General features: G+C 42.3%; 6 protein-coding genes and 1 non-coding gene across 9 annotated transcripts; 3 read left to right on the forward strand and 4 right to left on the reverse strand.

Moving 5' to 3' along the window:
• Positions 1–16,788: 16,788 nt before the first annotated feature.
• plac8l1 (PLAC8 like 1) lies at positions 16,789–19,513 on the reverse strand. Its single transcript, XM_075486733.1, has 4 exons — positions 19,395–19,513; positions 18,763–18,995; positions 17,741–17,877; positions 16,789–17,351 (listed from the first exon to the last, which is right to left on the reverse strand). The coding sequence occupies exons 1-4, from the start codon at positions 19,418–19,420 to the stop codon at positions 17,220–17,222; spliced, it is 528 nt and encodes a 175-aa protein (XP_075342848.1). The 5' UTR covers positions 19,421–19,513; the 3' UTR covers positions 16,789–17,219.
• Positions 19,514–23,389: 3,876 nt separating this feature from the next.
• Positions 23,390–23,508, forward strand: LOC142402347 (5S ribosomal RNA). Its single transcript, XR_012773349.1, has one exon. It is a non-coding gene; the product is annotated as a 5S ribosomal RNA (ribosomal RNA).
• A 4,269-nt stretch (positions 23,509–27,777) lies between these two features.
• lars1b (leucyl-tRNA synthetase 1b) lies at positions 27,778–50,025 on the reverse strand. The gene is made up of 32 exons (XM_075486734.1): positions 49,854–50,025; positions 49,448–49,569; positions 49,014–49,101; positions 48,381–48,461; positions 48,000–48,134; positions 47,433–47,594; positions 47,172–47,284; positions 46,833–46,896; positions 46,415–46,503; positions 45,997–46,222; positions 45,658–45,745; positions 44,994–45,070; positions 44,519–44,572; positions 44,297–44,437; positions 41,345–41,422; positions 41,096–41,181; positions 40,774–40,839; positions 40,297–40,379; positions 39,007–39,145; positions 38,323–38,535; positions 37,551–37,608; positions 37,145–37,208; positions 36,292–36,475; positions 35,713–35,803; positions 34,750–34,890; positions 33,928–34,068; positions 32,530–32,640; positions 32,247–32,357; positions 31,327–31,431; positions 29,697–29,792; positions 29,350–29,482; positions 27,778–28,859 (listed from the first exon to the last, which is right to left on the reverse strand). Exons 1-32 carry the CDS (start codon positions 49,857–49,859, stop codon positions 28,654–28,656), a joined length of 3,552 nt encoding a protein of 1,183 aa, XP_075342849.1. The 5' UTR covers positions 49,860–50,025; the 3' UTR covers positions 27,778–28,653.
• Positions 50,026–50,228: 203 nt separating this feature from the next.
• Positions 50,229–71,233, forward strand: rbm27 (RNA binding motif protein 27). Of its 3 annotated transcripts, none has more exons than XM_075486735.1 (21): positions 50,229–50,413; positions 52,204–52,322; positions 53,451–53,578; positions 53,748–53,827; positions 54,363–54,628; positions 55,077–55,385; positions 56,022–56,246; positions 57,864–58,061; positions 58,782–58,928; positions 59,025–59,178; positions 59,642–59,795; positions 59,960–60,193; positions 60,334–60,465; positions 60,918–61,043; positions 61,207–61,281; positions 61,398–61,574; positions 61,755–61,859; positions 64,435–64,662; positions 64,766–64,850; positions 64,942–65,057; positions 68,641–71,233. In XM_075486735.1, exons 1-21 carry the CDS (start codon positions 50,355–50,357, stop codon positions 68,746–68,748), a joined length of 3,225 nt encoding a protein of 1,074 aa, XP_075342850.1. In that variant the 5' UTR covers positions 50,229–50,354; the 3' UTR covers positions 68,749–71,233. The 3 variants fall into 3 exon arrangements, with proteins under 3 accessions (XP_075342850.1, XP_075342851.1, XP_075342852.1); XM_075486736.1 differs by having other exon boundaries at positions 54,366–54,628; XM_075486737.1 differs by having other exon boundaries at positions 54,417–54,628.
• Positions 71,234–77,754: 6,521 nt separating this feature from the next.
• On the forward strand, positions 77,755–79,185 carry pou4f3 (POU class 4 homeobox 3). The gene is made up of 2 exons (XM_075486738.1): positions 77,755–77,874; positions 78,253–79,185. Exons 1-2 carry the CDS (start codon positions 77,755–77,757, stop codon positions 79,183–79,185), a joined length of 1,053 nt encoding a protein of 350 aa, XP_075342853.1.
• Positions 79,186–88,223: 9,038 nt separating this feature from the next.
• Positions 88,224–89,676, reverse strand: il13 (interleukin 13). The gene is made up of 4 exons (XM_075486741.1): positions 89,340–89,676; positions 89,193–89,240; positions 88,993–89,109; positions 88,224–88,861 (listed from the first exon to the last, which is right to left on the reverse strand). The coding sequence occupies exons 1-4, from the start codon at positions 89,463–89,465 to the stop codon at positions 88,715–88,717; spliced, it is 438 nt and encodes a 145-aa protein (XP_075342856.1). The 5' UTR covers positions 89,466–89,676; the 3' UTR covers positions 88,224–88,714.
• Positions 89,677–89,762: 86 nt separating this feature from the next.
• On the reverse strand, positions 89,763–117,842 carry rad50 (RAD50 homolog, double strand break repair protein). Its single transcript, XM_075486740.1, has 28 exons — positions 117,764–117,842; positions 116,041–116,178; positions 115,826–115,909; positions 113,671–113,822; positions 113,372–113,557; positions 113,000–113,204; positions 112,739–112,867; positions 111,992–112,157; positions 111,504–111,562; positions 111,160–111,294; positions 107,408–107,614; positions 106,770–106,952; positions 106,396–106,553; positions 106,119–106,294; positions 105,668–105,905; positions 100,579–100,768; positions 100,166–100,292; positions 99,072–99,265; positions 98,708–98,818; positions 98,222–98,314; positions 97,906–98,019; positions 96,856–96,983; positions 95,864–95,965; positions 95,215–95,337; positions 91,102–91,187; positions 90,869–91,011; positions 90,640–90,773; positions 89,763–90,464 (listed from the first exon to the last, which is right to left on the reverse strand). Exons 2-28 carry the CDS (start codon positions 116,167–116,169, stop codon positions 90,278–90,280), a joined length of 3,939 nt encoding a protein of 1,312 aa, XP_075342855.1. The 5' UTR covers positions 116,170–116,178; positions 117,764–117,842; the 3' UTR covers positions 89,763–90,277.
• Positions 117,843–143,425: the final 25,583 nt, after the last annotated feature.

The raw sequence follows: 143,425 nt of genomic DNA on the forward strand, positions 1-143,425 counted from the left end.
ATGACTTTCTACAAGATACCAACCTGTTTTTATCTTTCCTCCTGAGGGCATCGCGTGCTCGTTATATAATAAAACTGCATTTTAAGGAGGATAGGTAGAGAAGATGGTACTTGGAGCTGTGTCAGTGTAACCTTGGCTGTGGCTAGAAAGGAAAGGTGGATAAGAACGCTCAACTATATCCAAGGAGTGATGATGCAACAATTTGCATTATAACTGAATCATTTTTGCCCCAGTGGTCAGAGCAGCTCTGTACTTTGTACTGTGTTGTTCTCTCTTGCAAGATATTATTAAAAGCATCTTATTTCCTCAGAAAATAACTGACTTTGTGCCTTACTAAAATTTCCACCACACATTTCAAAGGTTGAGCAGATAAATACCTGTGCAGGCAGACCGTCTATGGTACTTCTGATGAAGAGCAACTTTAAATGCTGAGCAACTAAAATATTTTTGTCATTAAAACAGTCTTTGAAAAGTGTCTTAATGAGCTCCACTGAGCAAGTAGTTGTTTTGATCTTTGATTCTGTTATTCTATTGGAATCTAGTGCATTTGGCAGCAGCATGCACCATGTCCCCTTTTATGCTTTGTGTATGTGTAAACATCAACATGCATTGGCACTCTATTTGTTGTTAATTATTTTTATTATTTTATATTTAGACGAGAAGATTGACTCACGTGAATTAGGCACAGTTCAAATTGTATTACAGTCTCAGAGGAATTTCTAATCAACAAACAAGGACCACAGAAAGAGCAAGATGCAGCTTCTGATAAAAACACTGATAAAAAAAAAAACCTGGAGTTGGAGTTGTCACTTTGTCTGAATGCCCGATGGATCAGAAAATACCAGAAAATTTGAGGAGTGGCTAAATAGTGGCTGATTGAAAGCTAAGTGTCAACACTGGAGACCAGCAGAACAGAAGAGAGCATATTAAGTACTTGAATTAGTTAATAATGAATGGGTACTTTTGGCTTTGATCAGTTATCACTTCATTAAAATTGTCACTGCATTTTGTGAAATATGTTCTGAAAGATCTTCATTTTGCTGTCCTCTGAATTGCTTCAACATTAATTAACACTCACAAGGCTGGAAATGAACATCCTGTTCTACTAGATGGGCTACATGGTGGTCTTGTCTATCTTTGTTTATGTGCCGTTTCACTGTACTGAAGCCATACAGAATACTTACATCTTGCATTTGTTTGTATGTTTTTAATAGAGACTTAGATGAGGTAGGTAATAGCACTCTCACATTTCTTCATTTCATATGAAAAGACAGCTACCGTGATGCTAGTTTAGCTAAAAAAAAAAAAAAATATATATATATATATATATATATATATATATATATATATCATTCTATGCATGATGGCTATCCAACATATCTTCTGGGCCCCACTCGTGTATTGAGTCATGCATCATCTTTTCTGAGATGATTCCTGACTGGAGCTTTATGTTGTATAGACGCAGGTATTTGGTCAGTAGCTGGGTAGAATTGTCCCCTTTTGGGATCTTTCATGATCAGGACTGCCAGACCTTGGGTTAACCAGTCTGGTTGGGTTCAATTCATTATCAGCATTTGTGCTGCAAGACATTCGCAGAGTGTAGTTAGCTTCTGTAACCATGAGAAATGTATCATGTCAGGACCTGGTGCAGTCCAACTCTTCACACTAAAGCTTCTTTCTTGGATATCTGGCACGAATTGGCTCATTGTTTTTTGTTCTCAGTTCCATTAGCTATTAGCTATTTCTTTCTGCCATATGCTCTTCAGGTTTTGTTCTGTCTCAGCCCATGGTGAGCCTATTCTCATTTTATTACCCTACCACTGAGAGTACGCTTTGGTAAAACATATCCTATTAATTGTCGCGACTTCTGTTTCTCTGGTGTACGTTCTCAGTTAGCTGGAGCTGTGAGTTTCTGTTTTGCAGTTTTCAGTGCCTAGCTATGGAAAGTTTATTTTATTTTCTCAAGAAAGTCTTTCTTCATTGCACCTTTCTGCTGCTCTGATAGCTTGTCAACCTCTCTCTGTGTTTGGCCTCCATCCTACCCCTATGGAGATATTGATATTCTTGCAGCCAAGCATCTCTGGGATCACTGCTGCTGTGGTGTACATCAACTTATTGAACTCTGTGATGGTCCCAGTATGTGTAGTATGTAGTGCTTGACATTTTCAAGCAGACGTTTAGAAGATACTTTGTCTCTTTACCATCTCAGGTCAGCTGCCATTGTGTTAAGATGTCAGGGGGTTTGGTACCCATTTGCGGATAGAATGATGATGTATCCCATCTATCTCTACTTGTGATAGCAGATCTAGTTTCTGCACATAAGAAAATTGGGCTAAAAGTTTTCCAGTTAGTCTAGATGTTGGGTTTTCAATTAAATTCTATTCAGTTTATTTATATAACGCCAAATTACAACAAATGTCATCTCAAGGCACTTAAATAATATAGTCCAATTCAAGCCAATTGGTGTTCAATTCATTGTAATCATAATTAATTTAAAAATAATCCAATTCATTCATCCATCCATTTTCTACACCCGCTGAATCCGTCGGTCGGGTTCCAAATCATTCATATAGAGACAATTCAAAAACAATGTTCTAGCTAAGGAAACCAACAGATTGCACTGAAACTTCTCTTCGGTCCAATCTCCCGTCCTGAGCGTGCCTGAGGCGACTGTGGAGAGAAACGACTCCCTTTTAACAGGAAGAAACCTCTGGCAGAACCAGAACCAGGAAGGGTGACAGAAAAGAGGGGACAACAAACACTGTAACACCATTCAAAGGATACCTGTTAATGACTACAATAATGTGACATGTACATAATATCATTTGAGAAATTAAACGGGGGAAAAAGAGAGTAAAGTGAGGAAAGGTGTGAGAGATGAGGCCCCCCAGCAGGCTGGGCCTATAGCAGCTTAACTATGGGATGTTTCAGGATCACCTGAACGATCCCTAACTATAAGCTTTATCTTATAGTGTTGCAGGCTGTTACAGTGTGGGCTCGTTATAGATTTCATAGAATGTCAGAAGTCAGATACTATATGAATCGGAGGCTTTTCAAACAGCGTTATGCCACTGTTTGTAGTTATGATAATAACTATATCTTAACACCCAGATGGGTCGAATGGTGGAGGGGAAGACGAAAGGAAATAAAAGTGATGAGAAGAATGGCGAGGATAAAACCCAAAGAGCTTAGTTCATTCACACACTTTTGTTTTCTCTCCAAGATTGCAACTGCCTTCACAGTCCACGCCTACACAGTTTCTGCACTGAAGCCTTCTGACATGTTGTAATCACACATGCACACACACGCACACAATTGAGGTGGCAGAAGAAAGAACACCTACATTAATGGCAGAACCATGAAAGCATGTGTACTGTAGCAATAAAACTTTTAAAAACGTGCAAGCTTGTAACATTGCTCCATAATTCTCCATGTCAGTTATGACACATACATACAGGTCACAAGATAATAGATCCATATGCAGAGCAACATAGAAGGCATACAGAAAAAGCCCTGGAGGAATTTTTGCTGCACAAAAGATGCTGATGAGAGTATAACAGGGGCTTGTTTGAGATTATGATGTGACTATGAGGATTAGTCTTTATCAGGTAAAAAAGAGGTTTTATAACTCTCTGTTTTTTTTATGTTAACTGCACAGCCCATAAGACAAAGAGTTCCTATTAAATAATTTGTGTCATGTAAAAACTTTGGACATCCATTCACATCAGCACCATCTGATTTATTTGCAGTAAGTACAGTAAGATGACACTTTCCTAGCAAACAGTAAAAACTTTCTCAAAGCCTTCATCTCAGCCAGTGCAGAAGGCGTGACCTTTTATTGCTGGCAGCAAGAAAGAGACAGACCTGAGCAACGAGTAGTGAACAATATCAGTAAAGTTTTGACTTCCACAACCTCCCCAGGTTTGGAGCTACATGACAGGGATGCTGCCTGTCAAACTGAGGATTTTGTCTGTACTTCTTTTTAAACTATCTATGAGCTGAAGTGGTCATGAGTCAACCACAACAATTCATTTTGGGAGTGACCGTTTGGGACACTGTATTGTACTGTCCACAGTTAGAGCCACTCCATCTCTTTATACAATTCCAATGACACAGCCTCAAATTGCCTTGTGTCCTGAAGTCAACTGACTTTGAAAATCAAAAAATCTGAATTTTATATTTTTAATAGTATATTATACTGAACTCATATACTTGATTTATTATCGTCCTTATCATTTATTTGTTTTATTTTGTTATGTCCACAATTTGATTTTTTTTTTCAATGAATACCAGTTTAATAACAAATTCCTCCTTCACTCAAAATATGTGTAGAGAGATGTAGTTGTTACTTGGAACCTAATGGAAAATCAAAAGAAAACAAAGCAACTGAGTAAAATAGTCTCAGTCATATGCTCAATCATCAACACACAGAGCATGCTTCCACAACACTGAAACGAAAAGCTTGATTGTGTTAGTCACACCAACACTGGAATTTTAACAAGGAATAGACACAAGTTAGTCTGATCAAAATGTATGAAACTGAGACTTTCAAAGCCGGACTAACACACCCAGGTGATGTGATTGAGGATTGAATCACTCCTGTGTGTATACACTCAACTAGATTCAAAGGGGCCTAGGTGCTACGGACGTTCTTAACTTCCATTTTTGCATCTTACTGAAAGAAAAAAAGTACAAGTACAAGTTTAAGTGTATATTAATACAGCCTAAATTCCAATAAAACTGCGTAATTCGTGCATTTCTCTGCCACTGAAAATCAGCCCGTTTAAACTACGTGTCTTCTCGCAGTCACTTAAAGCATTTCCAGACAGTTGCTCTGCTCTAATAAAATCTAGATTTTATAAACATCATCTGACAGAAATCACCAGTCAAGTAACTTAAAAACAACTTCTGTGTAGTGCATGATGAAGCTTCACAGAGATAATTCAGTGCTGCAAATTGTCTTGACTTTTTTTTCTCACGCAGTCCACAGCTTTGCAGCACAGACATACTTTGGCTGAAAATTTGATTCCACTCGCATGTATAGTGGAACAAAGAAAGTGGTCCAAATAAGCGGCCAGGACTATAAACGTGGTTTGACTCAATTATACATGTAACTCTTCTGGCTGTGAAGACTGAAATGACTTCCCGTGCCGAGCACGTTTAGGATCCACCAAAATCTAAATGAATCAACAATGAAACAACATTGACCAATACTAAAGCTAAGTTGATGTTGAGTAAACATTGATTTTCCAACCACAAGTGACACTCAATATTCAAGCAACTATCAATGTCATCTAAAACGTCACTCTAAGCTACATTTTGGCTGATTAATTATTGAAACAATGTTTTTCTGAACAAATATTACCCTATTATCATCCTAAAGGCATTTCATATCTGTGTTTTCCTGAAGGCAAAATTCAAACACAGTGACAGTAAATTCTTCTCAACATTTAAGCCTTTGTTATACAAGATTCTTTCTAAAGAGCTTACCTTAATAGAAATCATGACAGAAAAAATCTCATTCATACTCAGATTTAATTTTAGAAATGCTAAACAACAATGTTTTCCATTTCATGAAACTGATATGAATCTTTTAATGTTGATGTTGCACTCTTGACCCTTTTTTACTCTCTCTCTAAAGTCCAGGCGGGACAGATCCCGTTCAAACTGCTGGGCTGCAGCTGAAAGTGACAAGATATAACAGACAAAACAATAACAATGAGTAAAGGAAAAACTGAGAGGACAACAGTCATTTGTTGAACAACCAACGCTGCTTGCTTTGCTGTGTGGTGGTAAATGGCAAGTTTTTGTTACCCTTTTTATTCTTTTAATGATTTAAGTTAAAAAAAATATATATTACCACAAAGTTGTCACACGTGTAATTATAGAAGATAAAAACAACTTCACAAGTTTAGTATCATTGTGATAGTTTTGTTTACCTCTTGATTTCAGGTTCAGAAAATGGCAGAGATAGTTGGTTAGACTATAAGCATGTCTCAAAGACATGAAGACCGAGAGGATTCTGTTCAGGTGCTAAATTCAGACAAGTTGTTGTTTTTGGACCTGCGCACCTCAGGAAGAAACCGTCTACCTATTTACTCACTCTAGATGACATTTCCTTGGCTTCTAGTACTACAGTGAGGAATCTTGGTCATTTTTGACCAGAATTAATCCTTTGACTCACATATTAAACAGGTTTCTAGGACTGCCTTCTTTCACCTTCAGGAAATTGCTAAAATAAGGAACATTCTGTTTCAGAGTGATACTGAAAAACCAGTGCATACATCTGTTACTTTAATATTAGAATACTGTACTCCTTTATCATTGGGCTACCATAAGAATTCTCTGAGAAGCCTCCACTTCTGGGGGACCTCCCATGATTCTGCTGCCTATACTCTCCACGTAAAAATGAAACTATTGTTGTCATTAACTTGTTTCTCTTTCTCAGCTGGTTACCCCGGCCTAGCGTTATGGTGTTTGTTGTCCCCTCTTTTGATTTCATTCATTTAATTTGACCGTTGACCATAAATCAACATTAAATTAACTTTTGTTAGCTGCTCTCTTTGGTTCTTTTAAACTGTGTCCTCTCTGCAATTCTAAATGGCTTCATATCCTTTTCTGTCAAACAGGCCATTGATTTAGTAATGGCCTCATCCTGATGTGCACCAATCTTCTTCTCTGATTCATTTGTGTCAAACAGCATTAAGTGACTCTAATCTCTGGCCCTCATATTGTTGCTGTGATGCTGCCTAAAATATATATTGCTATAGCAAGACAAGTAGGACTGTTTTGTAACATTCCTTGTTTGAACTGACTCATTTATTCTCCATAGAGACACCTGCAGGATAATGACTGCAAAGGTGGATGACGAGGTTATTGGTAGGCCTATTGCCCCCCAGTTAGCTATTTACTGCTCTTCTCCTCTTGTTCCCTCACATTGTATGCCAGATGGCAAATATTTATATTTATATATTTATATATGTCAGTGCTGCTTCCCATCTAGGCTCCAGGGTCACATAAACCAACAGTAAATAGAGTAAAACTTTTTTTCTACCACTAAACAACAACAGTAAAAAAAAAAAATTTCTTTATTCAAGCATTTCAAATATATATCTTTTTTTTAATCTTTGTCATTACCATCAACTTCTGAAGTGACTGAGCAGCTATGTCTTAAACCCTGCCAATCTTTTAATCACCATAAAGTGTCGTGGAATTGAGATGATAAACTTACAATCCCTGACAGCTGGAGCTAGCAAGCCATTAGCTTAGCATAAAGCAAGTTTAAAAAGAAGACGGACGGAACTTCCTTTGTTCACCAAGATGTTGTTACCGTGCCTAAACCATTATAAGAAGAAATAAGTATATTTAACAAAATGTGGAGGGAAATTGTGCTAATATCTGTGAGGCTACTCATATTAGCTAATAGCTAATATTAGCTTATCATTATCTACAGAGCAATCAGATGTCTGACAGCTATACACTGTTCTGTTTTTTTTTTTGTTTTTTGTTTGTTTTTATTTGAATTTGTCAGCAGCCCTGTTTTCATTGCTCATGAATTCAGTACACACTAATTCGATGCTGCGGCAGATCAGCACACCTACCTACGCACCTCATTTAAAATGAACAGGCAGGTATGTCCAGACTTTTCACCGGTATTGTACATTTATGAACAAACCCAGCAAGCACAGATGTCTTGGAGGTGAAGGGGCCCCTGTAAGAGGGAGCCTCCATGGGAAGTGACTGTTTGAATTCTCATTGCACTCTGAAATGGCAAGAAGTCCTTCCGGCAATCTGAAGGAACGACCTAAACATTCACTTTGAAGTTGTCACAAGAAAGAAGCCATCGTGCCACCTTCAAAGGGAGTGTTTATCCCCTCAGGTTTTCTGCTGGATGTTAAAGACTTGTGCTCTGTACAGGCATCACACAGTGTGGGTCCTCCGAGTCTGCAGGGAGAAATCCCAAAAAGGTGACCACACAGTTGCAGCAAAAGGAAGGAGGCCTTTGAGGCATTTATTGCCAAGGACCTATCATCACATAACCTGCACTCACTTCAAAATATGCATGTTTTGCATGCAAGTGGAGGAAAAAATACAACTTTCAAGGGTGGTTTAAAGAAAGTGGTATTTTTCAAATCTGACATAGCTATTCTTATTAAGAAAAATGAAAATGAGTCCTTGAAGTAATGATAAATTGTCTTATTGGTTCTCTGTTCTGTTGATTTTGTGAAATAACTGGGTTTCTGTGTGCTGATTGTATATCCTGTCTTAACCCGTTTCCCCCTGACTTTTTAACAATCATTAAAGCTCAGTCTACAGTTCTCTCACCATGCGTTCCCGCGTACAATGTCATCACATCAGAACTAATCTGAGGTTGACTCTTTCTATTAAACTTATTCATAAATCATGTCAATGATATATTATTTCATCAATATATTTCTTGTTGCTTAAAACAACATGAACAAGTGACAAAAGAAAGTAAGAAATTAATTTAGATGGGAGGGATATGAGGTTTTTTTCAGGATTTTTTAATATTCCCAAACAATGTTATGTTCAAAAGTATTCATGTGTCACAAACAGTTGTGTGTAGCAATTGGGGAGAGAACTCAAATCCAGACTCAATCCTGGAGGCAGACAGGGGAGGAAACGAATGAACAGTTGTTTTAATACAAAACTTAAAGCACTGCAGAGGCAGGGTGTCCAAAACACTGTGACAAGTGGGACAGGAAAAATATGCATGGAGCCACAACAAAGAACAAAGACAAAGGAAGAAATGGCAGACCATCTGGTGAATATATCTTGAGGGGAATTTATCACTAAAGCAAGGCAGGTGAGGCAATCAGTAAACTGGGTCCTGGTGTGAAACCTGATGTGAGGCTAAACCAAAGGGTAACACAAGGGGGCAATTTCTCTCAAATAAAATTGGAAGTAAGGTTACCTTAGCTTAAGCTGTTGCCCCCGCGACCCGACCTCCGGAGAAGCAGAAGATAATGGATGGATGGATGGTTACCTTTGATGCAGAATGTAACCACTGACAAAAGGTTAAAGGATAAGATCGGTTTTTTGACATTGGGCCCTTGATTTCACATTATAGCATGATGTTCTACTCACCCCTGCTTGTTGTTTGTCATTTGGAGCTGTTCCGAAGATATTCGCGAGGCGTCTGGCTGCTCTCTTGAGATATTCGGCCATGAAACGGTTTCCTATGGGCAAGCTCATACAGGCACAAACTATGCTGTTTATAATTTATTAATTACTCTACACCAGCACTGATAACGTGGAGGTGCGTCGCTTACTTAAAAAAATCCGGGTTATTGTAATTTTGATTTTTTTGTCGTAAAGTGGGTGTTACTGACGTCATCGTCGTGCTACTGCCACAGGCAGCCCACAGACCTGCTGCCTATTTATTCATTCGGCTAAAATTCAAAATTAGTAACCCGGATTTTTTTAAGTAAGCGACGCACCTCCACGTTATCAGTGCTGGTGTAGAGTAATTAATAAATTATAAACAGCATAGTTTGTGCCTGTATGAGCTTGCCCATAGGAAACCGTTTCATGGCCGAATATCTCAAGAGAGCAGCCAGACGCCTCGCGAATATCTTCGGAACAGCTCCAAATGTTCAACAACAAGCAGGGGTGAGTAGAACAACATGTTATAATGTGAAATCAAGGGCCCAATGTCAAAAAACCGGTCTTATCCTTTAACTCGAACACAGAAGTCTAAAATACACAGTAAGAAAAAATAAAACCTACAAACCATTCAACAGAAATCCACCGACCAAGATCATTATGCCTCTTTAAGTTGTGTCGAATCTTTGAGAAAATATAAGCCTCTAAACAATTAAAATAATAAATAAATAAATCTACATGCTAATCAACAATAAATTGTTACTATTTAGTTGCAAGTCATGATTAAAAGCTAAGAGCCTATTGAAGGCCTCCACAGGCACATTCTGGCTGCCCACAAACTAAAGAAACGCTTTTCAAGTCTCAGAAGCTACAGTGAAAAGCAAGATCAAAGAAAAAGGGGTCCAAGCTCATCACCAGGAGAAGGAAAAGGAAAGAAAAAAAATCCCTCAAGGTATGGTAGGAACCCAAACATGGCTCCTTCCCCAAGAAAGATCAACAAGAAGGATCACCAAAAGGCCTTTCGGGTACATACCAACCAAGAAGCATTGCACTTCCCTGGCAGATAAAAGATCAAATCAAATTTATTTGTATAGCACATTTCATGTACAAAACAATTCAAAGTGCTTTACATAAACTAAAAGAACGAGAAGATGAGACGGTGCACTCTGAATATTGAGCAGTCTGGTCTAAAATTTGCTTTTGCAACTGAAAGTTATGGTTCTATAAGTGGATCCATAAGTAACATTCGCTACAAAACAAAAATGTCAAAGAAGCTCATGTTTGATTTCAACATTCTGTTGTAACATTACCACGCATGTGTTGTCAGTTCCCCCGGTCTCCTGAGTGTGAGTTTCCATACAAGTGCACACTTTTCTGTGGGGAAAAGTATTGCTCTATTCTGCCCCATTGTGTCTTGTTAACAATGGTTATAAAATCCTGAGAGGTCTTGGGAAATCGTTGCAAGAGCGCAGTGGTCCAAAATCCCAGTGCAGACACTGAAAAAGCTCATTACTCTGGAGCGGACACAACCGTTTGACTGGTTAATGAGAGTGTATGAATGAATTAATTAAACAGAGTTAGAAATTTTTGCATTTATAGTCATAGCACTGAGGTCATTGTACCTTTCATGGCAGGTTTATGTCATTTCGTGCAACAACAAAAAAAAGGACATTCCTCGAAATTCATTATGAATCAAATTTTTAATGAAAACTTAAATGTACATGTACAGTTAAATGTTTATTTTTCTGATTACTTATAGGTTACATAAAGTGATTTAGGAAAAATCTTTGTCATCCTCAGGCGACATATGTCCCCAGTACTGATTTGAAAATATAGATATTCTATAATTAATTCACTGTCATCACTGAATTTATTGTTGACAGGTTGAACGCTTGCAGAAATATATATTGTTCACACACATAATTCATTATGATCCATGACAAAATGGTAAAACGTGACCCGTATTTGTTTATCTTGATTAATGCTGGAGGAAGTTCTGGCAACAACCACAGTTTAATGACCTCAAAGAATGTACAGCTTATTTCATTCTTTAAAAAAAATTAAAAAAATAAAACCCTCCTTCTTTTCTTTTCATGCAAGAAACTTGAGGACGCATTGTTCAGCAAAAAAAAAAAAAAAAGGCTTTTCAGGTTAGATAATCAACCATCAGAATAAAAACAAAGAAATACAACTGCTTAATTTGAATGTCCATCAACCCGTACAAAGACACCCACAACCTGAAACAACACCGCTCCACTAACAGTATCAGAACACACAAACTTTCAAGGTGTCCAGCAGCCAGACTTAAACAACAAACACCCAAACCATCCACAGTGGTGGGAGAAATGCACACTAAAAAGCAGAGGTATACAGAGTTAAAGACATGGATGAAACAAAAGGGTATCAGAGAGACAGAGAAGAGAGAGGGTGAGGTTGTGTGTGTGTGTGTGTGTGTGTGTGTGTGTATGGGGGTTTGTGTGCTATGCAAACCCCAGGTGGTGCTTGTTGTCCTGGAAAGAAGCATCACCAGGGGGAACGACTGCTCCAGCTTAGCAGGTCTCAACACACCTTTCTCTCATTTTCTGCCTAAAACGCACCATAAGGAGGCAGCAACAGAGGAAGAGGAAGAAGAGGGGGAAGTAACAGAAGGAGAGGTTATAGATTTGACAGGGGAGGGCAGGAAAGAATCATTTATCACACATGCAAGAGGGGCAGATAAATCTGCTGATTTAGGAGATAAAGAAGATCAAAATGAGAGAAATCGAATCCACTGATCTGGATCCACATAGTTCCTAAAAGCTCGAAGGCTCCAGCATTGGCTCCTCGTATATTTAGAAAATCATTTGTTGGTCTTGGCTGCCTCTATTTGCGAGTAACACTTTGTGGTGATGAGCACCGTGAGGGGAAGGGCACTTCTTGGTACATCTGCATGCATCACCCACACACACCCACACAACACACCTCCCTGAGGGGCTTTGATCGATAGCAACTCATGCTCTACACCTGATGCCTCTGTGGGGGAAAGTCGCCTGTGTGCTGAAACGGCAAGAAAGACGATCTGATGTGTTATGATGCCTGTGTGACTGCTGACTTTGGAAGGGCTTTACTGTTCAAGATGCTGACCTCTACAGCTGCTGTGGAAATCCCAGCTCTGACCCCACATCAGCACTTAAAACTGATGTCACTCTGCTGAGCAGTTTCAGTTTTCGACAAGAGTCACCCAGATCTGGGCCAACACTGCCCCCTAATGGTTTACACATGGGAGTGTATCTGGCAGAGATGACGTAAGGCCAGGCTCTGTCACAGTGAGTGTGTGTTGGATAATTGATTTGGTGTAAATAAAAATTAAAAATTCAATTAAAAAATTTAAAAAAAAGATGCTAATAAAACAAGGTTTGTATTTTTTTATTTCTTCCTTAAAACATTGGTTAATAATTATAAAAGACTTAAGAGCACATGCTCAGTTGCCAGTTTATTAGTTACAATGAGCTGAAATGTCCAAGATAACAGTCATGCATAAAACTCTCTTCATGTAGAGACTTGTTGACTATAGTGTGTGGTGAAGAGTCTGTTATTTAGCCTGTCCGAACTAATATGAATGGTTTTTCTGTGAAAAACGTGTTACTGATTGATGAGTTTTAAACACTCCACCTGGCATCAGTAGATACCATCTCAGGTAAAGTTCTGAAATGTGTTTTTGCATAGAACTATAGAATCTATAACATATAGAACAACAATAAACATCAACATATGGCTTGATGCTGAGGTGAGGAAACGATATCTTGGGGATCTGTCCACACCGGGAGCCAGCCCACCAATGACCACAGAGGCCGTCACCACGGGGAACCGACCGGATCAGGGCTGAAGGGCAGGATCCCCCAGCCACCCCGACCAGGGTGATCTCCACGGCAACAACCCCACAGACCAAGTAGGCATAGTCCCCGGTGTGGAAGATCCCCATGAGGAAAAACACTGGATCAATGCTGAACTTTTTTTTTTGCTTGTTTTTCTGTATCAAACCACAAACCACTATCTGTTCAAAGATCGAATGATCTGATAGGACACTCGGAGAGCTTTTGATTTGCTTCCTATTTACCGACTAGTTTGAGAGCTACTTATGCTTAATCACTTAGATTAGCATCATGGCCATTGCTCTGCGAGGAAAAGATGCTTCCACAGCAGTTGAATGTAATCCTGCTTGAGGCAGATCCTGCTTGCTAACAACCCCCAGATGGCTCAGAGCAGAAGCTGCCCACATATATCTCCTCATCCGGGGCTGCCTGCCTGAGAAGCAAACGAGCCTTTGCAGACACTTTGTGGATGACATTATTACTTTGGTGACAATACTGTCACAACTGTTATGGAAGTTATAATACAGAAGTACAAAACTCAAAAGACAGCAGCTGAGATTCGGTATATATTTCCCTTTACTGTAGTTGCCCCACAGTATGAGGCAGCTACTGTTTTTTTTTTTTTTTTTTTTTAGCACTTTGATTTAACAGTGAGGGCACTTAGATAGAATGAGCATGCACACCACATGTGATACAAGGGCCACACTCCGAAGTCATTTGTCCACATTTACAAATGTGGAACACTTTACACACTGTACATGATGTGTGATTGGACTCATCTGGTTTCATTAGCTGTCAGATGGCATCCATCTCTGCGTCCCCTCTGCTCCAAAACACTTTTTCTTCAGCATTGCTGGAAAACAAGAGGTTGAAGGAGAGGTGGTAGGAGAAATGTAAGTGGTAAATGTAGGTCTGCAGTAGTGAGACTAAAGCTGTTCAAAAGATATTCCACAAAATGTCCTTTAGATGCTTTGCCTATTGTGAATTTATTGCTTTCTTTCAACGAGGCTGTGTCATATATCATAATTGTATGTCAAGATATAACATGGAGTATTTCTTTATCATCAATGCTTGTAATTCAAAAAAGGAAAGAACAAGCCACAAAATGAAACAATGTTCTGGTGACCTGATGCTCAGAAACCTCATCCTGTCCTCATCATTATCTGCATGAGTCCAAGCTTTTACAGTATTAAAAAAAAACGAGGGTGTCTTTGTAAATTTCTGCTGCTTATTGTTTGAATTTAGATGAAGTGACGATAGAAGCATGGAAGCTCCCTCCCTTAGCGCTTAGATAATTTGACCTGCTCTTATCGTGGCTGCGATCTACAATACTTTTGGATCATTTCACTTAGTGAGGAACCTTCTTATGCAAAAAAAAGAAGAAAACGATGGAACATGGATGTTACAACCAGGTATATTATCAGAGTTCGACCATAGTGAGCCCTGACACCTTCATTGTGCCCTCCCTGCCATCCATTATGGTGCTTCGATGCACAATTTATACATTCTGCAGTTAGTATTTGTTGCTTACTGCCCTCTGCTCTCTTTGTCATCCATCCCTTTACTGCAGTCCCGCCTGGTGAAACTGTGCTCCCTGATCTCCACTCCCACTTTGGAGCTAAGCTCAACTCTGCTCCTTACACTGGCCCTGCTCAGCAAAACCAGCAGACACCAACCTGATCTATTCCCCTCGCCATGTCACCACCTTCTCCTTTTACAATAAAGTGCAATGTACCTTCAGTCAGTGAGCTGTATTCATTTGTTCTGTGATTCTTTGATATACTAAAATCCATCATCAAATCAATCAGATAGGTCAATTATACATATGACAATTGCAGTGATTTTAAAACCTTTACATTCACCAGATCAGCTCAGTGAACAGGGAAGTGCACTCTGTGTGATGCCGTCAGATTTTGTTATTCACATCTTTCTCAGATTTAGACTCCAAACCAGTTTATTTCCTTATTTGATTTGAGGCAGCTTCCAGGTTGGGGACCAAATCTGTAAGAATTAAATAATTACATATTTGCCCTTTCAAGATCCATCTGCTTTTGTGAAGCAATAATATTTTCATATCCGGTCAGTCTGGTTGGCATTTCAGGTTCAGGGAAGCACAACAAGATTGGATTAATAATATGATTGAATGCCTCAGGTTGAAATTCGTGGTTAAAAAGAATAACTGAAAGATGGAAATAGGCTTCATTATCCCCAAAGTCCAGTTGAAATGGAAGCTTCACTGTGGCCTGTATGATGGCTAATCAGGAAAGGGATTCTGCAATTACGCTTTCTGAGGAACCCAAATAACATATTCAGTCAGGCCCAAGTGGCATGGAGCTTTTCTGCGCATTTCTCTACATTGACTCCTTCAACTTTTCAATGTGACAATCAAGTGGAAGATGGGCTTCATGCAAACCGCTGAGCACTGGCAGCATTTTATTTGAAAATGAATATTGCCTCGGACCTTTTTTGAATCGTCATTGTTTTAAGAAGCACCATGTACCCCGATCAAACTGGAGTTGTCACAGAAGATGACTGAGGCTGACATTTATGTACAAATTATACAAATAAGTTAGAAAAAGCAGACCATAATCTGATGGTTTGGTAATGCAATATTTTGTTAATTAGCTTTGCTGAAGAATGACTGCGTACATGACAGTCTCAGTAAATGGTGCATCTCTTTGTCTGGATTAAGGAAAAATGAACTGCATGCTAAATATATTTAATATTCTTTATAAGAAACAAACTCAAGCAGGTTTTTAAAGTCCTGTGAATAGGAGGGTTCACTCTCTTTCAGTTCTATAGTTTTACGAGCTAGCACATAATTAGAAAAAAATAATAATCCGAAAAATAATAAGTCCTGATTAGGCTTTGAAATTAGGTAAATACCACCTCAGATCAAAAACATTACATGACATATTACACTGTGCCATTATTTATTTAACAAAAACAAAGACAGAATGCAGAGGTACTGTGTGAAAAACTAAAAATATCATCATGGCTTCCATAATATTGAAGAGAATAAATAGCAGCCTGGTGCTGCTAATCAAATGCACTTGATTGAATGATCATCCGCAAGTGCGAGAACTAATAAAGTCGTCCATCTAAGTGCGAGAACCTCGATAAAATTAGACGCTTTGGCAGTTTGCTCGTCTGGAGCATTGAGATGTGTGATAACACAATGCAAAGGAGGAAAGACATCAGAAATAACCTTAGAGACACAGCTGTTGCTGCCCATCAATCTGGGAGGGGTAATCAGGCCATCTCCAAACTATTTGGAATCCATTATTCTACAGAGAGACAGATTATCCCAGTAATTCACCCCACGGTCAGGCCATGCAATCTTCAGAAAATGACAAAAGACACAAGATCTATATCTCAGGCTCTGTAGACCTCAGTAAGCATGTTGAATGTTAAAGATAATTACAGTGCAATTAGAAAAACACTGAACAAGCATGGCTTGTTTGGAAGGGTTGTCAGGGAAAAAAAGCCTCTCTCTCTAAAAAGAACATGGCAACACAGCTAATAACTGAATAAACCACCAGAGTTCTGGAACAAAGTCCTTTGGAAAGATGAGATCAAACTGGAGATGTTTGCTTGTAATGCACAGCAGCATTACTGCTGAAAACCAGAAAACAATTCCTCCTCAGTGATGTGGGAGACTATCAAGCTCATCCTGAAAATGGTGACTTCAACCTACTGCAGCTAAGGGTAGTTGTACAAGCTATTGAATCAGATGGAGTGATTTGTTTTTTACACTCCACTTTTGCATTTTGGCTTGGTTTTGGTTGAAAAAATAATGACACAGTGTAAATGTTGTATAAACCAAATTTTAAGACCTGATAAGGACCAAAATACTTTTTGTATTTCATCATGTCCTGATGTGTAAAACCTGATAAGTTAATGTCTCAGCAAGAAAACAGAATATAATGGAGGTTCATTACAATATTCCCTCATCCAACAGCAATTTATAGGTTGTTTGACATGAGAACCTAACAATATCCAAGGGAGTTTTCAGACCTATGTGCTGGTTCAGTTCTTACAGTTGGGATTTTTCTTGTTGTTCAAGCTATGAATGAAAGTTCATCCTTTCAGGTCATTTCTGAATGTAAAACAAGGATTCTCAGGGGCATTTAAGAGCCAATTGAAACCTAACAGTATTGATTTCTCTTGCTGGTCTGTTGGTCCCCACCAATCTCTGTTGCAATGTAAAAGAAAAGGCCCTGGTTACTGTCCACAGGCTCTTCAAGAGCAATCGAGTGCAGTAGACACATGATACGTCTGAGTCTTCATCCGCCGCTTCATCTCTCTTATCATCTGACACACAGCCAGAGGGTAACAGCAATACACTGTCGTCCAGTCCTCACATACACTTCCCTGTGGATGAGCATGCAGGACAGCAAGGTGCACACATACATGCAAACACAGAGACAAAGCACGCATGCACGCACAGCAAGGCAGCAGGAGTACAACAAGAACATTATCTACATGAAAACAGAAAAACATGTGCATCTTCAAGTGAATCTATTACAATTTTTTGGAAACAAAAAGACAATGCTTTGAAAGTGATTGTGAAGTCTACTTTTCTGTCTGAAAACCTTCCGATAAATCCCTCTGCTGCACTCTGATTGCTTGGATTTACGATTTCAAAACTGTATCCTAATGGATAAAAAAAGTCCCATTTTTGGTGTGTTCAAGGACAAGAAGCACAAATTGCCAATTTTTTGCTCAGAAAAATCGATTTGCATGCAAATATACACACTCACCCGTATCTTGTAGCGCTCCCTGATCCCGACCCGGATGGCAAAAGTGGATCCTGGTAGAAGAGGCATGCACAGACACTCTCCATATTGGTGAGCTAAACTCAGGTCTAAACAGCATGGCACCAGACCCCCAAGAATACCTTCAAGCACAGGCGCAAAGGAGCACAGCACGTATGTGAGTAACAATGATTGTTTACTTGAAACGGGCAAAAATCTAATTAAAATGTTCGTCAGATTAAAAAAGGAACCAGAATGGATCAGTGATGATTTATTGGCTTTTACACTGAATTCCTTTCAGAGAAACATCACATTAAAAACATCTCTATGTTCCAAATTATTACACGAATTAATTCCCTCGCAGATTTCTTCCAAACTGACTTTTAATATTTGGCTCCTTGGTGAAACTTTACTTGTTTTAGTTCTTCTTCATCTCCAGACAACTGTCAAAGTCTCAGACATAGTTGTTATTTAGCCAGTTTGTGAAATCAAAGGGAAGCCTCACAGTTCACATGGAATAAAGTGACTAAAAAGATTTTTCTGAAACCAAAGTTCATCACAGTGTTTTGAAGTAGGCACATCAGCCATCGAACTCAAGTGAAATTGAAACTCGACTGTTGAATTATTTGATAAATTGTTCAGAATGGATGCAAGAAGGTAGAAGTTTCAATAAGACATTTTCACTGAATCCAAAGTACAGATTTAAGAAAAGTTATCGTGGTGTGGTGAACAGGTTCTGAGACTCCATCTGTCTCTGATGTCTCTCTGGAGCCCGGCCGGTCACGATGAACCATTTTGCAGCGGGTTCAGAAATGCACAAACACACATTTTCACACTGTTTAATTCACCGATTGATGCCATGTTGCGGTGAATTTTTTGTGGTCACAATCCTCCCCTCACTTAGTAAATGTTTTCCGTATGATAGTTTGAAATGCATCTGGTGTAGAAGTCGCACAGTGTGTGCAGCTTTTACGTGTAAAACATCTGCACTGAATTAGGACTCGTGTGTGTCGGAGCGTTCATATTACATGTCGTCTTGTCTCCACAGACATCAAACAGGCCGGTGCTCCAGTCTCCTCCGGTCTGTGTGATGGTGGTTATGGTCGTCGTGGTGACGCCGAGGCCGGGCTGTGTGAGCACCGGGTCCGTCGTCGCAGGGACTTCATTTGACCTCCAGTTATCTTCACATCCTGTGGTGGAGCCCCCCTCTTCCTCGCCTTCACACGCCGACTCTGAAGCCTTTATGGCCGACGGTTCTGGTCTGAGATAACAGTTTCAACAAAGCTATCTTTAGACGAGTGGTAAATTAACTTGAAACTTAACTCGACAACAGTGGAGGCAACCTTAAATCAACCGTGAATTAATTATCTGTCCTACTTTCCCATTAATAGAGGTTTAAATGAATTCTTCTTTCACATTTTTCACAGAAAACTACAGTGAAGACAAAATCACAACTTTGACATTTTATCCCAAGAAGAGCAAGCAGATTAAGTGCTCCTGTTATTTTTTCCTATTATCATACATCATAGAGACCTACAAGGATTAACACGGTGAGATGAAAAAGCTGGGTAAGATAAAATACATGTTGGCTGTACTTGTGTTGTGTTCTGTGCTGACAACAATGAAAAGGTAAGAACAAAAAGAAAAAAAAAACACTTACTGGTGTGTGACTGTTGTCTCCTCCATGACAAGGGTCTACTGGCATCCAGACACGGGTGAGACAAGGAGGCGAGAGGAGAGTGAGCGAGGAGTCAGCAGGAATGAGGAGGAGGAGGAGTGACACCTTCCCAGTGCGAGGGTGTGTGTCACAGCAGATAAACCAGCAGTCAGATGGCTCAGCCAGAAGCTGCGTGACTGAGATAAGTCTTGTGGTTGTCTTCTGCCTGAGACTTTGCTGAGCACACAGCTAACGCAGCAAATACAGAAGGAGCAGACACACACCAGGGTGCCTGACAATTGAGATCTGCCATAAAATCATGCAAATGTATATTCAAGCGGGTCCGAAGACATCTGATGATGTATAAGAAATGAAATGAAGCAAAAAGAAAAAGTTTTCATTTGTAATAATGTTAATGTAAAGCAGAAGCTCCAACATGGAAGTCAAGTCAACCGGCTTGTCCAACCCTTGACTTTCAAATTGACACATGGTTTCCTTCATTCATTTTTCATATCCTCTTCTTATTCAGGGTTTGGGGTCCCTCTTGTACAGGTCACCCATCCATTACAGCGCTAACACAGAGACAAACAACTATACACTCACTTCGAGAGCCAATTTGCAATCCCCTATCAATCCCCAACCAATGGAACATGCATATTTTTGGACTCTGGAGGGAGGCCAGGGTACATGGCAACTCATGCCTAAGGAAATATTACAAAATTCCCCAAAGAAAGGCCCCAGCCAAGATTTGAACTGGGAACCTTCTTGCTTTAAGGCTTCAAGGCAAACCAGCACCCCACCGTGCAGCCCATATGTTGTTTGTGTTAAACAAATGTATTTGAAATTTAAAACGATTATGTGCTAGACTTCCCTGTAATGTAGAAACAGACCCCCGTGTGTGAAGAGCTGGGAAAGAAGCAGTGAAACATCTGTGGTTTCTGTTTAGAGGGGACTCGTTTCCTGTGTTCTGACATTGACCTTTAGATAGATGCGCTATGTGTGGCTGAGTGGATTACAGAAAAAAACAAAGGCAGGGGAGCTTTATACGTGGTGGAGGGACACGTTGTGAAACTATCTGAGGTTTGGAGGCACAGTTCAAACACGTACACTGACCTCAAAACTATGAATAATGTACAGAAGCAGCTGACTCCGTTTCACTTTGTTAAGCACATCTAAAAAAAAAAGCGGTGCTCATTTTATGTTTATGTTTATTTTTATTTCAAAGGGACAAAGTATATTGATGAACATTTAAAAAAAAAAAAAATGTAAATATACAGGATTATAGCCAAAGGCTAATTTCCATCCTTAGTCCCTGACAGGTAGATGGTCCCTAAACATTATTATTATTATTATTATTATTATTATTTTAAATAATAATAATAAAACAAAACAGAGTAAAACATTATAATAGACATAATAGTACATAGTAAATACAACAAAACAAAACAAAGTAAAAACATTATAATAGACATAATAGATAATAACAGACAACAGATCAGCAGCAGTGGACAAATTAAAAAATTATCCCAGCTAGTGACAACAGGTTTGATTTTCCAGAAGCCATTTTTTAAGATGTTTGGAAAAAGAGGTGAGAGTAGATAGGTCACGTATTGCACTTGGTATAGAGTTCCAGGTATTGGTTGCTCTGTAGGAAAAAATTGCTTGGCCAAAAGCACTTCTCCTAAAGGGAACAGTGCAATTACCTCTGGAGCCTGCTCTAGTTGTGCTGTTTATGTTCCTTTTAATATATTCCTGTAAAGGTGGTGGAGCTAGACCATGAAGGATTTTAAAAGCTAAAATAGAGTCAATGTATTTCACAGTGTTTTCCACATCCAGCAAATCAAGTTTTTTTTTAATCTGACAGTGATGATACATTTTAGGTTTTCTATCTAAAACTTTTATAGCTTGTTTATATGTTGACTCAAGGGACTTTAGACTTATCTTACAAGCTGAGGCCCAACTAGTTACACAATAGGTCATGTGAGACATGATCATTGCATCAAAGTATAGCCTAGCTGCTTCAAAAGTAAGATTGTTTCTTATATATCTAAAGTTGGAAAAGTTAAATTTCATTTTGTTGACAGTTTTTTTTGTGTGTTGCTTAAAACTCAGTTGTGAGTCCAAAGTCACACCTAGGTATTTAAACTCTTGAACTACTTCAAGCTTTTTCTCTCTCACAAAAATATTAGGGTCTGTGTCAGATATATTTAGCCTTTTGGAGAAATACATTGAAACAGTCTTGGACACATTTAAGTACAGGTGAGAGCTCTCTAACCAATTGCACACATTACTCATAACAGCTGTAAGTTGTTTTGCAGCTTGCGCCTTGTCTTTAGTGTGTACATAAAGCACAGCATCATCCGCATACAGTTGGCAGGTCACTGTTGACGGGCAGTAACTTGCCAAGTCATTTATAAATAGACTAAATAAAAGAGGTCCTAGTATTGAACCTTGGGGTACTCCTAGGTTATTCTCACGAGGCATAGATTTCGTGTTTTGAACTCTGACACATTGAAGTCTTGAATGAAAGATATGATTCCATCCATTTTAGGGATTTCTCAGAGAAATTAAAATGAGTCAACTTGGTTATTAGTAACTTGTGGTTGACTGTGTCAAACGCTTTACTCAGGTCAAGGAACACAGCTCCAACAACCCCACCTGTATCAAACCTGGATTTTATGGTTTCCAAGAAGTAGCAGACAGCTGTCTCTGTAGAGTGGTGTTTTCTAAAGCCAAATTGGAGGTCGTTTAACATATATGGACTTGTGTTTAAATTATATATGATTTGTTCTGCAACCAGTTTCTCCGCCATCTTGGATATTGAGGGGAGTATACTGATCGGTCTATAGTTTCCAGTCAGTGTAGGGTCTCCAGACTTAAGGATTGGTGTAATAATAGAATCCTTCCAGGAGTCTGGAAAAAAACCTACGTTTATGGAATCATTGATAATGTTTGTTAGCGGAGCTATGAAAGACTCTTTGTGAGTTTTAAGAAATAATGAATCCATGTCAAAGGTATCTTTGGCTCTGGTACTTTTAAGGCCGTAGATAACCTTATCAACTTGTGATTGAGTTACAGCATGGATATCAAATATTGGGGCATCAGTGTTAAGGGGCATTGGAGTTAGTTTTGCTCCATATTTTTCACAGAGTCAACAAAATAAACATTAAGAGCTGTCGCAATGTCCTTACGCTCATTGATTGCCCTGTCAGGCAGCTTCAACTCTTTAATTTCCCTACATATGGTACTATTTGATGTCAGCTTCTTAATGTTTGTCCAGATTTCTTTTGTGTTCCCTCTAGCACTATTTATTATCCATCCATCCATCCATCATCTTCCGCTGGTCCGGGGATCGGGTCGCGGGGGGAGCAGCTTGAGCAAAGAGACCCAGACGTCCCTGTCCCCGGCCACTTCCTCCAGCTCTTCTGGGGGGACCCCGAGGCGTTCCCAGGCCAGCCGAGAGACATAGTCTCTCCAACGTGTCCTGGGTCTTCCCCGGGGCCTCCTCCCAGTGGGACGGGCCCGGAACACCTCACCGGGGAGGCGTCCAGGAGGCATTCTCACTAGATGCCCGAGCCACCTCATCTGACTCCTCTCGATGCGGAGGAGCAGCGGTTCTACTCCGAGCCTCTCCCGGATGACCGAGCTTCTCACCCTATCTCTAAGGGAGAGCCCAGACACCCTGCGGAGGAAACTCATTTCGGCCGCTTGTATTCGCGATCTCGTTCTTTCGGTCACTACCCACAGCTCGTGACCATAGGTGAGGGTAGGAACATAGATTGACCGGTAAATCGAGAGCTTCGCCTTCTGGCTCAGCTCCTTCTTCACCACGACGGGCCGGTGCAGAGCCCGCATCACTGCAGACGCCGCACCGATCCGTCTGTCAATCTCCTGCTCCATTCGTCCCTCACTCGTGAACAAGACCCTGAGATACTTGAACTCCTCCACTTGGGGAAGGATCTCATTCCCGACCCGGAGAGGGCATTCCACCCTTTTCCGCTTACAGCCACACCGCCCTGAGCACGCCTGATCTCGTCCGATCTCAGAAGCCAAGCAGAGTCGGGCCTGGTTAGTACCTGGATGGGAGACCGCCTGGGAATACCAGGTGCTGTAAGCCTTCCTCCCCGTGAGCTGTCACCTTATCGTGGTGGGGGGGTTTGCGTGCCCCAATGAGTCTGGGAGCTATGTTGTCTGGGGCTTTAAGCCCCTGGTAGGGTCACCCATGGCAAACAGATCCTAGATGAGGGACCAGACAAAGAACAGCTCACAAGACCTCTATGATGGATGAAACTATTGGACACCGTGTTCCTTTGCCCAGGCGTGGGTTACCGGGGCCCCCCCCTGGAGCCAGGCCCAGGGGTGGGGCCCGCTGGCGAGCGCCTGGTGGCCGGGTCTGTGCCCGTGGGGCTCGGTCGGGCACAGCCCGAAGAAACGGCACGGGTCCCCCTTCCCACGGGCTCACCACCCGTGGGAGGGGCCATGGGGGTCGGGTGCAGTGTGAGCTGGGCGGCAGCCGAAGGCGGGGACCTTGGCGGTCTGATCCTCGGCTACTGAAGCTGGCTCTTGGGACTATTTATTATACTAATAAAAAAGTTTGCTTTTGCAGTCCAAAATGCTTTAGTGACTTTATTACGCAAAGAGGTAAATATCTGTCTGTCTATCCCAGTGTTAGTTTTTAAAGAGGTCTTGAGAGCATGATCTCGTGGTTTCATTAATGACCATATGGTGTCATTGAACCAGGGTAAGTCATTATTTTTGGTTGGTTTAGTTTTAATTTTCTTCATAAACTGTCCCATAGTTTCTTGAATAACATCCATAAGTACCCTGCAGTTTTCATTTACATCCTCTTTTATAAGATGGGTATTCCAGTTTATGTTGTTTAGAGCAAGTTTAAAATTTTCAGTCTCACCCTTTGGTATTCTCAGTTTCTCTGGTATTTGTCTAGATGGAGAAGTGTGTCTATGTTTTGATAGTTTTCTAGAGAAAAGAATAAGGTTGTGGTCAGATAGACCTGTAAGCATATTATATGTTTTCTGAATTCTATCACTCTTATTACTAAAAATCAGATCTATGCATGTCTGTGATGTATTAGTTATTCTTGTAGGGCCTTTAATTAACTGGGATAAATCAAACTTACTAGTTAAAGCTTTCAGGTGTTTGCAAGTTGTTCTATCAAGCCAGTTTATGTTAAAATCCCAAATTAAACTGATGTCTGACTTCTTGCTACATTATTTAAGCACATCCTGTAGCTTCTCATAAAAAACATTAGACGCTGATGGTGGCCTATAAATCCCTACCAGTGTCACTGACATTTGTTCTGACAGAATGACATTTAGCCCTATGCATTCCATATCGTTCACACAGGCCCATTATATTTGATTACACTTAAGGTGTTCTTTTACATAAAACATCTCCCCCCTCCCCCAGATCTGTCTAATCCAGGGCTCTCAAGTCTCACGCATTGAGCGTGAGACACACACATTTCAACAAGTTAACGCGCTCACACGCCACACATGCCATTTCTCACGCTGAGAAATGATCAACTTCGTCACACAGAAATTCTAATGGCCGATACTATAAACGAGTCAATGGCAGGTTACTGTGCGCTCGTACAGCTCAGAACTATAGCTCTGGTTCAGCTGTCTTGATTTAGCAACCCATCGGAAAATCACAAAATAGAAATTCTCAGCCAATCAGAAAACAGAATTTCTTGTTGCCGGGTGTGAAATAGCTTTCAGCTGCAAGCACGCGTTCCATGAATGGACAGCGGACATAGCCTATTATGCTCTGAATGCCTGCAGAAGTTGTAGACGAGCTGGAGGTGGAAGAGAACCGTCAGGATCATCAGCAGGTCATATCTTCATTTATTTGAATATTTTATTAATTACTATAGTTTTCCTACTCCTTGTAAAAGACCAATACCTGCCGGTTAAAGTGTTCGTTGGAGTAGTAGACCTAAATATTCAGTACACACCCTTTGACATGAGCAACTTAATGAAAAATGAAAAATATGTAGGAGTGTAATTAGACTTCCGTGGTTAATTCTTTTCAAAGGTGACTGGTATGAGCAGATTCCCAATAAGGCTATCTACAATTGCCAAACTGGTATTAGTTCTGCCACACTGAAATGCTGATGCAGAGAGGGTTTTTTCCATGGTGGGGCTCAATAAAACCAAGACCAGGAACACTTTGTTTCTGAATGGAACTCTGTCATCCATCATGACTGTGAAAATGGCTGACATTGAGCCACAGTGCTTTAAATGGGAGCCCCCAAAATCAGTCATCAAGCATCAACATCTGCTACAAACACTTACAACAACACTCATAAACAAACACACACAGAGAGGGACTGCTCAAGGGGCCCATTTGGGGTTATTTTTGTTTTTCTTAATTTAATTTGTCTGTTTTTTTGTTTGTTAAGACTTTGCATACCTAAAACAATTTATTTTAAAATATAGCAGAATTTAGTGTAAAAGTGAAGATTTGTGATTTTGGTATAAATAAAACAATTTCTTTGTTCTTTAAGTAGCTAGTTTATGGCGATGGGATACTGCAAGGGACCCCCCCCCCAAAAAAAAAAAAACCCGAAAGAAACCCCCCCACGCACACGGCCCGGCCCCTGCCCCGCCCGAATCTCACTCCAAGCAAACTTGAAAACTTGAGAGCCCTGGGTCCCAGCGCAGCACCTGCGCGGTCAGGGGCCGTAGATGTTCTCAGCAGAGTCCTCGTGAGGGTCTGTCCGACCGTGTGACTCTCCCGTTTGGCTACAGTTTGGTGTTTCCACGCGGCGTAATGCAGGTGCGGCGCGCTCCTCTACGTGTCGCTCCTGTGACTCCTGGCTCTGCGCCAACAGTTGATCCGCCCAGTGCGCTCTGGCGCGCGGCACCGGTGTAGGCAGGGGCGGTATCTGCGCTGCTCCGCCGGTGACAGACCTCACCTGCTCCACCGTGCTAGCTTCGTGCACAGGCGAGAACGGCCCAGGATTAAGATGTATATCCCCGGCCAAAAGCAGGAGCACCCTGAGTGCTTGGGATGCACGCACTTGGCTCTGCTTTGGAGATGGTCCGTTGGTAATGCCATATTTGATGTTCTGACACCAGGATGCTGACCAGATGGAGTACAAAGTGCAGTGTGCCCATGTCCAAACATGTAAAGTTTTGAATGTTCACCATTTGGATGATTGACCAATGTACCCCTCTGTGGTGAAAAATTGTGAATCCAAGCATTCAATAATAAAATACATTGTAAAATACAGAGGGCACGAGTGGAGCCCAACAAACCACTATTACCATGCTTTATAAAAGGATACATCAAAATATAGTTTAATGGTTACCAATTTTCATTTGATTATTGGCTGTTGCTGGACAAATAATCATTCTCCTGTAAAGCCTTTCAACAAGTGGAAACAGAGAGCTGTTAGCAGGACTGGTAGAAGTCATTAGGCATAAATCTTTATGCAATTCTCCCGGTTGAGTAGGCCTATCAATATTTAGACAGTTGTTTTTTGTCCGAGTTGTTTTTAGATGGAAAAGATGTTTGGTGTTAAGCAGCACAGAATTTGCCGTGTTAAAAAATGAATGCAACATTTTATTGATCTAGTTACAATAGCTTATTGTATACAATAGTTGCTATGAATACAATAGTTATTCATAGCTTTTACAGAAAATTTGGAAAATGTATGTGCTACTGCAGGAACTTCAACCTTCACTCATTGATCCTTTTATCTAATAAAACGTGTACTTCTTTGCCTCCCGATCCTGCGCAGGAACAAGCAGGCAAAGGGAATGCACAGATGTACTTATTTGCATAAAGTACTGTAGCTAACATGTCAAATGTTTCAAATATCTGTGTATACACATATATTTATCACCAATACAATTCTGTTTACATCAATACAACTCTGTCTGTCTATATTCTACTACACCAGTGCGATTTCTATAAATACCAGTGTCACTTCTGTACATCTTTACTTTAACTGTCTTTGTACTTATTTTTATACTTTGTTTGTTTTAACTCTAAATGAGTCATGCACCATTTAATTTTGTTGTAACTTTGTAAAGTGACAATGACAATAAAGTCTCATCTTATCTTATCTAAATAATTACACCTAAATGTGTCTTTTGAAGATTCCCTCTTCCAATGGTCTAAAAGATGCTACAAAGGTAAAAGCGTACACGAACAAACTAATCCAGATTCCCATTACTAAAGTATTTTATTAGCTTGTACGTGTTTTACATAGCAGCCTCAGAGAAGCGTCGTCACTGGGACCGCACCATCTAGAGGTCAAATCTAAAACACATCAGACGTGTGCGATATTCTTATGGGGGAAATTCAACTATTTAGCAATGCTTGGAGGAAACAGAGGCAGAGGCAGAAACCACAAAGCTGAACGTTTCGTCCGTTTAATTTCTCTGGAAAAGTCAGACAAGTATGACCGACAGACAACAGAAAGGAAAGATGTCCGACAGGCTGACACGACACCAAAGAACAATATGCCTCCCCTGTTGTTCAAAGCGACACAAAAGACAACATTACCATCTATATGAAGAATCTGTCATCCAAGAGGGCGCGGCAGCAGGCTCACAATGTAAAAAGATAAGATAGGGGGGGCCTCACTTACAAATATGAGATGCTTATAAGTATTTGTTCAATGCCTCTGAGAAAAGATCTGCTTTAAAGTGTCATTACTCACAGAATTACTTACTTATTACGCATCATGTCAGAGGAAAAAGAGTGGGCCACACAGTAAAACTGAAAGGTTGAACATTACAGAGAGAGACTTTCACACTGGCTACTGGGGTTCATGTCCCGACTCAGATTAGATTCTGGAGTTATTCTCTTAATCAACTGTGCTAAAACACAGAGTCAAAACTTTTGCAATATTGTATTTGCTATATTGAGCCCTTAAGTGCAGAACTGTATCAGTGGCAACAAAAAAAACCAAAACAAAAAAAAAACAAAAAAAAAAAAAAAAAAAAAAAAAAAATCAACCCCAAATGAGAACTTTACGACTCGTTTCATAAAAGTCCAGAGCTTATTTTCAGGTCCCTCTACGTTCAGTATTCTTTGAAGTCACTTTCAGGAGTCAAAGAACATGGTCCAACAGTGACAGGATCCTTGAACGGGCTGTAGGCTTATGTATGGAAATATCAGAAATGGTAAATGTACCTAGAAGTCGGTGTTCAGCTGTTTTAGTCAAAGTCACCTGATTAAATTGTAACATAATGTGCTTCTGTGTGTCTGTGTGACAGCGAATGCTTCTCTAATCGATCAGATAAACCAGAGTGTCCCCGATGTCTACTGTGAGGCCATTGTCAGCCAGTGTGACCCTCTTCTCCTCCAGATTTATGTTGAACACAGATTTGCTGGAGATTGGCAGTTTGCCTTTTTCCTCTTGTCCCAAGACGGGCACACGGCGAGGTCCTAGTATGGGGTCCTCATACCTCATCAGCTTCACTCTGGACAGATCTAGTGGGGAGGAGGTAGAGTCAATGGTGAGGCAAGAGGAACACACACAAAAAAAAGTCAGAGAGAGAAAAGAACAGAGGAGGAAAGTGTGGAGGTGAACACGCAGAGGGACACGAAGGAGCTGAAAAGAATGGAGGGGAACCAAAGTGAAGGACTGATGAAGGAGAGAGTTAGTGTAGAGGAGAAGAACGAGGAAAACAGGAAAAAGATACAGCAGTGAAGGTGGAAGGAAAACTATAGATAAAACCTCATAGGCAGAAGGTAAAGGAGTGAAAGGATGACCGGCTACAAAGAAAATTGGATAGTATGTTAGATGGCTTTAATATGGGCTTTTATGTTTCAATATTACTCTGTGTCTCTTTTAAAATTGGTAAGACTGTTAAAGAATAAAATCAAACATCAAAGACATCAGAGGGCAGCTGAAATAACCCATCAAAGAAGGCAGAGCACCTGTTTTTAACAATGTGCTTTCTTTCTGCATCTTACTGACCTTTGATGAGTCTGTTGACTTTGGCCAGCCGACGGATGAGGCCGTCTCTGCTGTCCCCCTGCCGGATGTCGATCTTTGTGGAAAACAGGCCGTTGGACGGTTGAGGGTTGACCAGGGAGACACTCACTCCGGGCTAGGGACACAGAGGCATCACACAAAACCACAACACAATTTAACAGATTGAGTATGTAACAATGATTTGGTCCATCCCTGACATAATTACAGCTGTAGAAGGAAGGCACACGCACAAATCTGCAACCCACGAGACAGAAACAGAATAAGAAAGAAAAAGAACCAATACATGCAGAGTCTAACTCTGAGCAACCAACAGAGCCAAAATCATTTACCTCTGATCTGAAAATACTGAATGGTTTCCCAGGGCAACAGTCCTCCTTCACCTTGTCATCAGCCTCAGATGCAAATAAGACATCAATCTGCTCCAACTGTCGTGAAGAAATGATGACAAAACATCAGAGAGGTATTAGTGTGCATGCAGGCGTGCTGTGTGTTTGCTATGCACATGCTGGTGGTGTTAACCAAGCGCAGGCAGCAATCTGAGACGCAACATCTGGCGTTTCAACAGTCTGTCACATATCCTACTGGACAGCATCACAGCAAGTACAAACTAAACAACAGGCCTGTAAGCTAGTCGCAAACAAGAATACTGCTCAAGCGTATCTCATCGGTTTGCTTGGGGGAAGAGTCATTCGTCAGTCAGTATGCATCATACAAACAGGAATTTGGAATTCACGAACACATAACTGAAGTAACTTCCCAAGTTGCAAACACACGGGTTCCCATGTTGTTTTAGTTCAAGAGAAATCAGCTTTCACAGCAGGAAAGTGCAAGCATAAACCTCTGAAACCAGCTAAGCCTCATCTCTGTTGACCTGTCTTTTATTGGTAAAGTATCACTGGCTGAACCTCCGTCTAAAATTTGCTTTGAGAGGGAAGTAAAATATCATCTCTTCAGTCCCTGGATAAGCAACATATTTCTGTGTCATGAAACTTGTATTGGGCTATGATTTATCCCAACCATGGGACATTAGATTGAGGGTGTTCCTTAAGGCCGGCGCACACCTTTACGATGTCATCGTTGCATCGTTTGTCGGGTGATCGGCATAACAATTCGGACCGTATTTGACACGCTCGCACGTCCACCGCACACACTTGCGAACCTACGAGTTTTTTGACCGAATGTTATCGCATGACCGAAATAGGAAGCCACAAATCACGTGACTTTCAAACTGGAGGCAGCCATGTTTGTGTCGTAGTCGTCCAATGTGACTAAGTGCGCTATTCCCATTGGCTGTTTAAATAATCCTGCGTGATGACATCGGAGCAGAGACCGCACACACATACGATTGTATTCGGCACAAGGAAAATCCGTACGGAAATATCAAACATGTTTGATTTGATCCGATGAAACGACAAACGACAAAATCGTTTGTCGGCTACCGCACACCTTTACGATTCCCATGCGAAGTCATCGGGCCGACAAAATCGTACACGAATCGTAAAGGTGTGCGCCGGCCTTTAGATGTGATGTCGAGATGCCGTTTCCCTCTGTTTAAATCTGTGTTGGTATCTCCAGAGTTTCTTCTGCACTTTGGGTTTTATTTCTTGACAAGGCCAAGCTTTTGTGCAGACAAAAGAAGGGATTTTCTGACTGAGCTCAGGATATTCTCAACTTACTGCCGCAGAGGTGGAGAAACTCGGCTTTAAAGAGGATTTATTTCTGAGCAAACTACTGTTACAGTTGAACATTTGTGTAAGGACAAGGAAAACCTGATCAAGTCAAGTTGTTCATTTTCAATTGTGAGGCATTAGATGTGTCGCTTTTTGTTTAAAACAAATAATTGAGTGTAATCTTTCCAGCTTTGTTCAACACTAGCCTCACAAACCCTTCAGCTTTGGTTGGCTGGAACAGACGCTTTTGGTGTGAGCTAAAGCTGAGGAGCACTGGATCACAACAGACCTCCAGAGAATTAGTCAAGTACACCAGGTTCTCCATGAGAACTGCCCGCTCATCGAACTCCAGCTCCAGATCCAACACCCTGGGTCCGTTTTTCTCCAGGTTTTCCTAAGAGACAGAAAACCAATTCAGCAAGTGACTCCAGCTACTTAAAAATGCCAACTCATCTGATTTACATTGATGCACTTCAAAAAGCTGCTGGAAAAAGTAGCATAATATGTACTGCAATAGTTATCAGAATCAAAAGCTCAGCATTACACGAAGAGGTCACTGTTATGTAAAAGAAAAAAAACTTAGTGAGCAAAAGATGCTCAAGAAACAGTCACAGAAAGCTGCAATTCCAGTTTGAAAGTGGATGAATACAAAGCCCATGGTGGCTGTTTATTAGGTTCATTCTGTTTGATCAAAGAAGTGAAACTGTAACACTTAAACAAAGCCCACAACACGTGAAGGAGGAGACTTCTGAGCATTTAATAAGCAATGTGTCTCTGATCATTTATCAGCTACTTTACTTTGACCGGACATACTGGTTCATTTAACAGAAACAGGATGAAATGTTATATGGTTGTTCATAGGAAACTGGAGAAACAGGTCAGGGAGGTGAGGGATTGAAAAAGAAAAGAAAAAACATAGAAATGTTACAGACCAACAGGTGGAGCTAAAGCAACCTGTCAAAGGTGTTTCACACTCTTTCAAACACTGAACACATAGGAAACAGATCTAAAAAGAGCAGCAAAGCATGGCAAACTTTGGAACAATCAGAAGATATGAGCAAACACAAAAGATAAGCCACCTTATGTATACACTGAGCATACTGCTTCTTATGGAATGAACAAACTTAAAAAAAGAAATGTTTAAAGTCACTGAAACTAGATAAAATAAGAAAAATATGGTGCAAATAGTCTCCTTCCAGCAGGATTTACCTTGATCATGGCTACGAAAGGCATGACTCTCTTCATGTATTTCTTCAACTCAGGAAGGGACCCCAACTCACTCGCTATCACTTTGTTGTCTGGAAGGACTTTGTTGTTACTCTGGTCCCAGCACGAAAAACAAACAGAGAAAAGTGTCAGATTACTGAAGCCCTCAGCAGTATGGAGAGAAAGACGAGTGTACTTCAGTGCGTGACAACGCCGCAAACTTTGAAAATAGAAAGAAACGAACAGAATGCTGTGTGTAACGTCAGATCACGCATTCATTCCTCACCTTGTAGTGTTTGCCGAGGAAGGACAAGGCGCTGTGCTGCCAGGGAGGGTAGCTCTTGGCCACGTAGATGGCGCAGTGGGAGGGCTTGGCAGGGGGCTTTGAGTCACCTTTCTGTGGAGGAGAAACAGGGTTTTAAGAAAGAAAGCATTTCAGAAGCCTTATTTATTCATATTGTCAGGCACGCAAGAGAAAGTTGTCTCATTGGAAAGTTAACTCTGTTTGGATTATTCAAGATGCCAGCTGTTTTTGATCTTCCGCAAACATGGAACTTATTTCACATGACAGCTGTCAACTCTACTCTGAGCCTGTATGTATGCCCCCATGAATACATGCTGCAGGGAGAGAACATTGCCTCTGTAAAGGGAATCAGGTTTTTTTTTTTTTATTTAAGGCTAATTTAAATGTTTAATAAAGCATGTGCTACACCTTTTGATAAAAACTACTTATGGTTTGATATATTAAAATCACACCATGTGGCTTATTACACACCAACAATAAAAAAAAGAAAAGGCCTGCTTACGCTCACATATGAAAACAGTAACACAAAGAAAGCCTCTTCAGCCTTTCCTTTTTCGTCTGTTGTTCACCATTCTTGCAGTCCCGTTTCCATGGCAACAAAACATTTGTGGCAAATCAATAATACCAGCCTGAAAGCCTCAGATAGGGTCCGTCTCAGATCTGGTCAATACTTGTTTTGCCTTTCTATCAACTGCCTACAGCCACATATTGAACTGCCAAACTGTCAACAAACAATGGACCAACTTTCCTGCTGTGAACAAAACGCAGACTTAAGTCTTCAAGTGTACCTGAAAAGATACGGGCTGCTGTGGCAGAGTCACAAAGGCACAACATCAATAATCCACAACATGTCAGATTAAAGCCACAAAAAAAAAAAAAAAAAAAATTAAAATAATTAAAAGAAAAATTATTTTAATATAAAATTAATAATTTCTTACTTATATGTTCATCTTTTAACAGACATGGTAAACTACAGGTTTGTTCATCTCTAAGTAAAATACACATTATTGCTGCCACTGCAAAATGACAGATTATACAAAAAAGCACATTTATCTTCACGGCCAAATGTGTTTCACAAAGCTCAGATTCACTGAAAAGAGGATTCAAGTGATAAATTGCTGCTAATCCCCAACTCTACTCTTTTTCTGCTGAGGCCTAATCCAGTCAGGCCTCGTATTCTGCGGTTTTTAATACTTTTCTTGCATAGTTGTGCCTCACGTCCATCCAAAGTATCCATCTATCTTCTGCCTTCAGTGTTTCACTACGCTTAATGGACATGTTTAGAGACAAGTGCTGGATTCTATTTAAACTCGTAAAAATGGCATTCATTCTGAAATCAAGTTTCATTTTCACAGTCAAACAGCAAAAGTCATTTCTTACCTTGTTTTTGGGGGGCAGCATGTATGCTTTGAGTCTCAAACGGAGGTCGTGTGCAGTTTCCATCAGGTACTGAGAGGAACGAATCAGAATCTCATCAACTGGTCCTGCCACAGGCCACGATGCCTTCATCAGAGAACCCGTCTATCAGACGGTAACGAGAAAGTAGGGATGGAGAGTTAGTTCAATTCAAACTACCTTCGTTAGAAGTTAAACTCCTAACAAACGAGCAAACACCAGATGATTCGTGTACATCTGTGTATACTTAATTATTTAGCTTGTGGTGCTTAGCAAAGATTGGGGAGGAAAAAAAAAAAAAGTAGTTGTAGGGCCTTTTGTTGTTGCTAGGCGACAACTGAAAAACCTATCTCCAGCACAGCAGTGCTCCTTTATATTCATAAATTTGAGTGTTAAAAATATTCCTGGCTCTCAGTGCAACTGGAAGCGTACAACACCATGTGTGTGTGTTAATTTCATGCTGCCGAGAGAAAGAAGCTCAGTGTGAAGACCGGCCCCGGTGGACTCGTGTATCAGCAGTGCAAATGTGTTGTAGCCATTTCACACAGGTAAATGAGTGGTGGGACCGGCGCTACTGCAAGCCCACAGGAGCCTTTAGGTCTAAACTGCTTGGTTCCAGGTGTACTCGTGAATGTAAATGAATGTTTCTTTTGGCTGCGTTTCTGTTTTACAGAAAAGCACACAGCGGAGATAAGAATGAAAAACAGAGGGGAGGAGATCAAACTTAGATTTAAACCCCATCAGAGCAGAAAGGCAACACAGAGCGCAAAAGAACACAGTGCGAGGTTAAATCGAGACGCCTCTTACCTTGCCAAGCAGACCCCATGTGTATTCACCAAGGTGTGGGCAGATTGGGGCCAGCAGCAGCATTTGTCTCTCTATGAACTGGAAGACAAGGTCTCTATGCATGCCTTCAATGGCGAGCTCACGATACTTATCTTTGGCAGCCTGGAAAGAAATCAATGCAGTTGTACGGTTTATTGGCATCGCTCATGATATGTGCATTGTTTAAGCTGCAGTTTCATTTCATGACACAGGTCACTGTCTTGCTGCATAACCCATTTCCTCTTGAGAATAAAGCCTTGTTCACACTATGGGATTTTAAGCCAGATGTTCCTGGGCCCAGACACAGCAAAGTAGATGGTAGTAATATCATGGTTTGCATGATTTTACCACCTTTATCTTTGATGAATGGAATAAGATTCCCATGCTGGAATTCAGCGTTTCCGTTATCAAAACATGAAAACACAAGGCTACTAATTTTAGTCTCATCTGTCCACAAGACACGGTTTCAAGCTCAATTTGAGCAATCGGGCCGTGGCTTTCTCTCCATTTCACTTGAATAAAGTCATGAGTGACCTGGTAGTCGTCTGTTTTTAAGAAGGTTTTGTAACCTCATCGACATGTTTTCTCAGCTTCTTACTGCAATTCTAAACTTCCACAGACAGGATTGATAGATTAGATCTGGGCTCACTCCCACTGGATTGCTATCCACTCGCATGATTATGACTATTTGCCCTTCGGGTTCACATACTTTTTCTGAACACAAGCTCAGACATATCAAATTTAATCATTTCCTTCTATAAATAAATTAACCACGTGTAATCAATTTGTCTCATGAAATTGGTTGTCCTCGTCTACTTGTAGGACAATATTTCGGGCCACATTTACGCGCCGCTGTCATCTCATAAAATGCTTCAGGAACATGCTCTTCTTCAAGCCACAAAGACCATCTGTAAACATTTTTTCATAGAAGGATGTTGCATCTACCTGAAACTCGAAAAAGCCACTCTTCAGGGCCTCCTTGTACATCATCCTCTCATAGTGCTGCTCCGTCTTTAAGATGCCCGAATTCATCTCACTTGATAAAACACAAAGTCAGTTTTGAGCTGTTATTCTTTTAGGAAAAACATTGTTGGTTCAATCCCAAACTTCCCCACCACACATACTGAAGAGTTCTCTGGGAACATACAGGACTCCACATAATCTTCCAAAATGTTTCTAACTTAGGATACATGTTACAATTAGGATAAAAGCATCTTCTAAATGAATGGTATGCTGCATGGAAGGTAAAATAATGTAGTTTCTGGAAACAACCAACTGCTAAGTGGTAATAAAAGCAACACAAGTTCAGTTTAATAATAAAACCATGCTTCTCACACATTGCACCCACAGGCATGGCCAAGATTCTGTTGTGTGAGGATGTTTTCATTCAGTCATCAATATTCAGTTCTGGGCAACCTGAAAATGTTTCTACATGCCATGTTTAATGGAACTATTTAACGTGCAACAAATAACAGAACCTGCACATGCCCAGCACCCCGCCTCTTAATGAATTCCTTCATTTACCTGGCGAACACTCGATCATTGAAGGTGTCTGCGGGTCCCGTCCTCAGGTTGTTCTGATTGGCAATCATCTCCTTCACCCACTCCACCCACGTGTAGAGGCGTAGGATACCAGCGTCAGCCATGGTCTCTACAAAGTTGGCGTCCTCCACCGTGTCCCCAGCATCAGCCAGAGCCAGACGCATACCTTAGATAGGAAGCTGGGTGTGTTACAACAGCAGCATGTGCATAATTCCCCTTATAATGCGTCTATAATTATGTGTGAAAAAGAAACCTTGCATGGAGCCCGCAGCCTGATTTGCTATTCTGTCGTACATCACGGCTTATTCTTGGTCTCAGGGTGTCACCGTGAAAATTTCATATCAGCTCTTCTTTCACGTTTTTTTTAGAAATAGTTTGGAGTCAATACTTTCCTCCATGAAGAGTTCTGATAAACACGTCACATTTTGCAACAGCAAAGCTATTGGAAACTCATTCGTTTCTTCTGGTAGAGAGAACATATTAACGATACTCTGGCTTTCTCATAACAGTTGGTCTGAAACATGCAAAAACAAATTGCACAGAAACCTTTAACTTACCATCCTCTAATAATGAACTGACATCAGTCGTTTGTACCATTCAAAAATCAAAGCTACCTCATTAAAATAATCCTTTTTTAAGTATCAGCTTCAAGGTGTTAACAGCATGATCAAGTATAATGACCTGCGCACCTGTAATGGGTTTATAGTCTAGAACCGATGCCTTTTAGCTCCATGTTTCAGTACAACAGAACACAATGATTGAGAAAAGAGAAGACAAAACAAAAAGGAGATGAGTAAAAGGTGAACGGAAGGAAGTGGATGCATCGGAAACAAACCGTCAGCTGAAAACTTGTCAATGGCTTGGCTGAGGGTGAGGAAGTTTCCTGTTGATTTGGACATCTGGCGAGTTGAAAAAAAATAAACGAATGAACAAAAACAGGCGTCAGCAGCTGGAATCTTTCAAATTTTCCCACCAACGCTAGCATATTACAAAGCAAAGTACAATGAAACTGTAGAGTTGAGCCCACAAACTCAACGGAACAACTTAATAAAATTATTAACTCAATTACTCACATCAGGGTTAAAAGGCTTCAAAACACATATCTAAAGTCAACAGAATGCCACAATTTGCAATTATACTTAATTAAATATTAAAAGATGAGTGCATTCTGTTTTTATCATATTTTTCTTTTTGAGTCTTAAATTTCATGGAGACACATTGTAAAGTAATACTTAACGTACCTTTTCTGAGTTGAGGAGCAGATGTCCATTGGCTCGCACTGCTTTTGGCCACTTCCCACTGTAGACAAAAGAACATGGTGCCATCACTGTTATGGCCATCATGTTAAAAATAGTCATACATTATCAACTCATAATCACGTGAAGGACATTTTTTCTGTTTCTGATGTACTACAGACAAGAGACAAAAAAAAGAGATAAAGTCAGGTCATTATTCAGTCAGCTTTTCCCTGACAGACCAGACACCAATTCAACATGTTGAAGCAGCCGAAAGAGGAGTCTGACCAAAAAGACGAAAGGCGACAGAGACAGACGTTCACAGATACCCTGGACGTGTCAGACAGCTGATTATCGGCACGGTGTCTAAGGGCTCTAAGACAGAACGAGTCCGAGTCAAGAGCGAGTGTAAATATACAACATTTTTTTTAAAGGAACCAGAAGAAACTCCCAAAGGTTGCTGATCCAAACCAGAAACAGGGCCCTTAAATCAACCCTAAAACAATGGATTCTTGTTTTTCCAGACTAGAATTTGGATTTTACATGTATACACAATACATGTGTTAATGAGGCCTTCGAGGATTTTAGGATCAAAATGTCAATCTATTCATCAATGGGAGAAAACGGCTGAGTGAATGACAAATAATTCAGTGCATCACAATCTTACCGGAAAATATTCATTCCTAGAAACAACAGCCCCTTACTTTAGACTTGCAAAATTAAAGCTTCATAATTCTCATGCTCTCTGTAGTAGCCAGCCAAGCTGGGGGAAACTCACTTGTCTTTGGGCCACATAGCCACATGGTTGTACAGGTAGTAGGATAAGTGGTTGGGCACCAAATCTTTGCCAGACACACGGACATCCACCGGGTACCAATACTCAAATTCCCTCCTCAATTTTTGTAGGTGCTCCTTAGGAATGCCTGTCTTGGGAAAAGGAGACGTCTTAAAGAAGATAAAGTCCCACACCTCTCTGGTCATCTGCTCTGGCCTGTGGAAGAGGGGGAACAAAATGGAGGAATGGTCAAGGTCAGACAGAATGATGTACTGGGTTCAAGTGAGGTGAGAAGAAGCAATTTAACACAAAGTGTGACCGTGAGTTTTACTGTTCACGAGCCAGTATCTGACCGACATCCAAGCACTATAAAATAAGATCTGAGGATCCTGAAAAGAACTAGGAGCTGCGGATCCCAACACACATGGAAACAAAGACACCAGCAGTATAATGGGTATGGCCTTAAAGATTTCCTTTTAACATAAAATTATTCAGTTGTGTTTCCATTATTAATTAAACTTGTTGTGGCAGAGTCGATTCTCTCTTTCAGTGGAAGCTCATCTCTAGCAGTGTGGACAGAAAAGACAACAGATGGAGAAACATGAAAAAAAGATGCATCAGCTTGTCATTTGTTTATTCTTATATGCAGACGTGTGTGTGTGTGTGTGTGTGTGTGTGTATCCATACTTTATGCCCAGTGGTGAGGCTCCCTGTCCGGTGAGCACACCTCCCTGGAGGAGGTGAGCTACAGTGTAGTACGCCATGTAGATTGTGGAGTCCGATAGCGACTCAATCAGCCACTGCTCGTCCCATGGCAGCCGTGTTCCTATGGTAACCAGGGGAAGGGCACACACACACACACACACACACACACACACACACACAAAACAGACACCAAACACACATGCAACCATGAAAGTGAAAGAAAAAAAAAATACATCAAGACAGACAATTATGTCCTCTGTATTGTCACAATGTTTTTTTTTTTTTTTAATCTTGTCAGATAAGTTACATTCTGGAGCCAAGAAAACCCCTGAGGTAGAGCATTAAGACCGCGGCTTCAGTGTCAATTCTGTGTAAATACAGACAAACAAAAACCTACGCGTTTATCCACTGATGTTTGCCACCCTTTCACAGATTTATATTCTTAACAACTTCCAGCAACAATAAATCATGAAAGCAAAACGACTCAGTTGGCCTCACATGTTCGTCTCTTCCCAGAAAGTCTATTTTTCCCCCCAAACTTGAAATGGGAAAAAAAAAAATGCTGCAAGCTTGAACAGTAATGACCATTCACTAGCAGTGAATACATTAACTAGACATTGAAAGTCATTGTATATTAAATTTTGATCAGATTAAATGAAAACTAAACAACCCTTCTCTTGCACATCCTGTTATATTTCTGCATAAAAATGACTTCAGAAGATTATTTTAAGCATCACAGAGAAGATCACAACGGAGTGACTTGATTTTTTTTTTGGGGGGAGGAGGTTGTTTGTACCTCAACATCCAGAATATGGAGAATGTTTGTTGAGGAAATCATTGGAAATGTACAATTTCATTATTGGAATTGTATCAGCATAAAAAGGGCCTCCACTGTTTTTACAGCTATTCTGTTTATTCTGGACAGATTTCTACAGTATGAATCTACCAGTTGGGACTTTACAGCACCGGGCTATCATGTATGCCAACTGAGCTCCGTTCTGAATCTATTCTTGTATGAACAGAGGCGGCCTGTTGCTAGGTCCTTCATCATCAGTCCTCTGTCTCCATCTATAGACAGAAAAATCCCCCAAATCCTAGTTCAAGAATTCTATGGTCCCAAACTCCTTCAAACGGTGGTAAAACTCATCATCCTACAAGAAATGATATTCACTTTTAATTAGGGGATGATGAAACAGAATTAAAACTCACGTTTTATAGGTTAGTTAGCAGTATTATCCGTAAACTACAGTCATTGTGAAGGAAAACACTTACCAAGACCGTAGGTACGAGAGCAGGCGTGTTCCTGTAGCCAGGCCAGCGTTGCCTCAAAGTTTCTCCTCGTCTCGTCACAAAATCTGGTATGCAACAGAACAAGTAAAAGAAGATAAAGAAAATGCAGTTTTTCAATGTGCAATGCAATAAAGAAACTATTTATTTCATTCAGACTTTAATAGACTTACTGAGATATCAAAAGTATATGTGTATGTATGTGTTGGCTGAGAGTTTCCCAGCATGCTGCATGTGACATGCACTCATGGTCATCTCTGGAGATTTTTAACACTCCAGTTTGTCAAATGATTTTGTATTTTCAGCAGTTTATGTATTTAGTTATTTTTCCCTCAATAATTCATACTGAAAGAACATCATTTTTTCTTCTGCGATGAATAAAGCCACTACCAGTGGCTGCAAAAAGCGAAACTCTAAACAAAAGGGGATGAAGGCGATTCCATGCAGAGGTTATGGTCTTACGTCTCCAAAGACTTAAGGACTTCATTGGCCTGCTGCTTCCACTCAGCATCTCCATAGTCTAAATACCTGTCAGATACACAAGTGATATTTCCATAAGACATAAGAAAAATACAGATACACATCATCGTTTCCTTAAACATTTTGCAATCAAGAAAAATGGAACCTAATTTAAAAAAATGCCAACACATCAGTGCTATTCCTTTTTATCAATATATATAACAAATGTAATAGCTTTAGATCCACACAGGTGAAACCTCTTGTGTAATTTTACAAATGACCAAAGTTCAGATTTTTACAGTATAAAGATCCCCGATTCACTCACCACTGGTCACAGAGAGCAACTACACACTCATCAGCTGAGCGGGACATGACCTGTTTTTCTGGCTCCATGTACATCATGGCCTCCCCCTGTTACAGATTAACATGAAAGGAGAAAAGAAACAGAATTAAATAGAAATAAACACCTACGAGCCTCGGTTATTCTTAGCACGTTAACTCTCTCTGACAAAGACTAAACTTGATAAAGGATATGACGTTTTTACATTACTTGTACTAAAGATGATCATCTTACCCGCTCAACCATCATCTTCTGGATGGGCTTCTTCACATCCTGGACCTTCTGTCCCTTGTAGCCATCAACCAGCATGATCTGAGACAGAAATTCATTTATTTTTGAGTTATTTCGCTCTAACTTCTGTCAACAATAAGTGGGCCATGTTTCTGCAGCATTTCCGTCAATCACAGATGGAACAAACAACCAGAAGAAAGACGCGTAGTTGGTGTAAACCAGGGCTATTCAAATGGCGGCCCGCGGGCCACATGCGGCCCAGAAGCAATACCCCAGTGGCCCAACTTGTGCATATAATTGAATAGCCCTGGTGTAAACTATAATCTGCTGACAGTATGGACAGTTGCTTCAGTGGATTTCTCAGTAGCTTATATCATGATGGTGTGAAAGGACCAGTGTTGTTTTTGGCACCCCGTTTTAATTTAAGTTTTAGTCAAGTCTTTGTGTCAAACTGTCATTTTAGTTTTTATTAGTTTAAGTCACGTTAAAACTCTTCAAGTTTTAGTCGACCAAAACTCTGAGCATTTTAGTCTTATTTTAGTCAGAATAACCCATGACTATTTTAGTCTAGTTTTAATCAATTATTTTAATCTCTTTTTAGAAATGTAATTCTGTTTAACCCAGTTAATATAGTATAATTACCTAGTATAGCATAGATGAAACCAAATTTTTCACAAACCCATTTCACAAATCAAACATGGTTATCTTATTAGTATACTATTGTTACCTTATAGACTCAAGAAAACCTCCATTAGAGCTCTGAGCTGCCAGAGCTGTAGACTCCATAGATTACAGCTCTGAGCAGTGCGACGCGCAGCCGAGGACACAGAAAACAATAATAACGCGACTAAACATTATCGTTATTTCGTCTCGTTTTAGTCGACGAAAATGAAGAAACATTTTAAGAGAGTTTTTATTTTGTGAACCACATTTAGTATTGTTTTTATTTGTCAACAATATTGCATTAAATTTAATTACAGTTATCGTCACAAGACCACCATTTACATTTCGTCTCGTCTAGTTTTCGTTCGTTGGTTGACGAAGGTTCGTTGACGACGATATTTCGTCATAATTTTCGTTGACAAAAGCAACACCAGAAAGGACACAACAGGGGCCTGATCTTTGTACAGTGAGCATTTTACAAATTCAGGATGCCTTCATGTTTTGGTTTGTTTTTTCTAGCAAAAGACAGAATAAAACCACCTGACAGAAACACATAGCCATTTCCCAGTTAAAGCAACACGAGAGAGGATCATTTTTCTGGGCTTGAATGACGTCTTTGTGTGACAAAAAAAAAAAAAAATCATATGTATGGCTATGGGGAAAATTTTGTGTCAAAAAAAATTAATATAAATATGAACGAATTTATAAATGTATATATAATTAATATAAATATAAAAATGTGACACAAATAAATGTATATATGTATATAAATATACATACATTTGTAAATATATTTTCGAGATTTTCAAATAAATATGCATGACTTTGTGTGTGCAGTCTGCATTTGTGGATCCATTTTTTGCTCTCGTGTACATGGAGTAATTTTGACACACTCCCACTGTCCTGCACGATGCACAAACAAATGCATGCCGATTTGAATGTGAACAGCGGCACAGCCCTCTATTCACGGAGCATCCACCAGATGGCAGTGTGCAAGGCACAGGGCAATGGCAGTACCTGGCAGTCCAAGACAGAGGCTTTGGACGCTCAATATGGAGTCGACAAGTGGAACAACTGGATGGGTATGACTAGTAGTTTAATCATTTATAACTTTTCCTAAATCCCTTTGGCTAGGCAGAATGAAAGGTAAAATGTATTAAACTTATTAGTCCAGGGTATTCTTCATTAAGACTGGTCTGGAGCTAGCATTGACGTAGATATAATCAGAGTAGATAGAACCTAGAGAATCTTTGATAGATTCCGATTCAGGTTGTAGGTCAGTGGGAGAAAGCATTCTGACAACAGAATAGCTATTGATGCTAGCGAAGCTGCTATGACTAGCGTCATTGATCATATGTTCTGAACATTTAGATATTTTTATTTATTATTTAGATAAAATATAACACAATGAACTAAGCTGCAGGTTTCAAAGCATGAGAAAAAAAATCGCGGGTTATAGTATACATTACATTTTACCTTTCATTCTGCCTAGCCAAAGGGATTTAGGAAAAGTTATAAATGATTAAACTACTAGTCATACCCATCCAGTTGTTCCACTTGTCGACTCCATATTGATTGTCCAAAGCCTCTGTCTTGGACTGCCAGGTACTGCCATTGCCCTGTGCCTTGCACACTGCCATCTGGTGGATGCTCCGTGAATAGAGGGCTGTGCCGCTGTTCACATTCAAATTGGCATGCATTTGTTTGTGCATCGTGCAGGACAGTGGGAGTGTGTCAAAATTACTCCATGTACACGAGAGCAAAAAATGGATCCACAAATGCAGACTGCCAGACTGCACACACAAAGTCAAGCATATTTATTTTAAAATCTCGAAAATATATTTACAAATGTATGTATATTTATATACATACATACATTTATTTGTGTGTCACATTTTTATATTTATATTAATTATATATACATTTATAAATTCGTTCATATTTATGTTAATTTTTACTCACATATATCTCGATCACATTTTTATTTATACATTTATAAATTCGTTCATATTTATATGAATTTTTTTGACACAAAATTTCCCCCATATATGGCTGGTTTTTTTCAGGACTCACACGCATATATGGTGTTACATTCCACAACGGTAGGGGGCGCCAAAGAGCAAAGAAAAAAATCTAAATTCGCTCCTGTTACTTCAATAAATTATCTATTTTCCCCTCAAGCTGTGAATTATTTGATTTAGAGGCTTCATAACACGGGGGGTTTACAGAGACAATTGACTATTGCTGACATCTTGTAGATATTTGCACTCACCAGGCAACAAAGACACTCACCCCTTCATAAAATCCCTTCAGGTAAACCTTTTCTTTGGCCTCAGCCAGTTTCTCTTTGTCATTCTGACTCTGGATCTTCAGCTCATCACACACCAGAGGGGCAGACAAGTTTCCGTAGCCTGGGATCTCTATGATAGGGACCTGACACATGCACACATACGTCAGACACACAATGATGATGCACTGATCAACTGCGACTGAACTCATGTCTTTGGTGCTTACCGGCTCAAAAGGCAACACCATCTTGTCCTCAATTCCATACTTTTCTCGTAGAGCCTTTTGGAAATAAAATAATTAATGCCGTTATTCATTAAAAATGCAAAATTGACAGAGAATTTAAAGGGAAAAGAAGGGCCAGAAATCAGGGATCGTGTCCTACTTGAACAAGTGGCACAACAGACAAATTCAAAATGAATTTTCAAACTGCAACTGAAATTTTATGTGGAGTCTGTTGTCTCCACCTCTACACAGCTGATGCATTAGGACACAGAGGCTCACTGAACAGCATAGACATTCACTTCAATTCAATTCAGTTTATTTAGCGCCAAATTACAACAAATGTCATCTCAAGGCACTTAAATAATACAGTCCAATTCAAGCCAATTGGAGTTCAATTCATTGTAATCATAATCCAATGAAATCCAATTAATTCATTTCAAAATAATCCAATTTTGAAATTGCAGGTCTTCAACGTTACCTGTTTTTTCTTGATGTCCCTGAGAGCAGCGATATCATCCGGAGCGTCAGACGGCACGCTGGTAACCACACCCGTACCTGGGGCAAGCACAGATATATATGCAGTTATTCGATGCTGTGCACCTGTACTGGAGCAACAAACTTACTGTAAAAAAAAAAAAAGGAACACACAAGAGAACATGATCCGATTTACTGAGCATCATGGGGATTTCTCTTCAAAACATTTTTAAAACACGGACCAAGGAAAATGATGATCCTTCTAACAGAATAGCTCTATTTTGTCTGTTTGTTCTAATCCAGAGGACAAACACACCCATCACTTCCATCCTTTGACATCACTGTTAAATACTTTGTCTTTCAATCCACAAGATAAGAGCTTGCAGAGATAACGTTTGGTGCAGATTGTCTGCAGAAATAATAGAACGACAATAAATAATCTATGCTATGAAGATGACAGAAGCTTTTGTGGACTCCTCAGCTGAGCACTAAGGTGCAACACTAAGATTGCTGCCGCTGTGAGAAATAGTGACAAAGGAGCCCATGAACAACTGCATCAACTTAAAGTGACAGCTTTACGCCTTTAAGAACAATAGAAGTCAAATATAACAAATTTTTACGGTAATCGATTACACCGATGCGCCCGATTTACATTTTTGGACTCATACCTTTGTCCTCCTTGATGGTGAGCATTGGCAGAGCATAGATGATCTTGTAGGAGGTTAGAGGAGCGCTCAGGGCACAGCCAAGTATATCCTAGATAAGATACAGAAAAGCTGAAAGCCTCATTACATTCATGCTGCAGAGACATAGGTTCCCTTACTTGTCCTGCTTAGAAAATCCTTGTTCAAAGAAAGACGAATAACACGAACAATGCCAATCACATTCAAACTGATTTAAAAAAAAATATATATATCACAAAGAGTGGTCGTATTTTAATATCAAAATGAAAAACTATTCAGGCATTTAATTGCTGTAGTTTGGGAGCAACAAAGAAACAAAAGTACCTGTCCCAGTATTTCTATGACCACTGGCACCACTCCGTTCTCCTTGGTGAAGCCCTGGAAAGACATGTTCCTGGCAGACCTGCTGGTGGAGATGAAGACGTCTCCATTGGCTGTTTCGAAGGCGACATACTTCATGTCGGGTCTCACCCAGCAGTTGGTTTGGCCGAACATGGTTTCCGGTCTCAGAGTGGCCGCCACAAGGAAGATGTTTTTGCCTTTCATACCGCTGTGGGCAGGACAGCAAGCATGACAGCTTTAATTCTGCTTTACTGAGAGGTAGTGTCCATCAAGATTCAATTGGTTTCTGATGGTGTCGTGTCAGTTCTCAACCAAAAAATAAATAATTCAGCCCGGGGCACTTTACATTGATGAAACTATGGCAACAGTAGGTGAGCGCTCAGTGTCTTTCACTTCTTACCTGCTATAAAAGACTTTGGATTTGAATTTTGCTGTGTAAGGTTCGACTATCTTCATCTTGATGAGCGTGTACTCCTGAGGTCCAACTCCCTGCAAAAGTGGTACAACGATTGCAGAAGAAAATAGACAAAACACAGCTTTTTAATCAAAGTTTGAATTACAGAGCCCTTGTTAAACATTTTGAAAAAAAATATCAAAGTGAATTAAAAGTCTCACGACTGAATCAAATCTCATTCGATCACAATCCATCTTCACTTGATCACCAGAACATGTGATACCATTTAGTAAGTGTGGTCTAAAGTGAAGGCTATACCTCTCATCCATGTTGGAATAAGTTGTTTCTTTATTATATATCATCCTTTTACAATTATAAGTTTGCAGAATTGATTAACTGTTTTGTTTATGAAAGATAAGCCTACCTCTCCAGTTTGCCTGTCATGGTCCATGCATGGCTGTCCATCTTTGGGAGAGTAGATGGTGTACCTGCAGGAGTCCAGCATAGTCATGTTACATCACTGAAAGACGACTCAATCAGGCAACAAATTAATCTGCCTGAGCCTCAGGTCAGTTGTAAAAGTTGTTTCTCATCTTCTAATAACCTAATTATATAACATATATATATATATATCTATAACAATATAGCTCAGCTAATGGTGAAAACAGAAAGTATTGAGTACTCCTACGTTCATCAGTGCAATCAAAGAAATATAACTGTTTCACAGAAAAAATATATAAAAATAAATAAATAAATAAAAAACCTTTTGCCAAACTTGATCTTTTTTCTCTCTTTCAGAGTGACAAACTGCCACCTGACAAAGGAGTCGTAGAAGGGGTTCACATCGGTGGTGATGAAAGAACGCCTCCAGTCAACCTAAGAGGTGATAATATAACACAAGCAATCAAACACAAGATGTTGCTCCCTGACAAACACAGAACACAGAAATGTGAACCAGAGTAAGAGGGTTAGGGTAACAATAAACATATTCTGGTGCAAGAATTTGGTCATTAGAATGCATCACCTTGACTCCCATCAGTTTGAGGTCTTTGATTGCCAGCGGAGGGAAGTACCCCAGCCAGTGTTCAGCATTGGCAAACTTAACAATCTCCTGGTCGTGGAGGCCCAAAGACCTCATGATTTCCCACTGGAAAGAGGAGGATCCAGATTTGGCCACTGCTTTGCTCTGGCAGAAATAAAAAGGGTTCAAATGTTAGACACGAATAAAGTTAAAAACTAAAATATCTATACAGATCAGAAATACTTTCAACTCATACTGACAGACATATCTGGTGATGGTGACTTGCTGGTTTGTATTTTAATCTGATAAAAATGATAAAGTTTCAGGTTATCCATTTTATATAGAACAACCGTGTTTAGCTTCATATACGAATAACAACAAACTCCAATTTGTAAATCTGAAATCCAAATTCCAATTCAATGTTTGTGTGAGTACTATTTATCCGATTCATGGCCCGGGTTGTAAAAAAAAAACATCCTGTTGAAAGCATGTGCTTGAACGAAAGAGTTAACAAACAAGCAGAGAAACACTACATTTAGTTGAGAACACTTTGTCAACTCAGATCCAAACCTTTTTGCCCTTTGCCTTATCCTTGATGATGATTTCATCAGATGCCTTTGGCTTCTCCTTCGCTTCCTCCTCCTCCGGAAACTGTGGAGGGTTTCCGTACAGCTCCATCTCTCTCTTCAGTTTGTCTGCACAGGCCTAGTGGACGCAGTGTGGATTTGTGAATTTCAGAACGACAGACGAGGCTTTGTGTGAGTGGGGTTTAAAGACGGTGAATTATCAGCAGTGATAAATAACTGAATGTTGATGAAGCTGAACATTAGTACAGACTCTTGGCATCAGTTATCACACTAAAAATACATGTCGGACTCTAAAAGTTGAAGCATATTGCGCTAACTTAAAGAGGGAAAAAAATGAAAAAAATAGGACAAACTCAACACTAACCTTGATTGGCATCCCTGTGCAGTGCAGCCCAAACGGAAAGAGGCATTTCTTCCCTTTCAAAGACTGGTAACCAACACCAAACTGCATGAATGGAGCAGAACAGGAGACGCTTAGAGGAGATCTGAATTTCAATACATTACTGAAGTCATTAGAGTTGTTTATCTTTGTTCCAGTCAGGCATCCTCTGTGCTTGTCTACTTCAGAACACTTTTTTTGCAAATAGAGTTTCAAATTAAGCCCTTAAGAATTAAGACTCGGTCCTCTCATTCTAACACCTCAGTTAGTTTGGTATGTTTCACTGAGCAGCAGTCATATGATCCCATATCGCCAAAATGTTGCCCCTTTGGTACCGTTTGTAAAGTGTCCATCTAGAACTGCTCTTTTGAAATCTTATTCTATTCAATTGTGTATACATGCGCTTATTTTAGTAAGCAAAACTCTATATTTATGCTTCAGTGTTTTGTTTGGCGTCATTTTATCTTAAACAAACTAACCTATGCGTTAGAGAGCGCAAAGAACAAACCATTTAACCCAGTAGTATTAACATTATCATTACTGTCATCATACGTGTGGGAAAGACCACTAAAGCAATGCAATTTATTCATTTCTGTCTACCTCTACATGGACACTTACCTCACACTTTGACATGCTGAATGTATGGCCAAGATGCAATCGACCATTCATGTAAGGATAAGGGAAGGTGACAAAGTACTTGTTTTTGCTGGAAGGAAAAAAATATAAACAGATGAATAAATGAGCACTTAATCCTACAGGCCAGAAGGATTCCAAACCTGTAATCCCTTTAAAAATCTTAAAAGTATGAATTGAATGGTGAAGGGTAAATCCTTCATAAATCAGTTTAAAGGGCTCCGAGTTTTACCCTGTTCTGCAACAGTAACAACACAAAGAAAGTCACGACATATCTATTACAATGCTTTTAACACTAACACTCTGATTTTCATTACCAAGTGCAGCTCTTCGTGTGAATGGATTTCTTCACAGCTGGTTGAATGTAGGTGTAGCATGCAAGGAAATTCGTCAGTATGGCAAATAAGGCAGCTACTCACTTTGTGCTTTCTCCCACTGTTGTCGGTGCGTCATTCTCGAAGGTTTTCTCTTTCTCCCATTTCTCCTGGATTTCTAATTCAATCTTTCTCAAGTAGTCCAACTTCGCAGTTCCTTTCCGCTCCTGGAATACAAAAATAAAACAAGATATAAGAGTTTTCTACAGAAAGCCTTGTTAAGTAATAGGTGCCGCTATGTTGAATCCAAGTTATTTTATAACAAACAAAAGAAAACAGCTGTAATTTCCGCTTTGACTGTCAGACTTTTTTTGCAGCTGGTTTGACTGCTCGTGTTAGCTAACTTAGCTAGTAGCTGCACTAAGTTAATGCATTAGGACTGACCGTAACCTCCTACTGTAAACAAACCTTTACCTCTCAGAGATAGGGATGACTAAAACTTTTGACCTACCGTCATTATGTCCAAAAATAACCAGCTATTTGCTTTCCCGTGGGTTGAAGAGAGAAAAAGGCAGAAACAGTTTGACAAGGGAAACCCACGCCACCGGTGTCTAGATGATGACACCCTCAAGAAGCTTTTCGCGGGGCTTCATGGGAAATGTTGTCTATTAGGACCTTTCAGGCATCATATATCTTAAAATATGTTGCAAACTAGAACCCTTGTCCGAGTAGGAAATATTTGATCAGTCTTCCACATTTTAAACGCAGACGTGGGTCCACTGGTGTGACTTGAATTGGTCGTTTTTCCAAAAGAGCCCCATTGGATTATAACATCTGTCATCAGGCCTGCGTTGCGACAACTCCACTTGTGTTGCTATGCCGTAAAGTAATTCGTGCGACCTGCCAGAGAAGAGAGACAGAAGGCCTTAAAGCTTATAAATATATAGACGATGAAAGTAGGGTCGTCAAAACGCACTTTCCTTTTATAGACAGAATTATAGTCTTTCCCACGATGATCATAGAAAATGTGGAAGCCTTGAAGTCATGGCTGGCAAAACTCCTGGAGCCGATGTGAGTGTTGAATTGAAATGACATTTAGCTTGCATGCTACGCTAGCTAGCTAGCCTGTGGTTTAGCCAGGCATCAATGGGGACGCGCTTGAATCGGATGGCAGATTCTTGCACGAGTTAGCAAACCACCGTTGCCGCTAGCTGGCCTTTCGCACAAGAGAGAGTCTAGTACTTTGTGATTTGCTAAAACAGAGACATCAATGGCGAGCGTTAGATAGGACAGCTGTCCACGTTTGTTTCTCTGTTGATTTATGGTAGATAGACAGGCCGTTGGCGCACGATAGTTTAACTTTACCACAGCTCTGCAGCAAATCGTTAAGCTCCAACACACAGCTTAGTTTGTTTCTGTTTGTGGGTAAAATAAGAATTTGATTGCATGGGCTGCACCCAGCGCCACGTTACAATTTGCTCTTTAAGTTACCATAGTTACATGTTTTAGACGTTCGTTTAGTTATATTAATATCTGTCCGCGCGCAGACCCAGGTTGCACATAGCCGAATGTATTAATGCAGCTGAACATTTGACAAAGTGATTAAAGATAAGTTTCTGTGTGGATGAGTTGATGGTGTTGAACACAGTTGTTGATTAACAAGTCATATTGTAACATCCATTCACTGTTTACCATTATATGGTTTTATGACGTGCTGTTGAGAGTAAGGCAGGATGCTTCTCTTTATACAGTCATTCTTACCGAGACTCTCTTGTTTAAATTATTACTTGCTTAGTCTTATGAGCTTATGAGCTTAGTCTACTATAAGTTTTATCTTTTTTCAAATGTATTTTTCCCTCATTTATGTAGTCTATCAGCTTCTGGTCAGTGTGATAGCCTAAAGCATCATACTCTCATATGGTTTGGTTGCTTGTAGGGCAAATGCAAGAAAAGGTAGTCTTTCAAGTTTGTACATTTATTGTTCACAGTTGTTATTTAGAGGCTGCACCTTCAGGTTAAGTGTATTGTTTACTGTTTTAAATTTCAAATATACATTTGCTATAAGTCTGGCGGCCTGTCCAGGGTGTACCCCGCCTCTCGCCCGATGACTGCTGGGATAGGCTCCAGCCCCCCCACCCCGCGACCCAACCGACGGATTCAGCGGGTATAGAAAATGGATGGATGGACGTTTGCTATAAGCAGCATATGGGCTGCATTGAGGTGTGGGGGTTAGTGCTTTCGCCTCACGCTCGAATCTCAGCCGGGGTCTTTCTGTGTGGGTTCCGTCTGGGAACACCGGGTCCTCCCACAGTCGAAAACATGCTGCTTATTAGATCAAATTTCCGATTTGAAACCTGCCTTTGAGTTAATGTGAGTGTGTATAGTTGTTCTTTCTTGTTTGTCCCTGCATCGGCCTTATGATGGACTGTTGACCTTTCCAGGGTGTACTGTGTGTCTTGCCAGTGGCAGTTGGGACAGGTTCACTCAGTCCTCTCGCCCTCCTCCCCTCCAACCCTTTATGGAATGAAGTGGGTGTCGGAGGATGGATAATAGTTATTTAGTTACCTGTGAATAGGCTTTGTGCTTGCTCAGGCTTGCTGTGATTATTTATTTTCAGCTGTTCTATACCCTTGACTTGCTCGCTGAGAGGACTGTTAGTTTGATTATGGTTGTTTTTCACTGGCACATGGTATGTTGCCCGTCAGTTTCATTTTACATTTGGAATATTTAGCTTAGTCTCCTCCTTCTTCAGTCATGAAATAGCTTGGCAAACACTTTTTTTTTTTTTTTCTCCTATTGTTCCCTGTATGTTAATGGAGTTTATTTGGGTAAGCTGAGGATACATTTCTTTTAACCTGCAGATGTGACGCTGACCCCTCTGCATTAGCCAACTACGTGGTGGCTCTTGTGAAGAAGGACAAACCAGAGAAGGAACTGAAAGCGCTGTGTGCTGATCAACTTGATGTCTTCCTACAAAAAGGTAAGACGTTCACATGAATGAGGGCGATGCGAAGCATAGTAGAGGATTCTTCTACATTTATCCAGAAACAAAAGTAAGGTGCTGGCTTTCACCTTTTTGTCATGGAAAACTGAACTATACTTTACCTGAGAACTGTAGAAGCTGTAGCTTTTCAGAGTTCAACTAACCTCGAAGAATTCAGTGGTTCAACTTTATCAAAGCAAACAGTGTTTTTGAATTTTTGAAACATGAATGCCCCCCAGACATATTGTGTGTTCCCAAAAGATTGTCATACTCAGCTGTTCTGACTTTCACACACAAAGCACAATGTTCTAAGTGGCGAGGCTGATAAAATATTTAGAAATCGACTCTCTTGATAACTTAAAGTGTAAAAAAATAAAAATAATCAGCTGTATATAATCCCCAGTTATCACATGGGGATCCTTATTGTGACCACCAGAGGGAGTGTCATCTTTGAGCATCAACATGTTTGGCTTAAAGGAGAATTCCAGCTATTTTACAAACACATCCCATCTGTTGGAGACCCAGGAAAGTTGGCCAAATGGAAATTTTCATGCCAGCTGCGCAAAGTTTTCCATGAAAGCGGGCTCTATCGGGCAAGCTTTTAACCTTTCCTGTGGCTCTTAACGTGTATCAAAATACTTTTTACCGACTTGGCCGTGGTGTCAGTAGCAATACGATTCAACCCAGGGGCTAACCATACCATTAGCTAGCACAGACATGATACATTTTGAGATTTCAAAAACAGCGCACTTACCTCTCTCAGCTTCCGTGTTCCACAGGCATGCGCACAAATCAAAAGCCGAAGTCGAAATCAGCGCAATTGGAAAACTTTGCGCAGCGGGCATGAAAATTTCTCGCGTTTTTCCCTTTGGCCAACTTTCCTGGGTCTCCAACAGATGGGATATGTTTGTAAAATAGCCGGAATTCTCCTTTAAGATGAGTTGTGCTCTCTGTCCTGAGCAAGCTTTCACTTTATTGTTGATTAGCTACTACAGTCATGGTGGGCCAGTAATGACATACAGGGTTTTGATTGATTCTTTGCTCTTCAAAGAATGAAAAAAAAAAAACTGCACGCAGCTTAAGTGAAAATGAAATTTGTTTACATGCTTAATTTTGCCCTTGCAGAGACGGTCGGATTTGTCGATAAACTCTTTGAATGTCTGACGACCAAGAACTACCTGGGAAATCCTGCAGCCAAAGAGACTCCTAAAGAGGAGGTTAAACCACCTGCAGTCAAAATTGATGTCGTTGAGGTAAGAGTGGTGGCTGAGAAATTTCATGTCTGGTAACGCATCTTAAAGCACCTTTAAAGGCATGTAGTGGAGAAGGTCGGTCTGTTTTCTTTAAGCGCTTTGACCCTTTTGATTACTCTGTTTAGCCTTTAGTCTCTTTTTATGTAACATAATTGTTGTTTCCCCCAAGGCTGAAACCCCAGAGGAGGAGAGAGAAAACAGACGTAGGAGAAGCCCCCTGAGAAACCGCTCTGAATTCAACGAATCCAGGTACGGCTGTGGATTTGTGCAACTTCATCTTAATGACCGAGGCAAATGATGTCATTGGGCCATACTTAAATTCCTACCCAAATCTGCGTTTCTGTTTCACCGAGCTTCTCTTTATTGTTGCTTTAGAGAAGAATGTTTTGCATGGTGTGGTTGTGCAGAGATCTCAACATGTGACTATATTTGCATGGGTAGTTTAAAAGCCCATGAGCCCTGTTTTTATCTTGATGAAGGCCCTGGTGTCCACGAACTGCTCCCTTGGCTGTGATGCATCAAGTTACAGCACATAGGCCAATATTACTGTTACACAATGAAACAACACGACAGTTAAAAGTCTTAAATGTGTCTTAAGATTTACGGTCTGTAGTATTACGTCATTTAGATGTTCTATTCAAGCAATACTCATAAATAGTTTCTTGAGACATCTCTCAATTATTTCAAGGTAGATATTAACACATATGTAGGATAATTTTATTTGTTTATTAGCTGTGGTGTTGTAAATTCACTGCATATGTCTGCCTGACTCTTGCATTCAAAGCAGGCCCGGGGAGAGTAATTCAGATGCGTTCCCTCTGACTCGTCAACCTCACAGGAGCCGCGATGACAGGAGACGAGATGAGCGCAAGCGCCGTGACTTCGAACGGTACGGGAAAAGCGGCAGCGACTCCCACCGCGAGCGGGAGCGCCACGAGCGTCGCAGGGCCAGCCCCCGAGGGAGGAGCTACAGCAGGAGCCGCAGCCGCAGCAGGAGCAGGAGTGGCAGCCGAGGAAAGAGCAGGGACAAGGAGCACAGAGGAGGCAGAGGTGAGAAAGTCTCCCCTCAACCAATAACAACAGCACTGGGGACCAGACCCAGGTGTGTCGGAGCCGCTGAGGCTCTCGACTGCACTACTGCACGGGGCATTACTGATGCAGGAGCGCTGCCGGAGACGGGCTGGATGTGGGCTGCTGTGGATTGTTTAAGGGAAGCGCCGAATGTAGCAAGCTGTAATTTTGTGCTTTTTGTGTTGGATTGTTGATCAGCGGCGCTGTAGAGTTTTTATAAAGAATAATGTGGACCGCTTTGCAGTCACATCATTGGGGATTCAACAGCATGGGTTGGAATTGGCCTTATTACCCACAAGGTTAATCTGCATATCTTTGTCTGGGATAATGAGAGAAGGAGCTTCTTCTAAAATTCTGCTTTTGGTATACAATGCTTCTGTAATACTATTCGGTTCATTTTAAAGATCTCAACCCTTCTTTTAAACAGAGTTCAAGTCCAAGTTTGAGGTGGAGCGAAAGGATACCGACAGCTACAACTCCTCGTGCACGTCCGGCGCCCAGCAGCAGCACCCCCCACCTCTCCTGCCCCTTCCCACGCCTCCACATCCCTTTCCCTCCTCTTCCTCAGCAGGAGTGCCGGGAAGTGGGGCAGTTTCCATCGCAACACCGGCTCACCTGCCCGACAGCACTACGGACAGCTGGTCTGGCTACTACAGTGCTCAGAGGCAAGAGGGTGTCAACAAGCCATTCAGCAACAAGAGCGTCTCACTCAAGCAGCGCTGCAGAGATTACGATGGTAGGAGCAGCACTTCTTCTTTGATTCCTTCTCTCCGTCAGTGATATTTATTTTCTGGGCCTCGTATCTCTTATGCCTCTACAGCAAGATGTTGTTATTGCAATATCTTTGTGTTGACCATGAATTTCTGGTATATGGCATGGTCAGTGGAAAGTGTGCTCTGGCTATTGTCCCGCTTCCCATGAGGCTTTTAGGGCCTTGTTGAGTCTCTTCACTAATGACCACTGTTTAGCACTTAGTCCCACGTCTCCAGTGGCAGGCAGGAAAGTAAGTAGGCCTCCACTAGAGAGACCCAGGAGAGTTTAAACTTAACCCACTGTCCCTGAAGCGCACTGCTGTCACAAGGCTCAAACACAGCCACGAGGGACACAGCGTCTTAATGAGACTGGAGGGTAAATACATGAACTGCTCTGTGTGTCTTGGCTGCTTTGAACATGGACGTTTGTTCATTTGGTTTCTTTCAACTCTTTTACTTTTCCTCTTAGTTTTGTAATACTTTTGAGAATGATTTTAGTTGCTTAGTAACAGATTTAGGTGTGATAATCAAGCGATTTGTCAGTCTTTGATAACAGCTATGTTCTGTGTGTATATAAACGATGTATCTATGTGTTTCTTTTTCTTTCTCTCCCTCAACAGAAAAAGGATTTTGTGTTCGTGGGGACCTTTGTCCGTTTGACCACGGCAATGACCCTCTCATTGTTGATGATGTCAGTCTGCCCAACATAATTCCTTTCCCACCCCCACCGGTCATGCCCCCGGCCGGTCTGCCCATGCCCCCAATCACCGAGCCACCCCCTCCCCTTAGGATGCCGTCGATGCCCCCGTATGGCCAGCCGCCACCCCCAGGCGTGTTCCCAATGAGTGAGTATTATTGTCAGTGTCGTATGCGTTAATGTCAGCTTTTAGAGAACGTGCAGTGCACTGCGTTCTTCCAGTGCAAGCAACTGATGGGGGATTTCTGAAGGACGCTGCACTTTTTCTCCTCCTCCGCACTTTGTTTCCTTTGACACCGTGGTCACATTTTGTTATGTCGTTTAAGGGCGTGCTCACTCGAGGCACGGCCTCTTTCTGGCAGGCATCCGTCCAATTGTACCCATTTCCCCGCTGGCCTGCACTCACAGTGCGCTGAAAGGGATAGTTTGGCTTATTTGAAGTGGGGTTGTGTGACGTACTTAAGATTCGTTAGAACCGTACCTTCTCTGCTCGGAGAAGCAGGGAGGAATTCTCACGGGGTAGTAACGAGTTGTAAAAAAAAAATTAAATAAATGTAGCGTTCACCAAAGTGCTTTGAAACTAGATGGCGAAAATTCGCTCTTCTTTTGTCCCTGCTCTCATTAGCTGTTAGTTTAGCTCCCCCGTGAGAATTCCTCCAGCTTCTGCTGCTGCCAGAACACCGTGGTTTTTTTTGTTTGTTTTTTTTAACATTACTTTTACTTTTATACGTTAAGTAGTTTTGAAGGCAGTAATTTTATACTTATACTTGAGTAAAAAGCTTGAGTTGATACTTCAGCTTCTACAGAAGTCTTTTTAAACTCCAGGATCCATACTTCTACTTGGGTAATGAATAAATACTTTTGACACCTCTGTGGTTGTCAGATGTCATCGCCATGCTGCTCTCTGGGTTAAAGAAAACAACGAGAACGCAGCAGAACAAACAACTTGCTGAGTCCATGCTCATGATGTAGATGGTGGTTTGTTTTGAGCTAAATTCCATGCTTTGGTGATTCTTGGTAAGCGCATGACATGCAAACTGTGTGCTGGCTCACATCCAGTCCTCAGTGCAGAGCAGAGTTCACAGCAATCACACTGGTCAAATAAGTTGGACTTTTGGGTCATAAGTGCTCGGCTGTAGTACAAACACCTGATTAAATCCTGAGTGACGACCTTTTCTCTGGCTTTCTCTGAACTTTCAGAGACATGCATATGAAAAAAAACTCCCATTCAGGCAAAGACCTTCATTTTCTGGGACAGTAGACTCTTATAGTACCTGTGGTGATTTTAAGATGTCAGCCATTAACAGAAATACACAAGATCAAACTAAATGGTGAATTTAGATAAGGTGTTAGTAGGATAAAATGAAAAAAATATTGCTGATAAGGTCCAAATAGGTGAAAAGTCAAAACCCATGAGGCTGTAGCTAAATTGTAGTTCACATTTGGTACTGATGTTTCTTTAAAATCCCAGACATTCAGTCACTGAACTGTATCATTATTCAGACGTGAACTTGTTTTAGATACGGCTGAGCCACATTCAGTTAAGATGTAACAGAGGATCCAAAGGACACACACGATGGGAAAACTCTTTGATTGTGCTCGTTGCTTCTGTAATTAGTTTTTTTTTTTATTTCTTGCTGAATACTTTGTTATGTTGAACTTTTTTGTTCCAACTAAATAAAGTTAATAGTTTAGCCCAAAGCCTCACTCGGTGTTATACATGTGATATACCTGAGACATTAGCTTGTGCTTGTGTCTCCCTCAGGACCCCCAATGATGGCAAACAGTCGGATCGATACCCCCAACCACCAACCTGCAATCCCTTCTTCTCCTTCTCTCGGACCGCCTGGCGTGGGGATGCCACCTACTCTTCCTCCTCCTCATCATTCTCATCCTCCTCCTCCTCAGCCTCCGTCTTCGTCCGCATCCGTTTCTCTGCGCCCCCAATATGTCCAGTCTGAATGTAAGCAGAGGTTGATTTTGTTGATAAATGTGTTGTTTCTTTCTCTCTTTTTTTTGGTCTTTACATTGTTATTACTTGACTCCGAACTTATTCAGCAGCAAAGTTACTGTTGTCAGACGTGCTCTGTGGTATGTGTGAGTTGAAGTGTGCACACTGGTGTGTGTGTGTGTGTGTGTGTGTGTGTGTGTGTGTGTGTGCGCGCGTGTGATAATGGCGCTTTCCTGAGGGTGCAGTAACAATTGTTGGCCACAGGGTGGTGCTATTAATTAACCTAAAAGGAAAGTGTCTTTGAGGAGAAAATGTGAACTCTGTGGCATTTATTTATTTTATTTCCCATATTTGAGCTTATCAGTAGTTCCAGTTATGCAGGATAATTCCAGCTCGGCTCAAATGGAAAGTGTTTGCCACTAGAGGGCTTATTTTGTACTTTGCCTTCGTGTTACAGAAAGATGTAGCTCAGGATAACTTTCATGGCTTTTTGGTTAGTCGTCGTGTCATATTTTTAACGTACAATTTCAGTTTAGTGTCTTTTAAATTTGTGTGTGTATTTATATCAGATATTTATTTGAACATTTAAGGTTCTTTTAAAATGTAGCTTGTTGCGTTCACTCCAACGGATACACACAGATCATTTCGTTAAATGTTCTCTGTTGTTTCCTTTTTTTTTAAAGGAATCATTATTCCTTCTAACAACTTGCATCTTTGCCTGTATGTGTGTAGACAACTACGATCCAGAAGGCTACAACCCAGAATCTCCAGGCCTGACGGCAGCAGGTCATAATTCATATCGTCAGTTCATTCCCCGGGTTCAGACCCAACGCTCAAATCTCATCGGCCTCACCTCCAGTGAAGGACAAGGCTCCAGAGGTAACGCCTATTGTCTCGTTAGTTCTCCCTTCCTGGGAGATGGGTCTTATCAGACCGAAAGATTTGACTGAAGGCGTCTTGTTTTACGTTTATTAGCTGCCAACATAGTGATCCAGACGGAGCCCAACACAGCAACCAGCACTCCTGGAAGCAACGCGTCCCGCTTCAACACAGAGCAGGACAGCAGAAAGAGAACCATGGGACCCAGCACAGCTGAGGGACCTGCGGTTAAAAAGCCCTGGATGGACAAGTAAGGAGTCGCAGATTCACACAAAGTGGGAAACTGTTGGGAATTAAGAAAAACCAGCAAGCTTTTATTTTGTGAAGACACTGAATCAAGTAGTTAGCTGAAATTTGTTTCCTAGTACTACTAAAGGAGCCGTGTTTCAGGCCAGGGGGACTCGGCTTGGCAGCTTATCTTTTGTCTCAGCTGTTGAAACAAGGTGCTCACAGAAATCCAGTGACTAAGATGACTGTCCATCACAAATGCTCTACTACTAGGTGGACGTCTAACTTTCTTCTGCAAGTTTAACAATGATAAGAAAGAACAATCATGAGAAACTTCAGTATCGAGACAGAAATTTGAATCCTGTGTCTTGGTCCCAACTTACTCCCTGATATTCGTTGTTGGTCTTTTCTGCTTTTCCCGTAATCTTCCCTAAGAATAAGCGTCAAAAGGAAGATCTCATCGCAAACTCTTCCTTTTGTTTCAGGCCGACTTTCAACAATCAACATAAGAGCATGTTTCCCAAGAGGAATCATTACGTGAACACAAAGTTGGAGGTGCGTAAGATCCCACGTGATCTCAACAACATCACCAAGCTCAACGAGCACTTCAGCAAGTTTGGAATCATCGTCAATATACAGGTGACAGGCGCCCTTGTTGTAGAAGTAGAATAAGAACTGTGCTTCCAACATTGAAAACATTTTCAGATCGATTTCCTCCACTAAGTTATGCAAGTTCAGCGCCGCCAGAGAACACGCTTCATCACATACAGCGAGCTGACCTGTGCACTCTCCTTTCATGCCAGGTTGTGTTTGGCGGAGACCCAGAGGCGGCATTAATCCAGTACACAAAGAACGAAGAAGCCAGGCGGGCCATATCCAGCACGGAGGCGGTCCTCAACAACCGCTTTATCCGCGTCTACTGGCACCGCGAGCTTGGCGCCAACACTTCAGGTCCCCAGCAGCAGGAGCAGAGTTCAGGGAGCCAGGCGGCCGGGTCGGCGCCCAGCCAGGGGCTGCAGCACAGCAACATGCACAAGGTTGGCATCAGGAAGCTGAAAACCTCCAGAGATCATTTCATCCTTTTCAGTATTTTCTTCTTGTTGTTGTTCTTTCAATGATCCACTCAGATTAGTCTACTATTTTCCTGTCCTTTTTCTTTTTTTTTTTTTATCTTCAGGGGATCAAGCAGCACAATCCAGCTGCCTATGTGTTGAACAACATTGTACCCAAGCATCACCTGAATGCAGCAGCTGGGACCACAAACACGACAAAGACGGAGGGCCTGAATCCAAACTCTGACGCCATCCCTGTATGTTTGAGCCTTTTTTTTCTTTTTCTTCCTTTCTTACCAGAAAAAAGAAAATCTTGTTCTAATGATTTTTTTTTATTTATTTTTTTATAAATCTTAATAAATTGACAAAATGACACATTTGCACGGGGTTGCACGTGGACACAGTGGTGCTCTGTTTTACATTTGGACTTCAGGGTGCCGTCGTGCTCTAGGTAACTCAGGACTTTATGTAAAAAATGTCTAACTGGCAAAGGAAAAAAAAAAAAAAAGAACAGGATATTTTTGGTTTTAACTTTCATCCAAATGGACCCATCGTGCTAGCACAAACTAACACTCAACAAATTCCTTGGCTGATGTGCTGCGTGGGTTCATGAGCTGCCGGTGGTCGACGCTGCATTCTTGCTTTCATCAAGGCATGCTGCCGTTTGCAGTCTCGCTCTGATCTGTATTCATTTTGGGATTCTTCTTAGGCGACGCCTGCGCTGGCAAACGCCCAGAAGAGCCCCTACACTTCCACATCTCACAAGTCCTCCTCAAAGAGCCTTGGCAAAACGGGAAAAGCACTGGAGGCGCAGGAAGCTCTCAAGAAAAAACAGGCATGTATTTAAATTTGGCTGCTTTAGGAAAAGCAGAGCTGTAATTAGTGATTTGTAACTCTAATGGGCTTCGAGTGAGAGGCAGGATTTATTAGAAAAATGAGATGTCCACCAATAGAAATATTTGCGTGTTTCATTGAAATTCCTTTCCCCCCCCATTCAGGAGGCATTAAAACTCCAACAGGACATGACAAAGAAGAAGCAAGAGATGTTAAAGACGCAGATTGAGTGTCAGAAAGTAAGACCCTCGTCTTTGAGACCGTCTTTTTTTTTTTTTTTTTTCCTCCCATGATCGATCCTTTATCGCTCTGGCTTCTGCCTCACCTCGCGGTGGTGTGTCTGTTTGTCCTTCAGGTACTGATAAACCGTCTGGAGAAGAACCGAGGTATGAAGCGCGAGGAGAGAGACAACATTATGAAAACCCTAAAGGAGCTAACGGAGAAGATTACCCAGCTGCAGAATGAAATGAACCATGCCTCCCAGGTCACCAGTGGGAAAACCAACCACGGCCAGGCCAAGACCAAGACTGACGTACGTTGCAAACCATACGTTTCTACTTTCATGTCAAAAGTGGATCTGAATGTCTGTTTTCCGCTCCAGATGTACACTACTGTGCTGTGACTGCATGTCTCCTCGGAAACTCTGTTATCTTTGCTTCTTTGTATTTAATTAACAGATTTTAAAAAGTCTTTGCATGTATTATGTCACCAGGCCCAGAAGGAATTGCTGGATGCAGAGTTGGACTTTCACAAGAAGATGAGTTCTGGAGAGGACACTACAGACCTCAAGAGAAAACTAGGGCAGCTGCAAGTTGAGGTAGAGTAAACCCTCTCACAAACACCCAAACCAGGCATTCACCGTAATCTTCAATCCGAAGTTTAACCCTCAAATTGATCTTAAAAGTTTCCCTCTCGTAAATCATTTTGAACCAAAATGTGTCCCCAGAAAGAGGGAAAGACAACTTTTAAACGCGATTAGTAATCTGAGCTCAATCTGAATATCTTGCACTGCCACAACCATGTCGGTAAAGACGCACCATACATGGACATTCAGAGGTAGATTGACAGCATCGTGCATCTTCAGCACTTTTCTCGAGGGCGATACCAAGAAATGCCTTAGAGGAAGTTTAAAGATAAGATTGTCATCACAGTCTATTCTGCAAAGGGAGGAAAGAGCAAGTGTCTGCATATGTGAAGATCGCCACCAGTAAAACGATGTATTTTTTTTCCAGAGAAAAATAAGTAACAAGAATACGGTTTAGCTGTTTCCATTCGCTCAGTCATAACCGGACTCAGTGTGTCGGGCAGGTTATTTTTCTTGTCAATTCATTTTTTTTATATATATTTTTTTTGCATTAAAACTGATAAAGCCGCAAATCCAATTATTTTATTTCTTTTAGTGAAAATTGCAGTGGATATGTAAATGAAAGTATATGTAGATTCTATGTAAACACAAAGTCACAAAGCTTTTTTTATTCATGCATGTGCCATTTCGTCCTCGAACAGGTTTTTAGACTAATAATTTGTTGCATTTTGCGATCGTCTGACACTTTGACTCCAGTCCCACCTCCTTAACATCATGTTTGTGGTATTCATTTGATGTTTACACTTGGCAATTAAGCATAATGTATGTGGGACAGATGCACCGATGGACTTTCTGCATGTCTGCTAGCAGCATTTTGCTACATGTCACCCATACACCAGAGCCAGGCCCAACAATGAGGCCTGTCTTCTTTTTTTTTTAATTTTTTTTTATTAAAATGTTCCTGACTCGTCCTGCACTAGGGATCATATACAAATTTAGCATCCAGGAATGGTGGTTGGTGTCTGGTTAGGCTAATGGAGCTGAACAAAGAGGGCAGACTGGGTGTTTTTGGATAGTTAACTTGTATCTTTCTATGGTTTTACACATGTAGTTGTTCTAGATGGATAACAAAATAGAATAAAGTAAAAATCAGTTGACAAACTGCTGGAAAGTTGAATTGCAGCAGAGAGGGAGGTGTGGTCAAAATCTCGGGGTGACGTTTATGTTGCTTGGTAACAACTTGACCGATGATGTCACACACAGTGTCGGCAGGTGACACCCAATTAATTAAGATCATAAACACCCAGCTGCTAAACATCTGTCTGTCAATACATTCTGAAAGCTGGCAGAGAGTCATTCCTGCGTCCCGTAGCATCATCACTAGGACTCCGAGCTCGTCCTTTTTAGCTGTGACGTCACATTTTCCATGACCGTTGATTGAAAGAACTGGTTTAAGCTTCCACCTTTCTCTTGGCTTTGCTCTCACTCTACATCCTAGACATCTCCTCCTCAACTCACTTTGATTTGAATCTTGTTCCAGGCATTAATTGGGCTTTGAAAAGCTCAGTCAACCACCCACATGCAAATAGCCTTTTTTTAACTGGTATGATTACGCATCATAACAGATGTAAGACGGGGAATAAAAATGATTTCAGTCATTTATTCCAGCTGCATCACATCCAAACCAGTGTAAAACAATGAAAAAAAAAATTGTTTTCACAGAAAAAGCTCATTAGATAATCCCAAGGAAGTACAAAGAAAGACACAATATGTCCAGAGCTGCTGCAACAGGCTGCCACTGATGCCCTGCCGTTCTTCAACAATCTGACTTTTCCACTCATTACCTAAGCTTTCCATCTATCGGATTGTCTTTATTATGACTATTTTCTATTCTGTCGAACAAAAGTGAAGACATCGAAAGTGAAATAAAACCTGTATTATCCTGATGTTCTCTCAAAATCTGAATAACAACAACATAGCCTTGGTTAGCAACACCCTTTTCTTTTTTTTCTTTAACCCCAGGGTCCTTAATTAGCTTGTTGATTAAAAATGCATATACCCTGCCCCCCTCCTACCCACCCCCTCCATCCAAACCCAGCCCTCCTTCTGCACATTAAACTGCAGCCACTTAAGCAAGCCCAGAGGAGCAGCTGCTAACGAAGCCAAATCAGAGACGAGTCCTAACGCTGATGGAGCGCCGTCTCATTAAAGTTTGAGTCGCTGGGGTGTGTAAGAAAATCGTGGAATGACAATTAAAAGCAGAGGTTGGGGAGGGACAAATGGAGGCGAGAGTGGCTGTAAGGTTGAGGAGTGGTTAAAAGTGAGATGTCGCTTTAAAAATGGAGGAGTGACGACTAATGGCAAAGGAGGGAGAGTGACGGCACAGAGAGCTGAACTCATAGAGAACGTTTCATCCCTTAAGATGGGATATTTTTCCAAGGCTTTGTGGCTGGTTTAAATGTTGATCATATTGAAAAGAAAAGATATCAGCGCAGCCTCAACATGTGGCTAAGTTTCCCACATCTGATCATAAAGGTTTGCCCATACATCCGTGTCTTTGTGTAACGTTAAACGTTTCCCGCTGTAGGCGACACGCTTGGGTCTGATCAGGCCTCCGGCGGGTCGAGGCCGGGGCCGAGGGAAGATGGCGCAGGAGCCCGGCTCCATGCACGTGGGGCGCGGCAGGAGCCGGAGCCGAGAGATGGCGGCTCGCGGCGGAGTTGTGAACCGCATGGTGGTCGACCACAGACCCAGAGCCCTCGCCATTTTAGGAGTCGCGCAGGAGGAGAAGGAAGAACTGATGCCGCACTTTGTGGTAAGGACATAACAGGCTTTTCATTTCTGGTAAAGATAACTGGGTACTGATTTGTAATTTGGTTTTAATATTTTCTATTTTTTTTTTTTTTTTTTTTTGGTAGAAATTCGGCGAGATCGAAGACCTTCGTGACCAAGACAACACTGTCATCATGACCTTTAAGACACGAAGTGAAGCAGAGACTGCAAGTTCTTTTCTTTCTGCTTCCTTTGATCATTTCTGTCAGATTTAATCAGCGAAAGCTGTAATCACCACGGCTTTCTTCTGTTTCGCAGGCAGCCAATCAGGGAGCTAAATTCAAAGGTCGCGTTCTGCAGATTTCCTGGTACAAACCCAAGACGCCCTCTGTTGCGACGGAACCAGAGGAGGAAGAGGCCAAAGATGAAGACAATACGGTATGTATTGTCTAACCCTAACGTCTTGGCGAGGCGCCGTTCCGATTCAGCATTAAGTAACATCATGGTTCGGAAGTTGGTGCAGTTGAATTTTTAACTTTCGGAGGTTTTAGTTGAATTTGCAGATTTTACTTGTCCATTTATTTTCAGTGCTTTTAAGATTTTCACTGCAGCTCCCAGTGGAAATCAGGGCAGGACTCTCGGTACTAAGAGCATCTCAGTCCCATGAGTAAAACATAAAAAAATAGTCATAATGCTCGGGCCTTATTTGCTACAGTTGACAGGCTAACAAACCCTCCTGTGTTAGTGGCAACTGAAATTCATTCACCATGGCCTGCAATGACTTTGCCAAATTCTTCACAGACAAAATCCAAGATATTAGACAAGCAGTTGGTCCATCAGCAGCAGGTTCAGCATATGTACCGTCTCCACCGAAAACCCGTTTAAACACCATGACACGGTTCCAACCCATTAACAGCAAAGACCTGGAGGACATCTTACGTCAGCTGAACTCCTCCTCTTGCTGTTTAGACATCCTGCCAACAGGTTTTTTCAAAAGAGTCTCAAAGATTTTGGAGTCAGACCTATTACTGATTGTGAACTTGTCTTTAATGTCAGGTGTGTTTCCAGAGCCACTAAAAACAGCTGTAATCAAACCTCTGCTGAAAAAGGACAATCTTGACAAGATACAAATGAATAACTACAGGCCTATCTCAAATTTCCCATTTTTAAGTAAGATCATTGAAAAAGCGGTTTTTCAACAACTTAATTACTTTTTAAAACAAAATAACTGCTATGACACCTTCCAGTCAGGTTTTAGACAGAACCACAGCACTGAGACTGCTCTGACAAAGAGTTTAACAACATATGTCTGAATACAGACGGTGGAGAAATGTCAGTCTTAGTTTTACTAGATCTTAGTGCTGCATTTGATACAGTTGACCACAATATATTACTGAAACTAGGGGTGGGCGGTATGCACGGTATCATACCTTATGTGGTATTTTTCACCAACGGTAGAGATTTTTTTGCCATACCTTATACCGCAATAGCTCATGAGTCCTGTAGATGGCAGTAAAGCAAAGTTTTGAACATCCGCTTGGATATGCCGGGCGACAGTAATCGCAAGACAAGGTAACACAAGTAATTTGTTTTACCACCTGCGGGCTAACCATGCTCTGGAATATGAAACGAGTCAAAGCCGGTGTTCTGTTGATTTCTCCTACTTTTCGAGAATTGCTACTTTGTGGTTTTGCGCATGCGCCGAGCCGATTTTCTAAGTTTCGTTTTCATGCCCATAATGTTTTGCTACCCTGGGTCTCAGCTGGTGTGTAACGGTAACATCCTCAAAATCCTGATTATTTTCTCTTTTGGAAGACATGCAAAGTAATAAAACACTTATCGTATTAACAAGCAGTTATTTTAACATGCACAAATGGGGTGTCTGAAACATGACGCATATTTGAGCATGTTGAATAAGTGGAAGGCGCCTATGAAAGTTACGTTATCCAAGAGGCAGCGGCTTTTCTCTCACAGTTTATTCGAGGAAATGTACCTTTTCTTATTTTTTAAATATAAATATAATTTATATATTTTTTATATTTCCTGTGTTTTCTGTTTTGCACAATACATTTAATTTAATATTGCTGCAAACATCCTGATTGAAAGTGTTTATTTGGTGCTATGATAACCACTGAGAAACTGTTCTGTTGTAATTTATATACAAAAGTACCATACCGCGATATATACCGTCAGTGGCTCAAATTTTACCCGGGTATACATTTTAGACCATACTGCCCACCCCTAACTGAAATGACTGGAAAACTGGGCGGGTCTTTCCGGAACCGTACTAAACTGGTTCAAAACATACTTAGAGAACAGGAAGTACTTTGTGTCAATAGGTAACTTTACATCTGAGCACACAAGAGTCACATGTGGAGTTCCCCAAGGTTCCATCCTGGGACCTCTTCTGTTTAACATCTACATGCTCCCACTGGCACAGATTATAAAAAAACAACAGAATAAACTACCATAGCTATGCAGATGACACACAGATATATATTACAATGTCACCAGGAGACCGAGGCCCTGTACAGGCTCTTGGTAAATGCATTGAAGAGATTAATGACTGGATGTGCCACAACTTTCTCCAGCTAAACAAAAACAAAACTGAGGTAATTGTCTTTGGAGCCAAAGAGAAACGATTACAGGTCACCACAGAACTTCAATCTATACACCTAGAAACTACCAACCAGGCCAGAAACCTGGGTGTAGTGATGGACTCAGACCTAAATTTGGAAAAACACATTAAGGCAGTAACAAAGTCAGCCTACTATCACCTTAAGAATATATCAAGGTTAAAGGATCTGATGTGTCAGCAGGACCTGGAAAAACTAGTCCATGCATTCATCTTCAGTCAGCTTGATTACTGTAACAGCATCTTTACAGGTCTACCTAAAAAGTCAGTTAGACAACTGCAGCTCATTCAGAACTCTGTTGCTCTAGTCCTCACTGAGACCAAAGAAGTGGAGCACATCAGTCCAGCTCTGAGGTCTTTACACTGGCTGCATTTCCATCAGAGGATAGACTTTAAAGTTCTGATGCTGCTCTATAAAGCTCTGAATGGTCCAGGACCAGAATGCATCAGTGACCTCCTGTCCCAGTATGAACCCTCCAGACCCCTCAGGTCATCTGGATCCGGTCTTCTATCAGTTCCCAGAGTCAGAACCAGACATGGAGAAGCTGCATTCAGCTTCTATGCTCCACATGTCTGGAACAAACTCCCAGAAAGCCTCAGATCAGCTGAAGCACTCAGTGGATTTAAGTCCAGGTTGAAGACACACCTGTTTTCAGCTGCATTTGAATAAAGCTCAAAACTTAATCACATTTTAACTACTGATTTTATATTGTTCTTATTTCTTTCTACAATTTAAATCCTGCTTTTTATTTCTCTGATTTTATCTATTGTTCTTATTTCTTTCTTTTTTGTTTAAAATTGAAATCTTGCTTTTTATTTCTACTGTTTTAATGTCTCTGTAAAGCACTTTGAATCACCTTGTAGTTGAATTGTGCTGTACAAATAAACTTGCCTTGCCTTAAAACAGCATTGCAGTCGGGTGAAATCCCCGTACTTTAGTTGCATGCTTTGAGTCTTCTCTTTATGAGATTAAACAGTGACTTGAGGGCCAACCCCATCTGTTTGATATGCTTTATTCTTTCTTAAAGAAGGTTATGATGTCTTTACACTGCGGCAGGTTTTTTTTGTGCTTTGAAGATTCGCTCAGACATCCATCGTATTTTTTTCTTTTTAACAGCTTTTCTTGTGAAGTAGTTGAATATCTCTAGTAGCCTGTGTCACCATGAGTTACTTCTTTGTTGTATACGTTTGTCAGGTAGATTTGTACAGTTTAATTCACTTAGTGGAGCGCACAAGGCTTTAGCTTCTAAGTGACGATGGCACAAAATAATACAGCATGTTGGACGGCCACGCCGGCTCTAAAGCGGCGCCTCGATGATGAGTTCAAGTGTTGGGGAATAATTTGCAAAGCTGAAATACTAAATGGATGTTCTTTCTTTGAAACAGAAGGATGCTAGCTCTTATTTGCCGGGAGAGGAGGAGGGAGAGGAGGAAGAAGAGGAGGAAGATGATGATGAAGACGACGAGTACGAGAGCCGGTCTTGGAGGCGATGAAGACGCCGCGACTCGTCCCCTCCCGCTCTCCAGCAGAACTTTCTCTCTGTTTTTTTTTTTCCCCCCTCCCCTCACACGCAAAGGAACTCACTTTTTATTTTTTATTTTTTTTTCTAGACTCTAATCAAAGGAAAAATGTCTACTTTATTCTACATCAAAAAAAAAAAGATTCAGAGGGTCAAAGGTTTTTGTGTCCCTCAAACTAAACAATTGTTTAAAGCATCTCACTTTTGCTGAGAAAGAAATGTTAGGTTGTTCTTCTAGATAGAAAAATCTATGTGAGTTTTAGTGTGCTTACCAGATGATTAATATCAGTAATGCACAACATTTGTGTCTACTGTGAATAGGTATTTTTTAAACATACTGTATTTAAGCTCTTTTCTCACCAGTTTTTTGTAAAGTCTCGTCCTCAGTTCAGGGACAGCCATTCCATCACCAGTACAACGTTCTCTGTTGCTTCCAGAGAGATTTTATTTATTTTTCCACTGCATCATCGAGCTGTGCCGTATGTATATCGGCAGAATATGGCATGGTTTGGTTTTGTTTTTTTTTGTTTTTTTTTGGTAAACCCTCACAAGTTAAAAGAATCCACATATTTTCAGCAGTGGCTTTGTGTTCTGCTGTGGATACATGCTAATATGTGCGTGTTGGGTTTCCCCAAAAATAACAGAGCCACCCCATCCCTGGCGCCCAAAGGCACCGCTTATCGTACCTTGACCACATTAGAGCCAGTAAAGGTACGGAAGGATGCCGGTGCGACAGATTAACCCAATGTTTACAAATGGCCGTGTCCATGGGATACAGTTCCCATTTTTCCCACTCCCATTTCGTTGCTCACTCAGTGTCCAGTGCCACTCTTTGTGAATACACGCCCAGACAGGTGCTCTGCGTCCTGTAAGAGTGTGTAACATTTTCACTTGTTCTATTCTGTCACGCGGTCATGCCAAGAGCCTGACAGGAAGGAGTTCAGATCACGCATTTCAGAAATGTGACATCCATAGACAGGTGTTTGAATGTAATACTGAACAGTTGATTTTAATATAAATAGAAATATATATATATATAATTTTCTTTGCCTTACACAGTCAGCAGATTGCTGAGTTTTTACAGGATTTGTGATTTACTTTAATTTTGTAAATGCTCAAAAGAGAAATTATTTTTCTTTTTTTTTTCTTTCTTTTGGGAGAGGGGTTTGTTTTTCCCGTCATTTCACGTGAATGACGAGGTTTTATCAGTTAGAAGAGGTCGAGCATGAGCGCCTAACTGCTTGCTTGTTTGCAAGAATTTAGCTTTTGTGTTGAACCTTGTCCTTTCACTAAAAGTCTCATCTGCGTAGCACGTTTCTCTCAAAGAAACGTTCAGAGCTGCTCAGAATTGTGGGAAAAACACTCTTGTTTGATTTTGCTTTGGCGCCGCTCCGCCTCGGTCTGAATATCGTCGGTGTTTGAAACCCGCTCGACTACAACTGCACTGCGTGAGTTTAAAAACTTAAGATTTCTGTTCCGTGTTTTGCCCCCCTTTTTTTTTATTTACACCTACTGTATTTTAGAGTCCTCGGACTGGGAGGAGCTAAACCCATTAAGATGAACGTGGAAATGTACTGCATGAAAGCTGAGCGCGTGCACAGCGTATGGTCCCCTGCAGCAGATAGCTGTTTACATTTTTTTTTTTTTATCACAGTTCAGTTCAAGCTGGTCATATCCGGTCGAGTCGGAACCAAACCAAAACAAAGGAGAGAGAAACTAATTTGTGCGTCGGTGGCAGTCTCGCTTCGTCGCACATACAGTAATGTGAATTTAACAGAACATTTACTGCCGGCATGTGAAGGCGGGCAGGAATAGAAAGTGGCTTCCTTTGCTCTCTCAACGCACGGCGTCACAAAACGTAGAAAGTTCCACAAAGTCAGAACAGTGTCTTTTGTCCCCTCAATCACTGTCAGTGGAAAATTAAGTGCGTGATGGGAGGCTGGCTCTTTTCCCTCTTGGACAATTTTTTTTTTCTCTTTTCATTTTTTTTGAAGATGAGGTCACGCACAGGTTCAAGGGAAACGCCTATATCGGCGTGTTTCTTGCTCGTGTAGGCAAGGACTAAGAGTGTCTCCCTCCCACTTTTTGTACTATCCTCTGTATGCTACTATCACACAGTACCAGTGTAAAAAAAAATGTTTATTGGATAATAGTTTTGGATTTGTTACTGTTTATATTTGCAGGATGTGGATGTATTTTCTTCATGTATTTTGTTTGTAAAAATGGATTTCTAATTTACTAGCATGTTTGCTTTTGCCAATAAAGACAGAGGAATGGGGTGCTTGTAAGATGATAAAAAAAAAGAGAAAAAGAAAAGAAAATTTCAAATTTGATCTTGGCGAGAGGAAGAGGAAAAAAGAAAAGAAAAAGAAGACGATCTAATTGACAAAGATGTCGAGAACATTGGCAATGAGAGAGAGAAAGAAAGCAAAAGCATTCCAGAAAATATTAACTTTAAATCTTGTGTGGTCTCCCTTCTTTTGCATGCTATTTCACAGGTGGATGCTACAGGTTCGCTGTACATTATACCCTTAAGAATTAGTGCCAACATGCTTCAGATGTTAGCATTAAATACCTCGGACCTTATGATCCACTTGACTCAACCACAGAAGTGCCGCTCAAAGCCTCTGAGGTATTCAATAAATTGCGGCTCTCAGTGGGTGCTTAGAATTTTTATCTTTACACACTCATTTCCATCTACAAAGACGTGTTGCGCTACAGTAGATTCCGCACAGTTCTTTAATGATTTATTGAAGCTTTACTGACGATAATTACAGTAGAGGGAAAACGCCGTTTTTGAAAAACAGGCCCTGTCTCATTCTTTATTTTCACATATGGTGATGTGCAGTTCAGCCCATTTTTGCGTTTATAGCACTTTTCAAACACAAAGTTTTACATTTAGACTTGAAAGCAACGAGAGGGTGCCTCCGCTATGTTTCCAGACCAGAGCTCTGCCTCCATTTCTAGGCCTTGAAACTCTGGGAACCAAATGAAGGCCTGCTGTCTTTGAGTGAATAGCTCCAGTAGGATGGTGAGGATCAGCCAGGTGCCGTAGTTCAGGGTTTTGAATGTGATTTTAAAATCTATTCAAAGTTTCACAGGGAGCCAATGTAAAGGGGCTCGGATGGGAGAAACGCCAAAACGTGTGTTAAAATGACCTGTTTTACAACTGTAGTTCCACTTTCCATATATGGGCACAAAGACTTGAGACTAGTCGTCGTCTTTCCTCAGTTTGTTTCTTTTGATTTGATTTGATTAAATGCGTTTTGTTATCACAGAGCCCTCTTGGGTGAAGAAAACACATTAAACTCCAGAAGACTATTAGGACCAAGAAAATACTATGACACATTACTGTTGCAATGACTTATATGTTGGGCCCTTTGTTGATCTATAATGAGCCAGAACTATCTCTCAAAGAACCAGTTTGGATTATCTGGCGCTAATATGGTGTTAAAATGCACTATTTTATATATATATATATATATATATATATATATATATATATATATATATACACACACACACACACACACACACACACACACACATACATACAGCCCCCAGTCCAGAACCTTGTGGAACACCATAACTATATCTAACATATGTAGAGGATACATTATGTGGATGTATAAACTGGAACCTTTTTATGACTTAAACCAGTCTTAAGCGGTACCCTTGATACAGATATGTTCAAATAAGTCTTTGTACTAAGATGCTGTGGTCAGCGGCTTCAGATGCAATACTGAGGTCTGACAACCGGCACAGAGACAAGATCGCTGTCAGAAGCCATAAGGAGGTCATTGGTAACTGTAACTAATGCAGTTTCAGTACAAAGGTGTGCTCTTTGTCCAGACCGAAGCCCTTCACACACACCATTACTCTGCAAATGTGGAGTTGTTTTTTAACAACTTTTTCAAAGATTTTAGAGATGAAAGGAAGCTTGTATAAAGGACTTTAGCAAACCATATGAGTCAAGATGGTTTTTTAAGCATCGGTTTAATCAAAGCTAACTTAAAGACCTGTGGTACACAGCCAGAGGGCCGTGATAGATTGATCTGATCGAGTACAGAGCTGTTTATTAGGGCTAAAACATCTTTAAAGATTGGGGTCCAACAGGCATGTAGATGGTTTAGAAGCCCAGATCGCTAACAATAACTGAGGAGGATCTTAGAAAAGTCTTAACTTTATTCATTGGAATTGTGTCAGCTTTGGAATGGGAAAGTTTTTTTCTCTGATTAACAAATAGTTTCTTATGTTTGGCCACAGGACTGACAAGAAATCTGGGGTTATTCTTACCTTCCTCTACTACCAGGGAAAAATATGTAGTTCTAGACCCCAATAGTACTTTTTGTACCCCTATCTTTAAAGGCCAAGTTGCATTCATCTGATTTAATGGAGTGCTGTTTCCTTTCCGCTCTTGTCCTATTCAAAGAATAGAACCGAGGAATTTAACTACTCTGGGTTAATACTTTTTTTTCCTCAGTAGAACAACGGTATCATGAGCAGAATGTAGAAAGGCTGTGGTGCCGATGACCAGACAATCCAGATGTGTGGGAGGGAGGTTATCAGAACTGCTCTCAGCGGTGTTTAAACACAGGGTTACAGTAAATGAAGATGATAATAAATCTTTAAATCTCTTTACGGGAAGGTGAGATTGACAATGGTGACAGATAGAGTTCTGATGAGATCTAACAGCAGAGATCATATTTCTCCAGTTTTAGCTTCTCTTCATTGGCTCCCTGTTAAATTGAGAATAGAATTTAAGATTCTTCTCCTTACATATAAAGCTCTTAATGACCGAGCTCCATCATATCTTAAAGATCTCATATTTTCCCAACAGAGCACTTCGCTGCAGGTTTACTTGAGGTTCCCAGAGTTTCTAAAAGTAGAATGGGAGGCAGAGCCTTCAGTTATCAGGCCCCTCTCTGTGGAACCAGCTGCCAGTTTGGGAGGCAGAGCCTTCAGTTATCAGGCCCCTCTCTGTGGAACCAGCTGCCAGTTTGGGAGGCAGAGCCTTCAGTTATCAGGCCCCTCTCTGTGGAACCAGCTGGCAGTTTGGGAGGCAGAGCCTTCAGTCATCAGGCCCCTCTCTGTGGAACCAGCTGCCAGTTTGGGAGGCAGAGCCTTCAGTTATCAGGCCCCTCTCTGTGGAACGAGTTACCAGTTTGGGAGGCAGAGCCTTCAGTTATCAGGCCCCTCTCTGTGGAACCAGCTGCCAGTTTGGCTTCAGGAAGCAGACACCCTCTACCTTTAAGATCAGGCTTAAACTTTCCTTTTTGATAAAGCTTATAGTTAGGGATGGCTCAGGTGACCCTGAAACATCCCATAGTTAAGCTGCTATAGGTCCAGACTACTGGAGGAGCTCCCATGATGCACCTCTCCTCCCTCTGCTCTCTTTACTCCCCATGTACATATGACATCATTGCTGTCATTAACTTGTGTTTCTCTTTCTCAGCAGGTATCCCTGGCCTGGTGTCATGGAGCTTGTTGTCCCCTCTTCCCTGTCCTCTCAGCCCCCAGCTGGTCGAGGCATATGGCCAATCTTCCTGGTTCTGGTTCTGTCAGAGGTTTCGTCCTGTTAAAAGGGAGTTTTTTTTTTTCCACAGTCGCCTAATGCACGCTCAGGACAGGGCATTGGACCGAAGAGAAGATTCGGTGCAATCTGTTAGTTTCCTATAGGCTACTTTTTTTTTGTTAGCTTTGTATGTATGATTTGGACTAATTTAGAATTTAATTAATTGAATTGATTGGCTGCCATTGCTACTCCATGAAGAAATAATGTGAATAATTAATTATTAGGGAATATTTAGTTAGGAACTAACTAAGTTAGGGACAGGAGGAAACTCAATAAGCTGATTAAGAGAGCCAGCTCTGTCCTGGACTGCCCTCTGGACCCCGTCGAGCAGGTGGGTGTGGAGAGGATGTTATCTAAGCTAACATCCATCAGGAACAACACCTCCCACCCCCTGCATGTGACGGTACGGACGCTGAGCAGCTTGTTCCACAAACAGACTTTTACTCCCTCAGTGTAGGTTATTATATTATATTTTATATGTTTTGATTAGTAAAAAGATCTGTAATAGTAATTTTTTAGAAGTAAGCGATCTTGTGTTTTTTGGACCACATTTGATAGTCAGTGGAGTTGGCTGAAAACAACTGTAGGATATCATTTTAAGATCATTTCTAATGAGATATACAGACTTGTGATGCTGTGATCACTATCCATGGAGGTATAAAGCATGATCAGGGTTAAACTTATAAGGTGCTATATCTTACTTATCATCCAATATTATCCAATAAAATTTGCTATATGTCTTTGTGCATGGTCATAAGAATTGTGCATCACAGTGCCTAGTTATGTGCTTTTAATGCATTCTTTAAAGTGTTGCCATATTTTTTTTTAATTGACCAAAACTTTGAGACTTTATCTTACAGTGAGTCATTTTGCAGGTACTCAGTTCAAATTTGGTGCTATTGTAACTTTACTGCACAGAAGACCCGAGACAGAAATCCATTAAGAATTACTTTAGATAGAATCTTGTGAAGATATTTTACATATAAAAGTACAGTGTTTACATCCATGAATGGTTACTAGGCTTAGTGGATTGATATCATGCCGTTGTGACTATTGCAGGCAGTAGATGTATGCAGAAAAAAATCTCGAGTTAATGTTAATGGGACTTGCTCTCTGTTATATTCAGTACTCACCAGAGGTAACCAAATGAAAGACAGAACTTTTTGCATATAAACACGAACACACATATACAGATGGACATCTAAGAAATATTTTTGACACTGCCTATCACAGTTGATATCTTTAATGATTAGATGACAGGAAAATGTATTTTTCCAACTCCAACTATTTTGCAGTGTATCATCAAAGTTAGGCTGCTGATTTCTCGAGTTTCTACTGAAGCAGCTCATCACGGTGATGAGTGCTGTGACAGGCAGAGTGGAGCAGCAGCTGCATGCTGGCCAGATGGGAGCCTGAAAAGAGAGAAGCTGCTGTCACATTTGGCACCAAATATTCCAGCACACTTCATATCACACGTCAGATTCAGTCTTCAGAAGAGGAGAAGCACGGAGATGACAGAGTTATAAACAATGACCAGTAAATTATGAATGGTCCTGGCCATATAACATATATCTAAATGGGAAGATAAAAAGGAAAAGGTGAGAAAAGATATTTCAGCTTCCCCGCTGTGGGACTAATAAAGGTTTATCTTATCTTATCCTATCTCATCTTATCTTCATGCTCTTTTCAGGGTGGATCCATTTGCTCATAGGACACTATAACATGGCATATAAGCTAAAATAGATAAATGAACAAATCGATAAATAGAAACAGGAAAAGAAAAGTCGTGGCTCAGCGGGCAGAGTTCATAAAACCCCACACTGCCCCCAACATATTCATGGGTGGGTGATTGTAGAGAAAAAGACTTGCATTTTGTTTATAGAGTGCATGAGAAGAACTATGTGAATGACAAACACATCCATATAAAAGTGCAAGTGTAAAGATCAAGTCAAATCTGAGTTTGAGGTGAGCGCATAACTCATCATAACTAGATCCCAGTCAGCTCACCTGGTGATGTGGAAATGTGAGGCCTGTATTGTGGCACAGTGAAGGTGGTGTTTCAGAAGTGGGAGACACTAATGTCTTTTTTTTAATCAAAGACTTTAGCATGTTCATAGGTGGTGACAGAGTGAGTGTTTTCACCTTTTTTATGGAAAAACTTTACTAGCCACAAATTATTACTTAAAGCAGGGATGTCCAAAGTCGGTCCTCGAGGATCTCTTCAAAAGATTGTTAAGTTCTGCACAAGCCTGCAAATGATGCATTGATCTGAATCAGGTGTGCTGAAGCAGGAAACATCTAAAACCTGCATGACCAGATGTGGACATCCCTGACTTAAAGCAACCACTTGTCTTAGGGTTAAGGTTCCTGCTGTATGTGCTGTTTTGAGTGGATGGGAGACGCACAAATCCGAGAGGAAGCCATGAACTCTTTCCTTCCTCTTTCCAAAGTTTGGCCGCAACAGGTTTGCCGGTGAGAAAAGAGCTCGGCTGTTTTAATCTGTGTAATGAATAAGAACACATGCCGCCGTGGTAATGGATGCCTGCCACCATGCAGCTAAATTATTCAGAGTCTGGGGAACCAGAGAGGTGACCGGCAGGATCAAATGGACCCGTTGTGTCATCAGCCCTCCTCGGGCCGCATGACTCCCCTTTCGGCCCGTCCTACCGGGCTTCGTGAGTTTTAACTAGACAGCCACATGAGAAGTCTGGTAAAGCAGCACTGACGATGGGCGTTCACTTTGGTGGACAGCCGGCCCAGGCCGTTGGGTCAGCTTTTCGTCCAATGTCATCATAAATACAGTTTGCAGAACCAAAATAATTTGGATAATAATTTTGAACCAAAACAATCCATCCATCCATCACTCTGGGCACTCTGAGCCGCTGCGCTGTCCATGGTTCTGAAACACACAACCTCATTTTGCGCGTCAACTTGAGCGTAAGTTGAGAGGAGATGTGAAGGAGTTAAATGTAGGCCCGCTGCTTTAAAACAAAAGTGATTCCACTTAAGTTGATCTGGTAGCCACTTATGCTACCATACCCCTTAGACACGCATATCCTGAAATATATCGACGCTAGAGAAAATGTGTCCAAATCAATCCGTGTCACATTCAAATATTGAAGTTATTTTGGATGACATTGTCCTCTGACGCTTGCGCACGCAGGCCTCACGTTTGGAACTTGTAAGTTGATCAGAAGAGGGGGTGGGAGGGGAGGAGGAGGAGGGAGGCTGAAAGAGGAGGAGGAGGAGGAGGAGGGGAGGAAGAGGGACAGAGGGATGCCGGGAGGCGCTGCCGAAGTGAACAGCTCAGTCTGGTGAAGGAGGGCAGAGGAGCTCTGTGGTTGTCCGCTCCCCGGCTTTCATGTCAGGGGCCACGCTGCTTGCCAGGTGCTTGCGGGGAGGATGATGATGACCATGAACGGCAAACAGCACTTTTCCATGCACCCGGCCCTGCACGAGCCCAAGTATCCCGGCCTGCACTCAGGCTCGGAGGGCATGCGCAGAGTCTGCCTGCCCGCCCCGCAGGTACGTTCAAGTCGGGGGGGGGGAAATGGATGCAGTGTATATTGGGTGAAAGGAGGGGGGGAAATATCACAGTGGAAATGCCTGTAAAGTTGATTTGACAGGACTTTGTTTTACTCGCTTTCTCTCTCTGCTCGCTCCTCTGTCTGTCTACCCCCCCTCCTCCTCTTCCCCTCCCAACCCCCTCCTGCCCCTCTCATCCATATGTCTATTCAAGCAATGCTCTTGCTTTCATATTAATTTTTATGACCTGCGCTTTGAGGAGGGTTCTCTCCTCTCCTCGGCACTGCTTGCCTTTGAAAAAAAAATATGTTTTTTAGATCCTGAGAGCTGCCTGACAGAATTCCCCACTGACTCCAGTATGCGCACTCTTGCTTGCAGCTGCAGGGCAATATATTCGGAGGCTTTGATGAGAGCCTGCTGGCACGGGCAGAGGCTCTGGCGGCTGCTGACAGCATTGTCTCTCACGGCAAGAGTCACCCGTTCAAACCAGACGTGACTTACCATACCATGAGCAGTGTCCCCTGCACCTCAGTCTCCTCTTCTTCTTCTACCACCGTGCCCATCTCCCACGTTCCTTCTACCATCGCCTCTCACCACCATCACCACCTCGGACAGACCCTGGAGGCCGGGGACCTCCTAGACCACCTCTCCACCAGCCTGGCCGTGACCGGGATGGGGGCTCCAGAGCCTCCAGGGATGACCGCGCCGGCGCACCACCACCAGCACCCTCACCACCATCTGCAGACCATGGGGCAGCTGCACCAGGCGATGGCCAACATGGCCCACCCTCATTCCCTGTCGGTGCACGGCGGCATGGCGTGCATCAACGACGTGGAGTCGGATCCCAGGGAGCTGGAAGCCTTCGCCGAGCGGTTCAAACAGAGGAGGATCAAACTCGGGGTGACCCAGGCGGACGTCGGGTCAGCGCTGGCCAACCTCAAGATCCCCGGAGTGGGGTCGTTGAGCCAGAGCACTATCTGCAGGTTCGAGTCCCTCACCTTGTCCCACAACAACATGATTGCGCTCAAGCCGGTTCTCCAGGCCTGGCTGGAGGAAGCCGAAGCTGCCTATCGGGAGAAAAGCAGCAAGCCGGACCTTTTCAACGGGAACGAGAGGAAAAGAAAGCGCACCTCCATCGCCGCGCCGGAGAAGCGCTCTTTGGAGGCTTACTTTGCCATCCAGCCTCGGCCCTCCTCGGAAAAAATAGCAGCCATCGCCGAGAAACTGGACCTGAAAAAGAACGTGGTTCGAGTGTGGTTTTGCAACCAGCGGCAGAAACAGAAACGAATGAAATACTCCGCGGGGCACTGAGTTCCACACATCATGAATAAAATAGCCTGCTACATTTTTGATCGAGTGATTAATAATAGCCCGAGTAGCCCAACTAACTGGGATTTATCAACAGTTCTTCACGTCTCATCTGGATCGTTGAAAAAAAAAAGACTTTAAACTTCCTTCGGTTTCTCATGTCGTGTCACTCAGTCTTCATCGTTGCACTTTTTATGTTCGATTTTGTTGTCGATATGGAAACTCTAAATGTGTTTTAGATGTGTGAGGAGGGTGATTTTTGATGTTTTCATGTATCTTGCACACTGAGAACAATTCACCCTGACAGTTTGTTACATTCAGGGAACTTTTTCGTTTCTTTTTTTTTTTTTTTTTTAACATGCAAACTGGAATTTTTTGATGTCACATGTGTGGGCTGCTGTTGTCAAATGACTTCAACTGAGGCAAGAGAGGGTTTGAAAAGAGGAGGAAATATTTCTGAGATGGCAGATTTCCTGTCTAACACTGGCTGTAGAGCAGGCCATTGCCCACGTCGTATCTGCAGAAATACACCGTCTTATCATGAAATGTGTTTCCACTTTTTTTTTTTTAATTATTATTTATTTATCCTCATGTGGAGCCTTTAGAGGAGTGAGAGAGCTAAAGGGTGAAATGTTAAAGGGGGAAGAAAAAAGTCACTTTTAGAGCACTATTTTTGCGAATGAATCCGCTCCTTCTTATCAAACGTGTGGTCGTGATTTACGCACAGAAATGAACAATTCCAGTCAGTCTTACACAAAGCACGGCACTCTGAGTCTGTTTACCTTGAATTATTTAGATATTGAAATGACACCATCTTATAGAGGGCACACCCGCGTGGCTGTGGCCGCTGCTATATTTTACCATTTTACTATTTTGATGTTTGAAATGTTTCGGAGAGTTGCAGGTGAGCTGTATATATTTATGATGAAAGCCCAGCTAAAGTAGACATGCCTATCACCTAACCTGAGTATTTATTTATTATTTTATTTTCCTCACTTTTGATTTCACTTGAAAAAAAAAACAATGTGTGAAATTCAAACTGAATAAATTAATGGTTATTTTCTAAAACTCCTCTGCTTTATTTTTGTGGATTGTTGTCATGTGCTGTTTTCATCTCGACTCAGCGCCTCGAGGCCTACAAATGTGGCGTTTTACCAGCTGAACAGCAGACTAGAAGAAAATGATTAACACATCCCAAGACGCGGTTGTGTTTTTATGCAGGATATATATATAGCAACCTGTTTACATATTATACATGTGTGTGTGTAAACAGGTTGTTTTACGGTCTGTATTATTTAGAGATCCGTCCAAACCTCTTGTGGAATTAAATATGCATCGTCTTATATGATACACGCGTAACAGGAGGGGGGGCGGAAGGCCTCCATTTTCACTGTGATTTTCACACCGCAGAGGGACGAAAGTGTGTCTTTTAACACGCTGCAAATGGTTCCTTTCCCTCTAATTAAAGCAGGCTCAATTATGGATGCCTTCGTGTTACCGGACTGTGTCGAGCATGGGCTTTTGAAATTATTAAGTAATGACGATGCGATATTAATTATATATCAGCTAAGTAATGCAGAGGAGCTGGGAACTCTGGTGACTCCAGGGAGGCAGCCTTCACCACAGGTTGACCCGGGAAAGAGGACATTTTGTATTTTTTCTATCATTTAAATGAGTCTTGTTTGGCTTTAAATGCTTTATTCAAAAACGTTAGATTTGTTTTCGAACCATTTTTCTATCGTCTTCTTTATCACGTTTTGTGCCATGGCCTTATCGACCGCTTCAACTTCTCTGGGAGCATTTTGCGTCATCTCTGCGGACGCTTCGCTTTACGCGTGCCACTTTTTTTTTTTTTTTTTCTTTCGTTAAATGACACGTAAATTAAATCAAACAAAACATGGCTACAAACTAACGCCAGAAAAAAAAAAAGTGTTGTTTCAACCACCAACCATCCAGATCCAGATGTCCAAACGTTAACGGCAGATTACCGGATCTATCAGGCAAAGCTTCTGCTCCAATCTACCCACAGGCCGCCGAATATTCTCTGACGACGAGGCTTAATCAAACCTGATGCCAAATCGGTGTTTGTGAGGGAAACTGCGAACCCCAAGCGTTACTTGTTGCCATCCTCTCTGTGTGAGCTGCGTCTCCCCTTAAGATGGCCATTAGGACAAACACTTCGGTGGATAAAAGCTCATTTTCTGGCGGAAATGCAAGTTTAGGCTGCGTGTGAATAATTGATCATTGTAATAGCAGGATTGATATCATAACGTCCTGTCTCGGTGGTAAGTTGAGCTGAAGGCCTGTGAGTTAGCGCCATGTGGAGACTGAGGGCACTTCAATTATTCAGCGCAGCAGCTGAAAGGTATATCGCTGTTTCTCATGCGATAATCGAGGTGTTTTTTTATGGGGAGGGGGGCATTTGCACATTATCTGCATAATAAAACCACACTGCACAGTTCAAACAAAATTAATATGGACTGCATTCGCCAAAATATAGTTCAAAAATACAAAACAGGAGCTAAGGGTTGAGAAAGAGAAGACTTGTGTTTACGTGAGGCGTCCTCATGCAGGGAAGAGCATTTTTGACAGAATGGGGATGGAAGCGCTGTTTAATTGCTGACGAATGCGTGCACTTTCACCGTGTGGTGCACACATTTCGCTTTAACACACACGCACAGGGAGGCTGTCATCCGTGGGAGCGGACTGGGGGAATGTGAGGGAAAGGGTGGGAGCCAAGACACCCAGAACTCAATAATTCATCAGGTGCCAGCAGCAACAAATGAGAATGTGACCAGAGCGAAGGAAGACAGCAACCTTTCTATTAGTCACCTTCAGTTATCGTCAGAAGCCAAACCAGCGCAGGACCAACCTATGCTGCAGGAGTCCAAACACACACACACACGCGCGCGCGCGCGCACAGACAGATTGGGTTACTCTGTAGAAACTTGAGGCCAAGGTGATGGATGTCTTTTAAAGGTATAGCAGGAGATGCTGTCCATCTCTTGTTCCCTTCTCTGTTCTCAAACTGACTGTGAACTTGGTCAACTTTACTTTGAAACTTTTTGAAAAATTTGACAAACATACCCATTTTGAATTGTTGCTTTTACAATTTAAGACCCTGAGATGTATTTAGGGCAGTTTAGCGTTACAGATGAACCTGAGAGTCTGAGAGAAACTCTGCGGCAGACAAAAGTTGAAGTCCTGCAGCAGATGGTGTGACCTTCACAGAGGTCGCTGCACTTTAAGAAACAAAAAGGAAAGAACCAATAGATGAAAACAGAGGACATTTGAAGATTTTGCGGACATTCCTTTGGCCTGCACAAGAAAAACCTGTGGTGGGTATATTTCACTATTTTCTGTGACCTAACAGTCCACATCAAATGCATTTCTAATAATTATTATACCCTCATCACTTTTCTTAGCACATTCTGAACTTATAGTGCATTTAAAGGAAACCAATGTTGCTTTTACTTCCATTCTAATGTTGGAATCTATCTGAAACACATCCGTGCTCTGACGAAATCAACAATCCCCTCTACACATAATGATCAATCTGATGTCTCACCAGCAATATATATAGAGACCGGGTAGGTCGTGACACGGCTGATGTTAAAATGTCTGTTTGCTAACATGATGGATTAAGCAAATGCTAATGAGGTGTGCCCACACATGCAAAGATGCTCGCGCAGGAGCCAAAAGAGATGCATCCAGTGTTCAAATGACAAAAACACAAAATGTGAGCATTAAACTGAGAAGACAAAGGAGGTGCGTACAGATATTAGAGACACTCACAGAGAATTAACTTATGTGCACTTGCCTAATTCATTCAGCAGGTCTTAGGAACAGTATTATTCACCCCATTCATTATTCAAGTCCTCTCCATTATCAAAGCGCCCAGAGAAATAAGACTAACCCAGCCAGAAATAACTCACTGTGGCGTGATTTTTTTTTTCTCCCTACAAAGCACTTAGCTGGTCAGGTGAAGGTCTGTGCACGAACTCAGATTAGAGCACATGAAGCTATAATCACCACACAGTCTGCCAAACATAATAATCCTCTCCAAGAACATGAGGCTGCTGCGTAACAACACAGGCGAAAGAGAGGACAAGAAGAGAGAAAACTCGTTTTTAGAAGGGGAGGCAAAAGCTGGAGAACAGAAGAAGAGACTGACCACAGTCAGAGAGAAAAGACGAAAAGAAAAAGAAAAGACGGTGGTGGAGGAAAGGTGCGGAAGAAAGCAATAAAAGATAGATGCAGGGGAGGAAGGATGGAAGGCGAACAACAGGTAGGATGACTGGAATCCAGGGAGAAGAGACGGGGCAGAGCAAAAGCGACAACAAAAAAAAAAGAAAATTGCAAATCTCTAATGGCTGACATGTCTGCTCTCCTGACCGTCTGGATTTCATTCAGTTGATCACATCAAGGTGAGTGCATCCCCACTGGCTCGGACAGTCTGACGCTGAACCCCTGTGACAGCAGGGGCACCCGGAGGACCCACCACAGAGAGGACCACGAGGTACGGGGAGGCTACAAAGACAGACTTCTTCCCACAAAAAAGTTCCATCCATGTAGAATCCCAAGATCCGTTCGTTAGCTTTTAATGCTGCGCAGCTTATTCAATTTTTTTGAATTTGTGCACAGCACAAGCTGCAGTGTGGTTTTACACAAAAGGAGAATTTCTCCTTTCCTGTAACACGTCTCTGATCCACCAGCTGCACATCCTTTTTAAAGTGGTTAGAAGTCTGCGATTGAGCTGGGATTTTACAAAGACTTACATTCTGTTCTTACATTCAACTAATGAGGCCACAGACACTAAAGCTACATCAGTTTGGGCTTTTCCTTAATAATATGTCAGCAAATTGCGATTTAACATAACCACTGTTAAAAATGTAAAATGTATTCATATTTCTGTGTACATTCTGTATCTTGAGGGTGCAGAGCAGCTCAGTGTTGACATGCTCCGTCACCCCAGTAACTGTAGGCTGATGGAGGGCACATGGGAAAACAACAATGGCAGCTCCACTGTCTGTGTACCGTCTTCTCTTCTCTCTTCCTCCACAGGGCTGTGCCTTTGAAGATAGACATAGAAACTAAACCAGGCCACAGTGGGGCCCCTGAAGGAGGTCCTCTAGCAGATGCAGCCACCCGCCCCCCCCTGTGTCTGCTCCCACCGGCCCTAGGCCCTGTAGACAGCCCCGAGGCTAATCGACCAGGAACACAATAAAGAAGCAACGGAGGCAGCCAACGCTGAGTCACGTGTGTGTGTGTGTGTGTGTGTGTGTACAGATCAAGGGGAGGAACTTACCAAAATGGTCTTTATTAAGCCGCTCCAAATACAAGCAATGATCTAAAACTTGTTTGTACACACTTAAAAGATTTAGATGTAAGTGTGGGGCCTACGTGAACCGGTTCAGGTTTTCCTTTTATTTCTCAGCTGTTCCAGGTGTAAAACATGTCACTTTTCACTGAATATTTTTACTTGCCTCTATTGTAGATATGATGTAATACATTTGTAAAGCATTCATTAATCCCTTCCTAGTGCGTAGCTTGAACTGTATGTCTTTGATGGTGATGATACTGTAATGTTGCTTCGGACTGTGATTTTTTTTGAGAATACACGACTCCCTAATTGTCATAGAGTCCTTTCAGATCACAGTATTGCTTCTTTAACTCATCTAAAGGCTGTGCTTGAAACATCATTCTGTTTGCCACAGGAAAATGATCAAGCAGTGCAATGCCCCACTGAGCACTCCGAGGTTCATCTTTTCTTTGCGCAAACTGAACTGATATGAGAGTTCTTGTCCCTTGAAGTCCTTCAAGAAAAGCACAGCAGAGAAGGTTAGACAAAATATCGGGAATATTCCAGCAGCTCTATAAAAAAGTAGTTAAAAAGGAGAGTGATTCTCTTTATTAAGTAATGAGGGAGCCACGGTTCAGTAGCGCTCACAGCTGAATGCCATACAGAGACCCAAGCACCACCAACAGCAAGCCACCCCATAGCTCTCACATTGCATCAAGTCACTGAGTGACGGGTACATTGTCCGAGGCAAGGGGGAAAAGAGTGGTGAAACGTGTTTTTCTCAGAGAGGGAGCCAGCTTGCTGCAGCCAGGCAGAGCATTTACTCAGATGTATTTCTGGGGCGGCCCGATTAGCTGAGTGCACTGCACGAAAAAAAGGGTTCTCCGGAAGTTCGTTGTGGGCTGAATGATTTACAGAATCATCAATGTTTGAGCGATCATTTGAACTTCTAAACGTTTCTGCATCGCTATTTCCAGGCCCACCAGGGCTTCTGCACACAAGCAGTAAGTGGTGGTTCCCTCTGGTCCAGTTGAAAAATAAATAATCAACAGATGGGAAGCCACAATTTGAAGGATCATGTAAGGTCCTCTTGATTTCCCTTCATTTTGAATTAAATTTGGTTTGGTATATTGTCATTATTATTCAATCTAAGACCGATGCTGGCACAGAAAAAAAAAAAAACAGACACGAGTGATGCAAATGTTATTTTTAAAATTCAATTCAATTCATTTTTATTTATATGGCGCCAAATACAACAAATGCCATCTCAAAGCACTTAGATAATAAAGTCCAATTCAAGCCAATTGGAATTCAATTAATTGTAATCATAATTATTCATAAAATAGTCCAATTCGTTCATATAGAGCCAATTCAAAAACAATTTCCTAGCTAAGGAAACCAACAGATTGCACCGAAACTCGTCTTCAGTCCAATCTCCCATCCTGAGCGTGCCTGAGGCGACTGTGGAGAGAAACGACTCCCTTTTAACAGGAAGAAACCTCTGGCAGAACCAGACTCAGGAAGGGTGGCCATCCGCCTCCACCAGCTGGGGTTTGAGAAGACAGAAAGGGGGGGGGGGGGGGGGACCACTGTAACACCATTCAAAGGATATCTGCTGGAACAGGGAGACACGAGTTATTAATGAATTCATATTAATATTAATACTAAAATACTAAAACTAATTAATATTAGTTAAATTAATTTTCATATGGATTGAAAACAGAACAATCACCAGTGCTAGCCTGTAAACAGAGAAGTTTAAGTTATATTTTTAACTCTCACCAGCAGGGAGACATCACTATCATATACAGCAGTGTAGGAAGGTTAGATCGATGGCATTGCCATGTCAGGCCACTTCTATCCCCTATGTGGGCTGCGTTGCATGTGACACTATTATGTCATCAACGTTAGGTTTCAGTGCAGGGTACTTTCCTTGACTGCCTAACCAGTGATGTCATCGGTTACATTTTAGAGGATTTATTTGACTTAAAAATAATGACATTTGGCTGTTTCCTCTACAGATTCTGGGTGGGATTAAGGTCTGGTCTCTGCCTGAGCCACTCCAACATGATGATCTTTTGCAGACTGCAGATTCTTACCAGATAATTACCATTCATGGTTGTACTTATTTTGACAACACTGCTTGACAAATTGTAATACACACTCAAGGTGTCAGAGTCACAACACCATACTTGACCGCAGGGTTGATTTTCTCAGAGTTAAATGTTTCACAGCCACATGAGGGTAAAGTGGCTTTATTTTATGGCCAGATTAACCCACCAGGGGGCTCTCAATGTGCCTTTTATGTTTGCCCCTGTCTCCTAACACCACATCTTAATAGTGTGAGATTGTCAACCTGGATACTTGGAATTGCATGCATCATATCAGCATAACTGCAGTTATAGTATATTTCCAAACTGAATTCTGAAGCAAAGAAGTGGTAATCTAATATAACCCACTAACACAAAGTGAATGTGAGGCGTTGCATGTATTCAGAGGCCACTGTGGCTTTTGCACATTTGTTAATCCGGCCCTGATGCTGATGATAAAGCTGCATTCTATCTGGCTCTGAACTATGGTATGCCAGGACGTATGCCCTTCGCTAAAACTAACACGCCAGGACAATCTTGCGGTTTTATTTCAGTGAAGCTCATTTTTGCTTTCTGAACACTGAGATGCAGAATGTCTAACTAAGCAAAAGCAGTGATGCGGTTTGAAAGCAAAGAAGTGATAAGGGTGAGGAAATCAGCATTTTGCCAAAGCATGTACATGATTAAGATAGAACTGTACTCAATCAGTCCGCCTTCATCTGTTCTTATCTTCAAAAGTTCATTTGCATCAAAGAACTGACAGTTCCTAATGTCTAAAACAAAGAATATTAGACTAGACAGTACATAGGATAGATGACAGTTTACAATATCAAATTTTGATGTCGCAGCAGGTATCATTCTATGCTGGTGCACGACCATAATTACAATCAAATTCGAATGAGCTGGTGATATGTAAAAAGTCAGTATTACACTTTGAGGGGTTTAGAAAAGAATATGGCAGCATCATGCCCACAAATTGACAATAAAGCAAATTTAATTGTAGTTTAAAGGTTAAAAGTGCAATTAAAGACAGCACTTTCCAATACTTTACCACCGGTGAGCTGAATTAAGGACTCTGGATGAGTGGGGAAACTGCTGGTGTTGTATTGCTGACCAAGAGAAAGGGTAAAATGATGGGGTCCAAACTATGACGACAACATCAGCTGCGAGTGATATTTTCATGTATATTTTTGGAAAGTCTGAGTATTGAGAAACATTCAATTAGCACACGTTAAAATAGCGCGTATAAATCGAAGGTGGAAGGCAAGGTGTTGATTATTTGTACGTCAGTACTGAAAGGACGAGTGTATGTAAGGAGAAACGGGGAAGAAAAGCCACAATGATGATGGTGACAACATGTTAGGTCTAAACCAAAGGGAAGTCACGTTGTTGGGAGTATGGAAGCCTGGAGTCGTTTCCCTGCTGGACGCAGCAGCAAACGACTCCACCCTGACAAAGCAAACGTGAAACTTCCAAATAACGACACAACCCGAGTGCTTCCACCTTTACAGCAAAGAGAAGCTGAATTCCCGATCCAAAAGTTGCACGTTAGTCTTTCTGTATTTTTAGATTGCTAAAGGCAAATGGAAGCAGCTACGCAGCCGAGCATGAAGAACAAATCATTTCCAAACAAGCTCCACTCATGGGCAATAAGATTTATTGTTCAGCAGATACTCATTTCATTGCTGTGTGAAAGACAAAAGAAAAATTACAATAAATATTTAATTCAAATACAGATATCACAAAAAAAAAGTTCGTTTAAATACAATGACTTAAATTAAATATGTTGGTGTGTCTGGGTCACAACAATGTGAAGTTGCTACAACTGCTCTGCAGATTAAAGATGGCCGACCGGACGGATAAAAGCAAAGTAAACATTCAACCAAAATAAAAACCACAGAAAACAGAACCGTTCTGTATGGAGTTGCTACTCAATGACAACCAGCAACTACTTGATAAAGAAAGAAAGAAAAAAAAACCCAAAAATAATAGTTATTAAACTACCCATAAAAGAAGTAAACATTACAGCTTTAATCATCCAGTACCTTAAAACTCACTGCCCAGTCAACATTTAGAAAATGCAAACATCTAATGAAAAAATATGGATTCCAGAAAACAGCTCGAGACCACAGGCAGGTCACTAATTTGAGGCGGATTCAACGGTCTTGGTCCGTGGCCCATTGAAGTTGTTTTGCTTACTGCACTTTGTGATATTATTCAGAAAATCTGACATGGGCTTTTTTTGGCTCGATTTCTTCACCGTCTTCAGTATCTCTGCACAGTTGATCTGAAACACAAGACAGTTGTTGATGTTGAGTTAGTGCATTAAAGCTTTATAAAAAAAAAAAAAAAAAGAAAAGAAAAAAGGTCACCGACACACGGCTCAACCCTTCTGTCAAACACAAAAGCAATTCTCACCCCGAGCTTTCGGTTGTAAACCGTGAGGTTTCGCAACAGCTTCTTCTCCTCCCTGCCTTCTGTGCTGGAGTTGGGATGCCCCTTTAAGATCTCCTCGACTTTGCAGAAGAAGTCGTCCTGTAATGCACACAAGAAAAGATTTATAAGCTCACAACTGCACGTATAATGACATTATGCGACAGCATAGGCGATGTCCTCACGTTGCAACCGGCGTCGTACAGGGCTCCCACATCCTCCACAAAGTGCTCCTGCCGCACAGAACAAATACACAACAACTTATTACCATTTCAACAGGAGTGCAATGAGCAGCTGCAAAAACAGAAGGGCAACCATAGACGAGCTCTTACCTCAGTGAAACTTTTGCTTAAATTGGAAGCCAGGTCGATTACATGGTTGAGGGGTTTATGTGCTATAGGAGTTGCAGCGGCCGGGCAGACCAAAACAGTTACCAGCAGAAGCGCCAACATCTCCATACTCGTTGCTCGTTGTTTCTCGACCTCTGGAAGATGCTTTCTCAAGGACCCCTTGAAGCAGTTGATTGCTCAAATGTCAGCTTTCAGTTTGCTTTGAAGGTCTGACAGAGAACAAATTTATACTTGCTTTGCCCACGCCTCCACCATGTTGTCCCACTACAAAAAAAATCCCCAAATGCAGTCTGCAGTAAGTGTTGAGATAAGATTACTGTGGTTGATGAGCAACATCACAAAAAAGTTTTCTACGAAACAGGGTTGATTACTTAGTTTTAAGAAGGAAAGAAAAAAAAAATCAACTCAGTGCTTCAGAATTGATTTAATATCAGAACATTGTTTAACAAGCAAGCATGAACTACAAACTTTAGTGCAGATGTAGAGGAATTTAAGAGTCCGTGCAGGTTCAGAATTGAAATCCAAAGACGATAAAGGCGTTTTAACAGTTTGGTGTCTGTGCTCAGAACTACATTTACATTTGGGATGATTTTCCCAAATGTCTTAAACAAACATGTTTCTGGTTCTGAGACCAGTTTTAGGATAACGTTCGGGCTGCTGAACACTGATGTAAAGGAAAGAAAGAAAGTAAGAAAAGGAGCATGCGTCAAAAGGTTTTCTTCCAAATTCTTCCAAACAGTACAGAGAAAAAGGACGGAAACTATTCTGTGCGTTCAGGTGTTTGAAATCAAGTTGCATTGCAGAGAAAAGTTCCATATTTCACATTTGTCTAAGGCAAACTGAATATTGTCTAAATGTGTTGAACTGAATCTGAACTTTGCTGTGACAATCCAAAGGAGGCTATGATGCCATCCGTTTGTTCAGTGGAGATACGATGACAGGGAAGTGATGCTGCACTTTGTGATTTCAGAGTTCTGGTCCTGATTCTTGCGGATTCGGTAGAAGTGTTCGATGTAGCTGGAGCGCCCCAGCAGCTCCACGAAGTCTTCATCATGGGTGATGACCAGCAGCTGGAAGTTGCGCTGACGAGAGCGACTCTTGATAATTCTGTAGAGAAGAGCAAAGAAGTATATAAAACTCCCATGCTTCTGAGAAATGAAACTCGGAAATCTGAAGGCTATATTTTCAATGGCTGGCACGTCTCCTGGTTTAAACATCTTTTCAGGGACCGAAGGATCAGGCAGAATAATCAGGTAAAAACACTGAAAGGGTGTGTACTGACTCCACCAGGGCGTGTGCCAGCGACTCAATGTTCTCTCTGTCCAGGTTGGTGGTGGGCTCATCCAGGGCCAAGATCCCACAGTTCAGGCAGAATGTCTCAGCCAGAGCCAGGCGGATGATCAGGGACGCCAACACCTGGACACACATCACAAATAATGAGGAAAAACAAATGCAAACGACAAAAAGTGGAAAGGATCCCTTTTATTTTGTGAATGCAACTTCTCCGGCACCTTCTGACCAGCGCTGCAGCGGCCTCTCATATCCAACGCTGCGTCTCCTTTCACCATAACTACTCTGTAGTTGTAAACTCGCCGCCTCACTCCCGCCGATGCATTTTCATCCACATCAGACCTGATTTCCACGTACTCGATATCTGCAACAGAAACCAGAGGAAAAGATACAGCAAAGGGAAGAACTACGTACTGAGACATGCTGAAGCGAATGTTTGATACGTGGGATGCACCTTGACCCCTGTAGGTGCTGCGCCACAGGTCTCTGATGATCTTATTAATCTCATCCATCTTCATGCTGTGGAACTTCATTATGGTTCTATGGAAAAGAAAAAGGCGACAAGGGTGGCTTATACATTGAATTTCATTGAAAGGGTACAATGATACCCTCTCATAAAACATTACTTTGTTGGACATTTTCCAGTTTATAGTGACTATCGAATGGTAGGAGGCATCAAAACGGTTCAAATGAGGACGGCGCCGGAGCGTGCACGCCAGTGTGCACGTACCCTGGTAATCCATCTCAGGCTGACACAAATAAACAGGAGCTCTTATGTAGGTCAAATGTGTCTGATGCTGCACATGTCGTTTCAGGAATTTCTACTTTCTGATCATTTGGTTGTAAAATGAAAACCTCAGACACTTTGCATCCATCAGAAAACTCCATTTAATATCGATACATGAAGATTTGTGGACGCCATGCTGCTGCTTTCCTGCATACCAAGAACAATTTTGTCTAAAATCTAGCAAGCTAATGAAAAGCTCAAGTGGTTTAAAACCACCAGAGTGATGACAACAGCACGCTTCCTTTAAAGATGAAAAAGCGGCGGAAGGAGAGCAGCCCTTATCCCTGCATCTGGCCGACTGTCTTTTTTACGCAATAGCTTAGTCAACTGATGTTAGGAATGACTACCGACTTCCGGCGCTGCGAGGGTAAGAGCCTGACAAAAAAAAATGATAGGTTTCATTTGAGTCAGTGAAAAGTGCTTGTTTGAGCTGAAATTTTTCCTTTCAATGTGGGCACTAAAACACGATGTCGGAGCATTTTTACAGTGCAGGCAAAGGGAAAGTGGAACTCACAGCTGTTGCTTTGAGCAAAACCTTTTAGTTTATGAAGCTTCAGCCGTCTGAGTTGTGCATTTATTCACTCCAGGGTTCTCAGTCTCTGTGGAGGAATACTAAAGGTGTCGAGAATAATTCTTCCCCAGGTTTTTAGAACAATTGTGTTCGACCTGCCGATCACAAATGAAAGTCTTTAAAACATCAACTTCCTTTTGTAAACACATCAAAGGAGCTCAGAAATTCTGCTCAACGTAGCAACGTAGGCTCCTTTTGACCCAATAACCTCTTTATGATGCTTTCACTTCCCCAGACGTGTCATCACTGCATGAAGAAGTACAGAACTCCCACCTGAGCCTGGTTCTGAGAACCACTGCATTTGTAGTGAATCTGCACGACATAAATAAACAGGCCTGAACTGGATATGGTGAGCATCAAACAAAATACGTCCAGCTGAAACAAATCCAATTAAAGCTGGTCAGCTGGTCCAGTCCAGAGTCCAGACTAAACATGGAGAAGCAGCATTTAGCTGTTATGCTGCAAACAAGTGGAACAAACTGCCAGTGGAGATTAAACTTTCACCAAATGTAGACATTTTTAAATCCAGGTTAAAGACATTTCTTTTCTCATGTGTCTATGCATGAAATATCTTTTAACTTATCTAGACTGTTGCTTGTTTTTTAAATTCATTTAAATTATTTTATTTGTTTCTCTTTATATTCTTTTATGTATTTTTAATGCTTCTTCCACTCCCCGCTGCAATGCTTTTATATTATGTAAAGCACTTTGAATTGTTTGTACATGAAATGTGCTACAAATAAATTTGATTTGATTTGATTAAATACGTTTGGTTGGAAATGACTTAACCAAAATCTTAACCTTCCAATTTTCAGAGGGAGATCCCCACGGCCCTAAAATCTTTGGCTGCCCTCATCCACTCTATGGTTCCCACTGCCTCAGGAACACAGAACCTCCTAAAAGACCCAACACTGATTCATACAGGACAATAAAAACCAGGACAAACCAGTTAAAAAACAGTTTGAATCCAAAGGCCATGACCGCACTGAATTCTGGTTTCTTTTACGCCTTCCTAGTTTTACAGCTGAGCACCAAAGCTTTGTCTGTGTCTGCAGACAGAAACTGTGACACAGATGAATTTACTGTCTAAGGCTTTTAATCTTGATAAAATGATGCCATACCCGACCCACATATATTGGTAAATGATGCTTCTGCTCTCTTCTCAGATGGTAATCGTAAACGGTGGGGACCCACTTCCTCAGAGACAGAGTTCTTCCTAAGTTTGTGAATCTTTCCACAGAAGCACCATGTTTCAGAGAATAACAAACGCTTGCCGGCATGAGCAGAAACCGAGGATTAACCGGGCAAAAATGAATGCCATGAGAATGAGAGCAACTATGTGACAGTTGAAAAAAACAATTGCTCTATTGTCAAAACAATTAGAGATTAGTGTCTATTTGGCTAATCAGCTGTAAAATCAAACAGAACACAGCAGTCTATGTGATGTGTGACATTAACTAAGCCGAGAAAACCTTTAACAACTGCACGGCTGCTGGTTTGCAGCGTATATGCATCACACTTTCTAATTTGTTGATGATGAATTAAGATTAGAGGGCTCACTCATGTAAAGAGATTTTCTCTTGTAGAGACACAGTCCACCTACACTAAAGGAAATCCAATGACTGTGGAAACGCTGAATACCACAACCACAAATCTGTTCACTGCTTCGCAAGCTGTGAAGTGAATGCATGACCAAGCAAACTTGCTCCAGGGTCACACTTACAACAGCGAGCCAAACCGTTCAAAACCCCATTTTGGCTTTTTTTTCCCCGGTTTTCTTGCCCTAAAACCTACAATTAATGTGTTCCTTTGAGAGATTTCAAGGATAGGAGGAACACAACCAGGCTACCACTTTGAAGGTGCAAAATATTTTCAATGGTCCCTTTGTGGAGTCCCTCATTTTTGCAGCAACTACAGCTGCAAGTCTCTAAGCGTGAACCCTTAAACATTAACATTTTACTCACATGGAGTCATGCAAAAAAATCATGAAGAAACAGCAACACGAGTGAAAACTTCTGCAAGGCAAAGTAAATGGGAAATGGATTATATTTATTCAAGACTTTTCTGGTCTAGTTGCATCCATTAACACACAAACACGCACTCATGCAGTGCTTCTCAGTGGCTACAGATTCATATCACCAAATGTCAGCTAGTTCAGATAAATTCTCAGTTCTGTTCTGAGTTCTTCGTAGAACACAGGCTACACATGAGAACCGACATTGGCTTCACTCCGATGACATTTTGGTCCCCAGTGTAAAATCTTTGCGGGTTTAACCTCAAAATGCCTGATGATGACGACAACAAACGTCTGCTTCATTCCAGGAAAAGCGAGATAGAGAGAATGAGAATGCAGGCATTTTATTACAGAAACGCTCTAAACGGACGTCTTCCCCAGTTAATCATGCTTCTTACTAAGCTGCAGCCAATGAGATTGCTCTACTTGAAGGTGACATACTGGGCATGAGAAACCAGCTTGTTTAATCCAGTGAAATACTGATGCATCATCTCTATCGCCACATGTATTTATTAATATGGAACAACATTTCCGTAAACCCCAAGCCCTGCTTCCGTTACTCTAAAATCTAGCGAACAGGAACAGAGCTCGTCTTCCAGAGCGTAATACGATGGCTGCTTTTAATGCAGTGAGAGGCACAGCAATCGTTATGCACGGCATCTGTTAATGATTTGCAAACCTGAACAATTTCGGTTCGCGTCACTCCGTCTCTATTCTGTCTTCACATTCAGTAAATGCCTTTGATCTTCGTTGCACACAACCCCATCCTCTAACACTTGTGGGAAACATGTCTAAATAACCACAACATCTGAGCGTTTCCACCACATAGGTAATACTTGGACGAGCTGCCCAGGGACAATGGCTTGAGAATGGAATTAAATATTTACCCCCTTTTGTGGTTTTTCTCATTTGCTGCATTGCCATTTGTAGTAAATGTAAATGTTTTGGTATTTTATGCGATTGACCAAAAAAAAGGCAGTTGCTGGAGCAAGTCACTTTTAAACGTAGGTTTTAGAATTGGCCAACCCTGAGGCCATGTCGTCAGCCTAACTAACCAAAATGTTAAGTATTAACAGCAAAAGAAATAATGAATGAACAATGCTTCATTCGTATGTTCAATATGGAACTGTGAGTGCATGGAGATATACTCTTGACGACCAAACAGTGTATACAACTAAGTTAGTTTAAAACTTACTGATCGAGAGCTTTGTAGTAGAGATCCAGGTCTTTAATGACCAACTCTGTTGTCCTCATAATGACCATCTTGTTTTTGTAGCGCTCATCGGCTTTGTCATACTGCTCCTCTCGGAGCTCTTTTCTGTAAGCAAAGACATGTACAAACCAAGCTTCTTTGAAAAAAGATGAGCAAATGAATTAAACAAATTTCACTATCCACAGTTAAACAAGCTGAAAAATAGCAAACGTTTTGCCACTCAATTGCTCGGTCACAATGAATATGAAACTGTTCAAACTGGCCCAAAGCCTGGAGCAGTGGTGCCCAACCTGGGCTACAAAGATTACAGTGTGTGCTCAAGGCTTTTACTGCACAGAGGTTGTCAAAAGTAGAAAAACAGAATTGAGGGACTGTCCAAAGTTTGTATGAGGAAAAAGTGCATCAACACTACTCTTGAACCATGATGTATCGCGTGTAGAAGTGCATGTGTGTTTTATGAAATTGCAGGAAACAGAAGAACTCTTGAGAGAGTGCATCTACAACTCTGCACAAACAGCTGACTGATGCCTTTAAGTTAAAAACACAGATCAGCCAGGATTGCTTTGACAATTAACATTTCAGATGATAAGAGTTCAACTCTTTACTGCATCAACATTAGTGCGTTCATCACCTGTAATGCAGTATTTCTTCCTCAAAGCCCTTCTGGCGCCCCAGCGCAATGCTGCGGTTCTTTTTCAAATCCTCCAACTTACGTTCTGCCTCACGACGTTCTCTGGAAAAAGCACAATAAAGAGTGAATTAAGTGAAAATGTGGCGACCGTGGTTACCCTTTAGGCATTCAAAGTATTATGATGAGGCGATTAAAGACATGTATACCATCATCAATAATTGGCTAATGAGCAGCTCCCTTCACCTTTACCACTATGAGATTCATTGGGCTTAAAGGGATAGTTCGCCTCTTTTGACATGAAGCTGTATGACGTCCCATTTAGCAATATCATTTATGAACATTGACTTACCCCCCCGCTGCGTCCTGTGAGCCGAGTTCCAGCTGAGTTTTGGCGTTGACGAAGGTAGTCCGGCTAGTTGGCTGGGGCTAAAAAAATAAGGCGTCTTGCTTCTCAAAACAATATGCGTTCAAAAGAGTAATACATTTGCATCACAAAATCGTTCTCAATGAAAAAGTCAGACCTCACAATCTCTTGGCGCTATTTTTGCCTCCCTTGATATCAATGCGTGCAATGTAAAACTGTGCAGACCGAAGAGAAGACCGAGCAGTCCCCTGCTTCCGAGCAGTAAACACCGTAACAGGTGCGGCTATCGCTAGGTGGCTGAACGCATTGATGTGAAGGGAGGCAAAAATAGTGCCAAGCGATGTGAGGTCTGACTTCTTCCTGCACAACGATTTTGTGATGCAAATGTATCACTCTTTTGAACGCATATTGTTTTGAGAAGCAAGACGCTTTATTTTTTTAGCCCCAGACAACTAGCCGGACTACCTTCGTCAACGCCAAAACTCAGCTGGAACTCGGCTTACAGGACGCAGCGGGGGGTTAAGTCTATGTTCATAAATGATATTGCTAATATGGGATGTCATACAGCTTCATGTCAAAAGAGGCGAACTATCCCTTTAAGAACATGTTAACGCTGCAAAGCTCTTACTGGCGTAGCTGCAGGACCTGCATGTTGCCCATGTCTTTCATCAGAGCTTCACGCTTAGCCACGACCTCCTTCAACTCCTCAACGCGCTTCCTCAGGGTCAGATTGTCCTGCAACCAGCGCTCTTGGACCTGAGAAATATTTAAAACGTTATCTCCATGTAGGTTCCAACAGAGCACAGCTGACACGAATAAAAAAGGTTAATAATGTCATTTGGCTTGGTCGTGCACACGCGCAGCGTCACATCTGGGGATGGGAACTGAGAAGGCATCGGCATCGAACACCTGTGTAGTATTAGTGGGCCGGTTAGTAGTGATTTCAGACACGTTATGCTGCGTGTTAGAAGGAACAGAGAGCAGGTTTATTGGGGAATTTGGCTTTACTGATATGTTGTAGGTGGGAGTACAGAGAGAAACAGATCAGCTGCAACGGTAAATATCGTGCATTATAACACTATCTTATAGTTAGCACACAGACATCATCTCATTTCCTCCTATTTACTTCACTGAGATACAGCTTATACAGCTAATATTAGCTCTCTGGCTGCTAACAGCTTCCTGCTGCACGAATAGGGGAAGAGATAGTGATCAAAGGACAAATGAGTCACCGTTTTGTCACAAAATTGGTTGCAAAAGGCCCGCCTCCTTTCTCAAAAACAGTAGATCCACATGTCAGGTTAGTCAGGAACTGTCGAGTTTCTTGGCGTTTTTAAATCAGTTTTGTATTTTACTCAAATAATCTGTGTGGAGCTGACAAAGAGACTAAACTCGATTGTTATTCTGTCAGGGATTTCAAATAGCAAGCAGTTACGCTCACACTGAAAACTTGTGTAATGCACTTGTTTCCTTGATGAAGAACTGGAATGATAAAAAGCATTGATAAAAGCATTTGTATCAGTAATATCTCATCTATTCACATCCTATGTATAATCTGAGTTCTGAGGTTTATCTCTATGTAAAGTCTGTCCAAATAAAACTTGGTATAAAAAAAAAGTTAGAAGGTCCAAAGGACGCTGAATGCCGGGTGTAAAACACCTCGATTCAGGAGCAGTACCTTTTGAGTGTCTATGTCCTGGCGGATGTTTCCCATTTCCTTATTAATCTTCTCTTTCTGCTTCTCCGCTTCATGGAGCTGAGTGTTGGTCTCTTGGAGCTCGGACTCTTTTTGCTGAGGCAACGAGCAAAGTTGTTCAATGTACTCAAAAGTGAATACATCCAAATGATTATGAAGCTTGTAAAACATTTACAGACAGAAACTACAGTAATGTTCCAAGGAAAAGACAGTTAGGGTTTCAACATGAATGAAAATGTTCTTTTACCAATGAGAAAGTACAAATACTATGACTCATGTTCAACTGTTAACACATTACCTCTTTGTATTCTTCCTTTCCTTCCTTTATGTATCGGGTAATGTCTCGTTCCAATGTGGCGACTGCCTTTACTCTCTCTTTAATGGCATTGATCTGTCAGTAACAGAGTTGGAAACAGCGACTTAATTGAAAAAAATATTTCATCCTGGAAAGAGTCAAAGAAATAGAAGAATGCTGTAAGAACACAGTGCATTCATGCTTTTACTTCAGGTATCATCAGGAATTTGAGCACAGTTGATCAAGTGCAAATAGTTGTTTTCTTAAAGTGACACAATGCGACCGTAAGACAAACAGTGTGGTGCGCGGGTGGAAACCAAAGTCGTGAACTACAGCATCGCAGGTCCCGGATGCTCTCAGGTAGTTTCAATAAAGAAAGAAAGGAAATTATTCTCCCCATTAACCCAGCCGTGCGCCAGCCAAACAAGAGTTTAAAGCTGAACTGAAGTTAGGGCACAGGGAGACAGAAAAGAGTGATAATGCACCGACCTTCTCCTGCCCTTCTTCCTGCCTTTGCCTCTTGCGCTCGGCCACGTCCTGTTTCTCCTGCTGCAGCTTCTCCAGAGCAGCGGACAGAGGTGCCAGTTGCTCCTTCGCCTCCTAAATGACCACAAAGGAGATGGGAAAGTAGACAAGGTGCAATGCAGCACAGAAAACAGAAGTTATTATGACTCATTTTTACCTTGCAAACACAAATGGCACAGTAAGTTAAAAAAAAGGATGCAGATTAATTATATGAAGCTTTTTGTATTGAAAGGATTACACTATGTATGAAAAAAAATGTAAACATCCCTAATGTCGCTTTAAACATGGACAAAAGTACATAGTTTATTCTAAAAAGGTATAAGAGTACCCTGATGTCCCTGGTTAGGGCCTGTATCTCTGTGGTGAACTCCACACACTGCTCCTCCAGCTGCTGCTGTTTCTGCATGTCGCTGCTCAGCTGGAGCTTCTCTGCCCTCGTCTCATTCACAGCACTTTTCAGCGTCTGAACCTGGTCCTGCTGGTCCTGGATCAGCTTACGATTGAGCTCCATCTTACTGGAAGCTGGGAAGACACAAAAATGAAAAGAGCACGAAAATGCCAGCTTTATTACTTCCGTATTTATTATTTATTCTGGTTGGACACACGACAGTGAAGCTCAACTCAACTTGTTGGCTTCATGGCACAAGCCAGGCTTTAAAGCACTGTCAAAACAAGAGCTGCACTGCAACCCCAGGGCCATTCCCAAAAAGGATGCAGGGTCTTCTGGGGAGTACTTTACTTAGCCCCATCCATTTCACTTGGATTTTACAGCGGACCATGTTTACTTACCAACTGATTTTATCAGAAAGTATGTGATTCGCTACTGGCTAATTTGAAATGATGCAACAGCAGTTCTTTTGAATGGAGTGGAGTTAACTTAATGCTGTCATCTTTATTCATATTTGATTGGCGCTGACTGTCACTTGATCGTGTTTTTTTTTTTTTTAGATCAATCCAATTACAAGAATCATAGCTTTCCAAAGTTTTACCGAATAGGGAACGTCTTCACAGCACCAGTGTGCACAGTGGAGTTATGGATGTCCTGCCAGGGACCCGGCAGAATCTTTAGTAGTTTAATGGCTCTTCCTCACATGCCATCAGAGCCCCACGAAAATCTTAATCATTTTATCTGAACAGATAATGACGTTCATGTTTACATGTCCTGTGAATAACAAACCAGCTGCAACTGTGTTGCTGGTAAGCGACATAATCCTGATTATCAGCTGGTCTGCATATTTGCAACTGCCTCCGGTAGACTGCTTTGGTCATTACCGAATCTATCAGCTCAGTTTTAGGATCCAACCCGCAGAACGGGCCACTCCCACCTGAGCTATTTCACATTTCTCAGGTAATACGGGCAAAGACCGTAGAAGAAAAAGGAATCTTTCTTTAAGCGGGCGTTTGTGAAACGAGACGTCTTACTGGTGTCCAGCTTGTGCTGAGTTTCTTGTTTCTCCTGACTGACTTGCTGGATGCTTCTGGTCAGGTCTACTCCCTGGAGTTTGGCTGCATGCTGAGCTATTTTCCTCTCCACCTCTTTAAGGTCCATCTGGAAATATTAAAAGACATGAGGAAAATGTTAAATAAAATCAGGTTCTATTTCCTTCTTTTTTTTTCGTTGCTGCAGCCATTTCAAACATTGATTTAGGAAAATAGAGAAAATAACGTGACCTAAGCAAACCTGGGTGAGGATATAACGTTTAAAAAGGTGTAATGGAGGGATTAAAAAAGAAAAAAAAGAAAAAAAAGAAAAGGGGGAATATAGGTAGCTACTGGCTGTGTCTGTCAGAAAAATGAGCACGGGTGGTCAGAGGATGCAGGTGGGAAGTAGGTACCAGGTATCTATCCATAAGGGATATGTCCTGCAGGCAGGCCTTGGCTGTTTCCTCCTCAGACATCAAGGTAGCAAGCACAGCCTCCTGCTCCTCCACATCAGTCTTGAGTCGCTCAATTTCTCTGTTCACGGTCTGTAGACGGTTTCTCAACTCAGGCAGCTCCTTTTCTTGAAATTGCACAATGGATTGTCTGAAAGACATCAAAGAAGAAAAAAAAAAAAGAATGTAATTGGACTTTGGGCAGAGAACAAGGGGCTTGTTCCATGTGTCCAACGACCTCTCTTGTTGGAGCCCACATGGTTATGTCGGGACTAGTTGAATAAAAAACAAAAAAAGACATCTGACATTTTTTTTTTTCTCTTCATCCTGAAACTAAGAACCTTCAGGAGCAAGCAGTGGACAGAGCGGCTGCAACTGTGCTACGTCAGTGGTGCAGAGCAAAAGAACTCCTGACAGGCTCCAACAGCCTGTGGAGGTTATGATTCTTATCACCTTAGATCTGCTCACCGTGCACACAGACAGAAAAGGTCACAGCTTAAAACAGGGAAACACGTAACGATCAATGTTTTCCAGACTACTTTCACAGGTCCAGAAAGGAGAACTAGAATTTCACGATTAGATTATTTTTCAATATAGCTTCCTGTACAGTTCTGGCCAAGATGTGAATCAGAAAGTAACAAGCAATCAAATCGAATCTTGCGACAATTAACCCTGTGTTATCTGTGGTTGCGCAGCGAATAGGGCAGATGGGCATATTACCCCGCAACCAAAGGGTGGGCGTAGCAACGACTTGCTGCCTGGAAAAATCTTGAACTCAGTTAACAGATTTTCCTGTTAGGCTTTCCACCATTAAAAACAAAAAACAAAAGAAGAAAACAGCAAAAGAGTCACAAGTCGGGTGGCTGTCGTCTTCACTCAATCTAAAAAAAAAAAGTTGGAGATATAAAAATCTGTCTTCAATATGTTTGGAGGCGACAGACACGAGGTCGTGCTCATCTGGTGAGCGATCCAGAGGTAAAAGCCTGGATGTGACAATATAGAGGACAATCTAGCGCCATCTAGTGGAGCAGACTTCATAAAACCTGGAGGTGGAGGGATGAGAAAATGTCCATATGTCCAGTTCATGGCGGCCAATCTGAAAGAATCATTAGAATCCCTTCAAACTCATTTTGAAATGCATTCATAATCATAATTCATAATTTTGCGTTTACAGTCAAATAACAATTGTACTACATGCAATGTTATGCCAATTGCATAAGAAGGCCACTAAGTGATAATAAAATCTATTTGCCAAAAACTTACAGAGAACTCTGAAAAAAAGCTCTGAAAGCTTTAAGCAGCAGTGGCAGATTCCAAACCAGCACTTAAAAGATTCAATTCAATTCAATTCAATTCATTTTTATTTATATAGCGCCAAATACAACAAATGTCATCTCAAGGCACTTAGATAGTAAGTCCAATTCAAGCCAATTGGAATTCAATTAAAGATGAATTCAACAATGTCATTCATGCTTTTCTTTTTTCCACTGGGATGCACTTATTTCATCAATCAAAGTCAGTATATGAATATTGTGCTTTGCAGGCAAAGATAACTAAACCGCTTTATCCTTTGTCCACATGTTTTCCTGCACGAATGAATAAAGCCGATTAATTCTTACTTGTTTTTAGGCTCCTAACTGACGTACGTTATAACTGGCCAAAAACATCAGCATGTCTTTTTTGAACCAACAATAAAGACGTGTCATTTGTAGATTTAGTTTGGGACTCACTTACAGGTCAGGTCTGAACACTGATTTTCTGAGGTGGAATTTTCAAATGGAAATATATTCAAGACAGTTCTTTCTTAATCATCAATTAGAAGTAGAAGTGCGCCAGCAAGACGGTCGCACTGATGGGAGCTCCGTCGCCGCTACCTAACTTTCTGTTTGTTTTGCTAGTTTTCCTCGCTTGTTTCGTTTGCGTTACAGTGTCACTCATACAGTATCACCAGCAGACACGTCTGGATATACGATCGTCACTTGGAAAGGATTATTTCACGAACTTTCATTCAACTTTCCGCAGTGTGAGCTCGGACTGCAGCGGGCTCTTGTTGTTCCGCCGTTTTGTTTACCTACAAGACGGAGGAGGAAGAAAGAAGGTCGACGTGCTGGAGTCCTCGTCCGTACTCGAAAAAGGTACTTCAAACCCACTCTACCAACCATCTTACTTGCCAACGTTCAGTCCATTGACAACAAGATGGATGAACTAAATGCACGGACCAAATTTCAACGGGACATCACAAACTGCTGTGTTTTGGCATTCGTGGAGACGTGTTTCATCCCGGAGATACCCAACACAGCTGTTACACCGTCGGGATTCAACATATTCCGCCAGGACAGGACTGCTGACTCAGGCAAGTGCAGGGGCGGAGGGGTCTGTGTTATGGTTAACTTTTTATGGGCTAACTGTACTGGCATCTCCTTGAGCTGCTAACTGTAAAAATCAGACCCTTACTGCAGTCATCATGACGTTGGTCTACATCCCCCCTCAGGTAGATAAGGCTGCTGCTTTGGATGAACTGTATGGTATTATCAACGGTCTGGAGAATGTACACCCAGAGGCAGCCTTCATTGTTGTTGGAGATTTCAACAGAGTTAACATGAAGAAAGTCCTGCCGAAATACCATCAGCACATTGATTTCCCAACACGTGGAGACCAGACCCTTGATCACTGCTATACTACATTCCGGGGCCCCTTGGATTAAAAGGTTATAGGAACTGCCACAGGTTCCTACAGTCCGAATGCGGCTACTGTTACTAGTTACATTCACCATTGCATTGATGATATGGTTCCCAAGAGGGCTGTCCGGTCCTTCCCCAATCAGAAGCCCTGGGTTGATACAGCGGTCCGGGCCAGCCTCAGAGCCAGGTCTGCCGCCTTTGACTCAGGGGATCCTGATCAGTACAGGAAGGCCAGATATGACCGCTTGAGGGCCATTAAATCTGCTAAACGGACCTACAGGTAGGGCCCTCAGGGGGTGCGCTGACCAGCTTGCAGGGGTCTTCAGTGATATCTTCAACCTCTCCCTCAGCCTACTTCAAGAGGACCACCATCGTCCCTGTGCCAAAGAACACTAAAGCCACCAGCATGAATGACTATCGCCCGATAGCATTGACCTCTGTCATCATGAAGTGCTTCGAGCGGCTGGTCAAATCATTCATCTGCTCCTCACTCCCTCCCACCCTGGACCCGATGCAGTTTGCATACCGGTCCAACAGGTCTACAGATAACGCCATCGCCCTGACAGTGCACACCACTCTCTCCCACCTGGAAAAGAGGGATTCGTATGTGAGGATGCTGTTCATTGATTACAGCTCAGCGTTCAACACCATCATCCCCTCCACACTTGTCTCCAAGCTTGCAGAACTGTGACTAAACACCTCCCTCTGCAAATGGATCCACAGCTTCCTGACGGGGAGGCCACAGGTGGCGAGACTCGGTGACCGCACTTCAGCCACAGTGGTCACAAACACCGGCACCCCCCAGGGTTGTGTGCTCAGCCCCCTCCTGTTCTCCTTGTTCACACATGACTGTGCGTCAACGCACAGTTCCAACCTCATCATGAAGTTTGCTGATGACACAACAATCGTGGGCCTCATCACTAATGGCGCTTTTCCACTAGCTCGCTTCGGCTCGGCTCGCTATTGCGTGATTCCACTAGCACGCAGTACCTGCAACCGGGTAGATTTTCCGTATCACCTCAGCCCTGGTTCCAAGTAAGTCGAAGCGTTACTAAAATGTGACCTCAGCCGACTGCCTTCCACTGATTGGCCGAGTGTCGTCACTTTTCAATACTGTTTGTCTGGCGGCCAGGAGTCTTCTCTGGCTCTCTTCTCTTGCCTTCTGTGCGACAAAAAGCCACAGAGTGAGCAGCAACACGAGCGCCTCGATGTCTTCCATGCTATCCTCCTCGTATGTTGTTGTTGTTCTGGTCGTGCAGCCGTGTTACAACGACCCCGCCCACGTCGAGGAGGCACGAAGTATACTCGGTTGTAATGGAAACACAACCAAACCGAGCCGTGCTGAGCTAGTGGAAAAGCGCCATAACAGTGACGAGTCAACCTACAGAGAGGAGGTTGACACCCTAACAACATGGTGTCAGGAGAATCACCTCTCTCTCAACATCAGCAAAACTAAAGAGATGATTGTGGACTTTAGGAGGCGGCAGGGGGTGGAGCATGCACCCCTCCACATCAACGGATCTGAAGTAGAAAAGGTCAGCTGCTTCAAGTTCCTTGGGGTTAATATCAGCCATGATCTCACCTGGTCTGCCCACATGAACAAGGTGGTCAAAGCTGCCCGGAATCGCCTCTTCTTCCTGAGGAGACTCAAGAAGTTTGGCATGAACCCAGTCATCCTTACTAATTTTTATTGATGCACTATAGGAAGCATCCTGTCTGGTAGCATCTCAGTGTGGTTCGGTAGCTGCACAACCATGGACCGTAAGGCCCTACTCAGTGTGGTCTAATCTGCTGAGTGCATCATTGGTAGGAAACTCCCAACCCTTCAGGACATCTACCACATAAGATGTCTTCATAGAGCTGGCAGAATCCTAAAAGACTGCCATCACGCATCCTTCGGACAGTTCACCATGCTGCCTTCTGGTAGGCGGTACAGAAGCATCCGGTCTCGCACCCACAGAATGGAGAACAGTTTCTATCCTAAGGCCATCAGGCTTCTAAATGGACTATAATGCACTCTCAGCACATACACACTCGACACTTTATACTGTACACATGCCTACCTCCACTGCTGTTTGCACTGCAACTTGCAATATTGCACAATATTGTATTTTTTATTTTACCTCATGTTCTAGGTTAGTATAGGTCTTAGATTAGCATAGGCTATTATGTGTATTATATGTTCAGTATAGCTCTTGTAATTAGCGTAAAATGTATATTGTAGTATCCACATTGCCTATTTATTGTTACTGTTTTTGTTAGAGTACTTATGTCATGACATGTTACGGTAGCTGCCTAAATGATGCACAGATCTGCAACACTTTTCTTTTTTCAGTATTCACCAACAGGAAAGAATGCAGCACAAATACCTTACTGGTCTGAGAGCCATCATTTCATCTTTCTTCCTCTCCTTCCTCTTCAGGTCCTGCTCCGTGTTCTTCAGCTTGTCTGGCACCAGGCGTAGCTTCGACTGCATGTCGCTGATCACTTCCTGCAGATCAGACTCTGAAGGAAAGGTGCGCTGGCACACAGGGCAGCAGGGCTCCCTCTCCTCTGTGAGCTGACTGATGAACTGGGTGTACACTGCTGTGGCTCCGGCTAACATGGCTTTACCAGAAAAAGGGGATAACGAGAACACAAGAAGAGTCCGTCACCATTACTACAAGGGGCCGTTGCAATGGGAACAGGTACTTTCTCTAGAAGAGCTTCCCTTTTTCCATCATTCCCAAAGTCACCCGACCTCTGAGTGTAAGAGTTTTTTTTCTTCTTAAGTCTAAACTACAATCGGCATCCAAGTCATGTTAGTTTCTGACCACTTACCTCTCTGTTTGGATATCTTTTCCAAATCTTCCTGCAGTTTGCCCAGGTCCTGTTCCAGATCTTGACTACCACACACATTGAAGAACTTTTCTTCATCACCGACTAACTGCTGCTCCTTCTTACGCAGCTCAGCAGCAATGTGGCTTTTATTCTGCTCACTTGATGCCAAATCCTTACTGAGATTTAAGAACACAAACACTTATCAGAGGTCTCAGCCAGAGACCGACGCATTTTTCAACATCTTTACTGTCATTCACTGGAAATACATCTCACTAACTTGAGCTTTGCAAGTTTGTCCCTGATGCCATTTATTTCCTTGGACTTTGAATAGATCCAATCCTCCAACTCTCTCTTGTTGGGAAAGTGGCCAAGAAGGGACACAAGATCCTCGCCGTGCCGAGACTTGATCTTCCGTACCTGCTCCTCCTTTTCAGTCTGGAAGAACAAATAAGGACAGAATGGTGCGTAGATAAGAAGAGGGAACCAGAGAAGTTAAGCAGAGAGATGATAAAACAAGGGAAGATGACGTGGCTTTCTCAGGTTTAACTTGAGGGAGTGAGAAGATCACATAAGAAAAGCAATGTAGTAGAGCGGCGTGAGTTTCTCTAATAGCTTCAGAGAGTAAAGGGCCTCCTGTGAGGTAATTCACACCTTATCCTTTTTTAACATGTCCATCTGTGTGCGGGCAGTTGTGTGCATGTTGAGCATCTGCATCTCCTGGTCGAGCTGTCTCTGTGTGCGATCAAGCTCAGTCTTTTCTCTCTGGAGCTCTTCAACCTCGACCTTCAGCGCCTCCACATTAGAGCTCTGAACTGCGCTCTGCAACTCACGCTCCTGAGGAGGAAGCACACACACACACAGCTAAGAACACATCAAAGGGACTTAAGTGTTCAGCATGACGCCGGTGGCATATTGGGAGAAAAATACTTTATGTGAAAAAATAAAGACGAAAAATTATGTATTTGTAACGTTATATAAATAATCAAATAAATACAACGATGTTCATATCCCTGTAGCTGAACCTTTGTACGGAATGTGACTAATTTAATGTAGAGACAAGGAGGAGAATGTGAGAAAATGTCCGTATGTACATGCAAAGAAAGTCATGACCACTGCGAGGCTGTACATTTAGTACAAACATATGTCACGGATGATGTGATCTCAGTGAGACAGCTTTAAGTACGAGGCTGAACGCACTCACAACATATTCAGAACGTTCATTAGGAGCTCATTCAGAATGGTCTGGGAAATGGATTCAGATATCAAAAACAGTGTGTGTGTGTTCTCACCACTTTAGCCAATTCATTTTCCAGTTCTTGCAGCCGACTGGATGAACCCTCAAGCCTCTGCAGCTCTGCCCTGATGTTCCTCAGTTCGTGCTGCTTCTTTCCCTGCAGGTCTCTCTTCAGCTCCACTGTTCTCTCCAGACTGATCTTCTTATCCCTCATTTCGTCAATGCACTGCTGCTTCTGTTGCTCCTTTTCCTGCATATCAGCCTAAATGAACAAAACAGCAAGTATATGAATACACGATCCATTAATGGTTAATGTGGAACTTACGTTTTTTACTAAAACAGTATGTGTGTTTAATGCACGAACACACATTCTACCATAAAGATCACGCTCACCTCTGCTCATCTTCCATGGGATTGTTAGTCATCCAACTAACAACTGTGTGATGTGAAAACATCTACAAATCCATTGAGCATGGAGTTTTCAGTTAAAAAGGAGATGGTGTTAAATTTATGGTCATTGGAGCGGGTTTATGTTTTGAGATGCAAAGTTGGATCTGTCAGGGCTCCAATGAGAGCACATTTTCCCTTTTGAGTCAGTGCAGCAACATTTTAAAACCAAACACCAGCGTATCCTGTAGTGAAACTTCATCATCATAACAAAGTTAGGAAGAAACAATTCTGCCCAGGTTACCATTGACCTGGGTCCAGTCAGTACTCCCCCTCTGCATTATGGTGACACTGAAATGGTAACGGACAAATAGACAATGTGTGTAAGTGAGTGAGCAGGGAGTGAGCTGCCAGACATGTTTATCACCGCTCTCAACCAGGAGTGTTGACCAGAACAATAGGCCAGGATACTCTTCAATTGTGTGTGCACACGCCGGGATTTTAGGCAAGCGGAGGAGAAGGGATGAGACAAGTATTCCAAATATGGATCTGGGTTTGGTTTTTCAGCTAATAAGCAAAAACACAAACAATTGTACGAATTGTTCAATGTTTTCTTACATAAACTACACACTCCCAACATTTAACATGGATATAGAATAGAAAAATACTTTATTTGTCCCCCAATGGGGGAAATTCAAATTCGTCAAGTAGCTCAACATTTTTTAAAATATTTACAATGACTGAATTAACAACAATAAAACAACAATAATAATTCTAATACTAACTAAATAATAATAAATGACTAAATGGCAAAATAAACAAATAAATAAAAATCAATCAATCAATTTGAGAAGAACTTAGCAGTGACTGTTATAAAGCCTTATATACTGTAGATGGCAAGATACAACCTCAAGGTGCAAATAAGCACACATCTGCGATTAAAGCAATACAATGTAACTTCTCAAAAAGCCCACTATGGAGCTCCCCCTACAGGCTTGGAGGTAATATACGGTTACACTGTCGTAAATACAACACCCTTTCGCTTTCACGTTTCACGTTTGTTGACGAACCGGCGAGGAGTCAGAAGGTGCAAGCTATGTCGACCGAGAAGGTAAGAGTAATCAAATGTACCTGGGAGCATGAGAGGGGTCTATTTGTTTTTGCGGTAGGTGAGCCAGAAAGCAAGTCAAAGTACTTCCGCTCAGCTCCCTGGCCGCTACCGGGCAGTCCAGCAAAGTTACATAGCGCAGTTTTTCCAACTCAGACCCCCGAAGGGCATAGGAGACAGGCCAATCGTAATACAGTGGAAACCGCTTATAGTGGTCACGGATATAGTAATCAACCGCTTTTATGGATCAAAAGGCTTGGGACGGAATCATTTCTATACAAATGCTGTTTAAAAAATTTGTTTATAGTGATCAAGAAATCCGCTTATAATGTTCATTTTTGGCCATTTTATGAATGTAAACATGTGCAAAAATAATTTTAAAACTACGTGTAGCTATTTTATTTTTTACTCCCTTGATTCCTTTCTGGACGTCTGCTTCTGCCTCGCTAGCTAACGTAACGAGTTGACACCGGGCAGCAAGCGCGCGAATCATGGCTGGAAAAAGAAAGTCATGGAGGAGCATGTGTCCGAGGATGGGTGCTGGAGAGCGGATTGAATGCGCGTGTGACCGCTGGAAGCTCCAGGCTGGTTCTTGTAAGATGCGAGGCCGGTGTTCAGTCGATTTCTCCTACTTGTCGAGAATTGCTACTTTGTGGTTTTGCGCATGCGCCGAGCCGATTCTCTAAGTTTCGTTTTCACACCAAGTAGCACAAATCGACAGAACACCGGCACGGAGGAGCATAGATCCGAGCAGGGGTGCTGAAAGGCAGATTGAATTCAAACTTTATTTTCTGACTTGTAAGAAAAAAAATGCACCGGCGGCACAGCAGAGAATAAGTTACGTACTGTATTTGAGTTAGCCTACAGTATGTCTGTGCACTGCGCAGTACTGTAATTAAACTTGCATGATAATAAAATTCAGTAAATGCTGAAGCTATCCGTTTCATTTAAATTTTTCTCATTGAAAAACGATACAAATGGCATTTAGATGATATTCTCCATAAAAAATAAGTGAAAAACCTGTACTGTAATACAACTTCGGTTTTAGTAATCAACCGCTTATAGTGTTCAAATTGGCTCTGGACCAACGTGATCACTATAAGCGGTTTCCACTGTATTAAAACTCGTTCTAGCCGCACAATTTTTTTCAAGCTGTTATTTTAAGGTAGAAATGTTACATAGTATTGCTTTAATTCCAAAACCAGTCCTACTCATATTTAGTTAGCTAATGATTTAACTCCACAATAAATCTCAGCAGAAACACATTTCCATAACTGCTTAACTTCTATAGCAGGCATATATAGACCGAACATATTTAGCGAGAAGTTCAGCTGAGAACCAGGAAGCCTCTGGCTGGGATATGCAGCACTATAGCTGCACTCTTTGACCACAACTCAAGCTAAAAGCTTTGGGTAAGAACATTTAACTGTGCATGAGAATGCTAATAAATGGGACAAGTTACTCAGGCTCACTTGTCATTGATGCACAAATCTGGATGCAGGTGGTAATATTTCCACATGTTAGCAGCTCCTCCAGCAGACTAAAAAGAACTCAACGTTAGCAGCCAGCACCATTAGGATTTGGCAAAAAACAACAGGCGGCTGTGATCATGTCACCACCACAGCAACAAGACTGCAGGACAACAGCGTTCACCAAGGAACCCAAGGGTGCAACAGACAGAATAATAATGATGAGTAAGGAGCCTTTTGTGCAGCATTATCATTTAAAAAAAAAAAAAACAACAAAAAAAAGAAAGGCTACAGTTGGATATAAGAGGCTTAGCCTCTCCAAGCAAAAATGAGGCAAAGCTCACACCTGTTTGCTCGATTTGATCAAAGAATCATCCATTAGTCAAAAACGAAGCAAGATCTAAAGTGCATAAAATTGTTCTCCAGTGCAGGAGTCCTGAAATATTAAATATTCTATAGATGTTGTAAATCTCAGGAATATCAGCGTGTGAGAAATGATCTGAAAGCGTCAGCAAATATGCCGAAGCATTGGGGCCTGAGTGCTTGTGAAGGTTTCTCCCTTCCGCTCATCTGTGTGCTGCTTTCCGATGGCCTCCAGCTATAAAGGATATGTACACATACATGCAGTATTCATGTCTCCGCAATAAGAGGGCTAATCTGCTATTCTAATGTGTTTGTAAATAAAACGTTGTCATTTCTGCATCACGTGGTGCTCCTTCACCCTTTCCCTCCCCTTTCCAGCACATCTCCAGGAGAAAGGCTCCTGTTTGGATGTGCTTCTGCGAACAGCAACTGCCACTACTTAAGGAGAAGTGTTTTAGTTTCAAATAACGCGTTCCTTACCATAACCTGACAAAGTGTCTCTTTTTCCTGCTCCAGCCTCTGTGTGACGTGTTGATGGAAGCTCTCGAGCTGCAGGGAAGAGAATGGTGGTCGGTCGTATCCCTCCATCTCCATAAAGGATGATAACGAGCGAACCTGTAACAGACACCGAAGTTTTGGTTTATCGTAAAAGGAATAACATTTGTGTTTTTATTAAGCTTCTATGCATGAAAGCGATGCCAGTAAGCTCTCCTCCTCTCACCCATTGCATCGCATTCAGTTTGACCCTCAGTGGGAACAACTAATGTCATCAAAAACTACAAGACAGACACACCTACATCAGCCTCCCCCCCTTTAAATCTCACCTGAGTGTCGCGGCTTTTGATGCTCTGAGTGTGGCGATCAGCTTCCAGCTGTAGACGACCTGAGGGAAAAATAGAGTTTAATCTATAAATCACAAAAGTTTCCATTGGCTTTTTTCTTGAAGGAACACAATGAAATACTTCAAGTCCAGATCAGGCTTTTATGTTGACATTCTGCCAGGGCACTCAAGGATAAAAGCGTAGCAACAAAGAGAATGAAGAATGAAATATGTTCAATTCGTCTTCAACCTCTTAACATTCACCTCTTCTTATGGAATTTTCATCAAATAAATAAAGTTTACTCCAGTCTCGACAGATGACTTGGATCTTATTGGTTCTATATGAAAAACAAGATGTAGCTGATCTGTGTCGGACTGCTGTGCACTCGGGTATAACAGCAAATCTGCAACACTCATCTTCTGTCAACTGTCCACACTTGTGTCATCTACTAAGTCCATCTATTAGTACTTCATCATAAACATCCTTCATGCCTTGCTCTACGAGGAGATCCGCCTTGACTCTGTTGAGTCTCTGACACTCTCGGCCAGCTCTCTCCAGCTCCTTCTGGCAGTCAGTAAGCCGCCGCTCCTTCTCCCTCACAGTCTTCTGGTGGTTCTGGTAACCCTCCTGCAGCTCCTGGTCTGACCCCTGGAACACCTGCCACACACACACACACACACACACACACACACACACGTTTCACTTGCTTACATCTAAAACTCAAGAAACATATTAGCAAACTCTCAGGACCAGTGCTATGACTCAAATACAGTCTACCAAGGTAAATATGTGTGGACTTATAAATATGAAAAGTGATTGGATCCGGGACATCCTACATGTTCATATAGAGTACAACATATTCCATGGCTAATACACCACGAGAGATAGCTGACACCCACCTCTACAGTATCATGCAGCAAGTCCTAAAGAAGGCTAAACAGAGTAGATACCGTGTTTTCCTCTTTATATCTGCATTGTCTTTGTCTCTAAATTTAATTTTCAATGCAAATTGTTTTTCTAACATCAGTAATTATCTTTCAGACGACTCGTCAGGTTTCCAGCTGCAGTGTAGTCGATGCGTAGCCTTCACACTCAGTGACATCCATTCAACCTGATAGGTGCTGGTGCTTCTGTTTCCTCTCATTCACGAATTGTGCCTCACCTAATTTCTTATTCAACTTATTCAAGGTGAACATCCCATCTATTTACTATCTATAAATTATTTACTACTGCATTACTTGCTCCATGGTTTCCTCCAGCTCTTTGTTGTCTTCCTCCATTTGTTTCTTCCTGCTACCTAAAGCCTTTATGTCGTTGTCCAGCTTCATTACTTTCCCGAGTTTCATGTCAATATCCATCAATCGACTCTGAAAATAGAAAAAGGAAGTAACGAGAGGAGGGGGTGACTAATTTACCTTGACGTGGCTCAACTTTTATGGTTTACTTAGCTTCAGTGTTATTCATGTAAGTCACAGGACCATTATACAGCATGAACCCACCTCAAGTGGATCAATCTGGCTCTCGATCTGCTGGACGCTGTCTTTTGAGGCCATCAGCTGAGCCTCTTTGGTTGCCACAGTCTCTCTAATCTGCTGAGCCTTCTCCTTGTTCTGCTTCAGGTAGCGCAGCTCCACCACACATTCTTTGACCGTCGTACTTTGTCTGAGACGAAGCTGACGCATCGTCTCCAGAGCTTTGATATATCTGGTAGAAGGACAAACAAGTAGTAAGAGACTCCCTAATTTGGCAACGTCTGCATGGTGAGTGTGTATTTTCACTCCGGTTTAAGTTTGATTTAGAATACTTTAAATCAAAGTGAAGCTTTGGCATTCAAATAAAATACAAACTTGGAAAAAATGTGCTGGATTTACTTCGTTGCAGCAAAGATGGAGTCAAACTTGTCTTTGAGAGCTTTTCCTTCACTAAGTGGCCAGTTCGACTCTTCTTGGTGGCAGAAAATGACATGATTCAGCACAGGCTTTGATACACCCAATGCAGAAATCATCTCCCGGTCCAGCTCACCACACTTAGAAGACAAACTCACTTTCTCACCGTCTCTGGATGAAACACAAAAGGAGTCAACACACAGGTGCCACCTAACCTTAACATGCAATCCCAAAGTTTAAGATGACTTTTTAATAGTTAGTTGAAAATCTTGAGAGTGGCTTACTTCATTCTGGTAATGACCTGCTCTAAGCTTTTGAAGGAGTAGTTCTTTGCCTTCTGAGTGCATGACATGGAGCGATGGATAGTGACTTTCTCTCCGTTGACGTCTGAGAATAAGAGTCGTATCTGAGCTCGCACATCGGTCTCATGGGCATCCTGCAATCGCACAGGGAAACTTTTACTAAAGGTAAAAGTGCATCAATAACCTCGGCACTCTGGACCTGAAAGCAAGGCTGGGGCTAGAAAGAAATCTTAAAAATACATCAGAAGTATAGACGTAGACGCAAATCAGCTTCTTTTTTTTTTTCTTTTTTACACATAATGCTTAAGATCATCTCATTGTTATCATTTAAAGTAACTTAAAGTGATAGTTCGGAGTAGATTCACCCTAGGGTCATTTGAACCATGACATCTAGCCAAGTAGCCCACCCGAAGTTTTTTCGATCTTGGCTGAACATCAGCCGAGTTACTGAGTCATCCCGAATAGCTTAGTACAAGGGTTAATGGAACCTGGCAGTATCTCCAAAATTACCACACTAAAATCACATGCCATGACACCAAACTTCTACTGTACAGTGAACCGTCGTTTTTCGGGGGGGTTACGTTCCAAAAAGAACCCGTGATAGGCGAAATCCGTGAAGTAGAAACCTTTTTTTTTTTTTTACAATTATTATACAATGAAATACTGCATAATGCATTGAAACCAAAGAACAAAACCGTTTTACAGGCCCAAGCATTTGTTTAACAAATAAAAGTACTGTATAAACGTTTTTGTTTTTTTTACAAATAACTACTGTACTGTAAAATAATCATTTTCATCATCAATACGAACTGAAGGCTTCAAATTGCGGAGATCAGCACCGCCCCACCGCGACCCAAGTCATTGGATTAGAACGGGAGAAAATGAAAAATGATTTTGAAAAAAAATACAAAGTACAGTGGGACAAATAGTGACTCACGTGTATTTCACTGCTCTTCTGACTGAGCCGCTGCATCCTGACTCCGCTCTGTAGCGTTTTTTTCTTCTAAAGCCCGCGGTGCAGGTGTGTTTTTTCGAGAGAAGAGCTTAATTATCGGTAGTTGTTGTCGCTCTTTTTTCTTCTGGGCAAAAAGATTTATATATACCGACATGCCACCATCGATTATGTTTGAGATCTGTAATGAACGTGTACGTGTATATTTTAAACCGCAACGTTATTGACACACAGGTAAAGTAGAAGCGGAGAGACTGTTTAGCCAATCAGAATGCAGAACACAATGCACGATGCAAATCCGTGAAGCAGCGAGACCGTGAAAGGTGAACCGCGTTATAGCGAGGGTTCACTGTAGTACAAATATGGTCTGTACTCACAAAACGATGCATTTGGAAGTTTGTACATAGTCCAGGAGTTTATTATTATCAACACAAGCCTAATAGCTTCTCTGCTGCTAAAGCTGCGTCGATGTCACTTCCTTGATCTGGGAGCTTCAAAGTAAGATGAGGGTTGATCTACTACTGTAGACAACAAAGTATATGCTATATTCTACATGATTTTTTATGAATTTTTATGTTGTAGAGTTGTGAAATTATTTTATCAATGGAGAAATTGAGCAGTCTTGCTTTGTTGCCTACAGTAGTAGATCAATCCTCATCTTACTTTGAAGCTCCCAGATGAAGGAAGTGACGTCGACGCAGCTTTAGCAGCAGAGAAGCTATCAGGCTTGTGTTGATAATAATAAACTCCTGGACTATGTACAAACTTCCAAATGCATCGTTTTGTGAGTACAGACCATATTTGTACTACTGTAGAAGTTTGGTGTCATGGCATGTGATTTTAGTGTGGTAATTTTGGAGATACTGCCAGGGTCCGTTAGCGCTTGTACTAAGCTATTCGGGATAACCCAGTAACTCAGCTGATGTTCAGCCAATATCGAAAAAACTTCGGGTGGGCTACTTGGCTGGATGTCACGGTTCAAATGACCCTAGGGTTAATCTACTGCGAACTATCACTTTAAATGGGGGGTTTTAAGACACACTGTCAATGTTTTATTTAGAGTACAGGTCAGACCCGTCCAACATGCCGAAATCAGCTGCAATCCACCGCTGTTACAGTGATATTTAAAGAGGGACGAGGGGAAAAAAAACTTCAAACTGACAGCACAGTATTTAACAAACTTACTTTAGGATCATGAACGAAAGCCCCTCCTTTAGATCCGGGGGGAAGTTCTCCTGATGTTGCATATTTAAGACATTCAATAATGGTCTGAAAACATAGGTCATATCGAGCAAAAAATGAATACAAGATAATGGCATATATCACTGTGAATATTTCTATCCAACATCCATTCAGTTAACTTCCTTGTTCATAACTGTCTGTAAAATGGAACTTCGTACCGTTTTCCCCGCTCCGTTGGGTCCGACCAGAACAGTTAAAGGAGTGAAGAAAGAGATGACCTGTTTGTCTTTATCCTCAATGCCAAAGCTCCTCACCCCCAGGATGCTCATCTTGTCTATCTTCGACATGTTTGCCCTCTGAAAAAGAAGGCAGGAGAGCACACAAATTGAGTCGGACGTCTATGTGATGAAAACTAAAGAAACGGTACACATTCACCATGAGATCAGTTAAAGAACGTAGTATTACAGCAAAGCTGGATACTTCTGATTATCAGTGCATCTTCGAAACTATGCTGCAGTCACATGGTCAAGAGGGTTTTACTGCGGCAGCTGACGGTATCAAATGATCTGCATTTGGTGTGTGAGGCTGCTGTTTGCAACGAGCAGCTGCTGATGACACTGACAAATATTTCCGTTGTGCTGAAAAAAAATAAATAAATAAATCGATAAGACTGTCAACTTGGTCCTGATCGTGCTTGAGCCGCAGACTGACTTGCACAGTAATGCTGTTTTTGTGACAACCAATTGGCACAGCTGGCGCATCTTTCCCACATTTAATTCCCCACCTGCATGCACAGGTAGCAGAAAAATGGCACATCTCCTCAGGATGTACATCTACTCTTAATACAATGTACTGTGTCTTTTGCTGATGGATATACAAGTGTGCACAGTTATTTGGTGACTAAGATGGAAAATGTCACATGTTTATTGTTCATGTAACAAATACATGAAACGAGATAACAACTGCATCCCATTTTCTGCCATTTAAGAATACTGAACATTGTACTGTGCAAAAATCCTAATTAATGCAAAGGACTCACTAGTCTACCAGAGCTTGAGGAGAGTATCTTTCATCGAGCTGGCAGGAGCTCCACCTTGAGCCCCAGTGACATCAGGCCCTCCTGGTACCTGATTTAAAGGCTGTTTCAATGTTGTGCCTTTAGTCTTGCATTTGATTGAAGAGTCAACTCAAAACATTTTATACTGCGGTGCTCACACCTCCATAATTCTGCCATTACAATGTCAAGGTTTCATCTGTCTGGAGGACAATCCCCTTTTTAAAATTATTTGTTCCTTTTCCATATCATCTTAATGTCTTAATTGGCCCATCTTACATCAAGTAATGAAACTGGCCAACTAATGTACACACTTTGTGATTTGTTATGCCAAATCCTATCTTCTTACACAAATAGATATGAAATGAAAGTTAATTCTAAAGTACAATTAGAAAATGCAGTTTGGAATCTAAACATATGCAATTAGGAATCTAAAAATATGCAATTAAACATTCAAATCACAGCGTGCGAGACCGACTGGCACTAGATGTGTTATCAGATGACTAATACAAGATAAAAAGCATTTCCCTACATTGGTTAGAAGTTTATTTGGTGAAGTCTTTGCAGCTTTTTCTCAACAAGAATTCATTGCGTTTGCAGATGTTTGCCCGAACACATGATTTTGCGTGTCAACATTGCTCATTTTGGGGGAATGAGCTATCACTGTTCAGAGCTAATTGTAATTAGCGTGTGTCCAGTCTAAAAAAAAATACAACCATTCAGTGTCAGCCGAGGCGCTAGCTAATGGCGAAGTCTAGCTATCATGCTAAGCAGCAAAAGTGTTCCAACAGTCAACTTTCAACTGTTGAACGGAGCGGGCCGCCGTAGAGTGACACAAAAATGCAATTCGTCTTCATCAATACGTATATGCTATCCACTCGACTCACCTTGGACAATGTTTTTACTTCTGGTGCTCAAACGTGAAACTACAGTTTTCGCGCTGCAGGGGACAGTGACGTAGGAGCGGCGGCTCACTTCCGGTGCAGAGGGACTCAATAACATAGAAGAAGAACGTGTAGAACAGCTTTCCCACTACATTTTTTTCTAGTTATTGTTGTTTTTGTCGACCCTCTAACTTTGCAACAACAATGTGTTAATTTACACAAAATTACTAAAATAAATAAATAAATTCAATTAAATTATTAGAGGCTTTTCTATGCGTTCTAAATCTAACCAATACGGTCACAAAAACACAAGTTTTTCACGGTGAAAATAAACAAAGTACCCTGTGATGGTGTCTGAGACACACCTCTCATGTAGCTTAAGCTCAATTGTTACCTACTTTATTGATGCATATAATTTTGTCCGGTACACTAAATAAATGTATTTAAACATCACTTGCTTTTTTTCCCACGCCTTTATGAAAACCCCTTTGTTGTAATTCATAGATTCCATAGCAAACATTCACTTTGCGGAATATATATCTGTATAGGAAAAACCCAGTTAAGTAAAATTCTGCGGACTTGGTTTGGCTTAAGTTATATGTCTCTGCCAGTAGATGACAGATCACATGACATTATGAGTGTTGAACTCAGTTGCCTCTTAACTTCAGTTACATGTTCCTACAGCATCAGTGATTCAATTTTCTAATCTTCTACTTTCATTTAGACTTTTTTCAATTTTCAGTCAGTCACTCATCTGCGGGCTTGGGTGCTGTAGGGTGTTCACTTGTGCAATCTGGGATCTCCAAATTATTTTTTAATTTGCTGTCCACAGATTGAGAAACAACGGTCTGCCCTAAATTTGTCAAAACTGAATTTTCTTCTCTTGCTGTTGGTTGTAATTTGGTTGTAAAAATCAACTGTATGTCTGTGATGATTTTTTTTCAAGGTGTTTAGACTTGTTTGATCCAGGTAAGTATGCGATGATTGCAATGGTTAATAATGAGCTGATATTTGACAAATGCAGGGACGTTGGATATCTAGAACATACTGAATTAAAAGTTTGTATTTCAGCTTTAATGTGATTGCTGTTATGTAATTCATATAACAAACTTTTAGTGCTTTTATGTTAACTTAAGGAGTTTACTTTTTTTTTTGTTGCAAAGGCCAAGGCTGATACTGGACAATACTATGTTTGCAAGCCATGCCCTAATATCCAGGGTGGCAGATTCTCGTCTCAAAACCTTTTACCACAAGAGGTCAGTGTTTTCCTGAGGAAACCAGAGTGCTGCCAAACCTTGGATCCCACTATAATCCTCTCACTCCTTCACCATGTTGTGAGACTGTTCTCTTGTGACACTCCTGGTCATCCTTGTGTTTCGCCTATCAAGATCAGATCAGATGTCTCATCAGTCAACACACATTTTGAAAATCAAAAACTTTGAATCCCATTTGCTGAACTGAATGTTCAGTGGCCTGAACTTATCTGTTTAGTCAGTCACTCTTTTGGAAAAAAAAACCCTGAATAACTTTCACCTAGTTAGACACAGATCTTATTTAGTGCAAAACCATAAACCTATTTCTGTGATGCACTTGTGATGCATTATGGCAGACACGGGTGACCGGAGTCAGACACAATCACTGCACAGATGTCACTGCTTGCACACAGCGACTCAGATTTGTTCTCTTGTAGCAAATGACTTGATGACCCCAATGTAAGCCAATTGAAAGTGACCACGCAACATGGCTGAATTAAAGGTTGCTGCCAAATATGGAAACACTTTGAGAGGCAGAGTGTGTGTGTCAGAGGTGGATGATGAGAAAAAGCAAGGCCAGTAAGACTAATGTCAGATGAAATTCTAGTAAATGTGATAGAACTTGTTCATGGAATAACAATTAGGGGAGCAGGACAAAGAACACCACCCATTATCAGCAGGTTGCTTGTGGCTACAAAAATCAGGAGATTAAAACAAGTGGATATGTATTTGTTTGTTTATTCATTTGGTTGTTTTTAAAACAAACAAACAAAAAACATATCCCGATATTTCACAATACATCTGTCTTGGCTGTTTTCTCACCATTTTCTCTTTGGGAGATTATCATATGTGTAAGTGCTTTAATTTCAATCATTTTCTGACACATTGAGTCATCTGAAAAAAGAAACAAAAAACTAAATATGAATGAGAGCAGCTTTACAAGGAATTTGACTGTATTGACTTGTACATATAGGCAGAATTAAGTAAAGACTAAAAAAATGATGAAAATAATTTTTTTCTCATCTTATGTAAACATGCTTATATTCATTAGGCAATTCATCTGCAAGAAATATAGCATAAAGTTATTGAAGAAAGTGAGAATGTATCCAATAAAGTAGAATGTGCACAAAGCAAATTTACAGGGTATCCTCTTATTCCTTGATCTAAGTTTCCAGTGTTTGCAAACAGACACATTGCAACTGTGAAGCTACATGAATTACAGTGTAACGTCCATGGGGTTTTTCGCCATGTTTTTAGATCTTGTTTAGATTTTTGTTTTATCATGTTTTAGGTTATCTCATGCCTTGGTGTCTAGTTTCTGTTTAATTCTTAGTTGTACCATGCTTTAGTTTTCAAGCTCACGTTTAGTTTTGCCATGTTTTAGTTCTTTCTCATGCCTTAGTTTTCTAGTCCAGCCCAGTATTTAGTTTAGCCGTGTTTTGTTTTTTCACAGTTTAGTTTGTTATCCGGCCCAGTTTTATATAATAAACCAAGTTTGCCTTTTTGAAATCTGCATCCGTGTCCTTCTACGCCTCGCACCCACCCAAACCTGACAGAAGGATCTGGCCAAAATGGACGCGGCGGACTTCGAGGCATTATTTGAGCTGGTCGGGGACCTCTGCTGCTGCTTGGAGCGGGACAGCAGCTCTTGGCAGAAATTGTAGGTGGCCAATGACATCGTGGATTGGCGAGTTCTCCAGACATGGGCTGTGGACCTGTCACACGTCTGGGCGAAGGCGAGGAGTGTACAGCATGCTGCGGTGCTGGACATTTTTGGCATGGAGCCTGAAAAAATAGCTGCGCTGTACACTCCCTCCCTCATCTCTCCAGTATCCCGGCCCCAAGATCCAGAGCCCAGAGAGCTAGAGCCCACAGAGCCCATAGAGCCAGAGTCCCTAGAACCACAGCCCAAAGACCCACATCTCAGAGCCCCTCCCTCCCACCCAGGTTTTGGGATACATCCCTTGAAGGGGGGGCTCTTCCATCGCCGGATGTCTGGCCGTCCGCCAGACCGCCTCCTGCTGCCTCGTTGCCGGAAGTCTGGCTGTCCGTTTGAAGAAACCTGTTGGCAGGATGTCTAAACAGCTAAAGGAGGAGTTCAGCTGGTGTAAGATGTCCTCCAGGTCTTTGCTGTTAATGGGTTGGAACTGTGTCATGGTGTTTAAACGGGTTTTCGGTGGAGACGGTACATATGCTGAAGCTGCTGCTGATGTACCAACTGCTTGTCTAATATTTTGGATTTTGTCTGTGAAGAATTTGGTAAAGTCATTGCAGGCCATGGTGGAATGAAGTTCAGTTGCCACTAACACAGGAGGGTTTGTTAGCCTGTCAACTGTAGCAAATAAGGCCCGAGCATTATGAGTGTTTTTGGTGATGATGTCAGAGAAGTAGGACTTTCTTGCATTCCTCAGTTGTAAATCATAAGAGTGAAGTTTCTCTAATTACTTCCAGGAGATAACTGCTTACACTGAAATGATTCATTAAATAAGACTGCTACTGTCAGGTTTTTGTGAGGAGGGAGGACACGGATGCAGACTTTCAAAAAACAAAGTAGATTTATTTAACAAAAACAATGTATAAATAGCCGGATTCAAAAAACAGGCTGTGAAAAAATAAACAAAGAACTAAGCATGGCATGGAATAAATACTTAACTTGGGCCAATACGTGTTGTGGCATGACACGGAGGGCAGGTGACAAACAAGGAACCAACCAACAGACAGGGGAGACAAGAGACTAAATAGAGGGCTGGGAGTGATTGGAGAGTGAGTGCAGCTGGAGACAATGGACAGGTGAGGGGAATGAACTAATTACCTGAGTGAGGGAAGTGAGGGGAAAAACCATGGCAAAACTAAAAACTCAAAACTCAAAACCAAGACATGAACTGAACACAAAAACATAACCTAAAACATGAAACTATAAATGAGTCCCTGGGCGTGACAGCTACCCCTCCTGCTCACTCTGGCCTCGCTGATAAAACTGTAACCAGGAGGGGTTGACTCAATGAGAACAGCAGCACTGTTATTTTGGTCAAACCAAGTTTCAGTTAAAAATATAAAATCCAGGGTGTACTCAGTGATAAAATCATTAATTATTTAAAATGTTTTCCCAGCTAAAGAACTAACATTTAATAAAGCTAACTTAATTGTTTTAGAGATATTATTTGCCCCCTCGTGTTTGGGAGCAGTCTGTGGCACACAGGGTATGCACACTACATGGTGGTGTTGTGGTTTGCACTGTCACCTCACAGTAAAAAGGTTCCCAATTCGGCTCTGAGCCAGGGCTATCCTGTTGGGAGTTTGCATGCTCGCCTTATGCATGTATGTGTTCACTCTGGGTACTTTGGCTTCCCATCACAGTCTAAAAACATACACGTTAGGTGATTCAAAATTAACCATAGGAGCGAGTATTTCTGGTTGTTTGCCTCGTTTGCGTCAATGACAGAGTGGCAACCTTTCATGGGCGTAGCCTAAATCTCACCCAGTGGCAGGTGGGAAAGGCTTGATGTGTATGAAGGAATAAAATGTCCTTCACATTCCTACATTAAAACAAAAGTGTACCATAAAAAAACATTTGGAATGGAAAGGGATAATAGAATGAATCCAGTTAATGGGAGAGGGTTATTTTTAGCTTGTGTGTGAGATTGAAGAACATCATACATCCAGAGGGACCTGCAGGCCTGGTGTTCCCCACCTGTAGTGATTCCCCACCCCTTAAAATCCAGCAACATCATTTCTCTGATATGCTTCCTGTACTCTCTTCCCTGAAAGACTGCAGCACACACACATTTCCACAAACTGCCTCCTGCTTTCAGCTCAGTGATTCAGTCTGTCTGCGTTATCAGTCTACTGAGTCATTGTGCCTCAGTCTATTCCAGCTCATAGCCCTCTTTCTATTTTCATCCTATCCTGACAAGAAAATGTCATGACCTTGTGCCTTCTATTGGACCACTAGGAGTATGTGTGTACGTGTTATAACACATGTTGCTAATCACGCTAGCCTAATCCCCCAAGCCTAATCCTACAAGCCCACTGTCGCCATTCCTGTCAAAGTGGCCATTGAAGCTGGTTTGCTTTGCATTTTTTTATGATCACATCCACAAATAAAAGCCGGTTTTCTCCTAGCCATCATCAAAAATATAGAAGGAAAGCAAGCAACAATAGAGATGTGGAGAAGAGAAGGGATATGAAGGAGAACAGATTTGAGGGGCCACAGTGATGAAAGAAATGACAGCAGCTATATTTCTCCTCCGAACAAATAAATGAATAAATGTTTTGGACCTCCAGCCCACAGCAGTCAACAGTCACTGGCAAAGAAGTCAAAGTCGTACCTTTCTCTGAACCATCAGCCTTTTGACATTTTATGAAGTCCCCTCTCAAAACTTGCACAGCCAATATTTTATTAAATCCCCAGGGACTGTTTGAATGGCAAATCTGCTTTGGTGCTGCTCAGTCACTGGAAAGCATCTTGAAAAAAGAGAGTTTATAAAAGAAGGAAAGCTCATTGATTTGACGTTGCATTGAAATGTGTCCTTGGTCCACATGCAGTGTGCAGGATTGAAATAGAATGAATGAAAACTATACATTTTATGCAAACTATACATGTCAAAGCATCCTAATCAACAGTTCAAAGAGACAAAACTTTAATTTTCTTCCTTTTCTTTGGGGGGGGGGGCAACAGGTTTTCAAAATAGTCATACTGGGTGAATTGCTGGACTCTAGTTTCTATCCCACTGTGTTTGAGAAGAGTCTCTTCTGTTTTCCTTTTCTTTCCTTGCGGCTTTCAGAGGATTCTGAGCTGACAGGCTAATTTTTGAAAATAAATGTTCCCCCTTCAGCTCAGCAGTATATAATAAAGAGGCTTGTCCTTTCCAGCTACTGTCCCTGCTTTCTGTTTCTTTTTACATGCACTCCTTGGCATCCAAATCTATCTCATTACTGAGCATCAGTTGAATTTTCAAGTGCACACACTGTACATTTGTAAATACAGCACGTCCCAGTGAGCTATCTAAAGTACATTTTTGCTTTCATGAGGAGCTGGCTTTGTGACTACACTGTATCAGAGGGACATTTTATCTATTTGACTTTACATACAAGAGGCACTCGTGACTTTTCAGTGTAGGCACTGAAATGTCTTCGATCATTCTTTTAAGCGTTTTGATGTTAAAGTCCTGCTGCTTCTAGCACAGCACCTCCCACACAGTCAGGATTTGTTAAAATGAGTTTGAGTTTCAGCTGAGGATGCTGTCTCCTACAAAAAGCACTTGATCGTTCTTACTTGTAACTCTTGATATTAAAGAGACAAAATCAATTCATTTATTGATTTTAAAAATGGCTTTTTGGTTGAAAGGTTTTGTAATAACACATTCTGTTATAGTTTCTTGGTGCAGCTCTCCCTCCTTTGTGCACTTTTTGGTCCTTACTTTATTCCCCATTAATTCCCCGCTAATTTGAAGTGATATTACTTTGGCAAAGCAGGACCTTTTCTTACCCACTTTTAGAGTGTCCTTCTATAAAGACTCTGCACCTTGTCTTTATGCATGGCTATACATTTATTCATTCAATTTATGTCAAAAAGGCAGCAAAGGCATGACTGGTGACATGATTAAATATAATGGAAGATACAGACAGGATAGATCTAGATTGTCCCTTACTGTATCAGTGCTGCATTTGATTAGATCAATCATAACATACTATTACAGAGGCTTGGACACATTATTGGCTCAGTGGTTAGAGTCAGTTGCCCAATAACCAGAAGGTTGGTGGTTCAATTCCCACTCTTGCCACTCAAAAAAGATTGGTGGAACTGATAGCTGGAGGGGTGTCAGTCCACCTCCTTGTCACGGCTGAGGTGCCCTTGAGCAAGGCACCGTACCCCCATGCTCCCCGGGCGCTGAATGGCTGCCCACCGCTCCAGGTTGGCATCTGTCTCTGAGTGTGTGACCCTGTGCATGTGCATGTGTGTGTCAACAGGTGCCAACCTGGATGGGTTAAAAGCAGAGGACAAATTTCGTATGTATGCATGACCAATAAATTGGATCTTAATCTTAGTTAAAGAAACTGCATTTGGTTGGTTAAAGTCATGTTATCCAACAGATTCCAGTTTGGTCATATAAATGAAGAACGTTTTTCACATACCTGAGAAAGTCATCCGCAGACTTCTGTGCTTGGACCGATACTTTTCACTTTATACATACTTCCATTAGGTAATAATATTAGACAGCATGGCATAAATTGCTGTTGCTATGCTGATGATACTCAGCAATATATATCTATAAGACTACAAGCATGTCTTAAAAGACAGTGCAGTATTTTCCAAACGGAGCACTTTGCTCTCAGATTTATTTGTGCTTAAATGATAACCTATGAAGGACCCCTGAGTTTACTCTGGCCACCCCTTGGCTTCGCCCCTGCCTTTATTGTTAGTGACAACAGTCGAAAACTCAAAGTCTCAAAGTGATCCAGACCTGTCGTAGGAGTTTGGTAAAATAGTCCGCTGTTATTCCAATCAAGTTTGCTTGGATTGTACATTTAATTACTTTGAAGCAAACATAAATAAATATATACATTATACCCCGTAATGATGCTGACATTATTCTGTTTGACTTAAATTATGCGTTAATTGAAGGTTAATTTGACTAGATATATATATAACATATAAAACGAGGTCAATGGGAAGCGTAACCAGCGGCTGACTTGCTACTTTTGGATGCCTTAGTGCATGTGTGCTCCGAGACCGTGTAGACAGACAAATGGCTGACATCGCGATTTAGATTGCCAAGGACTGTGCTGCTGCAAATATGCAGCTTGCTAGAGCCACAACTCCAGAGAGAAACACGCCGATCAAACCCAATTCCACCACACGTCCAGGTCCTCACCACCCTTGGATTTTTGGCCACTGGAACCTTTCAGAGGGAGATTGGAGACAGATCGGGTGTGTCCCAGTCCTCTGTGAGTTGTGCGCTGCCCTTGGTCATCAAAGCTCTCATCAGTTTATCACCCATGGTACATCAAATTCCCATACACCGCTGTCCAACAAGTCCCAATTAAGAGGGACTTTCATGCCTTGGCTGGACTGCCAAACATAATTGGAGCACGAGACACATATATACGCATCAAACTATCCGTGCCGTTGTGGAGCGCATTGAACTGGCCAGGTGGGTGTGTCTCCATACAGCGGGTGGGGGGGCAACCTGCTCTATAGCCCAGAGAAACCAGCCCAGGCAGACCAGAAGGTGTGGTGCCAGAAGACCCCCCCTCATTAACCGCTCCATCAAAGTGCCATCATGATGAGGCAACAACTGATTGCACAGCTTTAGTTGCAGTCATCGAGCGCCTGCCCATGGCGAGACGTTTTTTTTTTAAAGCCATTTTCATATCAAACCATTTTGGTGACATTACGAACTACAGGTGACTCGGAATTAACAGCACTCGTAATAACTTCCCATTTCTTCGCTTTAGCAGGTCCCGTAATTCCACTGCTGACACTGCTAAAAATGACAGATTTTCCTTCCTGGCACAGGAGAGAGGAAGCGCAGCCTTACCTGGTATAATTTTGGGCGTGGAGTATGCAAATCTACTATCCTCGCGCACGTGCACTTAAATACGCACAGGTGGCATTCATCATTTACGCAGGTCGTTTACACACCTTTCCGAAGTTAAGAGCGTTTGCTGAATCTGACGTGACGTGTTCGTACGAGACCTTCGTCCGAAAAAAGTGAGAGAAATTTAGAATAAAAATAGGAAAATGTTCTTGCATGAGGCCCAATGTGTTTGAGATGACCAAAGACAACGTTGTCTTTGTATCTGGAGATGCACTAACCCAGTCTCACCTGGATTCACTTTAGAAAAACTCATTTTATTAATTTGTTTGTCTCATGTGGCACCATTGTTGCTATCGTTGTAATTTTTTGGTTGTTTATTCAGTTTATTCTCACCAGTGGTTTTGTTTGGGTTACGCACCATTAATTGGCCAAATCAAGCCATTAAAACTACAGTGTAAGGATAGGGAGGAGCTCGTAGTTTGGCCTAGATTTGCAGCCTTTCCCAACCCAGCATGTCCTTGAGAAAATAGTATATTTGATAAATTGTAAGGGCTCTTTTGGATTAGAAATATAGAGATCTTTAACCAAACATGTACAGTATTTGAGTATACTGAACAATGAAATATGTTGCCTTTTGGGGCGACCCGATACATATAAAAACCTTAACACAACATTAACTTTTTCCCTCTTCAATCACAACCTGAAACCATGTTGCAGATGAGCTGATGCTGCAAACGTTTCCCTCACTACTGCATGGAATTCTAATTCTTACCAACAAAAAAGGCTGTGAAAAGGTTTTTAGAGAATAGAGATATGGATGTATCGAGCAATTGCCTCAGGCCCCATTGTTTGTTGGAATCGCTCAGCCTATTGTTTGTTCCTCCAATCTTATCCCATCGGAGAGCTCTATACTTCGCTTTGATGCTGTGTGTGTGATGGGGAGTGAGCTGGTGTGTGAAATCCAGAGGAGGTAAAGTCATGTTAGATAACAGGGGACAGCCAGCTAGAAAGCAAGCATCAAAGCAATTATAATGAACAAGATAGGTGTCTGTGATGTTTGGTTCTCTGGCTCTTACTACTGCTGATGTACTCATCTGTTCTTGGTGTTTCCATTGATTGTGTTTAATTTACTATTCATTTTCCCTTGTAAGTACAAAAGGAAGCACTGATAACTCTAATACATTAGTCACTGTAGTTTAGGTGGAAAAAGTGATAGTGCTGCTACTTGCCATTGATAATTAATGGTAAGGAATGTTAACGAAACCCCAGAGGTAAATCTTCCTGTTTGCCATGAAGTCTAACAGAGTGCACTGCTGTATTTTCTAAAAAAAACTTCTGACTAACAAATGCAAATATTCTGTTCGTAAAAGCTTTAAGTCTTTTCTTCTGATTCATCCGAAAATTTGATGACAGTGACATGATAGAAATGTCTCTGAAGCACTTTTATAACACCAATGTTATTTCATCTGCTTTGTTTCATATGCTAGAGGAACAAATAAGTCATTTAAGCCAACAAGTCCATCATAGATATTACATAATCTCTGTTTGGAGTCAAAGAGGTATAATGCAATGTGAACAAACACACACGCACACACGCACACACACACACACACACGATGTGCTTTCAACATCTTTCACAGATACAGAAAAAACACACTCTCATCTAGGTTTTACAACTGGAGTGCCTTTGATCTGCAGACATTTGAAACAGGCATGATGTTAAAGTTCTTTAAATAAATTAAAATTATCCTTGTGTTTTTATCCAGTATTTTAGATACATTTCTGTTGGTCTGTTTTCTCTAGAAGCAAATGAGTAAACTCTGGAAAAAAGAAAATCTGCATACCTGAGACTTGGCTCTCACTGTGCACTGAATTTAAATACATATATTCCACCTCCAGACTTCTTTACATTTATGGATTTGGACTGAAAAATCTTGTGTATATTAATTACTTAATGGTGGGGTGTTTATATAATGGTTCAAGAATTGAGCATTGTATTTCTAGTTGAAGAACCTGTTCTTATTCAGCTGATAAATATGATCACTTCAGATTGTAAATATGTGATTTAATGATAATATTTGACACAAATTATTGAAACTGTAGGACAATTTCTTTCCTTCAGGAATTTCTCATTGACATTTATTGGCAATTTCTACCTTCTTCAATCTGTTGTTCAAATCAAATCTCTCTCAGCATACAGGTGTTGACAGCTCCTCTGAAGCTTTATTAAAGACAATACTCCAGGACATTCTGTGATGGCTGGTAGAGTGACAGGAGCAGTGATGAAAGTCTGGCTTTCACAGCAGTGGATGAAAACGGCCGTATTCATGTTTGTCTGAGAGATGTTTTGATCTTAAGAGCCCAGCCGGGTTTGAACCCCTGTGAGTCACTTCAGAGCAGAAAAGAGACAACATGTGCAGAACAGAGTAGAGTAGAACTGACAAGCACTTACTTCAAGTCTCAGCAGAATCTAACGCAAATTGAAATGTTGAAATTGTTGTATGGATTAATGGATGTCATTCAAATATACACACTGTACATATATATATATATATATATATACACACACACACTATACGGTAAGAAAAACACAACACCTTTGAAGTGAAGAACCCCTTTTGCAATATCACATAAATGTCAAATGATTCAAAATTGTATCATCCTTCAGTGATTGCATAATTCCTATTTTGACCTTCAGAGTATGTCTTCAGATGAACAACCTGAAAAAAACCCTCTATCTAAAATACAGACCCCAAAGCAACTCAAAAGTGAATAGACCTGCAATCACATGGGCTTCGATGTGTGATCAATGAAACAATATTGAGCACCTTTTTTTATTCCCAGTTTGCAAAAAGAAACAATTATATTTATAATAAATCTATATAATGACTTGTGAACATGAGAACTTTCACAGTTTTAAGCCTTCCTACTGTGCTTTTATGCATATCTGCACTATGAATTCACGTAGAAGAGAGATTTTTGTTTTTCCTAGAGTAATATTTGATAATATAGAACCTGTAAGAGTTACAGAGGTAATTTTTGTTATAGCCCTTTTGTTTTCCCTCCTGAGTGGAGTGGCCTTTTTGTTGGTAAAAGTTTCATAGCATATTTCCTCCGATTTCTAGGAGAGGCTTTTTGTTTTCCTCCTCAGTAGGATTGACCTTTAGTTTAAAAAGTAAAGTTTCATGGTCTTTTGTTTTCTCCTCCGCTAGTGGAGTGATTTTGAGTTTTGATAATTTTTATATAGATATACTTCTCCACTTTTGGAAAGTATATTCTTAGAGTAATATTTCATAGCCCTTTTTAGCTTCTCTCACGAGGAACTGGTCGATCTGTCGCCTCTAAATAAAAGTCTTGGATTTAAACCTCCTGCATCTGCGTCCTCCATTCTCTGGTCCTGACAGTACACACTGGCCAGAATGGACGCAGCAGGATCCGAGCTTTTGACCGAGGCTCTCTCTTCCCAGAGCGATCGCCTTACTCGGCAGGAGGACCAGATGGCTACGCTTGGCCAGGGGCTCGACAACCTCGCTCAGAGTCAGTTGGCCTTCCAAACCACTGTCTCCGGCCAAATGGGTCAGCTTGCCAGTCAGCTGCAGCAAGTCCTGGGGCGCCTCGACAAAGATGCACCTGCAGCGGTCCCAGCCGCACTCGCGCCTCAGCCTTCTCCCCCCAGCTACGGTGCCAGTATTCGGCTGGCTTCCCCGGAGCAATTCTCTGGAGAGGTCGGCTTGAGCAGAGCATTCATCAGTGACTGTGAGTTGCATTTTGCTCTCAACCCGCTCCAGTATCCCACCGATCTCCACAAGGTCGGCTACATGATCTCGCACCTGACCGGGAGGGCTAAGGCATGGGCCCGGGCAGAGTGGGACAGAAAATCCCCACTTTGTAGCTCCCACCAGGCATTTACAGAAGCACTACGCAGCTGGAACGATCGGGCGCTGTACGACGTCTTCCTGAAGGGACTGGCTGTCCACATCCAGGAACTTCTCCTCCCGTTGGACCTCCCTGCGGATGTGGATTCGCTAATCTCCCTCGCGGTTCGGACGGATAACCGGCTGCGGGAGTTAAAGGCCCATCGGGGAGAACACCAACGCGCGCCCGCCTTTCTCCAACCCTCTCGTCTTTTCCCACGGTCACCCGTACACGGATCTCCACCCGCTCATCCCCTCACTCCATCTCCTGCCGGAGGAGAGGAACCCATGGAGCTGGGTAGAGCTCGGCTCACACAGGCGGAAAGAGAACGCCGAATCCGAGAGGGGAGATGCCTTTATTGCGGGGAGATCGGACACCTCATCTCCACATGCCCAATCCGTCCACCCCAGGTAAAGAGAGACTCTGTGGTTACCAGCTCCACGCCACGAAAACCTTTCCACATCAAGGTAACGCACAGAAACACCACTCTCAACCTTGACATTCTGATTGATTCCGGGGCAGATGAAAGCCTTATGGACTGGGGTGTAGCCAAAAAACTGGGTCTTAGGACGGAAAGACTTACACAACCCATTAACGCCAACGCATTGAATGGGCAGCCCCTTGTGGCGTTCTCCGTGCCACTGCGGGTTCCTTCAGTGGTATAATGAGGACTTAGACTCTTTGACAGTAGGTCAACGGTTTTTATTAATGCACACTTTTGTTGTTCTCCTGCACGGCCTCCTTGTCAGGCTTCGTCCAGGCGTCTCTCCGGTTCCTTCCTCCCTGGCTCCAGCACGCTACTGAATATAAAGGAGAGTGATTAGACCTGTGGATGCTGGTGTGCTAATCACTCACCTGGTGCTGCTCCCCTAAGCTCTCTCCACACCTCTCTCCTGCAGCTGATGCGCCACGCCCCCTCCACATACCTCCACCGCCCGACTTAGGCCGGGGAGCCGCCCGGCCTAGCCCACTCCCCCCCCCCCCCCTCCTCCCCCGCCTCATGCGAGCGGGAGAGGAAGTCGGCCACAGCCATCTGGGCCCCCGGCCTATGAATCACCTTGAATTTGAAGGGTTGAAGCGCAAGATACCAACGGGTGATCCGCGCGTTGGCATCCTTCATGCGGTGGAGCCACTGGAGGGGAGCATGGTCCGAGCAGAGGGTGAAGGCGCGCCCCAGCAGGTAATAACGCAGAGTGCCGACCGCCCACTGGATGGCCAGGCACTCCCTCTCCACCGTGCTGTACCTGGCCTCCCTCTCGGACAGTTTCCGGCTGATGTACAGCACTGGGCGGTCGACACCCTGCACCCGCTGGGACAGAACGGCCCCCAACCCCCTGCCCGACGCATCAGTCTGCAGGACAAATGGGAGAGCGAAGTTAGGTGTGTGGAGAAGAGGCTCCCCGCAGAGGGCCTGCTTTACCCTCTCAAGCGACACCTGGCACTGCTCCGTCCACTGGACCGGATCTGAGGCACCCTTTCGGGTGAGGTCGGTCAAGGGGCTGGTCAGCTCCGCGAAGTCCGGAATAAATTGCCGGTAATATCCGGCCAGCCCCAAGAACCGCCGCACCTCTTTTTTTGTCTTGGGCCTCGGGCAGGCTGCAATCGCTGCTGTCTTGTCGACCTGTGGACGCACCTGCCCTCCGCCCAAGTGGTACCCCAGATACCGTACCTCCCTCCGTCCAACTGCACACTTTTTCGGGTTGGCCGTGAGCCCCGCCTGCCTCAGTGACTCGAGCACCGCGGCTACCTGCTGCACATGCTCCGCCCAGCTTTTGCTGTGGATGATGACGTCATCCAGGTAGGCGGCAGCATATGCAGCATGCGGCCGCAGCACCCGGTCCATGAGGCGTTGAAATGTGGCTGGGGCCCCGAACAACCCGAACGGAAGTGTAACAAATTGGTACAAACCGTACGGAGTGGAGAAGGCCGTTTTTTCCTTGGACTCTTGAGACAAGGGAATCTGCCAGTAGCCCTTGGTCAAATCCAGCGTCGTGAAAAAGCGAGCAGTGCCCAGGCGATCCAGGAGCTCGTCGACCCGGGGCATAGGATAGGCATCAAACCGTGAAACGGCATTCACCTTGCGATAATCCACACAGAACCGAATAGACCCCCATCCTTCTTGACCACAAGAAGGATGGGGCTACTCCAGGCACTGTGGGACTCTTCTATTACGCCCATCTCCAACATAGCTTTCAATTCTGCCTGAACCACTTTTCTCTTGTGTTCAGGTAACCGATAGGGCCGTGAACGCACCTTCACGCCTGGGTGAGTCTCAACCTGGTGTTGAATAAGGCTTGTGCGTCCTGGCAGGGGGGAGAACACATCAGCAAAATGGTGCTGCAACTTGGCTATGTCTGCTCCCTGGGACGGTGAGAGGTGGCTTTCACAAAGGAGCGAGGCTGGATTGGTCGACTTTGGTACCTCAGGCCCCAACTCATCCCTCTCTGCAATTGCCGTCACCAAGGAAACAGACTCCGCCTCCCTCCATGCTTTCAGGAGGTTGAGGTGATAGATCTGCGTTGCACCTCCCCTGTCAGATCGCACAAGCTCATAATCAACATCACCCACTTGCCGTGTGACCACAAACGGCACTTGCCACTTGGCGAGTAATTTTGAGCTGGAAGATGGGAGTAACACAAGCACTTTATCTCCCGGTGAAAATTGTCTTAACTGAGATCCTCTGTTATACAGCCGCTGCTGACGTTCCTGGGCCCGGAGCAAATTCTCACGTGACAACTGCCCTAGTGTGTGAAGTTTTGCTCTCAGGTCCAGGACGTACTGAACTTCATTTTTACTGGGGCTCGGACCTTCCTCCCAGCTTTCTTTAACTAGGTCCAAAACCCCCCGTGGTTTCCTGCCAAACAGCAGTTCAAAGGGAGAAAATCCCGTGGAGGCCTGGGGTACCTCGCGCACTGCAAACAGCAGAGGATCTAGCCACCTGTCCCATTTACCACTATCCCCGTGCACAAACTTACGGATCATGGATTTCAAAGTCTTATTCAGGCGCTCAACGAGGCCGTCAGTTTGAGGGTGGTAAACACTGGTTCGAATGGACTTGATTCCCAATAATCCGTACAGTTCTCTCAGTGTTCGTGACATAAATTGCGTGCCTTGATCAGTCAGGATCTCTTTCGGGATACCGACTCGGGAGATCACTTGGAACAGCGCCTGTGCAACACTCTTTGCAGAGATGGTGCGCAGCGGCACTGCCTCTGGATATCGTGTTGCGTAATCCACCAGGACTAACACAAAACGATATCCGCGTGCGCTTCGGTGAAATGGCCCGATGAGGTCCATCCCAATACGTTCAAATGGGACCTCGATCAGCGGTAATGGGCGCAGAGGCGCTCTCGGGATGGCCGGTTGGTTAACCAACTGGCACTCGGGGCAGGACGCACACCAGCGGCGAACGTCCGCCCGAATGCCAGGCCAATAGAATCGGGCCATAACACGGTTCAGTGTTTTTTCATTCCCCATGTGCCCAGCCATCGGGTTATAATGACCCGCCTGGAAAACTATTTCCCGGCGGCTTTTCGGGACCAAAAGTTGTGTTATTATTTCCTCTGTCTGAGTGTCACGACTCACTCGGTACAATCTATCCCTGCACAATGAAAAGTGTGGATATGTTAACGGTGCGTCAGGGTGCACCACGTGACCATCAATTTTTATCACTTGGTCAAAGGCACAGCGTAGAGTATCATCACGAGACTGCTCAAGTGGAAAATCTTCCATGGAGTCGAACACGGGAGCCTGCGGCGCCTCCTGAGGCGCTACCGGTTCCCCCTCCCCGTCTGCAGTGTCGGACAACCTCGCGTCACCACTCAGCACCGCGCACATATCCCATGTCCCTGCTGGTCGTGAGCGCACCCCCACACACTGCCCCACCAGTTTATCAAACCCAGGCCAATCCGTACCCAAAATCAGAGGGTGCACCAGGCGGGAGCTAACCGCAGCCTTCACACTATGCTTTTTCCCCTTATAACGAATTTCCACTGGAACCACCGGGTATCTGTGAATATCCCCATGTACACACCTAATATCCACCCACCCCGCCTCTATCAAAGCCTCGGGTCGAATCAGATTCTGGTGAACCATGGTCTGCGTGCAGCCCGAGTCCACCATTGCCTGATGTGTACCCCCCTGAATCCTTACCGGAACGCTGTACGTCCCTCCTGGACCGGCGGAGGGTGCCGGAGGGCCGACAACCCGGATCACCTGGCCGACCTCCATGAGCGGGCACTCGCGGCGAAAGTGCCCGGGCTGTCCGCACCTCCAGCACTCCTGCACTGCTGCCTGAGGGACCCTCTGCGGGTTGGGAGCAGCACCTGTAGCGGCTGGAACCTGGGGTGAAAAGAGACGGGGAATGTTAGTGCGGGGCAGTGGGACTGGTCGGCCCGTTACGTGGCGTAGAGGCTCGGCCGCTGTCCGCCCCCTTCGGGGCGCTGATGTGGGGCGGCTGGGCGTTGCTGGCCGAGCCTCCGGTGTCCGGCCCCGGGAGAAGACCGCCAGATAGTCCTCTGTGAGGGTGATTGCGGCGGCCAGTTCCGTCGGTCGGTGACAGCGCACCCACTCCGCCGTCCCAGTCGGCAGCCCCTCCACAAACTGCTCCAGGATGACCGCTTCCAGCATCCTCTGCTCGCCGTCTGTTCCCCCTGGCTGCAGCCATCTAGTTGCCGCGTCTTTCAGCTGCTGCGCGTATGTAAATGGTCGGTCCGTGGGACCCAGTTTCGTCCCCCTAAACCTGCGGCGATGGTCCTCGGCCGAGTACCCGAGACGGTCAAGTACAGCCCTCCTGATCGCCGTGTAGTCCCGTGTCCGCGCAGGAAGGCCCAGCGCCGCTGTTTGCGCTTCCCCCGACAGGAGGGGAAGCACCCGCACCGCCCACTCCTCCTCCGGCCACCGGCATGCCTCCGCCGTCGCCTCGAACATGTCGAGGAAGGACTGCGGGTCGTCTGCTGGTGTCATCGGGTGCAGGTGGACTGTAGTGGGTGGGGGAGTCGGTGCTCCCGCTCCAACGTTCTCCACCATCGCCTCCAGCAGTCGGGTCTGCCGCTCCGACTGGTCCTGCAGTGCGGCCAGCTGCTGTCTGCTGAGGGTAGCCTGATCCCGGCTCATCATTGCGACCTCGGCCAGCAACTGTGCCAGCAGGGTGATCGGCTGCTGTGGTTCCGTCATCTCAGTCCTCTCCCGCTGGGTCCCTGTTCAGGCGCCAAATGTGGCGTTCTCCGTGCCACTGCGGGTTCCTTCAGCGGTATAATGAGGACTTAGACTCTTTGACAGTAGGTCAACGGTTTTTATTAATGCACACTTTTGTTGTTCTCCTGCACGGCCTCCTTGTCAGGCTTCGTCCAGGCGTCTCTCCGGTTCCTTCCTCCCTGGCTCCAGCACGCTACTGAATATAAAGGAGAGTGATTAGACCTGTGGATACTGGTGTGCTAATCACTCACCTGGTGCTGCTCCCCTGAGCTCTCTCCACACCTCTCTCCTGCAGCTGATGCGCCACGCCCCCTCCACACCCCTGTTTTCCATAACCCACATTACGGAACCCGTAACCATGACAACGGACTATCATCAGGAGAAAATTAAATTTTTTCTGTTTCACTCTCCTTCTCATGCTCTGGTGTTGGGTCACTCTTGGCTCACCAGACACAATCCACACATTGACTGGCCTTCGGGCAAAATACTGGGTTGGGGAAGAGCCTGCGAGTGATCATGTCTGCACGGAAAGTCTGATAAACCGGCTCACGCCACTGTTAAAAATATTTCTGTCCCTGTCACAGAGTTCCAGCCGCCCGACTTGACTTCGATCCCCGCCTGCTACCACCATCTCAGAGAAGTCTTCAGCAAAGACAGAGCCACGTCTCTTCCCCCACATCGGCCTTACGACTGCGCCGTGGATCTCATCCCAGGATCCACTATTCCCAAGGGGCGCCTCTACTCCCTATCACGGCCAGAGCAACAGTCCATGAAGGATTATATCGAGACATCTCTCAAAGCGGGGCTCATCCGCCCCTCTTCCTCCCCGGCTGGGGCGGGATTTTTCTTCGTGGCCAAGAAGGACGGCTCCCTACGGCCCTGTATTGATTACAGTCCACTAAACGACATCACAATAAAGAACCGTTACCCACTTCCTCTGATGTCATTTGTATTCGACCAACTCCAACAGGCCGCCGTCTTCACAAAACTGGACTTGCGCAACGCTTACCACCTCGTTCGCATTAGGGAGGGGGACGAGTGGAAGACCGGTTTTAACACCCCCAGTGGCCATTACGAATATCTGGTGATGCCCTTCGGCCTCACCAACGCTCCCGCTGTCTTCCAGGCCATGATAAATGACGTCCTCAGAGACTTTTTGGATCATTTTGTTTATGTAAACTTAGATGACATTCTGATTTATTCTCCTGATCTGGACACACACAAGTCCCATGTTAACAAAGTTTTGAAAAGACTGCTTGAAAATCATTTGTATGTGAAAGCTGAAAAAAGTTAATTCCATGTAAATTCCATGCGGTTCATCAGGGGTTTCAGCGCCATCGCCGCCCCGCTCCATGCCCTCACCTCACCTCAGGTTCGTTTTCTCTGGGGGCCGAAACAAGAAGAGGCGTTCCGCCGCCTCAAACAACTCTTCACCACCGCACCCATCCTCACCTTACCTGACCCACAGCGCCAGTTCGTGGTCGAGGTGGACGCTTCCAGCGAGGGCATCGGGGCCGTTCTCTCCCAGAGGGCAGAGTCTGACGGTAAGATGCACCCGTGCGCTTTCCTCTCCCGGCGCCTGAGGTCGGCGGAGAGGAACTACGACGTGGGGAACCGGGAGCTGCTGGCTGTTAAGATCGCCTTGGAGGAGTGGAGACACTGGTTGGAGGGGGCAGCTCATCCTTTTATTGTCTGGACCGACCATAAAAATCTAGAATACATTAGGAAAGCCAAGAGGCTTAATTCTCGCCAGGCCAGGTGGACTCTGTTTTTTAACCATTTTCGTTTCACGTTGTCTTACAGGCCAGGATCCCGAAACATCAAGCCCGACACCCTGTCCCGTATTTATGATCCTGCGCCTGTTGCCAAGGAACCTGAGCCCATCCTTCCACTGAACTGTGTGGTTGGAGCGGTAAATTGGCAAATAGAAAAGGAGGTGAAGGAAGCCAACGGTGAGACCCCTCCACCTAGTGGATGCCCGGAGAAATGTTTATTTGTCCCGGCTAATCTGCGTCCACAGGTGATTCATTGGGCCCACACCTCGCTACTAAACCTGCCATCCGGGAGTCCGGAGAACCATGTTCGCCATCTCCCAGCGGTTCTGGTGGCCTTCCATGGAGCCGGATGTCCGGGAGTACATCGAGGCTTGCTCAGTCTGCGCCCGTAATAAGACTTCCTCCGGAGCACGCAGGGGACTGCTGCACCCACTGCCGATCCCGTCCAGACCGTGGTCGGACATCTCGCTGGATTTTGTCACGGGGCTCCCGGTCTCTGAAGGTAACACCACGGTACTGACCGTGGTGGATCGTTTCTCTAAAATGACACATTTTATAGCTTTGCCTAAGTTGCCTACGGCCAAAGAAACGGCCAGTATTATGATGAGACATGTTTTTAGAATCCATGGCTTCCCCAAAGACATTGTTTCAGACCGGGGGCCCCAGTTCGTCTCGCGGTTCTGGAGGGAGTTCTGTCGGCTGATCGGTGCTTCAGCCAGCCTGACCTCAGGTTACCACCCGGAGGCAAACGGCCAGACCGAGCGCCTCAATCAACAGCTGGAAACCGGCCTCCGGTGCCTGGTTTCCCAGAACCCGACAACGTGGAGCGCCCACCTGGTCTGCCCACCTCCGCCACCGGTCTCTCACCCTTCAAGTGCGTCTACGGATACCAGCCTCCCGTGTTCCCTGACACTGAGCGGGAGGTTTCCGTTCCCTCCGCCCATGCTCTGGTTCGCCGCTGTCGGCGCATCTGGGCTGCAGCCCGTCAGATTCTGACCCGCCAGGGGGATCGCGTCAAAAGAGCCGCCGATCGGAAGCGTCGCCCTGCACCCGACTACCAGCCTGGGCAGAAGGTCTGGCTCTCGGCCTGAGACCTCCACCTGAAAGTCCCCAGCAGGAAGCTGGCTCCGCGCTTTGTGGGCCCCTTCAGCATGTCCAAAGTCATCAATCCAGCCGCCATCCGTCTCCGTTTACCCCGATCCCTCAGAGTACATCCCACCTTCCACGTCAGCCAAGTCAAGCCCGCCAAGGAAAGCCCCATGGTCCCGATCTCCAAGCCCCCGCCGCCACTGGAGTCGGCCGACGGTGGAGTTTTATATAAAGTAAAAAAACTTTTAGCCGTACGCAATCGAGGGAGGGGTAAACAGTACTTGGTGGACTGGGAGGGATACGGCCCAGAAGAAAGACAATGGGTGCCTAAAAGCTATATAGCCGATCCCTCCCTCATCTCTGACTTTCATAAAGCCCACCCTGAACTCCCTGGACCGTCCGGAGTCCGGTCCTAGAAGGGGGGGCTCTGTCACACCGTGGTGAGGTTAAGTTGGGTTTTTGTCTTGTCTCGTCATTTCCTGTTTTATTTTGAAAGACTAACTCCCCTCTCGTTCCAGGTCACTTGCCCTTCCTCTCGTGCTCCAGTCTGATTGTCCTATGAATGATTCCACCTGTTCCCCATTACCCCTGTGTGCTTAAGAGTCTGCGTCTCCCCCTGTCTTGTGCCAGTGTGTTGTATCTGTCTCCGTATGGTGCATCATCCTCGCGTTCGTTCCAAGCCTGTTTTCCCAAGCCCGTTTCCGAGTTCCCAGTGGTATTTCCTCGTAAGAGAGATTTTTGTTTTTCCTAGAGTAATATTTGATAATATAGAACCTGTAAGAGTTACAGAGGTAATTTTTGTTATAGCCCTTTTGTTTTCCCTCCTGAGTGGAGTGGCCTTTTTGTTGGTAAAAGTTTCATAGCATATTTCCTCCGATTTCTAGGAGAGGCTTTTTGTTTTCCTCCTCAGTAGGAGTGACCTTTAGTTTAAAAAGTAAAGTTTCATGGTCTTTTGTTTTCTCCTCCGCTAGTGGAGTGATTTTGAGTTTTGATATTTTTTATATAGATATACTTCTCCACTTTTGGAAAGTATATTCTTAGAGTAATATTTCATAGCCCTTTTTAGCTTCTCTCACGAGGTCGATCTGTCGCCTCTAAATAAAAGTCTTGGATTTAAACCTCCTGCATCTGCGTCCTCCATTCTCTGGTCCTGACAATAAACTGCAAAACAATGTTGATGGAACATTAAAGAAACTGATTGTATTTATGGTTCATTCTTTAATCAGATGGGACCAAAATATATTTTTTACAGCTCAGACAATGTCCATGTTTGGCAAGAATAGAATAGTATAGAAAATAGAATAGAAAAATACTTCATTCATTCCCCAATGGGGGAAATTCAAAAAGAAAAAGAACAACCACAGTGAAGATGTGGTTCATATCGTAGATAAAGGAAGATAAAGTGTGTAAATGGCACCATAAATTTCACAGGGTAGATGAATACTTGCTGACAAGCAGATTCCTAATCGAACAGATTCAGAATCCGCCCACATCCAAGTAATTTATGATGTTACTTAAAAAGCCACGCCTACTAATCCCTTACCCCATCCCCCAAACCCTAATCAGTAGAGTTTAACAGTGTTGACTGAATCCAAGTCTTGAATGTAACCAAATATTTTGCATCTACAGTGTGCATTTGTAAGTTCACATATAAGCAATTTGATTTAAATGACTTTGCTTAAACCATTATTCATGATTTGGAAACCAAAGTTCATTGATGGTAATTGTTTTGACTTTAATTTTTGGCCAGGTGGTTAATAACACATTTTTCTCTAATGTGACTGACTTGAAATGCACATCTACTTCTATTTTATTCAGGCTATAAAGAAAGTAAATGTGAAATCATAATCTACAGAGTATATAAAGAGAATATTGCGTATATAATGAGTATGTACATATAGTTTTAGTTACTTAGGTGTGAATCTACTCTAAATAATCTTACATTTAAGTGAAATCAGACAGGGGTGTATTCACTTCTATTGTACACTGTACATTCTACAGTTAATCTTTCATTTTCATGAATGGGCTCAGTCTTACCTTACTAAACACAGTATGACTATAAAGCTCCAACTGTGCCTTTTCATGGGTTTAACCTGTGCTTGTTACTGGGGCTAATTTGATCATCAACCGGCTGAGACAACGTTATCCTCACTCGCTTTCTGATATTGTTGCAGCTACAGAATTGGCACAGTTCAAGTCAATTCAATCATGCTGATTGTCTTTTCGAAAGTAAGCCGGTAAGCCATTTCCGATTCAAAATTCTCCACAAAATAGCTGCCCATTTATTTATTTATTTATTTTCCGAACCCTGTGGTTGTTGTTCTTTTTCTTCTTCTTTTTCCTAAAAACTCTTGTTGACAGTAACAGATTTCATATAAGGTTACTTTAGGTTGTACAACTAGGAGCCACAATGCAAGATCCACTTTTGAAAGAAACAGCTCCAACAGAATAGAGTTAGCTACAACAGAGATGCTACATTTATCACAGATGTCTGTGTAATTCCTTGTTTCACGCCACTCTATGCCTGTCTCCATCATTAGTGCTGCTGTGCAGCTGCAAATCACCGCCTAAAGCAGAACATCCCTGGCTCTTAGTTCACAGAGGTCAAACTCCTTACTTCTTGTGATCAGTTCTATAGCAGGATGTAAGCTGCACTGAGTTGGATTTAAAATAGTATGCTTTTAAGCTGAGCCACAAAGCATTAGATTAAAACAAACAATTTTTTTTTTTGTATAGAAAGCCCTGTAATTCATAAATGTGTGCGTAATGTACAAAAACTTTAAAATAAGAGCAACAGAAAGACACTTAAGGTCTGACAAATAGACATCATTCCATTTCCACAAGCAACTGACATTTTGAAAATGTAAAATAATAAGAAACCGATGCAATTTTTGATTTATAAACAGATGTGGGTTTCCTGTCACACTCTGAGGATAACACCAAGACAGAAATGCTGTTCTTTACTGTATATGCCTAATCCTTTGAACTCTCCCAGCATATGGCATGCCTTAGGACATCCCTGAGAGAGTCTGACCCAGCACACAAACTGCACAAGAAAAATCAATGTGGACTGAACCATAACCGCAAACTTTTCATTGCTTTGACACAAAATAAATTTTGCACTTGTTTACTTCTTAAACTTTGAAAATAACATCCAAAGCCCAAAATACCATAAAGGAACTTGCGTGCAGTTGAGACTGCAGTTTTCTTCATTCAATGACTTCTAGACAAACATGATACATGAATAAATGCTAAGTGCATGTTTAGTAAAATAGATTAAACAGAATGTTATATAAACATAAAGAGTAAGAGAGAAAAAAGAATAAAAAGAATATTTTCACAAGTTAAAATGTGCTGAGAGTTGCTGAGAATTCCCCAGAGTACTGGAGGATATTTTACACTACATGAAAAATAATGTATGTTGCGGATGGTTGATTAACAGTTAAATCCATTTTCTGGTCCACTGATATTGTTGGCTAAAAGCAGAGCTCATGTTTTGCACAGTGTCAGTCTGGGGACGTAGTCCTACAGATGCATGGAACACAACCCGATATCCAAATGTGTGTCAGATCTTTTGCACATAAACACAGTTTCTGTCCCACAAGACTGAAATACCTGGGAGTAAGGAAAATACTAATACTAATAACTAAGAGTTTGGAGAGCCTGCCATTACAGAAAATCACCAAACGGATGAATTTCTGCTCTTCTTTTAAACAAATGAAACTCTGACCCTTGCACAGCAGGATGTGTTGTCACCAGGCCTGGGGCCGGACTTGTCACAGCGGCAACAAGCAGGCTGTTCTGACAGACAGATCTGATGGGAACACAGCTTGTTTACATACTAAAGTCAATGGAGGACAAGCATGGCACTTCCGATGGATTTTTAATACATTGAGTACCCCCTCCGTGTAATGTGCAGGGGTTTAAACATATTTCTTTTAGATGGTCTGTTCTCAATTGTTGTCTCGTTTTGTAGCGTTTTATAAAACATATTTAACAAAAGGTTTTTGCGTCTTTCTTTCTGTTGTGTTTTGCTTTGCCCCTCAGAGCCAGTGTAGTCAGAGACTCCAGGTACACATCATATCAAAGAGTGTCCTCACAAAGCTAGAAATAGGAACCCATGTATTCTGCACTATGCCCTGAGATTATTTTTTTGCGTGACTGGTGCTCCACTTCTTTATTAACCTACTTTAACAAATTAAAATGCTGACAGATGGTCCAAAAATTAACTGCAGTGAGTTTTTCCTATACGCACGTATAAATGAAGAGATAAGAGTGAATGAGAGCCAGAACAGAAGAGGAATTCATGACAGGTTGTGTGTATGTGCACCACTGCAAATTTCCTGCAACGTGAATTAAAGAGATTACAGAAGCACAGAAAAGGAAAAAGCTCAACAAATGTAGACTGATTATTTTAAATTTGCACAACTTTAATGTATTGGATGTGATGTTTTTTCTTCTGAATCTTTAATCCGTAAAATGCACTCATAAAGCCAGGACCAGCGTCTCCTTATCCTCCTGTGAACCTGCTTTTGCTTCACTTTCACGTGCTGCTACCTCTGTCTCAATTACATTATGTAGTGAAAGTGGCCTGGGAACGCCTCGGGGTCCCCCCAGAAGAGCTGGAGGAAGTGGCCGGGGACAGGGACGTCTGGGTCTCTTTGCTCAAGCTGCTGCCCCCGCGACCCAATCCCCGGACCAGCGGAAGATAATGGATGGATGGAGTGAAAGTAAATACAATATTAGCACAGAGGGATTTCAAGCAAAGCAGTAATTAAGAGTCCAAAGGCTCAATAAGATCAGTGAGAGACTTATTTGGTCTCAACCTATTCGGTTGCACGAACACTATCGACCCAAAACATCGCCTCAGGTTTCCACGGTGGGGATAATTATGTT

Source organism: Odontesthes bonariensis, chromosome 16 (assembly GCF_027942865.1).
Source record: "Odontesthes bonariensis isolate fOdoBon6 chromosome 16, fOdoBon6.hap1, whole genome shotgun sequence".
Lineage (NCBI taxonomy): Eukaryota > Metazoa > Chordata > Actinopteri > Atheriniformes > Atherinopsidae > Odontesthes > Odontesthes bonariensis.

Bases quoted from the DNA above. Each gene is read 5' to 3' on its own strand.
- pou4f3 (XM_075486738.1), top strand. From the start codon at position 77,755: ATGATGACCATGAACGGCAAACAGCACTTTTCCATGCACCCGGCCCTG. The intron at 77,875-78,252 runs GTACGTTCAAGT...TCTTGCTTGCAG, and splicing joins TCTGCCTGCCCGCCCCGCAG to CTGCAGGGCAATATATTCGG.
- rad50 (XM_075486740.1), bottom strand. From the start codon at position 116,169: ATGTCGAAGATAGACAAGATGAGCATCCTGGGGGTGAGGAGCTTTGGC. The intron at 112,868-112,999 runs GTGGGTTCATGC...TTCTATTTTCAG, and splicing joins GCCAGATTGATCCACTTGAG to AGTCGATTGATGGATATTGA. The intron at 98,020-98,221 runs GTAATGTGTTAA...TCGTTGCCTCAG, and splicing joins GAAAGGAAGAATACAAAGAG to CAAAAAGAGTCCGAGCTCCA.
- lars1b (XM_075486734.1), bottom strand. The intron at 46,504-46,832 runs GTAGGCTTATCT...CCACTTTTGCAG, and splicing joins ATGACAGGCAAACTGGAGAG to GGAGTTGGACCTCAGGAGTA. The intron at 44,438-44,518 runs GTAAGCACCAAA...TGCATGTGTCAG, and splicing joins TGGTGTTGCCTTTTGAGCCG to GTCCCTATCATAGAGATCCC.
- rbm27 (XM_075486735.1), top strand. From the start codon at position 50,355: ATGATCATAGAAAATGTGGAAGCCTTGAAGTCATGGCTGGCAAAACTC. The intron at 56,247-57,863 runs GTGAGTATTATT...TGTCTCCCTCAG, and splicing joins CCCAGGCGTGTTCCCAATGA to GACCCCCAATGATGGCAAAC. The intron at 59,796-59,959 runs GTGACAGGCGCC...CTTTCATGCCAG, and splicing joins GAATCATCGTCAATATACAG to GTTGTGTTTGGCGGAGACCC.
- il13 (XM_075486741.1), bottom strand. From the start codon at position 89,465: ATGGAGATGTTGGCGCTTCTGCTGGTAACTGTTTTGGTCTGCCCGGCC. The intron at 89,241-89,339 runs GTAAGAGCTCGT...TCTGTGCGGCAG, and splicing joins TAAGCAAAAGTTTCACTGAG to GAGCACTTTGTGGAGGATGT. The intron at 88,862-88,992 runs GTGAGAATTGCT...CTTGTGTTTCAG, and splicing joins TTTACAACCGAAAGCTCGGG to ATCAACTGTGCAGAGATACT.
- plac8l1 (XM_075486733.1), bottom strand. From the start codon at position 19,420: ATGGAGGAGACAACAGTCACACACCA. The intron at 18,996-19,394 runs GTAAGTGTTTTT...CTGTTATCTCAG, and splicing joins GAGACAACAGTCACACACCA to ACCAGAACCGTCGGCCATAA. The intron at 17,878-18,762 runs GTAATATGAACG...CTGTGCTTGAAG, and splicing joins CTGTGGAGACAAGACGACAT to GTATTCTTGGGGGTCTGGTG.